Below are 144179 nucleotides of genomic sequence, written 5' to 3'. Positions count from 1 at the left end.
CTTGAAACCGCGCCATTTCAACTTGTTTTGACGCAAGAATTAGATAGCTACGTCCTACTGAAAGTCCAATGTATTGTTAAAATTGTTCTATTATATAGCTTGATAATTTAGTGAGGGAAGACTTTATTGAAAAAAACCCCCGAATTTTGGCCCATAATGGGTCTAGACTCTATTATAATAAATCAATTATAAAAATAATTGAAAACTTCTCCTTTAAATTAAAGAATTTTAAGAATGGAGTCTTGACCTATCCATACCTAAATTATTAGTAAAGTTTTCAAGTTAGCACAGTAAAAGATCAAGATTTGGACGTAAAACGCTTTGTTGCTCGATTTGGAATCCTTTTTCTGTTTTGTTGACAAAATCAACACGCGATAATTATTGCATCATAATTTTTTTTTACACTATAAACAATGCATAGATGCCAAAATAGGATATTATACATATAACTATATCTAAAAAAAAGTTCATCTTTACGGCTCGGAGGGGGGGGGGGGGGGGATATCCAACGCTTACACACTCGTCTCTTTTACTTGGAGAGACTACTTGGTTAATCGGGGGCTTTAGTATTCGAGTAGTCATTTATTTATTTATTTAGAACAGCGTTTCCTTTTCATATTCAAAGAAAATATTGCTACTGTCACATACATCCTACTTTTAAGTCAAAAACAACAAAAACATAATTATATGAAATAGATGAATTTAACCTGAAATATAATGAAAGTATTTAAGTGTTGACGTCCGCTCGTAATTATCTTGCCTTTCCCTTTTCATTGTGGCGCTTGTGCAACTCAAACATGTCTTGTTCAAAGTAGAGTCCTTGTCCCCCACCATTATCAACAAATAGAACCATTTTAACAAGAGCTTGGAATTTGGATGGTTGTGTGTCAAACGGCAATGTGCCGTAGGCCTGTCATTGCTGACCACTCAGCCATGGCTCTTTGAAATCAACAAGATATGTCTGGCTTTTGAGCTATGACTGCGCAATCTGTGCATATTTCGCTTAAAATCAGCGTCATTTTAACTTGTTTTAACGCAAGAAATAGATATCCTACTAAAAGTTCAAGGTCTTGTTAAAATGGTTCTAATTGGTATAAAAAACAAACACACTGAGATTGATATTGTTTTCATTAAGGTTTTATTCAATATTAATAAAAAATTTCAATTTTTTTTTATCGACTGGGAAAATTTTAGTCGTTGATCGTCGTGACTGAGCGGTAGTCGAGTATATTGGAATATTCGTTTACATCTACGACTCACATTTGTTTACAGCCTATAATTATTGGAAAGGAGATCAAAATGTTTAATTGACGCATATTGACGCACAACGGTGGACAAATATAATAGAAAGTATAATAGAAATCCAATAAGATAGATACATATATATAGAAATATAATTAAGTGAAAAGTAAAAAATAAAACAAAATCATGTCAAAAACAACAATTGCATTGACCCTCTTTCTTACATATATAAATTAAATAACAATCAACACTATTTAAACAAGACTCCTATAACAGAGTTCATAAACGAAATCATGGTAGAAACTCGATATAATTTAATTTAATGTTTAGTGCTAGAAGGCGCAGGGCCCCCTCCAGCGTTTAAAGGAACGTTTAAAAGAACACGATTTGAGCTCAAAATTTAAAAAAAAATTATTTTTCCAATTTTAATGGTTAGAACGGTTACTAGCTTTATCAAAATTTGAAAGTCAAATATTGAGTTATAAGCAAGTTTAAGAGTTTGAAAATCTTTGTTTTGTAAACAAAGCTCGAGCTTTTTTAATGGTTTACATATGTGTTTTATTGGTATAAGTCTCAATCAAATGTTTTTTTTTCTGTTTATCATATTATCTATGAACATACTGAATCGCTTTACCTTGTTTTCCACAAGTCATTTGGTCAAAGAAATGGTAATTCCATACTTTACATTATTTGTAAACAAATATAAGACTCGAGCTTTGTTTAAAACAATGACTTTTTACCTCTGTAACTCTCTTACAACTTGACTTTTAACATTCAAATTTTAGTCAATCATTCAAAATGAGCAAGTAAACAATTTTATACATAAAATAAGAAAAAGATCAAAAATCCTTTCCAAGTCCCTTGAAGTAGCTGACGCACACAGTACCACCAAATTCCACTTTTAACATTTTCAGATTAAATTTTTCGTAATAGATTTCATTAAACAAAAACCATCATTCACAACAACACAGGACCTGAGATATGGATTTATAAATGGATTTCATTACGATACAAACATTTGTCTAAATAGTATATATGTAACCCAGGCAATGCGACAAAACCATCATATGAGGATAAGGCTTTTTATAGAAGAATATCAATTATGAATTATATCTTTGATCATTTTTAAATTATGATAATTATGCTTTATTGCTATAGTAAATTTTGTTGCTGTAAAAATCCGTTACATTATATTATAATTAATAATATAATCTCCCCGAGATTAGCACTTGAAATGTATAATATAATTTTACATCCAATCAGGCCCCCAAATAAAAGCTATTTGGGGGCCCTGATTGGATGTAAAATTACATTCCACCAACATACGTGTGTAACTTTAAACAAAAGTTAACAAATCAAAAGCCTTTTGTCCTACAAGAATGAAATTGCAACTTCTCAATAAAAATTTCTAACATGAAAACCGCAACTCTTTAACAACAAACATTTAAAAAATTACGCAATTTGACAATTTTTTTCTCAAATTGTCTTAAATATCGTTGACCAAGTCAACGATATTTAAAAAAATAGTATTTTTTTCAAAGTGCGTTGATATCGTCGAAAAATGTAATTGTTTAGTTCAACTGGATAAATGTATACATTTGTATTAAAAAGAAAACCCAAGGAATTCTAAGCCATTAAAAACTGTTTCTCGTTTTAAATAAGTTTTCTCATAAACTAACGTAGCTCAACAATTTGCATATTAAAAAGTATAAGTCGTGAGATTTGTATTATTAATATGACAAACTACATTGCTTAGCAACTGCCCTGCGTTTCTTCCCCCTTTTTATACCTTGTGAATATGTACGCAACACTCCTTTAAAAATAATCTTTGATTGAGTCATACCAAAAATGATTTATAGCAATATGTTTAGACATCTACAGATTATTTAAGATACCATTGAAGAAAAGTTTGTTTGGCCAGCACTTTTTTAGCATATTTTTTTTTAATTTATCATTGTACTTGATTTTCAGCAAAGTTTATCCCTTCTTTCGATCTTTACATTAACCCAAAGGTGCGTAACATCATATGTTTGAGAAGGAAAAATCAGCTTCTTTATGAAATCAGTTTGAACGATGAATGTCAATTGAACTGTATCTTTGGTTGACCCTCCGGATCCCCGTCCTCAACGACGGTAAATCATGTTCATTAGTATTTACAGTCATCATACCATCGACTAATTGAAAACATTTTTTGAAAAGGGCGTTATGTTTTCGATGATAAAGAAAATGTCGATGCACCTTCATAACGCACTTTCATGAAAAAAAAAATTACCAAAATGCGTTGACTTGGCCCTAAACTTAACCCACTTGAAGAAATTTGTTTTAAGTATTTTGAAGCATTTTACATGCACACACATAAACATTTTTCCCAGTGGGTTGATTTGTTCCCAAATAACGCATCCAGAAAAATATTTTAAGAGGTTAAAAGTGCATTATTCTTTTAAAGTGCGTTACCAGACTGAGACAGCTCATTTTGCTTTGATACATTTCATTTATGCAATCGATAGAAACACCCATTAATATGACTAAACATACCACATATAATGTTGTCTACATTGAAAATATCAATGCTCTCACTTATTTTAAAGAAAATGTCATCATATGTTGTGTGAAAGAGTGCTAAAACAGATCGATACACATAGTCATTTCACAAATATATATATATATATATATATATATATATATATAAGTGTGGGTTTTTTTTTGGGGGGGGGGGGTGGGGGTATGTCCTCTTCCACGTTATTTTTCTGGATCCACCACCTATATCGTCTGAATTGTCTTATTTTTCACTCTCTTCAGCTGTTCTCGTCATCCATCACCCGCTGTGAATTGTCATATTTCACCCTCTTCCCTCTTCACCTCCCCTTCCTCAGGCGGTGTGAATCACCCGTTTTTACCCTCTTCATTTCACCTTCTTCAGTTGTTCATAAGTCATAAAGAACTGACAAAGTTGCTCAGAAAATTTTTTTTTAAAACAGAATATATTCAGTTAATATAAATCCAGTTCTAAAATGAGATAAAGTCTTGCACATTTTTTTGGTTTTTGTTTTTATAATGCCCTTCAAATATGTGGAACAGTTTGCAGAAGTGTTAAATGGATCTATATGTTCACAGATGATAAGCAATCTTAGTTTGAAGTAAGATCTTCCTCGTTTCCCCATAAAAGATATGAACTGTACACAAATTTTGCACTTTTGCCTTTAGCTCAGGTGAACTAAAAACAACCTTCTTTGTACATGTATTATCATTCAGAACACAAGAAATCAAAAATTTAATAGAGCTTTTCGGAGATATATCGGATATTAGGTCAAATGTATAACAGTTCCTTACTTATTTACTGTTTTACATCCCTTTCCGCTATTTGAAGAATAACCAATGTTTTCCTATAAAACATAACTTGGAGGATATTCCACTATGTAAACTGCCAAGTGGTTCTTTCTAATTGATTTTGGTACATGTATCTTAAATTTGTTTTGAATTTGCCCAGACAATGAAGGCAAAAGGGGCCAAAATTAAACTTGGCGAATATATCCCAGTAAACAGTCATTGTACAATTCATAATTCCCATAGCTTCAAAGTCAAAAATTAATACCAAGGATACAATGATATTCCAGGGTCCTAGTCTCACCCAGATAGGAATGAACCCCTTGTATAGAGCCAGAATTCCCTCAGTTTTAATAGTCTGTAAACAAACAAAAGAAAGCATTAAGAGCAATTTCAACTAACAACTTCACTGATAAACACACATTGTTTTACATTAATATGAATTTAATCAAAAGTTTTGCTCATGAATGAGATACATATCTAAATGTACTGTGGAATCATTTAAATTCATTTGGCCCAATTTTGAGGATCATTAGCATTTTTTAAGGTTTATTTGGATATAATTTCGTTGATTTTTATCTTTGAACAATGAATAAACACTAAAGTTACATAAATCGTCTGAGCTGTTAGTTCCCGTAAAGGGTACTGTAGATTCCTTTTTTTATTCAAGTACCATTACTTATTTCTGTAATTCTAACAGTTTGCATCAAATCATAAAAATATAAAATCACAAAAGCCTAATTTTTATCATAGTTTCATTAAGTTTACATCTGTTTGAAGCTTTTATTTTCAGAAAGGCTCCATTTCATTGAGAAATGTTAATTGGCACAATCTGATATTTCGCAAGGTTTTTTAAAAGAATGTCCGAAAAAAAAGCAAGATTTTAAAATTGCGAGATATGCTTCGCGTGATTTTACGTTGATATTTATTCCTCGCGTTTAATTAGGAAACTACGATATCAACGAATCCAATGAAAATTGAGTCTGTACCACAAATTCAATATAAATGATTCCACTATCAGCTCTCACCCGTAATGCACAATCCATGGAGGAAGAGTAGATCTGGGAAGCTGGAGATTTCTCTATCAAATTTCTTTGGTTCATCATTCTTGTCTGTGAAGATAAGTGTATTTCACGGCCATCAATGTATGTCTAACAACCTTAAATCTATCATATATGTTTGAAGCTTTTATTTTCAGAAAGGCTCTATTTCATTGAGAAATGTTAATTAGCACAATCTGATATTTCACAAGGTTTTTTAAAAGAATACATAATGAACAGAACTTATATAAACAGGAACCCTCTAAACACTGTTTTTAAAAGGACTGAGTTTGTATGAATTACGTTTATTTCGATTTTATTTGTTTCACTATGTTTCAACACATCAGGTAAGTGCCATTTTAACCCAGGAAAAATTCTTTAAAAACAACAAGTACAGATGAATGAACATCCTATTTTCACTCACCAGTCAGAAGAAAGTGTGCAAATCAAGTTGTTCAACTATTTACCCTACTTAATTTTACCCTACTTAATTTTGGTCCAATCTAAAGTTCAGAATACTTAACATGTTAAATGGTCAATTACTTAAACTTTCTCAAAAAATCTGGTTTGTATAGTGTAGTTCAGAATACTTCTTCACGTTAAATGGTCGATTGCTTAGACTTTCTAAAAATACCTTGTTTGTGTAAATTGTTGTTAATGATTTATCAATTTTGCTACTTTTAGTCACGTAGGTATAATCACAAACCTTAATAACATCAACTGGAGTTGAAAAAATTGCACCTGCCAGTCCGGCAAAAAAGCTAGATCTAAAAAAAAGAATTCATTCATTAAACAAATTCTTCTCACTTTTCCCAGCCCAATCTTCCTGGTCATTTTGAGCACAGTATAGAAGAAAATGTTTCATTCTAATGTGGGAATCCTGGTACACCATTTTAATGGATAAATGACCAGTTAGTTCAAAATGCCATTGTAGTATCAATTCTGAGATGAAAAATTTGATAGACCCTTGGTTGTCTAAATGTTGGACCAAAATAATTGTATTGGTATAAACTATCGAATGTCCGGTAATTTTAACGTCTTAATTCTCTAATTTTTGCCTTTTCATGATCATTTTTACATGGCAAATGTACACGTTTTCCCCATTTTTCATGTGAAAATAACTGGATATATGGTATAAAATCAAAATCAATTTAATAGTTCAAATTTTAAACCTTGCACTGTTCAAATGCCAAAGTGCTAATCAATGGCCTTAATCTGAGGTCTTTTTCTGTATCAATTCTCTTCAGCAGTTAAATATACAAAATGTACTAAAAGTTTAAACATAAATGTTATATTTGAATAAATTTCATAAGAATGTAATTATGCAAACATAATTCGATCATACTACAAAAAAAATAAAGATTGAAGATCAAGGACATAATATATTTGTCCTGTCTGCCATTTTATCTGTCTGTTTTAAAATACTTACACATGTACTTTACTTAACCATTTAAAATAGCAGCAAATAAAGATTTCAAATTTTATGGCCCCAAATGTTTATTCATTAATTTGCCATTATTATTTCACATATCCTTTCTTACTTTTTCTTGAAAAAGAGCATGTCCCATTTCATTTTTTAAAAATTACCGGTACATCCCCTTAATATAAAGAGATGCTCTATGCCAAGTTTGACTGAAGCTGGCTCAGTGGTTCAAGAGAAGAAGTTTATCTGGGATTTTAAAATTTTTACCTTTTAAAATATTTTTAAAAACTATTTTTTCGTTAAATATTGTAAAATTCGAAAATTCTAAACCAGTGAAAGTATTTTAATTATAATGTACTTTACTCCACATATATATTGACAGATGTCCCATACCACCTTAAACTTAGTGGATATACATGTATATACCATATTACAATTTCAAAGAATCATAATAGCTCCTCCTTGGCATTATTCTTTAGCCATGTACATTTTTACTTTATACATGTACATGCATATGTTTCCTTATATATACCTATAGAATAGTGAAAATGTTCAATTCTGTATGAACTTTTTCATGGCGTCAAAATGATCATAGCATGCGCTTATCGCTTGGATTATTGTAAACATAAAATCTCGGTAATTTTAACAGTGAACAATTTGTCCTCCTCAAATGTAAATATAAGTAATAAACAGGAATGTTAAAAAGTTCACCTGGATATGAAGTTGGTTGGTCACAAGATCGAATCCTGTGAACTTTTTGAATCACTGTTTATTCCTTAAATGAATCTTACATGAAGTGTGTTCCTATATTATCCTCTAGATATCCAGATTTCAGTATCCAGTACTTGGAGAAGTCATACACAGGAAGTTCCACTCCTGCAATAATAGCTGCCCTCTGGGCTGTGGGAACCACTCCCTGTCATTAGAAAAACAAGCAAACAAAAATACAGGTAAATACTGGTAATTACCACATTTAATTTTTAACTCCTTTCGCCATCAAAAGTCTACCTTTGTAAATTTTTGGATTTATGACATTGAATACATTTAAGAGCTAGCGCTGGATCTTCATGGCCATTTTTAGACTACCGTATATCCGTTTTTTTCATGTGTCACAAAATTTGCGACAATGGAGAAAATCTGTAACATTTTTTACTTTGCATCAGTAAATTTTCACAATATAAAAAGGTTTTTTTATAGAAAATGATACAGGATATAATTTCTGCGTATTCAATTATTTGCGATCAAAAGAAAGATCACGAAAAAAAGCGAAAATTAGATCATCGCAAAAATTATCGGATATACGGTATATCAAGTTACCCTTTTTTTCTTCTTTGATGTTTTCATAAAACTTGTACAAAAAAATGTGTTGAAAATTTCTTTAATATCTAATAATTATTAAATAAGCTGAAAAACACAGGGTTTTGAAACAATCTGTGAAAAAAAAATGTATTACATAGTATAAAAGCAGAGGTCCTACCGTACATTTCAATTACCAAACCAACCTGCAAATTAATATCTTATTCTAACTGTTAGAAATGTTGAATTCCAGACATTTCTTATCCTACTCTCTCTTCCTACACATCAGCATTAATGAAACAATGTATTCTTGCAAAATATCCATGGAAATTTACCCTCCACAATCCTTTAATGCCCTCCTCCATGTATATTCTTTTAAAGGCTTGAGTCATGGCTTCTTTGTTTTTTATCTCAGTCATTGCTTGCAACCGCACCTGAATGAAACAGAACGAAAAAAAAATCTTCAACCAATCTTGTTCTGACAAGTCTCTGTCACTCTCATCCTCATGTCTTTTCCAAAAAAAAATTATTTGACAAATTTCAAACACATACACCATAAAACAATCTAATTAAAATTAGAACTTCCATCCGCTACCCAGTTTTTCGACATGCGACATATTGAAAACCAGGAAGCAGATGAAAGTTCTAATTTTAATTAGATTGACCAATGATATAATTCACAGAAAAATATTTATTCACATACCCACAGATATGCTCATTTCTTTTAGTTAGTTGAGCGAGAGAGAAGAGAGAGAGAGAGAGAGAGATTGTCAATTTATAAAAGTAAAAATTGGATTCCGTCCATTCCAGTGGGTATCAAAATTCTTATTATCATGTCACCATTTTTATAAAATAAAAATTTCTGTGTTTCAACGAAGAGATTTTAAGATGACTGCAAAATAAACACTAAAATGAAGTGTAATTATATAAGTAGTTTCTTTCCGGACATTGTCACCTAACAGTGTAGCGCAGTGAGTTAGAGGGTTTACTACAAATCTGTAAGTCATGAGTTAAAATCCTGCTGGAGGTTTTACATTTTTTACCTCTCCAAATATTTTCAAAAGCTATTTTTTTTTGTTAAATATTGAACATTTCAAACTGGTCAAAGTATTTAAATTATAATGCACTTTACTCAACATTAATATCAACAGATGTCCCATACCACCTTAACTGTTTTTCAGTACATTTAAACAAATATACATCATTGTATCTAGGAAATCTTATCTTGCTTTTTAAAGGATGACCAAGTTAAAGTTTTGTTTTTTTTTTGTAAATGTAACATGAAATTTGTATTTTTCTCTTATATCTCATTAATTATTAAATTGAGATATGACCTAATTAATATAAAATTAAGACTTTCAGTCTTTGTCTTAGTCATTAAGCAATAATGAACAACTTGGTCATTTTTTGGTCGGTTGTATTCAAGTCTTATTGTGACAAAAAGCTCACCTTGAGAACATCTGTTGGATTAGCCAGTGAACTCGACACGATTCCTGCGACTACGCCACAGCATACATTGATAAACAGTGTGGACTCTGAAAGACATGTGTCAAGAGAATCTGATCATGCACTTTTCATTGTTGATATATATACATGTACATGAACTATAGCTCTGATCATCAACTCAAATCTTGCAATGTGATTTTAAAACAGCTATCTAATTACATTTTGCATCATTATTTCTTATCCAGATTTAATATTACAGTATGTGGACTACATATAAATGAGTTGACATTACAGTCATAGGTCACTTGAGTCTAAATCATACCAAAACAACTCATTCAGTGCAGCTATACTAAAGACATCAATCTTCAACATTTATGTAACTTCAGTGACATTATCCATTGTAGTTTACTGATGCTTAGTTTGACTACCGGGTATATTCATTTTAATGATCAAATTTTCCAACAAAACATTTGCCTTGCTCTATTTCAGCATATAGTATGCTTACACTACAAATGTATATATAAACCCTTTGTATACTATGCAAAAATAAATGTGCACTGAATATATAGTGACAAACTGAAAGGAATTATTAAAGAGTCATAATAATATAAAATAGCTTCTTAGGTAGCAAAGGACAGTTTTGGATAAAATACAACCCGTCAATATTTTTGTAAAATTGAGAGTTGCTGTACTTGAAGGCTTATGAGTGTTGCTAAAATTCATGAAGTGATTTTTTTTTATTATCATTAGTTAGAGGGATGTCTCTTGTTGAAATTGACATGCAATATGTAGGCCCCATATGTTAGGTACATGTACATGAGAATCAGAAGTAAAATGCGAAACTGTGGCTATGACTGTTGACTTTACACATTGAAATTGCAAGTGACAGACGGGAGGTAAAATAACACGACAAATAGGTGGATGGGACATTGTAAACTATACACCGGTAAGTTTCTGACATGTGATGGTGCAACAGGCACAGAAGGTCAATCCTTTTGCAGGGAATTAGCTGAGGGAGGTCTAAAAAGCTGAAAAATCATGAAAATTAGCAAAATATGAAAGGGTCTAAATCTCATAAAACCCAGTATGTAGAAATTTTACAAGTTTTGACTAGTAATTTTCTTCAGAAATTGGTGATTAGCCTTATAACAAGTGAATAAAAAGTATTTATGCTGAATGGGAACTGAGGAAATTCTAGTTACAGAGTTCCGAAGACACACATCCCCTGGCTACAAGGAATTGTATCAAAAAAATGTCCTGTGCCACCTGAATGTAGTATCCAGAATAACAAGAGGCCGATGGGCCACATCGCTCACCTGAGGAACAATAGGTATGATAAAATCAGCTTCATGGAGTCACAAACTATCTGGACAATGTACAATAATAGATGTAGATCCTGTATAAATAAAATCCATCCCCCCCCCCACCCCCCTCCACCCCCCCGCATATTCTTATGTTTATAATCATTAGTTCTTTTTCTAACAGGATGATTTTATAGTCATATCATATGTTGAGTATTGCAGTTCTCAAAAAAATCCTTAACAATTGTTTATATATTGTAAATTCCTTATATTACGCGAGGACTTAATTCCACGACCCCGCTGGTTTGTATCAAATCGCGAGAATATAAAATCGCGAACGTGGAACTTTGCTCTTTATTTCTTATGGTTCTCAACTCTCAGAAAATAATGGCGAAATCTGCGAAGGGTGCTTCTCGCGATTCTACGCGAAAATAAACTCCTCACGTTTAATTAGGAATTTACAGTATGGGATATAAACTTACATCAAACTCTGAACCTTCTTGTGAGGCCTAAGAATTTTCCTTGGGCCAAAGTCTTAACAATTATAAAGAATCATCTGGCTGATTAATTTCCGAGAAGAAGATTTTTAAAGATTTACTCTACATATTCCTATGTAAAACTTTGACCCCCCCTAATTGTGGCCCAACCCTACCCCCAGGGATCATGATATTCACAACTTTGAATCTAAACTACCTGAGGATGCTTCCACACAGCTTTCCTGGCTGATTAGTTTCTGAGAAGAAGAGTTTTAAAGATTTACTCTATATATATATATATATTCTTAAGTAAAATTTCGACCCTCCATTGTGCCCCACCCTACACCCAGGGGTCATGATTTTCACAACTTTGAATCTACACTACCTGAGGATGCTTCCACATAAATTTCAGCTTTCCTGGCTGATTAGTTTTTGAGAAGAAGATTTTTAAAGATTTACTCTATATATTCCTATGTAAAACTTTGACCCCCCCCCCTACATTGTGGCCCCACCCTATCCCCGGGGATCATGATTTTCACAACTTTGAATCTACACTACCTGAGGAGGCTTCCACACAAGTTTCAGCTTTCCTGTCTGATAAATTTCTGCAAAGATGATTTTTAAAGATTTACTCTATATATTCCTATGTAAAACTTCAACCCCCCATTGTGGCCCCCACCCTACCCCCAGGGGTCTTGATTTTCACAACTTTGAATCTACACTACCTGAGGATGCTTCCACACAAGTTTCAGTTTTCCTGGCTGATTAGTTTTTGAGAAGAAGATTTTTAAAGATTTACTCAATATATTCCTATGTAAAACTTTGACCCCCCCTACATTGTGGCCCCACCCTATCCCCGGGGGTCATGATTTTCACAACTTTGAATCTACACTATGTGAGGATGTTTCCACACAAGTTTCAACTTTCCTGGCTTAATGGTTCTTGGGAAGAAAATTCTTGAAAATTTCTCTTAATTTTTCATTATTTTCTAATTATCTCCACTTGAAAAAGGGTGTGGCCCCTAGTTTTCACAACTTTGAATCCCCTTAGCCTAAGGATGATTTGTGCCAAGTTTGGTTGAAATTGGCCTTGTAGCTCTTGAGAAGATGTTGTAAATGTGAAAAGTTAACTGACACACAGACTGACAGACAGACAGAAGGACGACAGACAAAATGTGATCAGAAAAGCTCACTTAAGCTTTCAGCTGAGGTGAGTTAACAAGAGGCCCATGGGCCACAACACTCACCTGAGGAACAATAGGTATGATAAAATCAGCTTAAAGGAGTCATAATACAAACTATCTGGACAATGTACAATAATACATGTTGATCCTCTATAAATAAAATCTATTTTGCCCTCTGGATATTCTTATGTTTATAATCATTAGTCCCCCAGGATGATTTTATAGTCATATCACATATTGAGTATAGCAGTTCTCAAAAAGATCTTTAACAATTGTTTATATATATATACATCAAACTCTGAACCTTCTTGTGATGCCAAAGAATTGTCCTGGAGCCGAAGTCTTAACAATTATAAAGAATCATCTGGCTGATTAGTTTCTGAGAAGAAGATTTTTAAATTATTCTATATATTCCTATGTAAAACTTTGACCCCCCCATTGTGGCACCATACTATATCCGGAGATCATGATTTTCACAACTTTGAATCTGAGGATGCTTCCACACAAGTTTCAGCTTTCCTGGCTGATTAGTTTCTGAGAAGAAGAGTTTTAAAGATTTACTCTATATATTCCTATGTAAAACTTCGACCCCCATTGTGGCCCCACCCTATCCCCAGGGTTCATGATTTTCACAACTTTGAATCTACATTACCTGAGGATGCTTCCACACAAGTTTCAGCTTTCCTGTCTGTTGAGAAGAAGATTTTTGAAAATTTCTCAAAAATCTTCAATAATTTCTTATTATCTCCCCTTGAAAAAGGTGTGGCCCTTAATTTTCACAACTTTGAATTCCCTTCGCCTAAGGATGTTTTGTGTCAAGTTTGGTTGAAATTGGCCCAGTAGTTCATGAGAAGATGGTGAAAATGTGAAAAGTTTACTGACAAATGGACGACAGACAAAATGTGATCAGAAAAGCTCACTTGAGCTTTCAGCTCAGGTGAGCTAAAAACTTGTCTTTATGGACAGAATTTCAAAAGGTATATTTTTTTATCAAAATCGATTGATTTTAAATATCACTGGCACTCTATCACTTCTTTTTTTTCTGAAAATTGCTGTCTATATCTCTACCTATTGGTGTATAAAAAGTTTTATCGGGGAGCATTTGATTGATGCGACGTTCGTTGTTTTTTAGATTAATTACCGTAATACTGTCTTTCTATGTAGTTGTTTATTTGTATATTAAATTACTATTTAAAGGCGATTTTTAAGAAACACACAAATCCTAAAAATTTGTTTCATTTTGGGACTTGATTTTAATCAACTCTCCTATGCACTTACTTGGGCAAACTGGAAGTGAAACAGTGTTTGGACCTAAGCACAAATCAATACTGATGACAACACTTAGTTCTTGAAAATAATAGATGAAATTCAATGTAGTGTATTCTGAAGCATTGTCTTCAAGAAAACTTATTTATTAATAACATGAAAATAGTAAGATTTTAAATGGTACAAATAGTTTAGATATTTTTTGAAGTCATATGTATTCCTATGCTAGAGTTCAATGTTGTCTCGTTCAACCAGACGCTCGGCTGTCCCTGTTAATATCTGACAAAACAGAAGTCTTTCTTGTTTGTCGGAGATAAACGGAGACAGCCGAGCATTCTGTTGAACAAGACTAGAGTTCAATCTTGCCTGGATCCATACAATTTCTCAGAAATATTTGGATTACTGATACTACTTGCCATGCAAAATCAAAAATCACATATCGTTGATTTTAAAATAAATGATAATCAATAAAATCAACTCCCGTCAGTACTTCAGTACTTTGATTTAATAAATAAGTCACGAAAAAATTTTTGGGAGGGGTGAAACGAGGGAGAAAATAGGGATTTGAGTTGACACAGCATACATGTAGGTTTTCAAAGACCACTTCTTTTTTTTTGATTTCAATTAAGTTACATTGTGAGTGTAGATATATGTATTTAAAAAAATAATTAAGAGTCAAACACCCTCATATAGGAATTCCTTCTGAATTGAGAATTTTTCAGAATAATCATGTAGTTTTTTAAGTGATGGTCCACTTTTGTCATATTTAAAGGTTATATATTAAAGATAAGAATTTTCTTTTTAATACTACTTGATAGATTTATCCATGATACATATTTTAGATTCATTCTTTTTTGGTGGGTTTTTTTTTTTTTTGGGGGGGGGGGGGGTGCACAATGTTTAGAACAATCTTATTCTGTCTATTAGCTGTAGGTCTGTAGCTCCCGGGCTGAAAAAATTCTCTTTAACCTGCTAACTGACATCTGAAAATGAAGTATGTCAAACTCAAATGCAGATCGAGAGCTGCCATTTTTACATGTAAACATACTGCACCACTGTGACATCACTTTACAGAGCTGGTGATGGTGTTTAAATTAAAGAAAATCAGAGACATGTAAAGTGATGATACTAGTAGTAAACTGCCCAAGGATTTTATTGCAGAGACAGAAATAATATTAATCAGTCCAGATCTAAAGTTAATTTTTTTGTGCCGTAAATTGCAACTTTTTAACACATTCTGAACTGAAGCTCTGGGGTCATCCATCCGATTGCTTTTTTCAGACCAGGAGCTACAGACCTGCAGCTATGTGGACCAATCAAATGCAAATAAAGAACTTTAAACAATCATTACAATAAAGGATAAAGACCCAATGTTAAAACAAGTGCCAATGTGGCACCCACACACATTAACAGTTTCATCTTTAACACAACTGAAGAAATTAATTAACACATGCTACAGTTGATACCACGTACTGTCTGCCATGCCCGACTTTCCCCCTCTACTAATTTAGTGACAAATAGTTGTGTGTGAAAAACAAGGGAGTTAAAAGTGCATGATCATTCCAAACCATTTCATGTATTCCATCACAACTCAAAATACATTGAAATTTCATTTGTTAGAAGCTATATATGCCGTTTTTAACGCTGTTTTGGTTATTTTAAAAACGAGACTCACTTTTTATCAGTGTGACGATCTAAATAAGTTTGACAACAATTTAATTTAAGCATATTTAATATATATATTGAATATATATAACTTCGAATTAACTTTTGTACTATCTAACCTGGTCAGTAAATGCCCCAGTTTTATTCAATATTCATCAACACCTGATCACCTGATGTGAAAGCATGATCAGCATGCTGGTAGCAGGCTAACGTATTCATAGACAATAGAAAGAATAACAGGCATTTTAATGTTTGAAGTGAAGGGGCACCCATGTGGCAATATATACACTTTTAAAAAATTACACACTTTGAAATATTTTTCAAATTGTGTTAATTTTGAGACTAAAGCAATGCACTTTAAAAATTATATTTTTAAAGTGTGTTTATTTGGGACCAGGTTAACGCACTTTGAAAAAAATTTTCAAAGTGCGTTATGAAGGTACATCAACATTTTTTTAATATGTTTTACGGTGCGACCGTTAGGGCGAGCACAGCATGTGATCAAACAATGAATTATAATAAATTAATAAAATAAAATTAACAACGTGAAATTTGAATGCCAAAAAATAAAACATACCTATTTTTCAGTAAATTTTCATTATTCATAGTTTATAAGATTTGTTATAATTTATTTATTTATATGTAGAACAATAGTTTAATCTCAGATACAATGTTGTTAAATAATAAAGATTTTAATACATAAATATTCATTGCAATGCATCTCATCTTTTAAAGTGATTGTGATTATGATTGATTGATTGATTTCCCCCTTTTTTTTTTGCAGTAGACATTTTTTCTTAAACTTACATATAAAACTTGACTCATCATAGAGCTCCCCCCATGCTAAATTTTTTTTTCATTTTTGTCAATTTATACATAGAAAATCGACTTACCATGGATTTGCCCCTCCACTTAAAAAAAAATAATTAATGTTTAATTTTATTTTTAATTTACGCTTAAAAATATTTGCTTATCATGTTAAAAGAACATGGTGTTGTCCCCCCCCCCCCCCCCCCCCGCATGTAATAAATGGAAGTGAAAATAAAGAAACCATTGAACTGCTAAAGAGCTGAAGGATTAGAATTTTCATGATTTATTTTTCTTTTTGCTTGCAAAGATTTTTTGGATGAGGCTGCCATCCACCCACCCACCCCCTTTAAAAAAAGCGCTGCTACGTATAACGTTACGTTTCAGGAAATTACCGTACTTATAGTGAATAAAATATTTGTGAGCATTCATCTAAATAGTGCAATTTACAACTGTTTCCTGTATCTGAAGAAATGTCCTTATTCGTCAGCTGTTCTTTATCTTAGCCTTTGCAAGATTTTAAGAGGATTTTGGTCATTTCAGCAGATTTACAATAACTTCAATTAGAGTAATTTCCCCTTATCAGTGCTTATTGTGACGTCAAAGCTGACGTTGGTTAAGTGTCGTCGTACTCTTTAAAACTCCCCTGAGAAATAAAAGTATGCGAAGTATACTGTTTTATTTACTTAAAAAGCATGATGTTCTTAAAATTACACATCTTATAAGCTTTTCAAAGGTTTTACTTTGATTCTCGGGAGAACATGATGTTGGAACGTGAGGTTGGAAACCATTGGTACTATGAATTGTGGGTCAAAATTTACTGACTCCGAAAAAATATATCGGATCAATGTGTAGACGTTTGTGACGTCACACGATTATTGTACTGAGGTGAACTTGAGAGGTAACATTGACTGTATGTCGCTTACATCGTTATTGTTTTTACTGTCTAAATTTGTCTTGCTGATTCTCGTGAGAGTGTGAAGTGATAAAAATTGCCATGATTACAGGGAACTACTGGGACGATTAAAACGATGCATTACTGGTCCGATTTACTGACGCCAAAAAAATCCGTTGAATGAATGTGCAACTAGTCCGAATTTTCTATTCACACACGCCTTGCCGGTAGAGCTCGCTTCGCGCCGGCGCTGCGCGCCGGCGAGCTGCGCTCGCTATTAGTATCGAGACACTTTACACATGTTGAAAAAAAATATATATTCAAGAGGCCCAATGGGCTACATCGCTCACCTGAGCAACACTGGCTTTAAATGGGCGTTTAAAGGATATTGTGCCAAGTGGCCCCTCAGTAGATTAACCAAAAATGAATATCCAAATTTTCACTTATTTTTGCATATACTTAATCTTTGACATATTTACCTTCATGAATAACATTTTTACCGAAAATAAGATCATATGCAATATAAATAACTAAATTTTGAGTTGGTGTTCACGGTTAACTTCCAGTTCCCTTTATTTTAGCCCCCCCCCCCCCCCCCCCAATCACTTTATAAAACGATTAAAATACATGAGAGCATAAAGGTACATGTTCTCCCTCCACTACTTGCTAGTTATTGTATTTTAAAAAATTCTATATGTGAAAGAAGAAAAGTGTACCTCAATGCACCAGAATGAATGCGCTCAATTCCTCAAATTAAAGACATTGAAAAATTCAATTGGCCTTCTCCATTATAGACGATTGTCATTTACCAGGCATAAATTCATTTCGTATGACCTTTCATATCCTTACTCACTTGATTGAAGAAAATAAACTTAACTGAAAATGTTGTCACATATGTTAAAGAGCTATAATTCAAATTAATGTATTGGCAGGCATGTCGCTCTATTGTACCAAGGCCCTTCCATTATTTTCATCTTTATTAAAAAACAACAAATGTGTACAAACAAAGATGATTTTCCATTGCAATAATTTTTTAAGAACACCGATAATGCTTTTATCCTTATAATAATAATGTGTCAGGCCTATGGAAACTGTTTAAAAGGCATTGTTTTCATTTACTTGTGTTCGAAAAACTATCAAAAAGAACTATATATGATAAGAGGTAAATTCGGCCCCCATAATTCGTCATTTTTTAAAGTGTTTCGGGTAAAATAAAATGTTATGTTATATTTTAGAAGAGTTGATGTAAAATATATTTTTCAACTATTCATATGATTTATTTGCACTTACTGGCTGTATATGACGTCAGAAGTGACGCTATTTCTATAATTCAGTCAAAATCAGTCAAAAATTGACATTTTTGTTACCTTTTTATGAATGGGAAATATAGAGCGCATGCTTGAACAAGGAAAATTTTTTTGTCACTTATTAGCCTTGGCTAGATACATCTCTGATTAAAATATTTTGTTTGTTCAAGCATGCGCTCTATGTTTTTAGAAAGATAAACTGCTTGAAAACAAGCTGTTTAATGTTAAAAATGCAAAAATGGCGGGAAAAGGTTGTCTTTACGATGTCATATTTCTAAATTGTGGGCAGTTGAATCAAAATGAACATTATGTAAAAACATCACATATATATCTGTACAAAGAAAACAAAGAATTACAGTAAAATGACGATGTTCATTTTAGGGGGCCATTTTAGGCCCATATCGTATATAGTCCTTTGTGTAGATTTTATGCAATTCATCGTTGAAGAAGGGGCAACAGAAAGTAATCACAGCATATCATCCTTTTAGCAACACATTTCTATTGATCAACCAAAATTTCAGTGTCAATCGTAGAATCATAAGCAAGATTCATAGCTTGGTTTGAGTCATGTTTTTGTTCACATGAGTTTATTACATTCAACTTAAGAATTTTAAACTTGGTATTTCCTATTCAGCATAGCTGCATTTAAAATATAAACAAACTAAAGCATGACCTCAGCTTTGTGTACAAACATATAGTAGCATTGTGCGCAAAGCTCTGTATCTTGCTTATAACTCCAAGCTTTACTCTCAGGTTAGTAAAATTATAGGAATTTGTAAACAATTAAAACAAGAGAAAACTGCACTAAAACAAAGAGAAAACTCAATTTATTTTTCATCATATATATATATATATATATATATATATATATATATATATATATATATATATATATATATACTTTAGTTATATATCTCTAGCAGCTAGAATATTCTCCGTTTAGATTAAAATTGCTGAACATCTTAATAGAACATGTTGTAATAATCAACTATTACGTAGAGATAATACTGAATTACACGCACCACCATAATTTGACCCCCCATGGTGGCCCCACCCTATCCCCTGAAATCATGGTTTGAAAAAAGAATGAATCAACACTACCTGAGGATGCTTCCGCACAAGTTACAGCTTTTCTGGCCAATTAGTTTTTGAAAATTTTTTTTAAAGATTTTTTGCTACGTATTCCTATGTAAAATTCGACCCACCCACTGTGGCCGCACCCTATCCCGGGGATCATGGTTTGAACAAATTTGAATCTACACTACCTGAGGATGCTTCCAAACAAGTTACAGCTTTTCTTGCCTACTGGTTTTTGTTGAGAAGATTTTTCTTTATGTATTCCTATGTAAAAATTTCGACCCCCCCATTGTGGCCCCACCTTACCCCTGGGGATCGTGATTTGAAAAAATTTGAATCTACACTACCTGAAGATGTTTCCACAGTTCCAGCTTTTCTGGCTAACTGGTTTTTGCTAAGAAGATTTTAATGATTTTTCTCTATACATTTGTATCTAAAAATTTGATCCCCCATTGGGGCCCCACTGTACCCCCGGGGGTCATGGTTTGGACAAGCTTGAATCTACACTACTTGAGGATGCTCTCACACAAGTTACAGCTTTTCTGGCCAATTGATTTTTGAGAAGATGTTTCTCTGTATATTTCACCTCAGGTGAGCTAACAGTTATTTATGTTTCTGCTACATGTACACACACTTAGTATTTCCATCAGCAATATTAATCTCCGTTTAGACTGAATAGACGATAAAATACTTACAACTAGCGTAAAACACATTGCAGTATCAGCTTTTATGCAAAGACCATACCGTATTACCATTAGAATTTGTATTTTAGTTGTTAAAGTACCATACCTGTTAATGTATCTTATTTTCCGCAAGTAACAGTCAGCTGTCTTACTTTCCGATTTCTATATTTGATTGATATGTAAAAATTACAAAATACAGGCGATAGTTCCCCTAAGTTATAAACCGTAATTCATGAAAACGAAAATCAAAACAAGCTAAAACCACCGTCACAGGTGAAAATATCAATGCATTGGAATATTTAATCTCTATTTACTTCACAAAATCGGCATTAATGTATCTTGCACGTTTCAAATATTCCTTTCGCACGCAAACTGTTCCACAACAACCAAATTCATCTTTGTCAGATTGACCCATTTCTTATACGTTCAAAATGGCCGCTTCTTTGTTTCAAAGAGGGTTTTGAGATATGGAATACCGAACCTGAAGTTAAACTGATTGACCCTCATTCTCTCTGTCTTAATTATTATCATTTTCGTAAATTACTCAAATTTGAAACAGAATTAGCCCTTAATTTTTGCAATTTATATTTTCCTTCCCATAAGGATAATTTATGCTAAACTACGTTGAATTTGACTCAGTAGTTCTTGAGAAAAAGATTTTTTAAAATGCACCCCCTTTTTCTACAGTTTCGAGGTTTTCTCAGCTTTGAATAAAGATAGGTCTTTCATTTCTGCAATTTATATTTGACTTAACATAAGGATGCTTTGTGCCAAATTTGTTTGAAATTGGATACGCGGTTTTAGAGAAGAAGTTCAATATGTAAAAAAGTTTACAGACGGACAGACGGGCGGACGGACAGACAAAATGCGATCAGAATAGCTCACTTGAGCTTTCAGCATAAACCTTCTTTTGAAATTCTAATCACTGACAAATAAATCACTTCAATTTAAAAAAGTTACATTGACAAACATTAAATTATTAAAAATTTCAAAATAAGCATTAAGGTTGTTTTTTTTTTCTCACACTGATGTTCTAAAAGGTCATATTGTTTTTTGATAAACATAACTAACCTATCACATGCAACTGAAGCCGGTTGAAATATACTATACATTGATCTCCTTTATCAATATATATAAATCATTTTTGTTTCTGGCATAGCCCAATGTACCAGATAAGAAGTAAATTAGCTGCATACACAAGAATAGGAAAAGGCAGTTCCTAAGCAATACAGTTTATGTCATATTTGGATAATTCAAATCTCCCGAGTTGTTTTTTAAGTGTAAATTGTCAAACTACATAAGCTTATGAGAGAGGAAAAAATTCTAATCGAAAAACTGTTTGTCAAGATGGCTGAGAATGCATTGGGTTCTCTTTCAAACATATCCCATTGAGCTAAACAAGGCTAATCCAATTACATGTATTTATTGTATATTAAAGTATCAATTATTTCGACCAAATTGTGAACAATTTTTTTTTTCAAAGTGTGTTAATATTGACGTTATCAACCCACTTTGAAAAAAATAAAAATCATTTTTTTCATAGTGCGTTGACTTGGTCCCAAAATTAACGCACTTTGAAAAAAAATTTCAAAGTGCGTAATTTTTCAAAGTGCATTGCCACACACCCATAAGTGGTAATACATGTACTGACACTCTGTTTTATTTATTCTCTGATCTGCGGGTACAAATTAAAATGGTAGTCTCTAGGTTTGCTGATGGCAGATGGTAATTCTTTCTCAATGAAAGTTTTGAAGGAATATTTTTTTTGTCAACGTCAAAAAAGTATTTTTACTACATGTATTTGTTTTGTAAACAAACTTTCTGTCACTCCTCTTCCCCCTTGCTGTCTGTCTTGATTACTTTTTCCCCAGTAAAGTGCAGATTTACACTTCCGTGAATTGTTCATAAATAAGCATGAAAACATTTTCATTTCTCCTTTCATAAAATGATGAAATATATTTAATTAATGCCAATGAATAACCTTGCACATTTGTCACAGTGTTTTCTTTTCTACAGATCATTACACTGACAAAGTTTGAGTCAAGTTACCAATGTAGCAAAGACAGCATTAAAAAATATGGCATATAAATCTTTAACTTGTTTGCCATTGACAAGATTACATGTAAATGTTCAAATTCAAAATGATGAAGGACTATCTATGATGTAAAATGTATTAATCCCTTACAATGACAAAGTCCTATGGTGACCTTCTTTTTGGACATTGAATGAGAGCTAGTCTGTATAAAAATATAGCAAAATATTCATATTTCAAAACTAAAATATATACCGTAGATTTTTTTTTACTACCGGTAATTAAAAGATAGTTTGTAGCGAAACAAATTATATCTAAAAATTTTGGAAGGATCTGATGGCAATTTCCTTACCACCCAACCTCCTAATGGACACTTAGTGGTCAAAATGCCTTAATATTCTTAATTTTATTTTAATGTAAATGTTTATTGGAATATTTATCCACCGTTTCTTGCATTAAAAAGGTTCTCACCAGTGTATTTGCCATTATATAAATAGTGCCTGTTTGGGAGGATAACAGTTGAAATTGACACCCTGAGAAATCCATTGTCACTCGACGGGAAGCGGAGGTTGACAGTACATGGTTTTCGAGGGGTGTAAATTTTAACTGTAATTTTCCCAAACAGGCACCATTTAATTTATTACACTAAATGTCTTAGTTTTAAAGAAAACTTAACTGCTTTTACATAGGAATGACGTAAATTCTACGGCAAACCTTACATGTATACTGTACCCGCAATTAACAATTTGTTGTGTTAACCTTTGCCAAGTGTTTTGCTAATTATATGCTGACGTTAATAGAACAGATTATACTGCGTCTAAACTAATCAGATTTCAGTATTTTTAAACATGAAAGTATAATAATATGTATATTTGTTTAATAATTTCCAGTGAAGCACGCACCTGTCTGTGTCAGACTTCACAGTTTTCATCAATTAGTATGATGATTTGATCAAAATTTATTTACTTTGTTTCCCCATTTAGGCATTAATTATTCTACTATTGTTTTACATAGACATTGTTAAAAGATGATGGGTGACACTCAGACTGCAGGGTTCAATTACTTTTGCCAAATAGTTCAGTTGGTAGGGCAAGAGATTCAGGTCTCCTGGGTTCAAATCCCTGTCTGATCTGACAATATTTGTCCCATTCGTTTAAATTTGGTGCAATGCTAAACCCTGGAACTGACAGGTTAACCCCTGCCAGGAAAGGAGCCTGGGGTGACCTACTTGGGCGAAGATCAAGTAAGGGGGAGGAATGTAAATCTGAATAATAAAGTGGCATGCTAAAAGAAGGATACTCTACTTCATGTTAATATTATGATATATACCTTGTGGGTTTTCTACTATCATGGATTTCAATGTCTGATAAACTCCTATTTTGATGGTACCATATGTAGCCTGTCTCAGTATAGCTGGAGATATTCTATCAACAAAATATCAATATTAGCAAATCATGCATGCATATTTCCTCTTCGAATTCCCACATCCATGAGTTTATTTTGCTTGATTTGGGTTTGCCAAACAATTAAAGAAACCTTCAAAGATTATGTCTGGATGCAATGATCCATGCTGTGACCTGCATGCTTCACAATAATTCATGAATATACTTACCATACCCAAAACACATACAAATTCATAAAAATTTACCCAGAATACAGAGCTGCGAGTCCCTCCTCCCGAAATATTCTCAACATGGCATGGGTCATCCCCCTGTATCGTAGCTCAGACAGACGAGCATCAATTCTCTGGCCCTGTATCTGAAGCCGAGTCTTTGTTGTGTCAATGGGAAAAGTACCTGTATTTTAAATAAGTTCATTTGGTCATCATGAGAGAAATAACTACACACACTAATGCTTTCTACAAAGATTTCTCTTAAATTTATATAAAGGAAGTTGAATTATCATGAAGTTGCCCCTCCCCCACTTTTTTTCATACCCCCAAATTAGGATTTTTATGATTTAAGATATGTTGTAAAGATTTTTTGGATGAATCTCCCTCCCCCCTTCTCATTTTTAAAAACAATGCAACATGGCTGATCTTAGTTGTAGATTTATGCACTGTACCTATCTCTGCTGTGATGGAAGCCAGCCCTCCATAAACAAATGGCCGCCAGTCACCCATAGCTACGTCTTTTGGATTCTATGACAACAAACCTCAATTCAATGGATTGCTCATTTGTAGGAATGTACGGAGGTACTTGGAAGAAATCGTGCAGATCGAGAGACACCCTGAAATTCAAAAATAACTATATATTCTAAACAACTTAATTAACATAATTCTCATTCTTGTAATTTACTGGTATTAACCAGGGTTGGCAAAAAAGCGGGAAATACTCATATTTCCCAGGACGGTGGGAAATACTGGTAATTCCCGGGAATTATTGGTATTTCCCAAGAAATACTGGGAAATAAAGTACAACTACTAATTATAGTACTTCATACTTGGACATTAGTCTTAATCAAATCTGTAGGGATGTAGACAATAGTACACCTTGTCAGCTATATGACATTTATAATGTTCTTGATTTTAACAAGTTTTAACTGGTCAGTAATGCATCGGTTATCTTCTTATGAATACTTAAAACATGGTTCATTCATACACCATTGTAATTTGTTTTTAAGGCTTTAATCAGGTATAGGTGCATCTACACAGTTATCATAAACATGATATCAAAGGTGCCATTTTCTGGTTATTTGGTGAATATGAAAATGGGGCAAGAAAATTGTGAAAAATAAAGTGTGACTGTGTCACTACCTCAGTATGCAACACACCTAAGAAGAAGCCAATCAGCCCCACTCATAGTATATATCTGCCCAAAACAGGAGCACAAAACTGTCGAGTGTCAATTATTTATTAAAACAATGTGTGATTATTAAATTTTTAGTTGTAACATCTACACTAATTATAACAGTTTATTTTGTGCTTTGAATTATAAATCTGTAAAACTCAAAACTTGAAGTTAAAAAAACTGGACTAAAATTTGTACATTAGCAGCTATTATAGAAGTCTTTTGGAATAGGTGATATCTGGTGAATTTAAGATTCATAAAGTGACAGTGAAATGGGAAAGTATGATAAATTGGTTTTTTATGCTTATTGTTAATATCTTTTATCTTAAACATAAGTTTTACATTGAACAAACTAAAGAAATAAAGATTATAAATTTGTATTTCCCAGTATTTCCCAGTTAAGTGGAAAACAGTAGCATTTATCGAGACGGGAAATACCGGTATTTACCACCGGTAATTCCCAGCACTGGTATTTCCCGGCCAACCCTGGTATTAACTCATTATTTCTCATCAGTTGACTAATATAATTGTTTGTATCGTAAACAAGGATATTGGCCTTGTTTTTGTTTGCATATAAATTGCTTAATAAAAAGAACATCATATTCAAAACAATCTGTGACAAATACTTATGTAACAAATAACACTGGTAATTAACTTGCAAATGGAAAATAATCTGATTTAAACAATATTCTAACAAAAATTCTTTGCAGTCAAAAACATAGCACTTTGTGACCAAAAATTTCACTTCTGTTCAATTTCATCCATTTGTCCAGCTTTATATAGAGTTAACTATAAATTCAGACAATGAGTGGGTTTTTAAGATGGAATCCGAAGTAAATACCTGGTAGTAAAATAGGGTTTGAGTATTTTCAAAAACATCATCTGCCGAGCTTATCGAATTTAACTATCAAAACTATAAGTTAAACGTAAACTCTTTCATTAAATATATTGTGGATTTAAGGTGGTATAGGACACCTCCATATCGTGACTTGCTTACTTTCTATCAAAATAAACAATGAAATCTGGTATAGTTTTATATACATGCAACTATTTACCACCAAAATTGTTAATTAAAGCATAGCGTAATCAGTTTGATCGTTAGCTAGCTATGAAATTGTGAGTCATAAGTTCAAATCATGCTGGGCTTTTAATAATTTTTCCCTTTCCTAAATTTGTTTTAATATATTTTTGGTCATCTATAGTAAAGTTGAAAATTCTAAAGTGGGAAAGTACTGTTGTTGTTTTTTGGCAGTATTACCGGTAATCAACAAAATTTAATCCCAGATGAATTTTCAACCAAAAGTGTTAATAAATACTGTAAACAAAAGTATTCATAAATACTGTAAACGTACTACAATGGGCTGTGTATTCTGTATAGCGCTTTTGGCGTAATGCTGCTTTCGTTAAATCAAGTACATCCCTACATGCCATGCATATATCTCTATGAATAGTCACTTTCAAATCTACGCCAGCTTGTTGAAAAACTAATTTCCGCCAAATATCGTACACGCCAAATATAATACATTTACAGTACACAATTGATATGTGATACATTTTAAAAGTGATTACGATAAGATTAAATTAAATCCAAACAAAACTTTATTTGGTTTAAAATCAAGGAAATTCTAACCCAACGAATATATGTGATTCAACAGTGTATTGATCCTAATGTACTTTTATTCACAGGTGCTTGAGGACAGGATCGCCCCCCCCCCTCCCCCCCCACTCCACCCCCCCCCCTTTATTATATATTATATATGTAGAGGGTCTGATTTTTTTTAAATATTTGTTTTAGGTAATTTTGGGCAATGAATGCATAAATTAGATTAGAAATATGTCATAAAAGGATAATTTAATAAAAAATATAATAATTAATCCTAGGGGTCTATTACCTTGGGGGGGTTGGATTGGGGGGGGGGGGTCGATCCTGTCCTCAAGCACCTGTGCTTTTATTCAAATCAATATCGGCAGGTGTTCCATATCACCTAATTAATGTTTCTAAAACTATGACCTCCAGAGAATACCGGGTAGACAAGGAGAAAAATTTGAATGCAAAATACTGAACAAGAGAAAAATTGTCAATGTGACAGCAAACAGGGTTTTTTTTTTGTGTGTGAACAGTATTCATAATCCATTTGTCAACCCTGAATTGATAAACACAACCCATCAAGAGAAATGGGGTACCCTATGTGCAATATAATCTGTGTGATAATGACCAAGTTCAACAGTTGGTATTTTTTTCCAAAATTATTAAAAATCAAATCCAAGTAATATGCACATCTCTAACATACCGTAAGTACAATTGATTTGCAAAACAACAACTTCCTATCTCGAAAACTGTATGAGGAGTTATCCGTACAATAGGGGTACCCAATATGCAATATTCTGCAAGAAAATGACTAAGTTCAAAGCTGTTATTTTTTTTTAGGTAATCACAAATTACAAAGCTCACCGAGACGAGGCATCATCCTTATGAGACATCACCTTTATGAGACCACCTTTATCATATTATATGAAAATCATACTTTATGATCTTGGATATTCATGGATACTGTTTTGACACAATATTGTATATATATCATCTGTAAAAAATTGTATGATAGTAATATTGCATCCTTTCATACAGTATTATAAGATACAATATTTATCAATCAAATAATATAAAATACCGGTACATTGTTATATTCAGTAGTATATTCTCACTATATAACTCTATATAGACAAGTAGTCAATAACTGTGATATAAGCTCGTCCGAAAAAAATTGACCGGTCAATATTTTTTTGATATTGACTGGCTAGGAATAATATCTAGAGAACATTCCCTCTATTTCAAATAATCACCTCTGATTTGTTGATTCGTAAACGATGACGTAAATAACTCTTCGCGACTCCATAACAAGGTGATGTCATAATAGACAGTCAGTCAAGGCAAGTTAACAACGGACGTGCAATGCAACGGTTTGCAATCTTAACGGATACACTGTATAAGGATTTGCGAATTACTGTGAAGTAAAATCAGGTAGAACATTTGTATGTTAATTCTTACGGGCGGTGGAATATCACCAGTGACAGTTTGATGCTGAGGATATTTTGGAAATAAACTTTGCACAAAATTGAATTCGTGAATTCTTTGTTGAGCTGAGAAAATTACGGCGATCTGTTTTCAATTACTTTCTTAAATTTCGGTTTGTTTCTTCATATAACAAAACAAATGTTGACCGTGCTTTCGGGCAACATTGATTATATTAGCCCCCTTGGGACGAAAATATTGCCCTCCACTTTGCGTCGGGCAATATTTCGTCCCTCGGAAGCTAATATAATCAATGTTACCTTCAACCCCAGTAGATATTTGTATAATATTGCATCCATTCATACTAACAATATATATCATATAATACAATAAAATACTGTAATAAACAATGATGAGATATGATATTGTAATACAGTGGAGCCTCAGTTATCCGGACGCTTTCGTTCCCAAGTCCAATCGTCCGGATAGGTGAAGTGTCCGGATATCTGAAATGTGTCTATTGTTGTCATGAATGATAATGTATTTGTATACAATGGCTTCCAGTGTTGATACTAGGTTTTTTTGCCTTTCATAACATATCGCAACACATGCTAGAGTTGTCTGTTGATATGAATGTTTTTAGATATAAAGAACTCTGCTTTATTTTATTATTTTGTCATGAAATATTAACCGGACAATAATGATAACTGAATGTAGCTTAATTCTTTGTGTCCAAGTGTGATATGTGTGTGATACACTGTTGTTACCAGTAGTAACTAAGATATAATCATCAGAGGCCACCTGCAAAAAAAAACCTCTAAAAACCTTAACCTCCTTTAGCATCCTCAACCTATAGCTCAGATTCAGCATCCAAGCCTGTCTTGTGCATCACTATCATAAGACACACCATCCATGAAAGTTTGGTAAAGTAAGGACCAGCAGTAACTTAGATATTGCTATCAAAGGGCACCTGCAACAAAAATTTAACCTGCTCCAAAAACCTTAACCAGATTCAGCATCCAAGTCTTTCAAGTCCATAAGTAGGTTCAGATGCATCATCCATGCAAGTTTGGTGAAGATAAGACAAGTAATAGCTTAGATACAGGACCTGCAACAAAAACTTAAACCAGGTCCGGACGCCGACGCCGGGGTTATAGCATAAGCTCCCCTTGACTTCATCTCGGTGAGCTAAAAATTATCAAAAATCAAAATCCAAGTAATATGCACAGCTCTGATGTATGTACAAATGATCTGCAAAACAACAACTTCCTATCTTGCAAACTGTAGGAGGAGTTATCGGTACAATAAGGGTACCATTTAGACAGGAGGCTTCAGTGAACTTCATAAGACTTCATTTATATAATTACTGTTAATGTAAATATGATGAGTTTTTTAAAATAGGTTCCATATTTTGTTTATAAAAATTACTTCAATGGTGTTAATGAATTAAGGCCACAATCCAGTGATATAATTTGATTTTCATTTATATTATAAAGAAATTTGATTCAGAAGAGTATGGAAGCAAAGATAATTAAATGAAATCAACATTTCAAGGAGCTTCATATAATCATATTACAGATACATGTAGTATATGTACCAGTATAATAAAAAATTTACTTTCATCAAAGCACAACTTGTAACTTGTTGTAAGAGAATTCAATTAAATGACATTTTAAATCAAACCTAAGGATGTTGAAAGCAGCATATTGAGATTTTATGAAATTGTATATACAATGAATTAAATAAATCAACTTGAAGAGAAATGTAATTGAAAACAGAACATATGGAATAAATATACAATATAAATGCACATTTCTGTTTTCCTGCTTTATGCATGCACTAAAAAGTGTAAATGAATCACAATTAAAAATTTTAAAAAATATGTCGTCAGGTGTTAAATTAATCAGTCTTAATTAAAATGCACTTCACATCGTTGGTTATTATTTTTTAAAGCTTGTCAAATAAGTTCTGGGAACTGGAGTAAAAAATGTGTACCAGCATTAGTTAAGTGATTTATTACTGTAAAAGGATTAGTATGATGTAATTGAAGTTTGAGTCACAATAAAGTTAATAAGAAGCATTGTATTTACACTGGCTGTTCAGCAACAAGCCATATGAGCTAAAAATTCATTTTATCTCTCCTCCCCCTCCACAAAAAACTTAAAAAAAAAAAACATGGTGACAGCCCAATATCAAAGTATCCAAGAATCTGAATACTTGTAGCTAGTGGAAAAATAGTACGCATGATTAATCTGTACCTTCATGACATTTTAAAAGGTTACATAATGCGTCATCTGATCAAGTTGTTTATTTATTGGAAAACATATCCCTGAAAGTTCAACCAATATCCATTATCCATGTTTCATGCTTTGCATCACATAGTTCTTTCATAGCTTAATTAAGCTCTGGTTCAACAGAAGGTCATGTTATTAGCTTACTTTTGGAATTCTACTTTGGAATGTCTATGTCTACTAACTATTTGTAGTTCATGATAAACTACAAGTTCATGATGACGTACAAGTTAATGACGAAGTACAAGTTAATGATGAACTACAAGTCACACTTCATGATGATTTTGTACATAGTTCATGCGTGTATTCTGTGATGCAGAAAACAAGCAATATTTTTTGCATATGGCACAATGGTCAATAATTATCTCTAAATAAAATATTATTTATCTCAACCTGAAAATTGTTGTAAAGTTACAAGCAATATCTTTAGCATATATGGCATAATGGTCAATAATTATCTCTAAATGAACTATTATTTAATTTATCTCAGCCTGAAAATTGTCTCAGTATTATCTATAGCACTAAGTATGTCACAATCCTATTAATTTACAATATTGGTTTGACTTTAATTTTACATACGGTAGTGTTTTATGTATCCGGTATTGACTCTGCTCTAGTTGTCCTACTTAATTGTAAACAATGCCAATATTAAGCAACTAGAACACCGTTGTATACACTGAATGAAAAATAAAAATGATTGAAGTTAACAAACTCAATTATGAAAACAGAAAAATGAAACACAACATTTCCCAGGATTAAAAAGGGCACAGATTAACCAGGATCTCAGGTATGCTTCATTACAAAACCAACTTGAGACCTACATGTATAGTTGTTAGCTAGCAATCTCAGAAGCTCGCTAGAGGCAAAAAAATTTAAATGACAAATCATTTCTAACATTTGAATATTAACTTAGTGTAATGTATCATTTAATTGGTATATTCAGAGTCAATGTATCATTTACTTGGTATATTCAGAGTCAATGTATCATTTACTTGGTATATTCAGAGTCTAAAGACGCTTAACCGTTAGAACATATATTTTGAACAAGTACAAAATATACATTCATTCTAGAAAAAAAAATGTACAGTAAGCAATTGGATTATTGTAAATTGCTAGCATCACAATGATCCCCGATACAAAGGGGCCATAAATTTCACAAATTTGGTAGAGTGTTTTATGGACATCATTGCAATGCATTAGGTTTTTTTCCAACATGTGTGGAAGTATGGAAGAATATTTTTGAAAATTTCACTTTTTTTTTAGTACTGTATATTTGGTCCTGCCCTAAAGCACCCAGGGTGGTAGAGCCATGAATTTCACAACTTTGATTTCTCTTACCATAGAAATGCCTCACATCAAAAATGGTAACAATTGGTCTTGTAGTTAATTTTAAGAAGTTAAAAATGTAAAATTGTTCACACACAACGAATGATGCAAATCGCAAAACACACACCGATGAGCGACTCAGGTGACCAGGTTATAGGGATGACTAAATTATTAAACAATAACCTACATGTAAAAATTTATGGTTTTATCAAAATCTCTCTCTCTCTCTCTCTCTCTCTCTCTCTCTCACCCACACAAAGACTTTCTGTTCTCTACAGGTGTCCATTATTGCACATAATGTTTTGAAACCTAATAAACATTCAAAGTTCTCTGGAGATTAATTCTGTGACAATCTCGACTCTTGACTACATTTCTTATAGCATATCATTCTTAGGTTTTATCATTAATCAATAGTACCGGTACTTCGATAAAATTGGGATGGAGATATAACAAAATTGTCAAAAGAATAATTCACCATCATACTGTACCTGAAGAAAATGTTATATGGTTCTTAGAGGACATTACTGAAAAAACAGTCTTTGGCTAGGATTATGTTATCAGCTAAACCATGGGTTCATTAACTAACACACAATTAGCCCAGTTCTGTTAATGAAGTCTTTAGTCTTTAGCTACAAAAAAAAAAAATTAATATTATCAAATGATTTAATTGTAATTGCAGAAATGAAAGATTACCTGTTCAGCAGTTGGAATATAATGTATATACTGGTAATTAAAATTGTTATTAAATTAATTATCATATTGCATTTTTAATCGTAAGTAGATGTCGATGTAATCATTTGACGTCACACTTGGACAACGGAACTGAACAATGCATGCATACTGATTTCTACGTTATAATACAATATAATATAATGTAGCCATGCAATGATTAACAGAACAGTTATGTATATAATAACAGCCAAAGATTGTAGGAAAAATGTTATTACACACCCATAGGGTTTATTACCCATGGGTAATTAAATTTTCAGTTTATATTGTAAGTGTACTTTAATATACAATACTATACATTATCTGATTATGTACAATGTATATCCCTCACAAAATTCTTTATTAATTAAGCAATATATGAATAAGTGTATCAATCCATTTACTCATCTTACTTTATTATTACATTGCCATTAATTAATTTAGCGATTAAAGCCGGGGGTGGGGTGTTTAAAGGTGTTACACTTACGTTTTTTGTAAACAGGTAAAAGGGGCCTGGGTTTGATTTTGTTTGTTTGGTGGGTTTTTTTTCATTTTAATCTACGAAAAATATCGAAGTGGCATATCAGCAATGCCATTGATATTTATCAAAGTTTGGGTGATAATTATGGCATATGTGTTAAACCTCCACTATCATGACTACAGTACTGTATGTCCACGTTGAACGTATCCTATTGCGATCGAATTTCCTCGATAAAACAACGGGGGAAATGACTTAACTTTCAGTATCAAGATGACTGCAATATTGCAATATATGTGAATGTGGTATCAATTTTTAGAACAAGTACTTACGTACAAACTCTCCGTTAACTTAGCTCTTTAAGTTACTGTATACATTGATCATCGACCCACATGTCCAGCAATCGTTATCGTCGTAAACAACGAACGACAACTCTTATATAAATTTTTTTTCTTCAATCAAAATTTTTAAAGGCTTTTGTTGTATGAATCTGTCTGGGCATATTATTGTATGGTTTTAGAAATGGGTTTTCTTTCTGGGTTTAATTATTTTTTAAAAGGAAAACATTTAAAATTCCAGTAAACAAAAAAAGGTTCCTTTTTTACATAATAACAAAATACCCGGAACTGTATAATGACCTGATATGTATAATGTCCTGATGACCTGATGGGCCATAAAATGAAAAATAAAGATTGTTATTATGAATAATTTTTGTTCTTTGTAATTGATTATGATTGTAAATAGTTTTTATTACTATAAAAAATTAAAAAACAATAAAACATATTTTCAGTAAGTTTTTATTCGTCATTTAAGAAATAGATGTGTATAATGTCCTGATTTCTATGTATAATGACCTGATGACCTGATGATACATAAACAGTCAAATTAATGACTTCAAATATAATTTTGTAATTTGGAGCTATGCATATTGATTATTAATACTATAATCAAGAGAGAAAAAATGAAAATATGCGTTCGATTAGATTTTATAGACCATATAAAAAGTAACTGTGTATAATGTCCTGATTTGTCGATACAATGACCTGATGCCCTGATCGGAGATCTGATCATGCTAATAGCGTATTCATCATGAAGACAAAATATGCTCTGTACGAAAGGCATAGTTTACTGCATATATTGTTCATCCGAATGTTCAAAGGTGTTATTAGTATTAAACTTAATAATGATTGTGTTGGTTTGCATTAAAAAGTTAACCGATATAAGTACATGTGTAAGATTTTCTCATCCATAAAGAGGATTTTATGAATTCATGAATATAAAACTAAACATTATTTAATACATGTATATATTGACAAAAATATCTAAAATATCATATTGATTTAAATTTTAGACCTAATAGCTAGTATATTGATCTCACTGATAATTATGGTAATTCAGCCACTCAACTATGAATTGAAATAATTATAACCAGTTGTTATAAAGCGGCAATTTTTACTTTGATACTATCGGGAAAGCAAAGTTTCAAAAACTTTTTAAAACATAATCAGAAACAATTATCAAATTTGATCTAGATGAAGATAGTCTCCAACGATTGGTCACTGCATCTATAGCAATTTTCTTCTCAAAATTATAATTCACAAAGATGATTGGAGCGAAGATGTACATTGTTTATTTTGATCTGTCGTAAGGCAGAATATATTTTTTTCATTGGTTAAGTAAGTAATTTTTGCATGCGCGATCATACAAAAATACATATTCATATTGCTATTATCGTCTCATAATTAAATTTGTATCTATTTAAGATTAAATTTTTCTCTACAAATGTAAAACGCGCTTCATTTTAAAAATGGGTTTTGCGTGTATTATTCATCGCGTTGTCTCATTTATTAGGCGTTTGTTCAGGTAATAAAAATATATGAATAAAACTATCTTGTACTTATAATATCATCGTTCAGGATGCGCAATTTTGTACACTGTTCTTTGGTAAATATCTATATAAGTATGTAATTATAATGGGGTGTTTTTTTTAATGAATTCATGTATTTTTAACTTAATCATACTTTTGGGAAAAGTTTAATTTTGAACAGTGTACGCGATTGCCCAGGTATAGTATAACATGTATGGATACCTAACGGTGACAACTAAGTACATGTCTTTATTTATTTTCACATGTATATACACCTCCTTTCATATCTGCGTCTGAGTTCCTTCGGGGGCTTCTGGGAGGAGATAATGCTGGACATTTGGGGGAGACTGCAATATAACTGTATATGTTATATGAAGTCTTCACCCATTGCACGTCCTAACTCCCAGCCGGGTATTACAAAGAAAGGAGACTAACGTGATAGGCCCCCCACTAACCAAGGGTATACAATGAAATCAAATGAAACATGCATATTTTCTCTGTAAATATGAATGTGTATATATATATGTTCCTCACACTGACAACCAAGACCCTTCAGATCTCTTTGAAATTATAATTATGACCAATTGAAATTATCTTTATAACGGAATCTAATTATACACGAGAGATTGATATTATGTCCTTACACCCCTTTGTTTTCTTAAGAATTCACACCTTTTCAAAATCAACGACCCGTCAGTTCCTTGTTTATTGAACGTACACAAATTGTTATTTTGATAGAAATGATAACTGAGATTATAACGTTTAGGAAACTCGAAAATACATTTAATTTTTTAAGGTGAACTTGGTATCTGGTTGTTATTGTGAGCAATACATATTTGCATATTCATATATATGTTATACATTGCTCAAATTCCGTGTGAAGAAAATGTTTTTGTTTGTATTGTTGGCATTATATCTACAGTAGGGGTGACCTTGATAGGAAAACTATCAGTGTTCCACAGCGTACAACCAAAGACAGATCGCTAGTAAAGTACATGATAGTTTAGAATAGGAGATCAATGTTTTGTGTACAACCCGAGACAGATCACTCCCTTTCGAATAGGATAAAAAATGAGGGAGAAAGAATGAAAAAAAAAAGACAAAATGAAAAAAATATATATATACAAAGAAAAAAAATCAAAAAAAAAAAAAAAAAGGAAAAAGATAAAATAAAAAGATTGAACCCTCGATAAGTATTTGTTGTATGTATTTGTAAATGTTTGATAGGGAGAGTGTACTATCCTGGAAAGGCCTAGCCTTCCAAATCTAATGCAGGAGATGATTGGGTGTGAAGCGGGGAAGAACTTCTGTGATATATGGAGACATTTGGATTGTGCAGATGTAGAATCAGATTCAGAGTTTTACTGCACACCACACAGACGAACGCAGTAGAATCAGATTCAGAGTTTTACTGCACACCACACAGACGAACCCAATGAGTGTCACATATTGTAAATAGTTTGTAAATAAAAAAAACCAAAATGTAAAAACAAAATGTCAAAAAAAAACAAAAAAAAAAACAAAAAAAACAAAACAAAACAAAACAAAAAACTATACAAACTAATATGGACCCAGAGTAGAACCACGTCCACGTCGTTGGGTCTGGAAACATGCATGGGCATGGCTAAGAGTTCTACGTTCACTCTAAAAATAATTAATAATAGCCATCAGGTCATTACTGTTATACTGAATATCAGGACAGTTCGAAATGCAATCAGTTTTCAAAAGGCGGTATAAAATATTCTTAAGTCGTGACGAAATTATTATTTTTTTAATAAACAATTAACGTCATATAAAGATTAATCAAATATAAGTATAAATAATTAAATATCATCATTTTAATTATGTACAATGTGAAAATAAAGTTCATCAGGTCATTATACAAAATATCAGGGCATTATATCCGTCAGATTTAAGAACATGTAATAAAATATTCCAAATTCATTACAAAATATTTTTTTTTCTTCAAATAATCATTTAAGAATATAAAGATTAATCAAATAATATGCAAAAATAATTAAAAGCCATCTATTAATTATCTAAAACTTGAAAAGAAAGTTCATCAGGTCATCAAGTCTTATACAAAATATCAGGACATTATACCCGTCAGATTTAAACACATGTAATAACATATTCCAAATTCATAACAAAATATTTTTCTTCTTCAAATAATCATTTAATAATATAAAAATTAATCAAATAACATGCAAAATTTATTAAAAGTCATATATTTATTTATCTAAAACTTGAAAAGAAAGTTCATCAGGTCATCAGGTCATTATACAAAATATCAGGACATTATACCCGTCAGATTTTAAAAACGTAATAAAATATTCCAAATTCATAACAAAATATTCTTTTTTCAAATAATCATTTAAGAATATAAAAATTAATCAAATAACATGCAAAATTTATTAATAACCATCTATTTAATTATCTAAAACTTAAAAAGAAAGTTCATCAGGTCATCAGGACATTATACATATCAGGTCATTATACAGGCCCCAAAATACCCTTTTATGTAGCAGTAGTGGGGGGGGGGGGGGGGCAATAGTATTTAGGTAATATAGTAAATCATGTTTGTTCCATAAGAATTCAGAAAAAGGAGTTCAAAAAGGTAGCTTACGTATTTTGGAAACACAGATTAAATCAGAGACATAATATATAACAACCATGTATACTCTTTTCTCATTAAATCTCGGGTTCTTGCTATATATCTTTTTTACTGAGGTGGAAAAATAATTAAGTACCACGTACGATATTATGGAATTTTTTTATTTTTTTTATTTTTTTTTTTACCTTATACATTTATATTTTTACAAAGTAAAGTTAATAAAGTGAAGTAATATAATTGTAATCATAGTAGATCATACACATATCTAACTTAACAGTGCGAATTTATCATTTTTTTCTTATGTAAAGATTTATTGAGAAAAAAAATATATGAAAACAATTCTAAGTCATAATTTAAATACAATTTACGAATATACATGTAATAGGAATTGACAATTGTGAATATAGAAAATATAAAATGTGGTACTATGCGGTAGGACTTGCTTCTAATTATGGATTTAATAATTTATATCCGCTTGTACATGTACACTTTTGGTATCGCTTTGATTTCGTATATACATTTACAGGCTGAAATGTTATTTTGTATTTTAAAAAACACTTTATCATGTTTATATGCATTTTGCCAGGGACGTATACGTCTCTGATTTTGCTTTTCGTCGCAAAATTTCTACAAATTTTCAAATTGCAGACACATACCAGGGACGTATATATGCGTCCCTCCATAAACATATACTCTTTCATTTGCACAGAACCTTATTATATATAAGTCGAGACGTGTAACTTGCTCTCTCATGAGACAGTGGCGCAGTGCATGGGGCTGGTATGTACACATGCAAGTACATGTTGATAGTGAGGCATTTCCCATAATATTATACAATTATTTAATGCTTGAGCAGTCAATAGACCAGAATATTTTTTCCCTTGGTGCAGGGAACAGCTCAGTATGATCTATTGCCCGAGGCCATCGGCCATCGGCCGAGGGCAATAGATCATACTGAGCTGTTCCCTGCACCAAGGGAAAATATTCTGGACTATTGACTGTTCAAGCATTAAATAATTGTTTTATTACCTAATTCCATTTTTAGTTTCGGGGTTTACAATTTGCATATTGCAGATGGTTTTCGTGCCATTATGCAATATATTAAGATTTTTTTTTTATCTTTTACATGCACAAATCCTGTTGCATGCATTACAACATCTCAATTTAATATTTAAATTTAGTTTACACAAAGAAGGGGGAGTCGGCAACCCATTAGATTTTAAATAGTCTTTTACCTTACTTTAAAGCTTTAAAACTGTTGATTATTTGATACTCTTCTTTGATAACATTGAGTTTGGTTTCACCGAGTACTAAAAACAGCGTCTATATTAAGGAATATACATTCCCTGAGAACTATCGAAAGGATTTAACATTAGCATATCCGCGTTCTGAAATACGTTGCTGGTCCAATAGATCGCAGTCTATTGACCGGTGGTCCAATAGATCACAGTCTATTGACCGGCGGTCTAATAGATCGCAGTCTATTGACCGGCAGTTCAAAATAGACGCAAATATTTAATTTGTAATAAAACAACAAAATCCCTTTGATTAGGTAATAAATATTAATAGTAATATAAATATACTTCCAATCTAAAGTTTGGCTATCGATAGAGTGTACGTGTATGTAAGTACATGTATAACCCGTGCATGGAAAGAGTGGCTATATCATAGATCTTCCATCTCACCAAGCATTACGGAGTTCTCTCCTATAAGTATTTGGTTTAATTGGATTTTATCTATAGAATTTCATAAATAAATAATATATGAAAATATGTTTATTCATTAATTAAGGGCCATTAGGGGGCATTTACATTTAAAAAAAAAAATTTTTTTACCATGACTATAGCAAATTCGTAAAAAATCCAAATCAGTCCTAATCCGGCTGTTGGATTGGGGGGGGGGGGGGCTCTTTGTGTTAATAGCATAGAAAGAGGTCGAGGTTAATTCCTCACGTGAATAAGTATAGAAAGAGGTCAAGGTTCTTTATGTAAAAAGTATTAGAGAGATGTCGACTGAAAAAAGGGGTATATGCCACTGTATGGGAAGCTACGTAATCAACACAGTCAGATTAAAACCACCCTTCTCATCACACCCGTCAGGAAACCCTGAAGAGTGTAATAGGGAGTGGGAGCCAGGCTATATATTATAAAGTGACCTCTACCCGAAGCCGCCCCAAACCGAAAGGGTGGTTGTATAACAACTGGGGCTTTCGAAGGGGAGGAGGGGGGGGGGGGGGTCATTCAACCTCGACACATGTACAGGTATTATGCCAGATATACGAACACTTTACATACTTCACAGAACACTTACTCTTATTGTAAAGGTAAATATCATTTACACACTTGCAAAGTAGTTCACCCAGTTTGAAACTTTTTACCTATGTATAGTGTATAGTGCGTTAGGGTTTATTGAACTGTGCACATTATAATTGATATGTTGCTAATTTCCCCTCTCACATAGGAGTCAATAAAAAAAATTAACTAATTCGAGTTTTGTTTTTCCTCGGAAATCATTTGCCTACCCTTTAATGCATGCGCACTGTTTGATTTTTCGTGTTAGGCAATTAAAAAAACTTCTACACTGTGTAAACCTCCCATCAAACACAACCCATGTAGGTAGATTGGCGTGAGTACATTATTATCTACAGAGATATTCGTGGTTGCATGCTATTTTCACGCACGGGCCAGGAAAAATCCAGTCACCTATGGATACTACATGTACTACCCCGTAAACCCCATTCCTGACTTGTCCACCACATCCATATGACGAGTAATGTAATCATTTTTTTTTTGTTACTTCTGTCACGTTTTAGAGATTGGTCACAGCCCAAAGAAAATAATTATTACTGCAAATGAAAAAATAAGAAAGTGTGTGTGTGGGGGGGGGGGGGGGGGGGGGTAGTGGTACTCCTAGTATATGTCGGTTTATATATATGCATATATTCTGTAGTATATGACACAAAATCAACACATCAACACACACTAAGTAATAACAGTATACCCTCTTCCTTAAATTGTTCCTTATGTACTTAAATTCTTCATGGAATTATTTTTAGATGTGACACTATGTAGGCTGAGTGCAATCTCTCTCTCTCTCTCTCTCTCTCTCTCTCTCTCTCTCTCTCTCTCTCTCTCTCTCTCTCTCTCTCTCTCTTACAATGACCTTTCAATTTTTAAATCAGGTAGTGTTTTAAAACAGGAAAGTGCAAAAAAAAAAAAAAGAATATAGATTTACACACATTCTACAAAACTACTATAAAGCACAGTATATAGATTTCTACAAGATTTGTGCGTCAATTTCGGAGTGGGTTACACTTTTTATTCAATTGACGCTTCTTGCATAGATCGCTTTGCACAAAACTTTTGGGTAAGTCATAAGAAGCAGATCAAAGATCTCAGTATTTGTAATTCGTTTCAAAATAGAGATCTATTCCATTTGAAAATAGAGATCTGGAACAGAACCAACTATACTTGTTCTAAAAAAAGCATTTAACACAAAGGATTTGTTCAGATTTTCAGATTTCTTTGATCCCCTTTTAAAGTGCAATGTAGTGCAGAGAAAGAAAGAAAGAAATATGAGAAGTTATGCATGTAGCTTTCGATCTTATGATTATTTTCAATCGCGTGTATACTTCTGTCTGATTCAGATGATTCAAATGTATTTTTATAATATATGTCCGTTTAAAATTAAAGATAAAATTCAATTGAAATCACTGTGTATTAATTGTATTTTATAAATCAGACTGAAATACAGATTTCACGCTTTCCCAAAAGTCCTTTTCTTATTTTGTTTTCTATGACTAGACGTAATAAGGATTTAAGGAATGAATTCAATATTTTTTAGTTTTATACGATATAAAATGGTTTGGGGCAGTTTACGCGTTATAAAAAGCGTAAACTGTTCCAAACCATTTTATATCGTATAAAACTAAAAAATATTGAATTCGTTCCTTAAAATTTAATTTATTTGCTATCAATTGTTGATAAAAACGGTCATTTGATCTATAAAATGACATCAAATTGTACAAAATTCAAACGTAACGTCAGGCGTATTGATACGTTTTTGACGTTTGTCTTACTATGACGTAGGCAACATTCTTTATACGATATAAAATAAATTTTTCAACCAATCAGAAAGCGTGTTACAACCAGAATTAAATTATTCATTCTTGAAGTGGTCAAATCTGATCCGTGGTACTCAAATCCAATAAAGCCCGATTATTACTTATATTTGTGTAATTTTCAGCAACTGTGCAATTAATATTAAAATAATCGTTGATGAAATGTATTGGACCATATATACATTGCAAAATCGATTGGTAGTTTTCTGACAGACAAAGATACTGAAAAATATAAATATATTCATATATTTACACTCGATGTATATTCATTTTTAAAAAAGTAAAAACCCCCCAAAAACAAACAGAAAAACAACAAAACAGGTGAGTTTGTAAACTATTAACAATATCTGTGCAGCACTGAATGGCCATAATTAAATAGTGTCATCACCAGCTCACTTAGCTGCACAGACTTACTACGCTCCCCCTGACCACCTGTCTATACTGTCGCATAGGCGTCGGAACCGGGGGGGGGGGGGGGGGGGCAGGAAAGATTATTGTTCCTAAATTTAAGCATACTAGCCCCCCCCCCCCCCCACGGATTAGGAATGTCATGATTTTGGGGGGAAAAATTTGGGTAAGTAAGTTTTTTTGTTTTTTTTTAGAAGTATAGGAATTCTGCCCCCCCCCCCCCCCGATTAGGATTTCCACGATTTTTGGAATTACTTTTTTCTCAATATTTCTGAGGATTAGTCTAGCTCCCCCCACTTTCAATTTGCTTCCGACGCCAGTGTGTCGCCAGTGCGTATACCTTCATGTCCCTGTTAAATTTTTCACTCCAGTGTGAGTGGGGGGTGCGCAGTTTTATGGAAATTTCAGGAACATATTTGATGTGAAAAAGGGGGCACTGTTACGTGTTGATGACCATTACCAATTATTTACTGGTTACTTTTGTCTACTTTTTTTTAAATTTATTAAATTTTAGAAGATGTAAATATAAACAATGAAATGGCTATGACTATGAAAGTAGCGATACGTGGGTTATGTGTTTTCATACCATGAATCACCAAAGGGAATGGAACTTAACAGAAATTTTATTATCTGAAAGATTAAGTAAATGCGCACAGTTATTACACTTATTTACGCAATGTGAGCAAAACAGGCACGTATGGAATTTTACCGGGAGAACGAGCACTCCGTAATGCGCATGCTCTCTAATAGAGGGCACCGTAGTCGCGCCGACATCAACAGTGAATAAGTGTACACGTCTGAGTAAGGAAGTTTGAATTCGCCCGTTAGAAAACCGTTTTGGTGAGTAATTCTACGACATTTGTATATCTTATATGCCATTAGGCTGATTTCTGGATAAATAAATCGCAGACTCAATGTTCTTGAAAAGAAAAATCACGAAACATGCGTGATCACGCTGATCAACCATGCTAGCCACATGCCAAGGTCAAAACTAAAGAATATGTAAACACAGACTTTTAGCTTATTTACAGTGTATATACGGGGTGTGTAACGAATATAAACAATACTTATAATCATGCCTTGTGTGTAAGCAATTTCATGTTTGTAATTTCTTTACAATATGATTTCGTGTACGTAATTCGATAGTTGGCGACATGCCAAATGTATGCACATAAACTGCCGGTTTTCCAGACGCGGCGAGACATTTTTTGTTGGTTATGAAAAGTTTACAATTTTTATCTGCATTCCCCTCATTTAATTATAGATGAAAGATTTCTTTGCTTAACAGTTTTGTTGTATTTAACCTTATGAGGGATTTTGATAAACTAACATTAACAAATCATGTATTTTTTTTTAAACATTGTGTAATGTTTTCTTGCTGTATATTTATTGTTGCATACCTTGTAATGGTATAGGTGTATGTTTACGTTCCTTAAAAGGAATTTGTTATTGATTTGCTAGTTAGGAGTTGGCACGAATCAATCTTTCTTTGAAAGACATTCCTTGGAAAGAAATCTTATGAATAGTTTAAAGGCATTCAAAAAGTTTGAATTTTGAATGAATTCCAAACGTTGGGTTGTTAAAGAGGTTCTTTTGTTTTGGATTTTTTTATTTCAAACATAAAGAAATTAACACAGTGACACAGATCTCTATTTAAACTTGGGGGGTTTTGACCTTTAGTCAATTTTGTATGAGGAACAAAAGAGTTATTCCTTTGATAGTTGAAATGACATTTTTGGCAACCTATTACAAAAAAACCCCTCAGACAATGTTTTTGTGTGCAACAATACATTATACAATTTTGCATCCTTGACCTATTCTTAATGTTTTGGTGGAAATATATGTACTGCAAGAATAATTTGGCAAAAAATCAGATTTATTAGGTGATCAACACAAAGTCTATATTTGTATAAGAATGCGCTCCAGGATGAACTTGTGATTAAGCTGTTTTCTCCAACAGATAATTATTTTACTTTTCCTTCAGGAATAAGGTATAATTTAAGATCAAGCAATTAAAAAGTAATGGCAGGGTGTAAAGGTGTATCATTTAATTAATTTTCTTTCAAATTGGGATATGATGCATGATTGAAATTTTTATGTGCTTGGGGATATAAAAAAATCTAACCAACCAGGAAAAAAGATCATTTTTATATGTTGCGAAGAATTAGAATTGATGCATATATTGATCTAAAAAAGTAAGTCTGCCAAAATGAATTTACTTTTTTTTTCTACAGATATATTATGTAAATTGCAGTGTTTTATGTCCTTCAGGTATCATGCTATCACTTGTGTAAAATGTCTGATAGTTTAAGGTGAATATCTAGGCTTGTAAGGTTAGGTTAGCACAGACTGTGCATGAAGGTTCCTCATGCGTTCAGTCCTGATCTAATCCTGGCAAATTCCAGGGGAGTGTTACGTTGTGTACTGTTCTGTGTACTTTTCCCTTCACTCCCACTAGGTAAATAACCTCTGACCCCACACCAGGTAACCTGGTCAGTTGGTCAACAGCTATTTAAAGGTAAACAGTACGCTAGACCAAGTTATTTTCTGCTGCTAAATAGGCCAGATGGATCAGACAGCACTTACAAATTTTCTATCATTTTATGATTTACATTTTACAGATCAATTGAAAATTTCCCCCTTTTTTCGCTCCAAGATTGAAGAAGAGAATATCTTCCCCGTTAGTTTCAAAGCCCATAAAGGAATGAACGATTGGCGTCCCTTTATTTATGGAGGAATTGCATCTGTTGCTGCTGAAAGTGGTAAAATCATATTTCAAGTCTCCTTTTTCTTATATTTTGTTTTATTTCATCTTTAAAAATATACCATTCACCATCAGGGTTTTATTTATTTATTTATTTTTTGTGGATAATTTGTTGATTTTGATGAAATTAAAAAAGATTCAACTTTACATAGTGAAAACTTAACAAATCCATTTTTTATGTGGATATTCATTTGGCTGATTGACAAATGTTTTGTTTCTTCACAGGAACATTTCCCATTGATACAACAAAAACTCGTCTCCAAGTGCAAGGACAAACCATCGATGCCCGTCTTAAGGAGATTAAGTATCGGGGCATGATCCATGCTCTGAAACGAATATATGCAGAGGAAGGAATTCGGGCATTATATTCAGGGTAAGGGACAAAATGTTACAATAGTCTATTTACATGTAATTAACCTTAAACAGTAAAATGTAATGAATACAAGGAAATCTTTAGCATGCTAAAAAAAATTGGGTCATTCTGGTACGTAGCTATTTTTTGACTGTTGCCATGTCAGAGATTTAATGGGCACATTTATCATTCTTTGCCCTTTTAAAACCTAACTTGGAACGGGATTCTTCAATGGTTGTATGTGAATTAATATGTAGTTTTGGCTCTAGTCCATAGAAAATGCATTTGAGTTAACACAATATCCATTCATGTTTTGGCAACTTGCCAACGATCGATGAAAATCAGTTTTAGCTAACCAGTGGCAGTGTTGTTAAACAGTGTTAGTAGTGAAAAAGTGTTTGTTTGAAAAGAAAATTCATATTTAAAGCTGAACACCGCTCGTAAATGGGCACCGTCACACAGGTACCTGGTATATAAACCCTTCGATTTCGTTACACCCGATTGCACATCTGAATATCGTGGTCGACGTGTAGTGTTCCTTTTGGTGTCTTTGGGTTTTTAACCGAGTTTTCCAACGGAAAAATCCGGTTATTAAAATGGTGAAAATGGCGGGCGGGCGGGCGGGCAGCTGCCAAAAGGGTACCCTCATTGTACGGATAACTCTTCCTACAGTTTTCAAGATAGGAAGTTGTTCTTTTGCAGATCAATTGTACATATATCAGAGGTGTGCATATTGTTAGGATTTTGATTTCTGATAATTTATCGAAAAAATACCAGCTTTTGAACTTAGTCATTTTTTGGCAAAATATTGCATATAGGGTACCTTCATTGTACGGATAACTCCTCCTACAGTTTTCAAGATAAGAAGTTGTTCTTTTGCAGATCAATTGTACATATATCAGAGGTGTGCATATTGCTAGGATTTTGATTTCTGATAATTAATCGAAAAAATACCAGCTTTTGAACTTAGTCATTTTTTGGCAAAATATTGCATATAGGGTACCTTCATTGTACGGATAACTCCTCCTACAGTTCTCAAGATAGGAAGTTGTTCTTTTGCAGATGAATTGTACATATATCAGAGGTGTGCATATTGCTAGGATTTTGATTTCTGATAATTAATCGAAAAAATACCAGCTTTTGAACTTCATCATTATTTGGCAAAATATGGCATAAAGGGTACCTTCATTGTACCGATAACTCCTCCTACAGTTCTCGAGATAGGAAGTTGTTCTTTTGCAGATGAATTGTACATATATCAGAGGTGTGCATATTGCTAGGATTTTGATTTCTGATGATTTATCGAAAAAATACCAGCTTTTGAACTTAGTCATTTTTTGGCAAAATGTTGCATATAGGGTTCTCCATTTCACTGAATACGGGTTGACATAAATTATGGATACAGTTCACATAAAAGAAAACCCGGTTTGCTGTCACATTGACAGCTTTTCACTTGTTATGCATTTAATTGTTATTTATGTGCACATTATGTCTGTAAATAATGCAATGACCAGTTCATTTGATGTTAGTACTCTCCTGGTTTGAAAAAATTGGGTAAAACTTGACAATTTCATCGCGACCGAGTAACATGGCGAGGCAAGATGTACGTCCACACAGGTGAGACCTCTACAGCGATATACTTTGAACTGTTAAGAGGTCTATGGCTTATATAGGGGTGTAGGAAGAGCGGTGCTGAAAGAGAAATATGGCGGACAGTGCCTATTTACGAGCGGTGTTCAGCTTTAAGGTTAAATTTTTTATTTTGAATAAAAATTGAATGAGCCAAAGATCTTATAGAGGGAAATCTAAATAAAAATTAAATTCAAGTTCTAGTTGTTTATTTTTAAAGACTTATTACAGTTGGCATATTTTTAATGAAAATTATTGATATATTTTACAGCTTAGTACCTGCTCTCCTTAGACAGTCAGCTTATGGAACTATAAAGATTGGTGTTTACTATTCATTGAAAGGCATTATCGTTCCAAATCCAGATGGTAAACTTAAACAATTGTTATAAAATTACTGGACCTATTTAAAATATTTTCATCATGGGTACATAGCTTTTTCTTAACAGTGTATAACATTCTCTGAGGGATGCTAAATTCAAATTAGAGTTAATTGGATTTGTTTCATAATTTTTTTATAAAAAATATGTTCTTAATATTAGAGAAGCAGAAAAAAAAATGGAAAAGATTAATGAGGGGAATTGTTTGAAAGAGGGTAAATGTCATTGCAATTGTAAAATTTCCCACTGCTTTATTATAGATGAGACTTTACCAATCAATGTGTTTTGCGGGGTGGTTGCCGGAGTCGTGGGAAGTGTTATATCCAACCCAACAGATGTGCTCAAGGTAAGCCAACCCGATGCCCCAGCCCCACTTCCAACCCCTCTTCATTAGGTGCAAGTTCCTTTAAGAGATAATTATCCACCAAGTATGATGAAAAATTCAAATAGAGTTACGTGTCAAATATGATAACTAAGTTAAACTGTCCTGTAGGGTATTATGAAAAAACTTAATACAAACATAGTTATTTAATATTATTCAGACAAACAGGATGTATAGAATATACTGTAGATTTATATCCTGTTTTCCTGTATGTACAGGTGCGCATGCAGGCTCAGAAAGAGAATGGAGGAAGAGAAACCTTCACTCAGGCTTTTGTTAAGATTTACAAACAGGAAGGAGTGCCAGGCCTGTGGAGGGTAAATAAAGTCTCTGTTTTTCTCTAATTTAAGTGATGACTTCATTCAAAACCATCAAGTTTTAGTGGATTAAGCTGATTTTTTGTCCGTTTGCTAAGTGATAGAGCATTCATAAGTGTTTAAAAATTTATCCTGTTTATACTGGAAATTTCAAAAAATATAAGTACCGAGTCTTTATCAGCTTTTGTGAATAAGAGCTTTATGTTTTAATAGATGATTTCTTGTTTTTAAAAAGTAAGAAAAATTATTGACAATATTGACAACCAGTTTAGTTTAAATAGTGCAAAGATAATTATGTGGAATAAAATGACATGGGCATGCTTGTGTGTTTTTGACAAATATTGACAAGCAGTTAGGTTTCACTACGTTGCGTGGAATGAAATGACATGGGAGTTTTCTGTGTTTTTGACAGGGTGTCAGTCCCACTGCACAGAGGGCGGCCACCGTAGCAGGGGTGATCCTGCCAGCCTACGACATCTGCAAGTTCCAGCTCCGACATAACCTGCATCTCGAGGACAGCATGTCCACTCATTTCATGTAAGTAGGACGCACCGTAACAGGGTAATTAGACTGGGGCATTCTGTGGTTGATCTTTTAAAGGGGAAATCATTAGTCTTAGGTTTTAACCATAAGCTTTTCATTTAGTGTTGAAATTACATTTTCTCAAACAGGGAAATCTTAAATAAGTATATTTTTTCTGGAGTGAGTTAGATTTGACAGATTCAACTATAAACACATTTTCTTTGTTGACGTGCATTTTAACCAGTATCTCGAAACCTCGGCAGTCTCAAAAAAAAATTATCAGCTCAATTAAGTTATTGCTATACATAGATAAACAAAGCTTTGGCACTTTATAGCTAGGGGGATTTCAAAAGGCACTGATTTTCAAGATGAAATTTTCTTTTTTGTAGGGCAAGTTTCGCTGCAGGTCTTGTAGGAGCTGTGTTTTCCACACCCATCGACGTTGTTAAGGTAATACTTTTGGAAGTAACAGCTGCTTTTTTTAACCATCATCCACTTTCTTTTTCCCGCCAAGGTCCACATAATGTCTAGATGATACACTAATATCAAGAATACATTGACTCAAACAGGAGATTTATTTGGAGAAAAAAATTAAACACTGCAAAGGTCTTTGTCAACTGTATGAGTAATTAAATTTTTTTTACAAAATTGAAAAACAATATTTAACGAGATTTAATGGAAAAATGTTTGTCAACAATTTGGAAAACAATGCAGAAAAAAAAAACAACCTTGTATTTAAGATTCGAAAAATATCACAACTTGCATTTTTTTAAAAAGAAGAAAATCCTGAGATTGATTGTGTATCAACAAGACATTTATTGCCCCTGCAGTGCTAATGAACAGGTCTAATATTATCACAAATTATGAGTTAGGTAATTTTGATTTGTATATGGTGAAAAACTTGTCCACACGGCAGCAATCAGTGGGGTTGTCTTCTCCTACCAAATGCTGGAATCAACAGAATACCAACAGCTTTCTTATTTTATTGAGATTTTCAGCAATGCAATTTTCTATTATTCGTCTCGGTATTGTCAATGTGGAAACTAAAGGGCTTAAATGGCTTGAGGAAAAGATTTGATTTTTCAAGAATATATCTGTATATCTTGCCTGTCATTTTGAGTTTTGGTTTAAAGTCTTGATGTCAGTATTTCTCAAGTCTGTTAGTACTTCTAGATTAAAAGGACTTCACAAGAATTCCAAGATGAGGATTTTAATTGTGATTATTTTGCGAAGTAGGAGATACTTGTCTTTGCCGAGGGTCCGATGGACATAGGTGAATCTACTAGCTTTGGGATTGGCATAGCCTCTTCTACTACCTGTCCCTAAAGGTTGGATTTGCCTAATCTGTAGGATGCTAGGTGCTTTCCAAGATGTTTTTTTGTCAACACAGTTCAGTTTGTTGTTGGCGTGCTGGACACATTTTTCACCATCTTTAAATTCGTTCTTTTTCGCTGATTTAAAATTTTCTCCCTGAATTTATTTGATGAAAGATAATTGCCACATGTATGATTTTCTGAAGATTTTAATTGTTTTGTTATAAGTAGGACATTGTTTAGATAAATTTTTTGAAAAAAAAAGTTTTATCAGTATGTCTATGTGAAATTAAACATCATACACTTGAGATGAGAAAATCTTAAAACTTAATGTCAAGAGTGTATTTTTTTTTTAATAATTATAACAGTTTGAACTAATGTAGCTTAAGAGATAATATCAAGCGTTGCTGAACTCATCTTTACTTCGTGTTTTGCTTTGTTTCACATAAACATGTTGATTCAAATGTCACAAAAATATTGATATTACACTTGACATAATTATGCAAGAACTTGATAGGAGTTCTAATGCACTGCAGTGGAGCCCCTCCCAACTTGATGTCTCCTGTGTTGCAAAAATTGACACGAAAAAACTCATTGGATAAAATTTTATCCGTTTTTAATGTTTTTAAAGTCCTCTTAAAAAATGAAATGAATAAAGTATAACTTAAATTCTGAGAGAAAGATACATTAGGAGGCATCAAATGCATACAAATATGGTATCAAAAAAAAAATTACCAGAAAAAAAAATTCACACTGGAAAAATTGTTATGTGTTTGTACATGTGGTCTAGTGAGCTAGGCCACATATATCTACTCATCTAGTTGGATGGTTCATTGTTTTCAAGGTGCTCTAAGCTTCAACATAAGACCGATGCAGAGTGTCGACTAAATGGACGACATCAAGGCAGATTGTCCCACTGTACGCGGAAGAAGCAGGGTGAAGGAGGGGCACAATGAGCGTTGCCGCCCTTTCCCACCCTCACTTTCATTACATAGTGGGTTTACATAAGTCATGCGTATGTCATCCTAACCATATTTTCCGAGAACTATTGAACTTGTGTTCCAAAATTTTACATAGTTTTATGAATTAGAATTTTTTTTTCAAATTGATTTAATTTTTTCCCCCCACAAATTATAGAATTTTTAAATAGTAGCTTTTGTGGAATTGTACTGAGTGAGCATTTGTTTGATGAGTAGGAAAAGGAAATTTGAAATCTTATGGTTCTCATTTGTGATATTTTGGAGAAAACTGTAAAGTTCCCCTGAAAAATAAAGTTTTGGTTTTTTTTTTTAAAATCAGTGGGTTTTAATCGGAAGTGACTTTTAACCTTGGGAATGTTAAACGCTAATTTTGAAATTTTAAAAATACAGTATTGAAGAAAATGAAAAATAAAACAAGAGGCAATTTAAAGGCCTCAACTTCAACTTCTTGATTCACTGAAATGATCTCTAAACTGAAAGTTAAAATATATTAATAAACGTAGTAAAGTAACATTGGTTAAAAAAAAATTTTTTTTAAATCAAACTTTGATTAAATGGTTCAAAATTAATGTTAATTATCAAACTAATATTAATTGTCAATCTTATTGGGATGTTAAATTTTTTACTGGGGATTATATATCATAAATTTAGCAATAACACAAGGAAGGGTATTTTCATTTTTTTTCCTGCTTAAAAAAGTTATATTATTTGTAGATATATATTATACAGAAATCACAAGTGCTCATTTGGTACTTAGAAAACAAGGAAGTAGTGTATATTTAATGTGTGAGTAGTATATAAAATATAATTCAGATATGTGTACTATAAAAAAAATCCTTCCTGAAACTGTATACTATAAATCATGTTGTTAAATATGTTATTTGTGTACACATGTGCCTCACACTTCTTTATTTTATGTAAAAATATATACAATGTACATGTATAGTATAGCCATTGTATGTTGTGATTAACATGGGAGATTTGACCATATTTGTTCAACCTGCCTTTTCTTTTTCAGACAAGAATGATGAACCAGAAAAAATACAAGCCATCTCTTCTGAAATCCGGTGGTGTGGAGGCTGCACCCATCTACAAATCTTCCGTAGACTGTCTAATCCAGGTATTGTCTTGTTCAATTGTTTAATCCATCAAACATTATGACTTTGTAATGTTCTTTTAGTGATATTTATGTCCTGGATTCTTACCTACTTCTTTTAATAATTGCACCTCAGTTAAATAAAATGATTAAGTTGATTTCAAAGATATAGATATATAAAAATAGTTGTAAATTAGAATGTGCATTGATTTTTCAATTCATTACATTTGAGTTGACTTTGAACTCTTTATTTCAGACTGTTAAATCAGAGGGACCACGTGCATTATACAAAGGGTTTTGCCCAACCTGGGTTCGACTGGGCCCATGGAATATCATTGTATCCTTTCTTGTTGTCCAAAAATTTCTATCCTGTTTTCAAGAATATTTTTAAAGAAATTGTTGAACATGTTTATTGATTTGCATTTTTTATGGACCTTGACCAGCATTTAGTTTTTCATGATGTATGAGCAGCTCAAGAAGGTGTACTGATTGCTCAGTCAAGCAACTGTGATACTCATCCTCATGCCAAGCTGTCCTCGGCCCCAGGCTTCAATCAAAACTTGATTGTTTGTTGCTTTAGCTAGCTGTCCCATTGGCTCCCATTTATAGCTCACCAGGAAGCGAGGGAGGAAATTCCAAATCCAGACGATAGCAGTAACTCTAGAGCAAGGCCTGACCCAGTCAAAGCAAAAGATCCCAACGAAGCTGGACTTCAACATCTAAGGAAAATACATGTACTTTGATCAAGTTCCTTGTTTTCTGACATTTTCTAGTGATGCAAGCTCAAAACACCCCAATTTTGCATAATATCAAGAAATATTATTCAATTTGTCTGCATGCCAAAAATTTATTTCGGATCCATAATTGATTTTTTATTTGGTCATATGAATGTTAATTATACTTGCCCAAGAGACTTGGTATCATGTAAAAATTTGTACATATAAAGTTATACTAGATTATTGCTTTTGTTTGCAAAAAATTTACATTACCAATTACCAAGACCCCTTGATGTGCTTTTTTTGCATGCTGTACAGGATATTGTTTTTACCAAAGTCTCATGATATTGTCTTATAATTTATATATTTATTTTTTTACCTTTGTAATAAATGCTATGCAGGGTAGTTGTTAATCCTACACGTTCTAATGTGGATTATTTTTTTTTTTTTTTATTGAGCATTCAAACAAGTGCTCAACAAAAGTATCTGAAAATTGTCAACAAGGTACAAGACTTATTTTAATAAAGGCGTTTGTCAGAAAACATTTTGTTACTTGTTTTAACATTTTAGGCTTTTTATAAAATTGAGTATCTAGAGGAAGTAATTTATTGATCATTCCCAAGTACAATAAATGTGGTAGTATCTAACAAAATTTCTAATGAGTCAATCAACCGACTCAAATAATGGGATAGAAAGATGCTACTGTTCAGTGTTGTCACAAGATATCAATATAATCAGGATGTTGGAGATTATTATTGGAGTGGCTTTGTGGTCAATAAATTAACCATCAGAACCACCTAAAATTCTAAGATATGATGTTTTTTGCTATCAACTTATTTAGAAAAGAAAATATCCATATATTTTAAATGTGTTTTTTTTCTACATTTTAATAAGAGCTCTATTTCTAAAGGAGATCAATACAGTCACAACATGCCCACAACCATTGAGCCCCCTTAATTGCAACAATATATAGGAGCAACAAAAAGTAAAGCAAATTTTTTCTTGCATTAAACTGCTGAATACTGTAAACATAATATTTAGCGTGTACAATGTTTGGAGGAAAATAGTTTTTGAACAAGTTGGCGTGGATTTGAATTGGTGCATTCCTGAATGTGACTATTCTCATACATCTATGTATGGCATTTAGCGATGTACTTGATTTACCGGAAGCCACATTCAGCCAAAAACACTAAATAGAATACACAGCCAAATGTAATACGTTTACAGTACTCTGGCACAAGTTCACCAGACTGAATATTGGATTACTGTAATTTAATATACATAGACATTAAATGTCAAGTGCAATAAATGCTACACATAGGGGAATTAATTGTCTTAATATGCATCAGCATCACGATATAGAAAGGTTTTGCGTGTTGGTTTTCCAAACAGAAAAAATCTATAATGTTGCATAATTTTACTTAAATTGGTTCATGCAGAGTTCATCAATTTCTAAAGTGAATCTGGGCAATTTTGTCAGAATTCAAAATATACAAGTTGTTTTTTCATGCACATTCACCTGATTATGGGTTGATAAAGAAGTGTGTGTGTGTAGCTCTTTGGAAAATTAATTTTGAAGCAAAAGTTAATTTGAATTGGGTTCTCCATTCTTTAAAATCATTTTATAATTAAATACTCTGCACTTGTAGCCAACCCAAAGGTGAAACAAGATCACCAAATTTCCTACAGTCCTATGAATCTCATTTTGAAGCTGAACAGTATGTTTCATCTAAATTCTCCAAAGCAAAGCACAAAAGGAAAATTGCTGAAAATCAATTGAAACTAGCTGAAAGACTGAGTTTCATCAGTATAGCTTGTATGATATCACATCTTCTACAAAGCATCTTCATTTTTTTTTAGCCTTTTTGCATTAGGTACATGTATTTATTATTAATTAAAAGTTTGAAACAAGTCAAATTTGGTAACTACAGGCTTTTATCACCAGCATGTTTCAAATCATTTAATAGAAATGCATACAGTTAAATGTGATGGCCTAACAAACAGACACTATTCACATTAACTTTACTTATTTGGAGCATACACAGCTTTCCCTTCAGACATAGTCCCTTTCAAACTTTCAAAACTGCAGTACTGGTTTTGCAGAGAAAATTGATCAAGTTTGGTGAAGTTTTAGTCAGTAGATACTATAAATTGAATGAAATATATGTAGAGAGGAAAATTGTAATTACATCATATTTCCCTGATTTTGCCCTGCAAAAGACCAGTTCAGCACTTACTGTGATGGGGTCTACTGCAAAATCATTATTTCTATGTATGTGATGTTCCTGAATCAACTTTGATATGAACATTTATGTTTTTGTACTGTGCATCTTCATTTAAAGCAGAAGAAAAACTCACCCTCGCTATGGTAAGGAGATTTTTATTATCTTTAAAATATATTTACAAATCACATTCAAAAAAAGGGGACAAATACAAAATACTAAGATCATACACTAACAAATTTGATGTATATAAAAATGGCGAATAAATAACAACCAAAAAAAAAAAAATCGTGTGTGTACTCTATGAATGAAAATACACAGTGAATATCAGCACCCGGACAAGAGATAAATACAGTAATGCCTAAATAAACAGGTAACTGAACTCAGAATGCAATCACAACTTCTTGAATCCTAATAAAAAAAATTTAATGCTCTTGGAGGCTTTATTAAAAAAAAATTACAAAATGTAAAAAAACAAAATTATCTAAAAAAAAAATTTAAAGTGCAATAAACTTCTTTTTGTCCATTCAAATCCAAGTCAATCAGATAAATCAATCCCTGAGTAAAATATATCTAACTTGATATTCCAAATGCCTTTCCACCAATGTCTTTAATTTTGTTTTACTAAAATCTAAAAAGTTGTCACCATATGAACAATTTGGGTATTACAGCAGATCAATGTTAATCTTTTAAAATTACTTGCATTTCTTCTCCCCTCCCACCCAAGGATCAAGTCATATAGAATCCGATTTTGTCAATTTACAGTTCACAACATCTTAATGTTACACGTTGCCTTAAGGATTCAGCAGTCGAAATGTGAACACCTCCATTCCTCAAAAATGAAGGTTGGACAAATAATATTTGATGAAAAATGACCCTCTCACAATCTGAATGACAACATTACATGCAATATAAAACAACCTCGTATAAAAAGAAAATGCACTGAATTCTGGCTGTGATGTTAAACAACATAGACAACTGATTTGATTTCTATGCCACATTCATTAAAGCTATCAAAATTATATTCATTGATGTAAAAAAAAAATTAGAATACTGGAATTGCACTGATACAGCAAGACGCATTTTAAAAAATACACAATTTCACAATAACTTAACCATAAATAGAAACAGCTACACACTGGTTTCTTTCTTGCGTTTTAGCTTGCGCTGGTTTTGTAGCACCCACACATTGTGATCAAAGCAAGCTTCGTCCCCTGACGATGAGGTTGAATCCTCCTCCATGCTTGGGGATCCCCAGTAATTTTTGGCCTCCATTGAACTCTGGGAATTCAGCTTCTGTCTCACCCTTTCTGCATAGTTATGATTCACATAGGCATAAGGAATAGCCTTGGCTTTGGAATTATTTTTTTCCCAGTCTAACCTTGATCTTGGATTTCCCCTGGCGTGACGAGAGTTGCGATGGTGGTCGTGCCCTTTTGGCCTTCGTCGATGATGTGAGGTGCTTGGCTCTGAATTGTGATCTGAGTCATTTGCACGATTTCTCTTGTTATTAATCCCACTATCACTATCCGGTGGAGAGAGTTTACTATTTACAGACTGATTCCCAACATCCATATTGGGGCTCAGATAATTGCTGCTTTGTGCCTGGTTCATAAATCGGATGGGAGACCGACACTGGTTGGTCATATGAGTTTCTGGATTCGGAATCCTCTGTTGCACCTCCTGAATAAAATTGTTGTCCCTTTTTCTTCGGCCTTTTGCACTGGCGTCAGAACTGTATCCCCCTGAATGCGATCGGGCTCTCTGTGCTCGCTGGGGCTCACTAGTTATGTGGTCATCCACTGACCCATATTGTTTATATGTACAGCCCTCTTGGGCACTGAGGGGCCCGGGAGGGGGAAACATTAAATGAGGCTCATTGTGTAAACTGTGCTCTCTTGGACTTTGACAACGAGCATCGCTCATTTGACTCTGGCCGTCAAAGTCCCGAATTCTTGTCAGGGAGCCATTCATTATCACACAGTCGTAAGCTGGAGGTGATGACTGGGGGCAGTTCCCATTAGAAGTCTTATGAGGTTTAGGTAGAGTGTTATTTTTTTGTGGCACTGGAGTGAAGGCACTGGGATGTGACCTTGACCCGAGAGAACACGAGCTTGGTGACCTTGTGTGCTGCGACACGGCCTGTGAGTCACAGCAGGACACAGTACTGCAGTAGGTACTTGTGGCCAGAACGGATCCTGACCCACCCACTGGGGGGATGTGGTTCCTGTCAAGCGGCACCATAGAAAACACAGGGGTGTGGTGGCCAGGCACTCCATTGTGGGGAACCACAACAGGGCTGTTAAACTGGGGAGGGAGTGGTGATCTGGTGTTTAGCGAGTGGTTCGGCAGCCCCTTGGGCTGGATCTGAATTTCTATGCTGAGATGGGATCGTCCATCGCTGTGGTTCCCTGTATTCTGGATCCGATTATTTGCCTCTGATCCTGAAAACGATGTGATACTTCCATTGAATTCTTTGGTAGCATCTCTGCTGATGTATCGGGAATTGTGTCTTTGTTTTTCCCAAAACTTTTTGGCCACTCCATTTTGCTTTGGGTTGTAGAATACTTTCACATTTCCATCGTGAGCACCATCATTTATTGAATCTTCTATTAAAGAACTAGAATTGGCAGGGACTAGATTGATATTGGATTGCTTTGCGCTTTCGTTCGGCATCTCTTGCGTAATATTGTACGATTTCACAGCTGGATCTAAGTTACCGTTTGCCTGGATCACATGACCATTGCTCAGGGCACTGTGATTGGTTACCTCATAAGACATGTCATACAATGGATGTTTTTCACACAAAAAGAAGCGTTTCCAACTGGAACATGAATCCTTTCTAGACAAACAGAAATAACACAACATGAATATTCCAAATATGGCACAGGTCACTCCATAGAGATAACTGAATATTAATTCCTGCAAAGGAATAATGGATTTAAAAGGTTCCGCGACAGCCACCGCACCGCAGACCCAGAAAACAATAAATAAAAACAGAATGGATATCACTGCGTATAGCTGTGACTGAGGTCTCTTCTCCTGGTCGGCCACACTCGACACTAATGATCTCGTCTCCGAGTCATCACCGAGTGACGGCTCGATGTTACTCTGGTTGTTAGTCTGAGTGAGTGCCTGAATCTCGGTGTTGTTGTCCTCCCCGTTGTGAGCTAACTCGAGCTCGTTTATGTCCTCCGTGTGGCTGGATTCGTTGAGATTGTTTGTGCTCCCTTGGATGATACAAGATATCCGCAGAAAGAACACTAAGTTGAAGATGACCAGTAATCCAACAGGACCATAGAATGCACCAAGACTCGGATCCCAGGCCAGGAAGCAACTACAACGACAAGACAACTATTTAACACTGGTATTTTATTTTCCTCTTCCCAACACTATTTTTTTCAGTCAAAACCGTTTTATAAATTCTGGTTAGTTAATACTTCATACCAAACACAATGAATTTTCTGGTACATGAACTTCCAAATCGAAAATTCTTAAAATATATAATTTCCAGCAGTTTTATAGAACACTTATCAAAATATACAAAAGATACTCAAGATAGTATTCTTGAAATCATTATTGTCCTAAGATAAAATACTAATCACATAATTACATGTAAATAAGATTTGTCCTACTTACTAGTCAGGTTCTGAGTAATGATCCAGACTGACAGCGGCAGTGATCCCACAGATAATAGTGGGCACCCCCCAGCCCAGCAGGTAGAAACGGATCATTGGTTTGGGGGGAAGGGGCATGCCTGGCATATCAGGGGGAGGGGCGGGGGGCTTGTTTGCCTTGGAAAATTTCTTCAGCATATTGCTAAAAAAAATGAAAAGTTAAAAAATGAGACATTCCAGTTTTTAATAAACAAGGTATAATTTCACATGATAAGAGAGATAACTCTTGAGATATATTTTTTTTACAGCTGTCAATCAAATATACCAGTATACAGTATTCAAGTTACATAATTCTTTAGATTTATTCAATCTCAAAAGCATACCATATTCTCTTTCATTTTGTTTTAAATTTAGAAGACGTTCCTATGTATTTTACACAAAGTGTGTCCTTTGTACATAAACCTACTATGAGGTGATGGTTATCCAGAAAATGGCACAGAGAGTAAGGTAATGCAGGGAGATGCCGACGATCTGACAGGCCAACAGGTGATCTGTGCGTTTGACTCCCATGGTGAAGCCAATGATGAGCAATAGGACACACACACTGATATTGATCACCGAGTGCTTCATCTTCTTGGGTACGTTGATGAACCTGTAGGAAAAATATTTAACAGATTGTTACTTTGATATCTGTAAAAGTTAAATTCAACATATTCAGTGTTATTTTAAAGTTTATCAGTCAGCAGATACCAGTCTCTATGAAGACATACTTTGAAAGTTATTGAATAAATGTATCTTGAAATCCTTTAAAATGATTACTGAAGTAGGATTCTGACACATCTTTAAGAACTTGAATCATTAAATAAAAACTTATGTTAAATGTCTACAACTTTGATCTTTCCATTACCGGTAAATGCAGTCTATGCATACAAAGTTTTCAGTACATGTTTTTCCCTTCGAATAATCAAAAGATATTTATGATATCACTAGTGATACCCTAGCTCTGATGTGAAAATTTAAAATAAGCAAAGTCAACATTTAACAGGAGGTTGCCATCAAGATTGTTTTAAAATTAATCTCACCACATGGCATGCCTAACAAAGAGTGTGTTCATGTTTCAAGCATCTGCAATGAATAGTTGCTAAAAATCTTGGATGATAATTTGCTTGAAAATTTAGGCTAAAAATAAGTAGTCGACATTTAACAGGAAGTTGACGTCCAATTGGTACAAACGTATATACCACGATATGGTATACATTAACAAATGGTGTTTTGAAATTTCAAGCATATGCAATACATAATTGTAGAGAAATATTTCAGGAAAATTTGTTACGAATAGACAGACAGAGGGACAAACAAGGGTCGAAAAGTATATCCCCTCACCTTCAGAGTGGAGGGTGCAATAAACTCTTTTAGTGCTCGATTTATCTTATTGCAGAACAAGTGGTCTTGTTTAAACTCCAAATGAGTTTAAAATTTCAAGCCTATTTTAAGTGATTTCACTAGGGGAAAGAAACCTTAAAGTCATACGACCCATGATCGCTGCTTACCTGAAACACGAAACATAAGTGATGATGACAGCCATCAGACACAGGAGACAGATGCAGCTTCCAACGTAAACTGCGATGTGCATCAGCTGGAACATCTTCAGAGGAAGAGCCTCGGCACCCATAGAAGTCTACACACAGAAATTTCAATAGAATTTTTTTTTAAATCTTAATCAATACAATTGATGACAAACTGAATTTTAAAGTCCAAGTACAGGTATGATTTGTATTCCCATTCTCTCTATTTGTCTTAATTTCTATACCTATTATTTTTGAGTATCCTTTTTATTTAAAATTTTACAGTCACTGTGACAGAAGAAAACTTCAAAAATTATCATTACTACCAGTACTCAGACATTAAATTTCAAAAAGATATGAGAAAATAGAAGTTTTTCGTGTATAAAAATTTCAAAATTAATAAGATCTAAATCATATATTAAAAAAAAAAATAGGTTTCCTCATTCTTCTTTTGAGAGATCAATGCTGAAACTATTATCTGCAGTATTACCTCAATGATGGCAAATATGGAGAGATGGGAGCAGTGAACAGTGGTGAAGTTTCTGAAGACCCCAGTGATGTGGCAGCCATCAGTCCTCCAGTCTCCTAGACCCCCTACAGTCAAAACAAAGTCAGGCACCGCTAAAAATCATGCATTTCTTGTTCAATAGAAAAAAGTCCAACAAGCATCAACCCCACCCACCCTAACCATGCATCCCAAGATTGTCATTTCCCGCTTCTCCCCAATAGCACAAGTAAATTGCTAGGTTTGAATTTTGAAATGTTATTTTTGTTTTCAGCCCTTTAAACATGGCGGTCATTTAAAAATATTTAGCTAACTTTTTCATGAAATATTAATTTAATTGATAATACATGTACTTGCATATGCATTTTTTAAAAACCTGGCTACTTATTTTTAAGGTCTCATCTTGCACTTTTCTGCTGAATCCAATTTACATACCAATTTAACGGGGAAAACCACCAACACAAAGAATTGGCAACACACATTGTATCTCCTCTTTTTCTACATAGTCAAATCTCCTTAATGAAAGCTGTTCTTCAATATTCTTCCACCCCCAAAAATAATCCTTCCAATTTTAACACAAAACAATTAACACTGTAGCTTTCTCTCTCTGTCTCTCACACTCGCATAAATAAAGAACCCCTTGAAATATCCAAGTTCTAAGACTCTGAGCACAAGGATTACAGAGTTCTTCATGAATCGTGTCTATGAGCTCTTGCTGCCAAAACTGTTTCCAGTGAATGATCTAAGTTATTGCCTTAGGAAGTCAACAAACATTTTCAGAAACCCAGTATTTATTTATATATCCTCAAGATACACATTTCAAATATTTTTAGAATACTTTAGAATACTTTCCCCTACTTTTAAATGCTGGAGTATTTACTGAGGGTATCAGCAAGTTTTCCCCTCTTTCTTTTAACCTTACTCCTATTGAGGGAAAAGATTATGATAATTTTAAACCAAATGGCTTGGCATTCACAACATACATTATTCTTAAGTTTATAAAAATTTCCTTGTAATTGTTCCAGTGACCCAGCTAATAATGGGGTCTACATGACACACAGGGCTAATTTATAAAATGTTAATCACTTGTATATTTCATCCATCTTTGCATTCCTGCCAACATCTTGCAACTGGTATCTACTCTTATCAACTGATGCTCTGATTTGTAAACGATATCAATGATATCCCCCTTCAAAGCTCAAACTGTACCAAGATTATTTCTTAACGCATTGAAATTTGATTCTCAGATCTTTATTTTATTACAACACTTCTTTTTTTTTTAATTTCAGCCTCAGACACAAGCATTTTAAGAGAGAGAGAGAGAGAGAGAGAGAGAGAGAGAGAGAGAGAGAGAGACAGAAATTTTAAGTCAACTGATTGAAATAATGAAAGAACATTCTTACCATTAGCAAGGGGATCCCAGTATGCTGCCAACAAATTCTCAGAAACGGCCTTGACCTTGAAGGTCAAGGTTATCGGGCTTGTTAGGTTGACAACTACAGGAGCTGTTAAGAGAGACAAAAAGCGCATGAGACCTCATCAAGTACAATTAAGGCATGACCTCATTTTTAACTCAGATTAATGAAGACGTTTGCAGAAAAAAAAGAAAAAGAAATAATGCTACTGTCAACCCTCTTCCTGCTTACACAGGGGGTGGTGAATCCCAATGTTGAAAGGGACAATGAGTCAAGTTAACTGAAATTTATCAACTTGTTACATGCCTAGACAATTAAAATATCAAGGCCGGGTCGCATGCCAGTCATCAGAATGTCACCTGTTCTAATAATTCCCTGAAAAGATGTACCATAAAGGCTTGAATAGTTTCCCCAAATAGAAAAATTAATTTACTGGAAATTCAATAAATCAAAAGGACTCCGATTGCAAATTCTTCTTGAAAAATAGACAGGGAAATTTTGTGACAATGATGTCAATTCATGTACATAATAAAATTCAATTTACCATAACTTTGTAACAATTTAATTGCCACTGTCAAAAAATTGACATTCACTTTAACTAAATCCTAGATTTCAATTTCAAATTTCATTTCAAATTTCAATTACCTGTCCACCTCCAATTTTTTAAGTGAATGGTTTCAAACTGAAGGAGGGTTTTACTATTATATTTCCATTGGGTATGGTTTGTGTATTACAAGTGCAATTAAATGGTATTCTCTTACTAATAGTTATTATTGATCAACAGTTACTGAATAAACGGGCCCCTAGGACACAATTAAGGAATAGTTTCTACTTCAGCACCTTATAATACCCCTGTAGGGCACACTTGCAATATGGACACAGGTTCCTTTCACCCTAAATGGCCATCACTTAAATTACTCTCCATTATCCTGATATTATTATTTAATTGCTTAACTTTTCTCTCTACAATTCACCCTTTCAAAACCGAACAAGGGGATGATGACCCACTATTGCTTACCAAGTAACAGCTAATAAGAATAGAGACAATTCTGTTGATATACCGGTAACCCCAAATTTTTTTTTTACATTAAATTTAATCTTCCAATATACTTGAAATTTCTTGAAAATGTCATAAATTTTCCTAATCTTTCAATTAAATGTTACATAAATAGGCTGCTATTTATATAACATATTAATGGTAGTTCATCCGTGAAATATTTCTACACAGCATACATCAAATGATTTGTAATTAGCATAGTAAATACATTAAATACCTCAACTTATTACACTAAGTAGCATTAATTATCAAGAGAATTTTACAGTGTACGTAAAAATGTCCTACACATATATTTGGAAAACTTTTCTCAAAAAACATGTAACCTCAAGTGACCTATTATATATCTCTTATCTTTTCTTAAGGTACTTTATCTTTATATTGAACTTTTCTTAAGGTACTATATCTTTATATTGAACTTTTCTTAAGGTACTTTATCTTTATATTGAACTTCCTTAAGGTACTACATCTTACAATGGCAATAACCATCCAGCCCTCTTGAGCCTTTGTCCTCAACACACAAGAATTAACACTAAATAACACTAAATATAACAACATCCTTCAACCATTAACGTGACATCTCCATTCCTTTTTCCACTTCATCCTACCATAACCCTTAACCTTCAGTCTCAACATACAAGAAACAACACTACAATTTACCATCAATCTCCTCATTGAACACATTAATACTTACAGACACCCACAGACAAGATGGCCGACACCACAGAAACTGTTTTGGTTCCGATCTGGGGGTCATCATGGATGGTGGTCAGTGAAGGAAACAGCTTAGCATCCCTGTACAGGATCAACTGTAGATTGGCTCTGCTGTCACTAGAGGAATTCTGGGAGAGTTCTTCTGAGGTGTTGTACAGGGATGCAGGCAGACGGACTGTCCCTACTAGATTCTGAAAAGACGTATCAAAAAAATGGCTATCATAGCAAAATCCATAACACAAAGGCTTAGATACACCAAAAGCAACAAGAAGGGGGCTAGCTGAATATTGAAAATTAAAACACATTTTATTTAAACTCTGGTTATGAATTATGCATAAAACGAGGTCCACCTCATTTATTTCTTTTTAATGCATTTATAATGGGCTGGACTCGGCATACAACTTCGGAGATTTTTATTTCTTTCTTTAATGTACGTTTATAATATTCCGGCCTTCACATTTCACACTTCTTTATGTTGTTCAACTCCAAAGGAGTTAATGAATTCAGAACTCCAGTTACAAAGTGGAATTTATTAATTTGACATTAATAATTCCTGCTCTGCCTTTTTGTGTGCAAAGGTATTAATAAGAAAGAAAGAGACAATAAAAAAAGAAGACCACAAGTTTCTTCAATTTCTTTGTTACGTAACACAGGTATTAAAACACTTACCTGTAAGAAAACTGAGAAGAGTATTTAAACAGACATCTTATTTAAATCTTTGATCATTTCAACAATTAACAACAAAAAAAAGCCACCAAAATTTGAATACTTTATGTAATGCAGAAATATAGTACTGTAATACAGACACTAAATCAGAGGACCACCCTCCAAAAGTGGTAAAGTTGTGCATAAGAGACAGGTACAATTCAACTGGCTTTGAAATAATATATCGGTTAAATATAATAAAAAGCCCGTTTCGGTGTATATAAAGTCCCATCATCGTGATAAAAGATAAAAAGCCATCAAGTAGCTCGTGTTTAAATTCGAAATAAATCCCTCTAGGATTACATAACATTTCTCGCCACCACTGATTAAAGCTAATGACAAACAAGCTATCCGATATCGTGTAAACTTCCTTTAAACCTCCAGTCTGTCTTGGCAATGATCAGGTCTCGCTGCAATTTCTCAAATATTTTTTGCAAGCTAACTGCACTTGGAAAAGCTGACTTTTTGAACCGTTATTGCATGGTTAATGTCAGAAAAGCAATTTTTCATTTATGAGTATGTACATAAATTAATCCACAATTCTACAAAGGAAATACTTAACTTCAAATAATGCAATTTGCCTGACATACCGGTATTCAGGGGGCTAAATCTTAAAAGTACAGAATATTACAATATTTTATTCTCCTTGTCACCATCTAACCTATGGTGTTTCCATTTACTTCATTTTTGTCACCTTAGGGCTATTGCAGTACTGTGATGCTGCAGTCTCATAGGTAATTATCATCTTTCCCGCATTTTGAACTCGCCAGCAAAATTTATCTTTCTTCATAGTAAACGGTAAGAAGTGAAAACATGGGGGGAAAATAAATATGAGGTTAAAATCAACATTCACCCCCATTAATTCAGAAAAGTCCAGATTAATTAACAAGTTACAAGCCACTGTACAGATGCCATCTTTTGACAATGCTCTGAAGCTCTTTGCTAGAAGCCTTGTCTTACAAACCTTCACTGGACAAATTATGATGTCATTTCAAATGAATATTTTCATCTAAAAGCATCATCTCTCACCTTCATATACTTACGACATCTAGCTCTTGGCTAGTTGCTCGAATTTGACCGGGAATCTTGGCATGATCTCCAATACATATGTACTATTAGCTGGTACATATCTGTATGGCACTGGGCCTAGAGAAGACCTCTAGGCACTTAGAGAAGAAATGACATTATCCGTTAAATTCATCAGATTGTTCATACCTAATTTCTTGGCTAATATATTTTAACACATGTCAAAGCCACCTCTAGTAAGAATTAAACCTGTATTCTCACTTATCTCAACCTTGCTCAAACCTGACAATCATAAGATTGAGATTGTCTACAACCTGAGACGGCATTTCTTACGATCCATTGATCTTTCAAACTTTTGATATTTGGCATACATTTTTAACCCGTTGGTTGTGATACATGTATATCACTTATATGTCATTTTCTGCCAAGTTGCTGACTATGAATTCCAAAGAATGCATTTTTTAAAAAAATTCGGTGAATTTTTTCTTGCAGCTATGTATTACACAAAAAACCCTTACCCCATATGTTACTCAGAACTACATTACAAGTATGTTGTTTGCCGAAAGAAAACGCCAATAATCGTGATCACAACATCATGCATGACTTAGGTAAGAGCCCTAGGTTTAAGATCTTGTACAATTTGAACTTGAAGAATTCTGTAACATACCTACAAAACAATTCTTCACCAATTTTTTCTATTCCTGAAAATGATGGTTTACAAAGTACAGACTTGGCTCATTATAACCCACCATAGGGAAGAAAATCATATCATTTAACAACTGTGAAAGTAATTCATAAAATTTTGAGATCTTTTAAATTCTCTTCTTTTGTCAAAAAAGATTTTTTTAAAGTCACATCAACTGTAAACTTACAAGATATTAAAGAAACAAATGATAATGGATATTATTGTATACCCATTCCTTTCTTGATACTGTCAATTTAACAGAGTATGATATCTCATTTTCTGGATTCCCAATGTGGGTGACAGCGCAAAATAAGCAAATCTCTCTATAACTCTCTCATAATCGACACACACCACATTTAAAATCAAAAGACCCAAACTTCTGAATCAACTTTTAAAAGAAACAAAAATGAAGGCAAAACAGGCAACTTAAACAGGGCATGCAACCTGCTGAAGGTGTAACATGCAACATCTCAAGTGAACCGGAAACAATCTTAGCCTGTCAGAATAAAAAATCTTAATTACTGCTATCGAGTTGCAGGCCTGCCATGTCTTTTGACCTCTTGACCCCGGGGTCATTTAACCTTTCTTTCTACTTGTACTTGGGGAAACATTTTTCATTGTTGATGGCAGTCCTTAACAATGATGAAGAATGGACCCCTCTGCTTACCTTCTAGGTACGTAAACAAAAATATGAAGAAGTTACGTTACATCCCGTCAAATCTTTGTTAACAGCCAAATTCGGAGATTTTTTTTCAACATATCATTTCAGAGGAACGTAATCTCACATAAGATACCAAAACAAACAAAATTCAAAAGAAGAAGATAGATGTTAGATAATGCACCTATCTGAAAGGGTTTTAAATATTTGATATCTTGTTTTCTTCATATCCACAGTCACCATTGTTGCAGGCATTAACTTGAGACCACAGCAGTCCTGCTACATTACACAGTATACCCATAAACCCAACACCTCCTGCCTTACAGAGATGCATTAATGGGCAATTATGACTTGTACTCAATTTCAGTGACCTCAGGAAATAAAATAAAAAAGAAGTGAGGTTAATTTAGAAATTGTGGCAGATTCAGTACCTCCTTGATGCATATTGGTATTTTATGGAGCATTCATATTTCAAAAAATTAATGTTCCCTTAAAAAAGATGGTAATGGTCCATGAAAATGAAGAGCATATGATATTGCAGTATCTGTCAGATCGTGGTTCTTTTAAGAGGATAGTGGAATATAATAACATCAAAGCTGGAAATCTATCTAGAAATTTACATATTACCGGTAATTTGAAAATTGAAATAGACAGAAAGTTGCTCATTGCTGACTTGGTCAAAGTTTATACTGTAGCCATGCCAGAACATAAGATTTAGTACCATATACTGGGGTATGGCTAAAGAACAGGCTCCAGGATCATTAAAGAATCTTGGACTTAGTTAAGTCAAAAATTGTACACTGTCACAATGTCTCTTGAATAAAAATGCAGACATAATTCATAGGCTATCAAAAGTGTCTTAATATAAACCGAAGCTGTTATTACAAATTTCAACTGTCATATTATGATGAACAATCATTTTATGACCGACTGAATTTTTGACTTAAGTCTGAAATTCTTTCATGATCCTGAGGCCAGGGGTGTACAAATCCAGTCCAATTCCATGCATTATGAATGCAAGAACAAAAATTGTCTCGTAAAGAAATCTTTGCATATCAGTACATAACATATTTCTTGCTGAATGCAAGTAGCAACAAAAATCAAGAACTTTTATATACATGTATTTTCTTTGAACTGTATGCTTTCAACACTTCACATTAACTTCTCACTAGGACTTTAACTTGTATGCCTGATTTTTGGTCATTATCTATAGGATCCAATTAACTTTCAAACATAATCCTATCATATAAAGAAGTATTAATAAAAAATGAAGGTTTAACTACAAGAAAACTAAAATGCAGAAATCAAAAGGACAAAAATGAGATGATCAAGATTTAAGCATTGAATACTGTGGTGCTAAATCTGAATTCATATATTTGACATGTTAACACAGCATGTGAACATTCATTGATTTGCAGCAAGGAATTTAGATTTTAAACAATCTTTATGAGTCAAAATGGGACAAAGTGCATTATACACCCTTACCCTTTATTTACTCAAAAAATAAGATTCCTAATGAATAAAGTACCTTTACAGCATTTGGTACCATTCCTTATAAATACAGTATTCCTACCATACATAACTTGTTTTAGATTTATTTACAATAACGTTTAGTGAAAAATTGACATAATAAAAGCAGATGGCTTATTCATGTTCCAAAGGATGTACAATATAATCTTCTTATCATAATATATCAATGCAATGATTATGAGGTTCTATCAAAAATCATTATAAAAGCTATTTTTAAAAAATGCAGGCATTCATATATCTTTTTTTTTTTCTCCAACACTTCAAACTTTGCCTGCGCTGAATCATCGAGCTTTCAAACAGAACACCCACTTGCTATTATCATTCTTTGCGAAAAAAAGAAAATGTTTATGATGAAACCCAGTTTAATCAAGAGCTATATATACACACTGCAGGGCCACATTAGTAAACAACAAGTTCAGATACCACATAACTGATAAAATGATGCGGGGCAAAAAAGTAAAAGTGAAAGAAAAAAGGGTTACGCAAGTTAATGAGGTATACAACGGAAACTGGCAAAAAGTCACACATTTATCAAGCAGGTGCTTCCACAAGTACCATGAACTCTGTATGCATTATGTTGGTTTCTTCGATGCAACAATGCGCCTGGTATGGGCTTCAATGCTACAGTATCTTATCATCTGAATTTAATATTGTTAACCTGTCTGTCTGTCCTCTATGTCTGTCTGTCTGTCCTCTCTGTCTGTCTGTCTGTCTGTCTGTCTCTCTCTCTCTCTATCTCTCTCTCTCTCTCTCTCTCCCCCCCCCCCCCCCCAAATCACTGTCCACCATTTGACATAGTCATTTATATTTGCTTCCTGTTGGGCTTGATTTGTTTTCAGCTTTTGGAATAAAAAGAACTTGATATCTCCCGTAGACAACTTGACATTCCCACCTAGCATCTGACCACCTCAACAGAAGTATGCGAAATAAAAAGTAACACACTAAAGTGTTATCTATACTTTCCTACTGTGATATCACTCATAAATGGAGACATTCAATCAATACCAACTGGGACAGATATACACAGCAGTGGCACAAAATTAAAATATTTCAGTGGTCTAGTGTTTAAAATAAATTAAAATTAACATTCATTCAAACTGAATCACAAATTGTACAAATTTTATCTCCATCTTATGATCTACAGACTGAAGCTAGAAATAAGACTATGCCATGAAAGGACCAGTGAATTTACCAACACAATGGACCTGCATGTTTAAGAATTTACCTGTTGTCAATCAAATCGAAAATTTTCTATCACATGTATGTTTGTTTTCTTCACAGACGATGTAGAAAGTTGTACAAAGAAATGACTAGCTTCTCTGGGTGACCGACAGTCCTCAAGGCTAAACACCGCCTAAATCCAATCAAATCCCCCGCCAGCAATAATTGCATGGAATATGACACCTGGTGTACCGTCTTATGAAAACCGCTTCTCCCCTCCGCTAGCTAACAGGTCCCCCTGAAATCTCTCCCTCCTGCTTTCCCTGATCACGGACTGGCGTAGGTTTTACACAGCAACAACACTTCCCTCCCATCTCATCGCTGTCAAGCTTTTTAATAAATCCATTCACCGGCAACAAAAACCTACCAGTACAACTGACTACTTTTCCCGTCCATTATCTTTTGATAAATCTGAACTGCAGTACCCCCGACAGGTAAAACGTCAAACTGAATGGGATGTTCATGCATGGCTGCTCACATTCTTCATTGAGGAGGCAAACAAAAATAATGTTCCCTAATCCCCTCCTGACTCCCTGCCCCGTCATTAAATAACAATTACCAAAATAATCACTGGACTGGCCTTTTCTCCTTCTTTTTTTCTTCTTTCATTCAATTTTTCCCCCCTCCAAATTGTGATCAATTTTTCATTTACCTCCACAGTAGCTTTCCATGATTCTTGACACTTCGGAGAGGGGTTGGGGGGGGGGGGGGGGGTTCTTCAATACATGCAGTCTACCCAGTCAAAATGTCTGTTTGATTGGATATTTTGGATGAAATTTTGCAATTCTAATTGCCTGGGGTGTACAAACTACAAACCATTTGTACACTCTATCATTCAAATTATTGTTTTCTTAAATGTTTGTCTTCTGAGTGATGCATAAACACAATTAAATAACCGGTATGTTTCTTATTCAGACTTCATCTTGTGGTTCATTGCAGGGATAGGAACAAAGATTCACAGCTAGGTGATCTGAGTTTAACTAAACATATCTCACAGATCACCTTTCATTTAATTGCCTTTCAAAAGCCTATTTGTACTGTGTTGAAAAGAAATAAATACTTCAATGCGTTTTTCCCCCCAAAAAGAACAAATACGGATCAGCCTTATAAAGATGACCTGTGTCTTTTTTTCTAATCATGAACAATTTCTATCTACAATTACAGCTCATTTGGTAATTTGAGACAATTTTGTTGACAAAATATGACAATTACACCACAGAATAGACTCATTCAATGAATGGAACACTCCTTTAACAAGATGGACTGAGAATATTAACCGACATAGTCACCAACAAATATAAATGTACCATTGTATTCAAATTGGACTACCACAACTTCATCCAAAGTCCAATTTAATCCACAACCTTATCTAACAAAAACACAGGATTTACACAAGAGACATATATTCTTTAAACAGCAGAGTTTAATTTACTTCATTGTGCAGCATAAAAATGAATCACATTGTAATTATCATAAACACTGCATAAAATTGGAAAATGACATCAAAAGTTGTACCAGTATGCCTTTTAATTTTCCTGGGTAAATGCCGTAGTATCAATTGTGTCTATGATATACCGTATGTAGTAAAAGTACTCAAGAATAGAGGGAGGTGTAAACATATGGTCAATTCATTAAATGTCTATAAATATGAAAATGTTATTTTGTGATAGAATCCATGCAGACCATGTTTATAATGTAAATCATGAGCAATAAAGAAAACTGTGAGTCATTTCAAATTTAATATCAGATATATTTGAAATAAATCTTGTTCAAAACATAAGTGATCACTTGAGAAAAGAAATCCCTGCATTTTGGTCTGATCCATTCATGATTGCAAAAAACTAACAGATATAATCTAAGCTTAGACATAAAACTACAAATTTCAGTAAAATCTTGAGAGAAGGATTAAAGTACAAAACATAACGATGCAGACACACTTCATCAGAATTTGGATGAAATCATTAGCCAACAGACAGCAGAAATGATGAAATTTTACAAGTATGATTTAAATAAGTTTTAACCAGCTAGCTATTAGTATGCAGATATACCTTCTGCGAGGACTCTGTTGGTCTCCTAGTCACACTAAACAGGCAAATTGGTGCTCCAGCGTTGGCGAGAATTTTTCACTTCGACAACCAGCCACATGGACTACCCCCGATTCACAATAAATCGCACTTTGCAAAAATTAAAACATGTGGCAACTTTAAATACCTAAACTACCCAACTTTCAATAAATGATTGTTTTTAGTTGAGATATGGACTCAACTTTGAGAGGTACAGACCTCCGTCAAAGATTCCTATTTCTGTGCATTGAGCTAGATCCCTCGCACAAACATCACATAGAAATACACCATTGATATTGACATAACTAAGCCTGGCTTCCAGAAACGCTATCAGACTATTGCTGTCTATGAGGATTAAAGAGGAAAACATGGATTTAAAAGCGGAAAATAGTCCAGTTCTTTGGAGTATAGCTTGACCATAACAGTTTGATTTGTTTTTATTTGGACAAGTAATGTTGTATCAGACTTGAGCGATTAAAACCTTCTGGAAATTACAATCAGTAATAGACTCACAAAAATTTTTTCTCTGAAAGATGGAAACATCATAGAGGGGGTATGAATGAATACGAGTTCAATTTCGGATCATTGAAGCTCAATTTTTCTTCCTCCTGGTATTTAATTGTCAGACAAGATTTGTTTAAGATTAAAATTCTAGGGCCATTTACCTGCAGATAAGACCGCTGTACTTGTGCAAATATACAAAAAAATTATGAACGAATATTGTATTGAAAATTACAGTGAAAAGTGAACACACAGTGACACGAAAAAAGCAGAAAAAGATTTCTTTGCCAATATTGAAAAAGCGAGTGGCGATGTGATGCCACTAATCATGTAGAGTCAAACAAGTACCTTGCACCATATGCCCCCTTTATTTTTTATTATAAACCTAGGCCTGCTTTTCCACGTTGGTGCAAATTAAGGAAATTGCTGGTTAACAAAAATAATTTCATTCATACAGTTTTTTTATTCTCTGAAAAAAAGTTGATCAGGATGTGTTTGGAGCGGAAAAACATGAAATCATTTGCTGAAAACTCACAACACCAAAAACACAGAGGCAGCCAGCATCTGAGTGCAAGGCACCCTGGAAAGTGTTGTAATCAAAAGTTTATTACAGAATCTCCTGATAAAACCACATAAAATTCAGGAAGACGAGGGCTCTGGTGTTTTCCTTCGATATCTTTGGCTGTTTTGAGGTTTATTGTGATACAAGCTGGCGTAATAGTAGCATTTCCTTCTGAGAAGTGTCTAAATCTCAAACCCCGACTGATACATAATCTTTTTTTTTTTTTTTTGCTGTTTCGTATGTTTAAATTAAGCAAATATAACCGAACTTATCTCCACTTCTGGGTACAGAGGTACAGACTTGGAACAATCCATCTGTGAGAGCAGCATGATTAACAAAAAAAGAAAAGTTCTCCACTGTAATTCTTTCAAACTTTGTTTTAAATTTGTCAACATGTGAGTGGAAGTTCTCCAAAATGGATTTGGCAGCCTCTATAGAGAACCCTGCTGGATGAAGATTCAAATTCGTAATATCAAATTTATTGGCTTGGTTAATTCAAAAATAGTACTTATCTTTCCCCATAAAATCTTCAAGTAACCCAGTTTTTAAATTCAGAAGATTTCCACTATTGAAATTTTCCTTCAACATTTGATCCAACACAAATGGAGAATGTGGGTGGTGAGGAGTTATGATGAAATCATATAGTAGATCCCCTTGGTAAGAAAGTTCTTAATGGGTGGACAAGAGGGTTAAATAGGGTGATGTCTAGGAGGGGGAAGCTGGAAGGGGGTTGTAGGGGTGTTGAAGGGAAGATGTGACGTGTGAGGATGATTCCATGGTGTTAAAGAATAAATTGGTAGAATAAGTTGAGGTAGATTGGCAAGTAGAAGACAATGAAGTCAATAAAGCAGTGTTGGTTAAGGAGTGGAAGTGGCTGACATACTAGTATTTAAGGTAATGGGGTGGGGATTAATATGTATAAGTTATAAAAGAAGACACAGGAGATGGTGAGAGGGATAATGTGTGGAGGGACTGTGTGGATGAGGTGATCACAAAGAGGAGGTGGCTGGATTGAGTGGAAAAGTGGAGGGTCAATCAAGCTGTGGGGAAATATCAAGGGGGCAGAGGTTCACTGGTGTAAAAATCCTTTGAATCATAGCTGCTTGAATCATAGTTGCACATGAATAAATATTCTCTGCATACTATAGAAGTACTTATAATTAGCAAAACTAGGACAAATCTAAAAGAATCCTGTAACACACACCTGTTGACTTCAAAGAGCATTTCATGCCTTAAACAATTTGTTGTCCAGGGTTGACAATTCATTTGACATATTTACTTCATTAAGAGGACGCTGTAATGAACACAATATTATCAAAGAAAACAACTTTTCATGACTGGGCTTGAAATCTTATTTTACTAAAAACACAGCATCCCTATCATACAAGAAAATCCAATGATCCTCATATATAATGGCAATTTCTTTTTCATGGCCACTGCATACCTTGAAGAAAACCTGCCACTTTTGAAAACCAACCATTGTCTTGTTTATGTCTCTGTTTAAGTTTATAATCATGTGAATCTCTGAACAAAAGCATTCCCTGCTTTCACCACTCATTTCCTTCAGCCTTTGTGAGTCTGAGGGGTAAAATAACATGACACATGCTTAATAACAAACCTCTTTAGCAATGGACTGGTTGATGTATCGGTCCTGACAACTGAAAATCTGGGAATATGCCATACAAGTCACACCAGGGAAATCTTCGAGGGGTTGTTGCATCGTTTCTATGACAACGTTTTCAGTGAACTCTGACATGGGTGCATCCATGTGTTTTGGAAGTTCTTCCACTACATTAAGTAACCTGTAAATAAAATCAGTAAAGAATTGCAGTTGAAGAACAACAGAGTTCTTTCCCTTTAACAGTTTAGCAAAAAAAAATATTTTTTTTTTAAAATTAGAGTTACCCCTCTTTGATCATAGATATAATTTCCTCACCTAGAACAGGTCTTGTCTTGGAGCTGTGCCTCCTCTAACTTTGCATTGTTCTCATTCATCAGACTACTGACTAAATGTAGCACTGTAGAAACCTGGATTGATATAAACAAATATTCAAACATGTTGCACAATGCTAAACAAAACATGAAGTACATGTACATGCACAGCCAGGTGTGTGTTCTATTTGCTACGTATTCTGTTTTTCATGCTCGTATCATATCTAGATGGCAAACATTAAAATGTAGAAAGCATTATATACTGATGGATACCCTTGTAATAAAAAAAAATGTAATTTTTAATTGGATTGTTTTTGATTAGCATGACAATCATGGCTGGTAATTAAAAATTGTCTTTCTAGGTTCCATTTGAGCCACAAACAAGATAATTACATTATACAGTGTATGTTCAGAATATCCATATGTTATGCAATTATCATGAAATCTGTGAGTAAATACACAGAATATTGTGATAAATGACAATTTCCTGTGTTCTGTAAGATCAATGTGAGAACCCACCTCTCTCTTGTCCTGGATGTTTTTTGCTAGATTCTCCACAATCTGTGCCGACAGGGTGAAGTGGGTCAAATCCTCCATGTTTTCCGGCTGAGACATGACGGTCATCAGTTCTGTGGACACCTCCCTGAACTCGGACTGGTTCATCCGCTTCTGAAGAGAGCAAAGGAAAACGATAAATATTATCATGAAATTACAGCATTGTTTAACTCTGACTGGTTCATATCCTTCTAGAGAGAGAAAAAGAAAACAACCAGGTAATTAAAACCAATGAATTACAGCATTCTAAATCAAGCACTGCTAACAAAAAACCATTGAGAAATGGTCTACCAATATCTTCCATGGTTAACATGTTACTGTTAGAAGGGAGGTAAACCTATCCACTATCCACTCCTGACCTCAGATGATTTCTCTCGTACCTTGAAGCTAGCTAGTACATCTCTTTTGACTTACAGTAACCAAATAAGGATGAAAGCTTAGTTTCTTAAATCATTTCTTTCCTTAAATATCTGGATCTATAACAAAATCATAGTTCTGAGGAAACACAGGTAATGCCTATACACATGTATACTTTACATGATGCTGAATGTGTTGACAACTGATGTAAATAGTTTAATTTCTTCATCTTAAAACCAGGTCATCAACATCTTTCATCAAGATGGCATCTCAATGTATAAACACACAGATCATTTAACTCATTGACTCATGTAGTAAAACATTTTTTTAAGAAAAATGAAATATAAAAATGAGTTTTGCGGAATTTTTATCACTAACATGTCAGCGTCATGTGTCTGTAGTGTTCGTCATAGAATTTCTCAAAATAAAGTCTCTGGAGTCTCATACGAGGGGGTGCCATGCTTCTATCAAAATGTCAGGATATGCTAGATAAATCTGTCTGAATTCACTTTTTGTTTTCCCAACAACAACCTGGCTTTTATTCATACTGCTATCAATAGAATTTGACAGCGCCATTGCCTTTATTATCAAGAGTGTCTGCAGAGAGAGAAGGAGTGAAGAGGAATACACCTCCAAAACATTCACTTGACACATAACATTAACATTTGAATCAAATTAAACACACTCCAGACAAAATTCAAAATTACAATAATAATCAATCATTTTCATTGGCTTTTTTGAAAAGATTCTGCTTCATGTTTCATGTTTTAATATGCTCCTTTCCGCACACCACTCTTAAATGGGAGACTTGTACCTCCCCCCCCCCCCCCCCCCTTTATTTTTTACCAAAAAAAGACTTAGTTTCACTATTGCTGTAAAATTGTTCATTGAGCTACACCAACCTACAAATTTAAAATGCCTATCCATCAGTAAAGTTTGTAAAGTAATTTATAATAGATGTCTGCTTGTTTCGTACTCTGTAACTCACATTTTTCAGGAGTGCGAAGGCTTCAAGTTTCCTGGTAAGATCCTCCAGGTATTCACACCTGTCCACATTCAGCCCTTCCCACATGCTGCTCTCACTGCACCGGTGGGTGGCTGAGCCCCGCCCCCTCTTACAGGGCTGTTCGCTGACCACCCCTGCCACTGTCCGCGGCCATTTGTACACCCCTTTCTTGGTCTTGGAGGTTTTGGAGGGGCATGTGGCAGCAGTGTTCGAGATGACCACGATGGTTATATCTGTGGAGACGTTACCTTGGGGGGTGGTCACCATACACTGCCACACCCCTGAGTCTTCCTCGGTCAGATGCTTCAGCATCAGGGTGTGAATCATGGTTGACTTGTCTGGGGTCTCCTCCGTGATGACGAAGATCCCCACACTGCGATTGGTCGATACGACCTCGCCACGACGTAACCACACCATGCGGGTCTCCCTATTGATGATTGAGGCGCGGCAGATCAAGGGGATTTTGTCCCCCTCAAACACCACCTGACTCTTGTTCGGGAGAATCTCAAACTCTGGTAATTCTAGGGGGCGATCTAAAAAAAACAAAAAATCATCAATGAAGTACCAACGTAATGCAGTTGAAAAGTTACATGTAATTTTAAAAAATGGTGGCCCGATTTAAATGAAATGTAAATTTAAGCTATTTTCAAATGATTGACTATATCATAACTAAACTGAACATGATCACTCTTATCAGTTTTCTTTTTATATATCTTAAAATGTTTTAAAAATAAACTGACATTATCTGCAAATAAGCAAATGGTTTTTCACCCCCATATAACCTATAAAAATGTGTGAAGGCAAACAAAATCTACATCAAACTCCAATTTCAGACAACTCTACACTTTGCATGCATATTATTTTTTTTCTACAAATTCCTGCAAGACTAGTTTTAAAAAAACACCCTTTTAGTATTAGTTTACTAATGCACATAAATGTCTCCCACACGTCAAAAAGGACGGATAAGCAGACAAAGGAGGATAGATAGAAACTGGATCAGGACAGCTAATTAGCACCATCCCCAGGTGTTGCTCTCCAGGGTTGTGAAGCCTGGCCCTATCTGGGAATACTGTCACAAAGAAAAAAATGGGGAACAATCTCCTCCGAGTCACTCCCATCAAAATTACCCGACTAACAGGTCCATAGTAAAACCGTTTAATAATGACTTCTCCCTGCTTCCATTTTCTCACCTATGTGGAACAATTCCACAAATGCTGAGTCATGACAAAGACTCACCAGGTGACCTACATAGGTACCTGGTAGTACTTTTAAGAGGATGGTTGTTTCTGGGTATTTTTCTTTTTAGGCAAAACTGTTGGCAGTATCTTGTAATGGGCAGTATGTATATATAAGCAAAGCAAGACCACTGTGTTCATTGAGTTTTTTTCTGTAGACATTGAATTATTACATAAATAAAAGTTTACCCCTATAATTACCATGTACCCCCACATTTTATGACAAAGTACCAAATATGTATTGTTGAAAATCTGGAATTCTTTCTCTGGTAATTCTTGCAGATAGATTCTTGTAGTTGGGAAATTTACCTACTGACTAAAAAACCCCTCAATCCCTCCCTTCCTATGGACCCAGATAAAGCATAATTCACCAAGCGAAAATATAAGCATTAACTACTTCATTGAGGTTTTCTTCATTTTTTTTCTCTAAATTAACATCATCATAAGGGCATTTATTAACACTGTTTCAAAATATAAAAAAAAAACGAATTCATTGATAAGATACCAGTATTCATTGTGGCTATCTTCAGGTACATAATGCAGGGAGATAAGGAACATGCTTGGCTTAGGATTTTTTGCTTACTGGTTTGGAAGAGGGTTTTTAAGTAACACTATAACAAAGGGTAATAACTTATGTAGAGCTGCCAAGATTCAAAACCCAACCCTTGGTCACAGAGGGAGATAACTCCTTCATCACAGGAAGCTGCCAAATCCCCCAACCTCCTCTCTCCTCTACCCCCCAAGGAAACAGACCCCATTTTTCACTAGCTGACATGAACACTGATTGAGATCAACAAATAAACATTGCTAATTTATTCACTGACAATCTAAAAACAACAGTGTGGGAGGTTTTTTTCACTGCAGCAAAAAATCTTTGTAGAATCATTTGAAATTAGCTCCTATTTACTTAACTCTCCATGTGCACCGAGATTGGTGTTATGGCCAAAATTTGAGTCAGTTTAATATTCATGAATTGTTTGCCAATAAAACACCCAAGCATCCATCAAAATTTGAAAAAAAAAAGCCCTCCATTTTCAAGCCTACATATCAAGATAAATGGGTTTACTTCTTTTTCCTTTGATCACTGAACAGAAATTACATTTCAGCGATATAAAGTGCACCATTCATCTTCATCCTATTTCTGCTTAACATGAACTATGAGTACAAAGCTTTCAAAGCAAAAAAATACAATGTCATTTAGTAGAAAATTGGGAAAAAATGAAGAAAAAATACAACTAGCACACATCCTGATCACATGTATACAAACAATTTCCTTCTCTAGCTTAACTTTTCAATTTAGAAGAATTTTTTTTTATTTTCTGCCCTAATGATCTGATGTTGTTGTCAAAATGTCTGCTACAATATTGATTGAAGACTGCAAATGAAGTGAGTTTGTGTGTTTCATCTTTATTTATATAGTTTCCTGGCTCATTAATTTCACAATAAACTACCATTTAGAAAGAAAAAAAAAACCCACTGCTAACATTTAATTTTATTTTCAGTAGCTAATTTCATTTGACCACCAGGAATATTATCTCCAATGTATTTCGTATCAAGTTCTCTCTGCCAAGTTTCTCTCTAGAGTTCCATGGCTTTCTTTTATTTCTTTTTCTCCCATGAATTCTAATATCCAAAAATATTGCAAAGGCATCTACATATAACAGTTTCAATGAAATCTCTTCACTACACTGAAGGGAATATAAAAAGCATAAAACTTATATCCAGAATACTGAACAGATTCTTTGCCTGCACACTGGGCAATGCTAAATAAATAATCATTCATTGATAAAAACACTGTTAACTAGAGTACACTTTTCATTATAACTGACCACAGTGGAGGTCCTTCTTTTTGAGGCCCTTGAGGGGCACGCCTTTCAGGTCCTTGGGGACCCCGCAGGTTGTGGACTGTTGGATTTTGACGTTTTTGTCGCGCGACCATTTGACGATCCACTGAAGATGGCAGTCACATCTCAAGTACTCCGACTGAAAGTCTCTGAAACCAAAAATAACAAAAATACAAAATGCATTTTCCTTTCGAAAGGTTTTCTTTTTGCCCATATGTTTACACGTATAGCTGTAGATCTTATAGCTTTACTGGAAAAACTCGGTTGACATGTAAGGCATGTCAACCTGAATTCTCCCACAGAACTACAAATCTGCAGCTTAAATATTATCAATAATGTCCTTGTGTATCCAAATTTACTTTATTTTTCTCTTTCTGCAAAAAAATGCAGATTGTGGGGGGGGGGGGGGGGGGGGGGGGTGACAGCAGAAATTATGTTCCATGTTTTAAGTGAATAAGCAAGACTCACTCACAGTGATGCTTTCAATTTTAATGCAGTGTTAATTCATTTCATTTAAACACAGTAACCATTATGAAAGAGGTTGAGTTGGTTTTGGGGGTTAAGGAATTATCTAGGTTTGTGACTAGTCTGGTTGCATATAGTCTGAAGACTGAATGCCTACATATATTCACCACTAATAGAAGAAGTCTGATGATTTTTTTATTTTTTTAAGGACCTTCACTATCATGGCTACTTCAAGTAAAGTAGAAATGCAGACAAATTAAGAGCCCTTAAGAAATATGAGAATACATCAGGCCTAATTCCATATTGAGACTATAAAATACCAAAGAAAAAAGGGGAGAGCCCATTCAAGACAGTTGTAATTTAAAAGAGAGAATAAAAAATTCAATTCGATCCATACATTTATAAATTTTTCATTCAATGATTTGAATTTTCTCATTATTAAGAGCATTTCTTATTTGTCAACTTCCATGAAATAAATTAATTGTATATCAATTACATCTACAGTAACTTTAAATTCCACGCTAATACTCTTTAAATTATTATCAGTATTTAGCAGTTAAAGATTGTACAATAGGTTCTTTGGTAAGATGATCGCCCCTGGAGAACATTTGAAATCCCCATCTACCAGTAACTCTTTAAAAAAGCCATATTACGATGATGAATGACATTTTAATATCCACGATATCATGATCTTTTGAAGGTTTAATTACACTGCTCCTTTTCACAGCCAAAAAGAGAAAGCTGAAGTTTCATATATTTTCTTCACAATACTTGGAAGAAAAAATGAAATTTGTTTACAAAGCACAGCATACACAAAGGAGTTTTTTGACAGGGTTTCAAATCCTGAACAAATATTTACCTTTCAGTTGTCTATGCAATGAAAAACGGCAACGAATTTCAAAAAAAAAAAAGAAATAAAAAGAGAGTTAAAAAGCGTTTGACAAGGTAGATTTTTTTCTCAATATGTGTATTTCTTGAATGGAAGCTCGTCTATTTCTTGAATGGAAGCTCGTCTATTTTGACTTGAAAAATCTGTATGATTAAAACTCTTGACGGCCTGGCTGTCACACGAGGACCCCAGTAGACCCCAGGCAGGTTGTGTAATTAAGCACAATGACTGAGTCATTTTTCATGTCTTCCTGTCTAGTTCATCAAAGCCGGGGTTTTATTCTTCGGTAATTGATTGATTGATTGTCTGGTTGATGTTATGATAGGTTTATAAGCCGAACAAGAAGTTGGTTAATTGCTCAGTAAATATGGCTGCACTCATGGTTCTAGAATCTGTTGGTGTTTTTTTCCATATTCCAATAACTTTTTGGAAGTAATTACAAGTTTTGTATCCCAGACTCTATCATAAAGAAATTTTCTGAACAGTTTTGTAAACTATCACTTTTCAAAATCGTCAATTAAAAAAAAAAATCAGAAAAATAAAACAAAACAAAAAATAGACTTTTCAAAAATTGAATTATCTCAAATGTTTACCTTACACAATATTTTTAAAAGACTTTTTTATAATTGAATTTCCAAACTGTTCAGAATGGTTTATATTTTTTTTATACATATAGGAAATGTGAGAGTGAACTTGAGTGCTGACAAAAATGCATCATAATGTTCTATGATGAATACAATTTTTGTCGGCATATGTGCCTAATAACCCAAAACAGAAGGTGAGAGCACACGAATATCCTCAAGACTTGTTCCATTCTACACACTATCTTGATCAGCTCGTTTTTTTATGATTTCGCTCTGAGCAACACAAGTGAAACATGGAACATAGAGCGCATCCTTGTCTTCCTATATGGTACACACATCACCCCCCCCCCCCCCCCACCAACTTTAAAATAAAAACTTTTCCTGAAGTGGCTCTCTGACGATGGGTGGTGAATTGAGACTACTGGAGGGTCTTAATCCCCTCTCTCCCCCCTCTAACCTGTACAGATTACAGTGCCTTTGATCTCTGTGTTCACTTACATTTTCTTGAGAGCATGCAGATTGTTGAACGTCCCATCTGGAATGGTGTTGATCCTATTGTTGGAGAAATTCCTACAAAAAAAAGAAGAAAATTCCATTCTTAAGAAATGCATAGCTAAAATATTCTTGCAATCCTTAGCATACCCATCCCTTCAAAATCCTTCCTGTTACACAATTCTTTTTCTCTTCTGAGAAGTGGACAGGCATAGCTGTAGATGTTTGTGGATGTGGATGAAGACTGTGCTTGTCCTCTAATATGTTTCATACATGTATGACAAGAATTTCAAAAATCAAAATGGATGTTTTAGAGAGAGAGAGTGAGAGAGAGCGGGAATGAGAGAGCTGGAGAACTGTGTCATGAGAAATAGAATTGAGTTCATAATCCTTCCCCCATCGCCCCTCCCCACCCCCCCCCCCCCCCTGCTCTATGTAATTTTCTAAATTTATCAGGTCAGTGAATGCCTTCCTTTGTGAAACACAGACCAGACACCCCACAACTCGGGGCAAACTTCTTCTACAAGCAGGCATCTGGCAAACAGTTTGCTGCAGGGGGAAAAAAATAAGCCTTCTTTCAACACAGCCAAGTGCTGTCTTCCTCAATGCCTCTATACAACAATGAAGCTGTGAATGGGATTATGTGATTGCAAAGGGTGGAGGGGGGTAAAAACACATCTGTTATCTGTTTTCACCTGTGTCAGATCTCTCTTCATCTCATTAAGAAACCCTCTTTGGTTATTTTTTCATCTTTACTCCACTTATGATTCTACCATTTACTTTTAATGGGAGGATCAAAGGTTCTCTTAGGTGTGTACAGGATGAGCGCAGTTGATGGCTTTTAAACAGCCATTGTTACATTCCCATCAAACAGATGCGTTAATGATCTTTTGATGATGTAACTGATGAGATAATCCATTGTGTCAGAGCACAGGGGGATTCAAAAACACATAATTTCTTCCTCCTTTTTTTCTTTGATACATTTCCCTTTCCTTTTCTCTCCCTCTTTGATGAGGATCTTATCAAGCAGCCAACATTGATATTGGGAAAATTTTTTATCCTGCACTTTTTCGAACAGAAAAAACAAATCTAGCTTGATCAGTCTCTATGATTCAGACTTTATATGTTTGCTGCATGTGTGTGTGTTTTCCTCACTTTTAAATCAACACAAGCTAAAACAAAGATAAACTGCTTATAATCAACACAGATCAAACAGGCTGAACTCATTTTTCCACTTTTCAATCCTTGGCTCAGCTTTATTTTGGTGTGTTCCGTGATAACTACAAACAGTTTAATACCTCCAGCCTCCATCCCACCCCTAACTGGTGCAAGCTTTCTTATCCTTACGGTGGTTAATGGATTATTGTAAATGTATTACATTTTGCTGTAAATACTTCAGAGAGTTTTTTGGTGGAAATCAGCCCCTTTAATTCAAGTTCAACACCAAATGCTATGCATATATGAGTATGAATATATATTATAGATTCAGAAATTCTCTTTATTAAATCTACGCAAACTTGATAAAAATAAAGTCAATTTCCGCCAAAAATCAAACAAACTAAATATTAAGAATACATTTAAAGCATTTCTGTCCTTTACTTGGAATTGGGGGTAAAAAGAGGGGATGAGTTCAGTGTCCTCACAAAAATTCAGCTTGTAATCTAGATATCAATAAATGCTGGTCCCTATATCCTCAGTGAAAAATGTCTTATTAGGTTGTCTACATCAGTAGTGCCAGTGAGAGTTGGCACAGTGGCCTCCTTAACCACAAAATGCAGTGTCCTCATCCATCACTCGCACATAAACTTCTCATTAGTTGACCACAAAACCTTGTTGCATATCTGAGCCAAACCAGTAGATAACTTCACTGTAGGTAAATTCAACATTTTTTTTTTTTCAAAAAGTTTGATCCAGGTGAGTAAAAAAAAAAATTATCAAACAAAAAAGTGTGTATCAAATAATCTCTGTTTCTTCTGAAGGCTGAAAAAAAAATCTAAGATTTATTAAGCTTATAGGTACCGGAAATAAAAAAAAATATATTATCTACCTTTTTTTTTAAAGCTAAGATTAACTTCTTAAAAACGAATAAAACAGCGGGAAAATTTACATGATGTACTTATAGATGACATGAATCTGAGTTTGAATTGATTTACATCTAGTTCTTTATGTTTATTTTTGTACGTACAGTACACTAACACTGCTCTGGAATGTGGATAAAGCATGTGTCTCCTGTTCAAATGCAAATCCGATTTCTATCCACACGTATTTACATAGCTACAAAAACCTGCAGTTTCTCTGTAAACAGGTAGCAAACCTATTTAACAAGTAAATTTTAAGATTTGTTGATATTTTTAGGTTATATGGAAATAAAAACATTTACTTTTTGACAGAAATTATTTTGTAGCTCAGAGAGATAACACAATCTAAATGTCGAACAGTTAGAACACAGTGTCACTTTCAATTCTCTATAAGCTTAGTGAGAACACAAAGTTTCTCTATAGCTTGGTGATTCTTTATAGCTTGGTGAGAACAGTTTCTCTATAGCTTGGCAAGACCACCTAAAATTTCTCTATAGCTTGGAGAAAACACAGTTTCTCTATAGCTTGGTAAGACCACCTAAAATTTCTCTATAGCTTGGAGAAAACACAGTTTCTCTATAGTTTGGTGATAAAACAGAGTTTCAGCAAACAGTTTCTCTATAACTCGGAAATTCTCCATAGTTCGGTGAGAACAAACACAATTTTTCTATAGCTTGGAGAATACATACAGTTTCTCTATAGTTTAGCAAGAACATACAAAGTTTTTCTTTTAAAGCTTGATGAAAACAAACACAGTTTCTCTATAGCTTGGAGAAAACAAAGAGTTTCTCTATATAAGAGAACACACTTTTTCTATTGCTTGCATTGGTTTATATGAAGGGTCAATGTTAGAAAATCATGAGACAGTTCAATATGCTATCACTAAACTGTATCTAGTAAGAAAATTGACATTGTCAACAAAATCTTACAACATAAAAGATCTTTTTTTTTGTTCTGAATCTGTGCTAAACAAAAGCTATAATTGTCAGAAAGGGGTAAGATGGATGGCAGATGAAAAATATCACTATATGCCCCAGACATATATATGATGGGGCTTCAATAACACTGTAAGTGACCCTACAGTTTTGTAAGAACAGTAAGAACATACACCCAGTTTCTCTACTTTGTTAAGAACACACACTTACAGTTTCTCTAACTTGGTGAGACCTTCAAACATGGAACTGGTGATGCTTCCAATCTTGTTGTTAGACAGGTCTCTGAAACAAAATATGTAAATAGCATACTTAATTAATCAAACCAATTTAAATAAAAAATCTCAAATAAGAATCTACTAAGTCAGCTTTTTGACTGACAGATGGACAAAAAGATGTACTCATAAAAAAGTTAATTAACTATTACACATGTCTAATCCATATTCTCATTGATTCTATTTCAATACACAATGAAAGAACTCTCTCTCTCTCTCTCTCTCTCTCTCTCTCTCTCTCTCTCTCTCTCTCTCACATGACAATCAAAAACAGACAAAATCACCTCTTGGTGAGAAAAACATTTCAGGGTAGGTGCCGCTCTGCATGATCAGAAACCTAGAGATCTTCTTCAAAATAAATATTTGCTTCCTTGACAGTTCAATTTAATGAAATTAAAACCAGAATAAATTATATTGTAAATTGAAAATAACAAGCCCACAAAATCAAACTGATTAACCTATGGGGTTTTTGAAGTATTCAAGGTTAGAACATTCTTGAGTCTTCAGCTTTAGGTTGAAATGCACAACATGTAAAAATTTCAATGCAAGTAAACATAAATGAAGATTCATGAAAATCCAGTTTCTTGGTATACCATGCAGTACATCTTTTATTGGTAGTGTACCTAATTAATTCTCACATCAAATGAACATGATGTGTGAATAATCATTTTCAAACTGAAGCAGTAGCACCTGTAATCCCACATCCAGAACATATAAGATATGGATTTTTTTAAAATCTAACTTAAAGGCATTTACTTGAAAATATAAGATAGGGATTTCTTTATTTTCCTTTGAGGTATGCCTCCAAGAAATTTCAACATTTATAAATAAGCCACATTAAACTGTATGAATGAGTGCAATTTATACATTTATCAGTGCTTCCCTTGTGCTTATATCATAGGAATTCATCCTCCAAAACCATTATATCCTTAATTTTACAATAATTCTATTTTCAATTAAACTGAACAAGTAACCACCAAGAGAGACCAATTAAACTGACGTTCGTTTTGGGCACATTCTTTGCTTTAAGGAGGCCCCACTAAAAGTCCAGCCTGTCTGCTCAATGGTTCATTTACAAAGCTGATGATTCAGCCATAACAAAGCCTATAAAATTGTCCAGACCACCTTTATCTGTCCCATGCCATCACACACACACAAACATAGCCCTGTACCACACAAAAGCAAATCAACTGAAAAAGCCCCTTACTTCCCCTTCATTGCCCCCTTATTTCCCCTAAGTGGGCCTCCCTCCACACATAAATGTCACTCATGTAATGAAAGACCGAGGGGAGAAGAAAGCCACCAGCTCATCTTTTCATTATTATTATCATTTTTTTCTCTCTAATTAGCACCACACCAGTCTTTATTTATGCTTCAGTACAGTATATCAAAAGGTTTTAACCAGGCAGTGAAAAACCCCTTCACTGATATACAATACAGTGCATGAATACATGCAAATTGAAGCCCTGAAAAAATATTGTACTAGCTTCTCTCTTTTTTTAGATCTGACATCTCGCCTTATTCTGAGGCTGTTGTTGTGATAGATATATGCCTAATGACATTTATTAGATAAAAAATACCTTCTCATCACAAACCAAACGAGACATGAACCTTTATGTACCATAAAAAAAATACATCTTTGGTTTGGTTTTAACGTAAACATTTGTGAAAGAATTCGGGACAAGAAACAGATTTTTGAAATTTATTAAGGTTGGCGGAGATTGACTCCTCAGTAACTTCTCCAATTTGGCCGCCACTGGAAGTAGATCAATATTTGTTTACCTGAGGTAGAATGTCTTGACCCTGCTATAGGTATAATACTTATCTGTGAACAAATTCAACACTTATTTATTAAATGTAAACCTTGTTTAACTCTTGTTGGGGCAAGACTCACAGTCTTGTTTTCACTGATTTGAATTCTTTTCATCTTTGTTATAATAATTTTCAACAAACTGTGCTGCAAAAGTGCTGGTAAAAAAACCTTGATTCTATAAATATTCTAGATTCATAGAGACAAATAATCTAGATGTCCTGTTTCTTTCAATTCACTTATTCTAAAGTAAAATAGCTTGGATTTGGTTGCAAGTGACTGACCATCAATCGGCAACATCGATAAGCGATGTAAGTTTCCAAGGTTGATAAGGGCATCAAAAGACTAAGGTACATCATTTCTTGGTTTCAAAATTTCAAAGTTGAAGAAATATTTAGACAACGATTCCACTTGCATCAAAATTGCATTCATTAAACTTTAGATTTTAGCACCTACAGTCTCTCTCTCTCTCTCTCTCTCTCTCCAAGAAGAAACATTTATTAAACACCTGTATATAATCATACTTACAGTTTGACCAGTTCTTTTAGCCCAAAGAATGCACCTTTCTTGATGATGGTGATTTTGTTGTGGCTTAGGTCCCTGAAATGAAATTATAAATTATGATTAACAGCCTATTGACATCACTGTGTTTTTTTAACTAAAATAATGCAATAGTAATTTAACTACCATATTATACTACTAATGCATTATTTCCTGTACTTCACAATAATATGCAACACTTCATACAATATAGCAAAAGAATATATATGTGAAATGCAAGTGAATTTTCACTCCCTCATACTGTAACAATTCTCTCATGACCTTGACCTTAAAACTTGACCTTATATTCAGAATTACAAACAGAAAAGCCATCAGTAAGAGACCAGATTAAATACACTAAGATTTCCTTGACAAACGGACCTTATACAGTAGCTTCAACACTGACCTTGAGACTAAATGGCCTTGAGTCATGATGAGAGTATATTACAATTTAAATGACCTTGTCTTAAGAGAATAATATATTTTCTTCAACTTGTTATTACTGTAATGTTATTAAAGGTATATACATTCTTATCCAATGCTTTGTAATAAGCATTGGATAAACATGCACATAATTGAGGGGGATCTCCTGGGGGCAGACAGACAGACAATGTTTTTTTAACCTCTTAGATAAATACTAATACCCATTCCATTGTTAACATATGCAAAATTTATTGAGGGATAAAAAAGGGCTACTTATATATGAGGTTGACGACTCATTTTCTACATTATTGCATGGTTCTTTATTTAAAATCCATTAGTTCTGAACATGATTTTGGGGCCCTCAAAAAATCAATGCAGGAGAATTATAATGAAAAGGCCCAATGTTACTGACAATAGTCAAATGCATTGTACGCCATCTTTGCTCCAAGGATATTTGCATTTATCTGAAAATCAGGCATAATGTCCATAAATTATGATGCCTAATAGGGTGGAAATCGATACATTCTGCGATATGTTCTGTGTTAAGATCAGACAGCTCACCGACATGGCTATAAAAAAGAAATAGTTAAAAAAGAAAATTCAGCTATGGGTTTATTTCTACACTCTATCTCTTCATTTTTCTTTAAAAGAGGAGAGATAGGAGTATTACAGGGCTATGGGTTTTTTATTCATTTTTTTTGGTATATATATTTTTTTGTATATATATTTATAGGCACTTCCAAATTTCAGACATTGGTCAATCACTTTGTGTAGCATCTGCAGAACTGTCGTGATCCCAAAATGCTTTTTTTAACATGTGATTTATGAAATCGCATGGAAAAAGACAGACGAAAAAAAAAATCTTAGAAAAAAAAAAAAACCAACACATTATTGAGATCTTACAAAAAATTGGGGAAAAAATTGTTATTTCAGAGAATTCAAAACAAACATGAAATTCCATTCCACAGATCAAATGATATGATGCATATCAAATTGGATAAACATTTTTTTTGGTCATAAGACTTGATAAATTCTCATCAAGAGAGAAAAAAAAATGGCTGTCTGCTGCGTTATAAGGCATTCTGTGGGTGGCCCATGTCAATCAGCCGATCATTACACTAGCACAAACACCGGTTGAAGTCAATCTTATTTTACCTATACAATCAGTGCTATTGGTGCAAAGCCTATTCAATGAGAAATATTTCTACTTCGTCATGTGATGTTATCGCTGATTCTTTTTAGAGGGGGGATAAGTTTTTGGTGACCTGGCCGATTACAGTACAACAATGAAATCTCTCCCATGTGATTATCGCTTGTTTAATTTTATGAATTAACAAGCCTAGCTCATGCAACCCCACTTTGAGTGACACAATCTCCAAAGTCTCGTTAAAAATTATGTTCATAAACATATTCTTGACATTTTTAATTTGGAATTCTTTACCCTCAAATCAAAATAGAAGATAAAATCTACTTGTCATTTGTGGTTTTATTATAGCACTTGTATTTATTCTTTCCCTTTAACAATTTTTTTTGTCTGCATACACTGAAAGAAATGAAAAAAAAATATAAAAAAAATGTTTTCTTTTTGCAAATTTACAATAATATATGCCTTTTGACATTTGAAATGAAACAAAAAATAATGTATCAACCTGAATTTTCCTATATTAAATGAAACATCGTACATGTATCAATGTGTGTCTTTGAATGAATGAAATCCCCCTCCCCATCTTTCTGAAGCAGTGAAACAACCACCTGCATTCCCATCCCCCCTAGCCAACAGAGCGGTGACCACCTTACTTCTGAATCAGTCATCTCCCACCATGTGTGTCACATAAAAATTTCTCATGGAGAAACATCTCGAGAGAGTAAAAAGTACGAGACACAGAAAACTTTGCCGTTTTTGACAGTTATGTATTTTTTGGCGAGCTCTACAGGAAAAGTCTGCCCTTTATTTTTGCGTGTCTTTTTTTTTCCTTTTTGGTGAGGTGGTGCACACTCGCACCAGATCACCTTGGAGCGAGTACAGGTTCCCTAATTACCTATAAATGTCTTCATATTACGGAGTACTAATGTATTTCTCTGGGAGCAACCTTATATCAACAGTGAGGTATTTTATGTCATTTGTCAAAGGGCTACCATCACAAGGAAACAAAGTTTTTTACCTATCTTAAATAATAAAAGGGGCCCTCTCAAAACAGGAAAAAAAATATCTACAGACCACTTGAATGCATTTTTCTTGGTTCAAGAAAATGTTGGGCAATATACATGTATGCCATGTCCTACAAATGCATGACTTGTATAATGCATAAAAATTGAGGCCCTCATTAATCTTAAATTTTGAAATACAAGGTTTTTCTGTTTAATTGTTTAATTAATCTTCAAAACACACCTGTTTCATAACAGAGAGATCACGCAATATTGGCTAGTACTGGCATGCATTTTTAATAAAAGATTTTTTTATTACTGCACGTTGTGTTTGAACATTTTAAATTGCCCTGTTTAGGTGGGCGGTTGTCCAATGTGCCAGGTGACCCCATCAGCAAGCGGAAATTGTGCAGCATAATGCACACATGCTGCGTATGCCAATTTATTCTTTTCAAGTGCATGTCGATTACATCTAATTATAATTAAAAAGAAAAACATGCTCAATTTAAGATCTCAAAGCAAGATCCGACTTTTTTTTTCAATTAGTAATGCATATTATTAAGCTTCAAGGCAAAACGTTCCATGTTTCAATTTTATTTTTAATTAATCCTGCGATTCTGCAATTTGGTCATGCAGACTTCGAGTAAGAACCACACACAAAACGCGGGAAAATCAGTCTGAAAAGCTGAATGGCAACTTCAGACTTGGATGAAATTCAAATGAGTGTATTGGTACCTGGTTGATACAAGCACAAGACTGGCATTTGGTAGAGAGAAAAAAAAACATACAGATTTTCAATGGCTCTCAGTTATTCGTTTCCTACACAGCTCGATCTTTGAAGGAGCCATTCAGATTTACAGAGCAAGATAACTTTGCCTGACCGGGTTTCAGAGAATTCAATGTTGTGTGTTTTAAAACTAGTACAATGGCGGTATAATTCCGTTTGAGCAATTAATGCCACAATCGAGTAAAAAACAAGCCAAAGATTGTGAAAATAATCAGGTTTCTTGATCGAGAGGGAAAATTAGGCAACAGAATGGAGAAAATAGATTTTCAAGCTGAAACACTCCGGTGGGTCATGATAATGCAAAATACTGCAAATGAAATGAAAAAAAAAATTCATTTCATTTTACCACATCAAATTACTGTTCGTAATTCAATATGTCACTCATAAATGTGCAGTCTTTGATGCAGCTAATTTAATAACTAACTCTCAAATAGAGTACTGTAAGCATGCAGAGTTAAACTCACAGGAATCGCTATTCATAAAATGTATTTCTCAAACAATGGCAGCACTGCATTAATTTTTTTTTTTTAAATACACAAAATATACATGTACCATTTGAAAAGCATCACTGTTACATGCAAGCACATCTGTAGATCAAAGTTTCATAAGTGCTCATAAAAGCCAAACACAATTTTTACTCCCTATGAAATCTTGACGAGATCACTCACTTGACAAGTGTAATTTACACACTTGGGAACCGAATTATCTCATACCCTTCCTTTTTTCAGGCCCCAATTTTAGACACTCGAGTGTCTATGGGACAGAAATTATGGTCCCTAGAATAATTCAAAGTATTACAGAGAATCCTGCAAAGTGAACAAATACGGAGACGGCTTCCCTGTTTGCTTAGAACTTGAAACTTGCTTAGTAAATTATCTTGATGGGTAGCGAAATGGTCCGAGAGGCATGAAGTCCGAGGCTTGATCGACAGAAATAAAATCACTCACAATGTCCCAGTGAAGGGATCCGTAGAATTTCGAGAGCTTTGCACCGGTTAATGAAGTCTCAAATGAAAATTTATGTAAATCTCTTCAAAACTAATGACATGCAATTTACTCAAGTTATTGGAATTTGGAAAAATTGCAGTACTTGTTGTCAACTTACTACAGGCGGGATTATCAAGATTTGCTTTGAAGTGAATTAATAATGTTGTACTCTCATTGTTCGGATTATCTAAGGTACCATAAAACAATCAACTCTATTACTACAAAGAAAATCCCAAATATTGGGACAGAGGTGGTCCCATTAGTGCAGTAGAAATTCAATCCCAGAAAAATAATATCAACACATGCACTTAATGTTACATCTTTTTTGGTAATTAAATAGCTATGCTTATGTATCAATACAGTCATCTCATTTGAACTCCCTGATTCACTTGTTTGAAGAGCTGAATGCAGACAAAAGTTTGTAGTGTTTGAAGAAATACGGCTAGGCATGTACTGTGTTTGACCATGCACCTACAAATGTTTAAGGAGGGTTCTCAAGATAGCAGCACTTGTTCATGATTATATCTCAGATGTATTATTTACTGGTACACAAGAAAAAAGCACAATCCTTAAAATAATTTTTTTTTTAATTATAAAACAACAAATAAACCATCGAAAAAAAAAAAAAATTCTTTGTTTTCAGCCCCATTCAACAATTCTGTAAGACTACCCCCCCCCCCACAACCAACTGACATTTTATACAAGGTGCTTGTTGCAATCAACCACACAGGGATTTTTTTTAAATTCTTCTTCTAAAACAGACTTCAAGAAAAAAAAGAGGAAGGCAAATCACTTCAAATACAAGTTGAGCTGAGTAGTAAGGAAGCATTACCATGGCAACCAAAATAGAACTGCTTTTCAGAGGAAAAAAATGATGAAAGGCAACAAGGCAACAATACCAGGTGGTAAAGCGGTCGTCGTAATATGCCAGACAAGTATCTCTATTTGAAGCAAAAAAAAAACCAAAAACCAGCATCGTTTCCATTTTTTCCCCTACAGCTTTATGTCAAATTATGCATCAATTTAGAAAAAAAAATTGACAAATGTTTTATTTACGTTTACATTTCTTTTGTTTACACGGACAAATAAAAATCCTTACGCGATTCTTTCAAAAATTCAATAATAAGATTTGACAAGGATAAAATGAGTATTCAAGGCATTTTAATTTTTACCCTCTAATCCCTGGGGGTAGGGGAGAAAAGGCTATTAAGAGAGATAAAAGGCTGCAAAATAGAGATAATTTATCTCCAGACTAAATCTGCTACCCAGCTCTGAAAAGACAAATTGAAATCCCAGATTTGCTGGCTTCTCGGGGAAGAAACCCAATACGGACTTTGAAGTCTGCTACTAAAACCCCCCTACAGATATGTACATAAAAGTCATTATGTTCCATTCGTCCTTGACTGGTGTGAAACAGTTATCTTTCACAAGCTGTATCATAGCCCCAGATTTTTTTTATGATATCCCCAGTATCTAAAATCCCTTAAAGGAGGGAGGTGGTTGACCAATGGTAATAGTCTGAGTTCTGATAAACAATCATGCAGTCACTTTCCACCAGACAGGTTTAAAAAGCTTTTCATGTTGTCTAGAATTCTTTGTTTATCCTTTAGAATATATTTTTCTTCTAAATAAGAAAAAAAAAATATTGCTGCCCATTAGATTTTTACACTGAATTTTAAAAAGAACAACAAGCTTCAATTTCTCACATAATTCAGACAGTGTCTCCAAAAAGATATAGAAAACATTTTAAAACTTGCACTTCAAAGAATTCTGCAATCTGTGAAGAAAATCTCTTCCTTGCAATTTCATAAAAGATGCACTTCAAGTTCTGCTTGTTTATGACTTGAAAAAGAAATAAGAACAAAAGCAATTTATGGACAAGAAAGAGAAAGCAACTGCAGTTTGCTGAACCCACATCAAAGATCTTTGAATCCTTAATGGACTTGTATGCATCTGAGGGAGTTTATAAACACTAGTGATTCTATTAGTAACTAGATAATTCTTTTCCAATTTCAAAAGCTTAATTCAATAGAGAGATAATACTTCCGACATTAATCTGTCGAAAATCTTGATAAATTGCATTCAATTTTTAGCATAACGTGTCCCAAACGTAGTTCAATATGATCAGTTCAAATCTACAACTCCCTTGATGTCCATAACCAGTAATAAAACATGAGTACTTTAAGAGACGTTCAATATCACAACAATTGAATCTCATGTTACTTCAGTAAATGCATTTATGCATATGAATTTTAACTGTTCAACGTTTAGAAATTATGTACCCATTGCCCAATTATTACCTCCCCCCCCCCCTCACCCCACCCCCCTAACACCCACATAAACTCAGGGACTGAGGGACTGGCATTATTTGAGAGTGCGATATTAGAATAACCTATATATAACTGTATTGTCTGATAGAGTTCAGTTAACTTTTGATAACGTCAGCAAAATTCTCACAGAATTATAAGAATCTTTAGCATTGATATCTAAAATTATATAGATGCATATTGAAAAAGCTATGAAGTCCCAACTATCGTTTTCTTTGTACCGATAATTCTTAAATCCTTGGATATCTTGAATTTGTCTTCCACATCATCATCAGTTTGAGATAACAAGATTTGACTTTAAGTTTAGTACTGTCAATTTCCTTCTTTGATGACACTCCCCACCCCCTTTCCATTCCTTCAGCACATATTCAAATAACATTATTGCATATGCCGGTAATTATGGTGATGTGTATATATATCATACTCATATTGTAAATGATAACCCCTTGCAGGGTTTCTGCAAACTTATTGAACAATATGGATTTACCACATTTATAAAACATTGTAATCAGAAACCCCATTGCAATTTTGAACTCATGTTGGGAAATATTGGCACACTGCAGCCATGGTGACATGGCAACATAACGTCTGAATTTTTTTTTTCTCTTGAAAGGCAATGAACAGAATTCTGTAGCATATGTATGCTAATAATATTTTAATGTTTCCTCTAACTGAAGTGTTGTGTCTAAATACTTTGAGCCAGTCTTATAAAAAAATTAATGTGGATATCTCATAAATACAATTTATTCTGAAGCAGAAATCAATTAGTACACATTTTACAAAATTGAAAGACTGAAAGAATTCAAATTTACATTTTTATACAGACTTCTTTTCTGAAAACTACACCTGAAAAAACAAATGTTAACAAGAACATTAACATATCTCCGTATTTAAAACATCACTAATTTGTAACAAGGAAATTTCTTCATGAGAAAATAAGGAATTTAAATAGATTGTTCTATTTATGCAATTAAGCTAAATAAGCTAGCTTAAAAGTCTCATTAGATTAGCTTTAATTGAACAAAATTTAAGACTTTTGGAAAAATTTCTCATGAATGACTTCCTTTTCTTATGATAATTATACAGACATACTGGTACTTAGAAGATCATATAGTACTTAATTATTTCAAGAAGTCACACATGCTCCTAAAGTACCTAACAATTTCCCATCTAGATCGAGCTTCATCATTTATTTTGCAACAAGACAAAGTATGTTGCAAACAAAAGGACAGTTTTCCAATATCTGGTAAACTGCAAAAACAAATGTGTGTTCCATCCATGGCATTATTTGACACAAATTCAATTTTTTACTGTTATGCTATGCACTGCTTTGCAAATTACAGTAAACTGTCAAGTGAAGAAAAAAAAATCAGAATTTTATGTGTCTGTGGAATCCATCTTTATCTATTTGATACACATAAATTCATCTGTTTAACTCTGAAATCATTTTTTTTTTTTTGTCAGGAAAAACAGCTGAGTATAGTGATTTATTAATAGCATGGAATCCATTGGCTTCCGCTTCACCCAAAAAATTTTAATCTTTCATACAATCATCTTTTTTATGCCAACCAAACCCCAAAAAATTCTTGATACAAGAGGTAAGAAGTTCACATGCAGACATCAAAAGTTGTAAACCTGAATTGCAAAAATCTCCAAACAGGAGAAATCATGACTTATATAAATATATATTTACCCATGAACAAAGCACGGATGGATTTACAGTATTTTAATTTAAACATCAAAGCACATGTTTTGGCGTTAACCCTAACCTCCAACTTTTGCAGCAACAACTTTACAAGCAAGAACAGATGTGGCAACTGTCAGATCTTAATAAAAATCTAAGCACATACAAACACACACACACAGCATATAAATAAGCTATTACATTAAAAGAACAAATTAGGCAGTGCCTGGAAGAGTTTTCAACTTTGATTAGAAAAATGGAAAGAGGTTTCTGAGTCTGTAATTTTTTTTCTTTTATCACCGTTACTTTGTTGACCAAGTTGAACTAGAATCACTGTGTGTATATAATATGTGTATGGCATCATTGATAAAAGGGGAGGGGCAGAAATGGAATTAGAATATAGTCAAATATATCTATGCTAACAGACAACAAAGTTTGTGTGGCACATAAACCTATTTACATATAAACTTGGTACATAAACAAAATCACCTATAACGATGCTTTATTAAGAAGTCAATGGAAACAAAGCATGTCAAAAGCCATAATGTGTAGGGTTTTTAGCCATGATATATTATCATTAACATCTTAATAGAGCAATAGCCTACAGAGACAGCTGGAAAGTGCTTTGTGGCACTGTTTTTATGTATTCTATGCAGGACTCGCTCATCAGAGAAGGATTTCCATGAAAAATGCAGCGGTCCATAGTGAAATCCCACAACGTACAAACAATAAATATTTGCTAGGGGATAGCATGATGAACAAACTCCCTTATGATTTACAGAAAGAATTCAGGCAATCTGAAATCAGAATCCAAATACCCTGACTTTTACTGAAAAAAAAACCTTTTTCTGTACTGTAAGATATGTTTGCATGAAAGGGGGGATATTTTCCCTTTCTCCGAAGACCTGTGAAATATATAGATTTTTTATCTCTTAGTTTTTATAATACTTTCCATTTTACATACTTCACATCAGATTACCAGATATATATCCCTTTCTACATAATTCTGTAATAGAACCTCATGCTACATGCACAGTGTGCACTGATCTGCAATGAGCAGCATGTAATATGCACACTAAATTAATCATGCAACATGTAAACTAAACTTACAGCTTCTGTAGGGATGAAATGCGAAAAAAGTCTCCTCCTTCCAGGACAGTTATCACATTGCGGCTCAGGTCCCTACAATGATATCAAAATCACTTTTTAAATGTTGGGTTGACGAACATAGAAAAAAAATGCATGTTCACAGGCATTTCTTGAGAATATGAGGTGCTGGGCTAGATGTATTATCCTCATTGCCTCAAGAGTCTATGATCGAGTCTTTTCGTGGCCATAGCCCATAGGGCCATAGCAATGAATGGAGTCAGAGACCCTTATGTTGTGAGGATGCCCAATGGGCTATCATTGTCTTTGGCATTTAACATTAATTCACATGCACATTGTATTAGTAGGACAGTTAAATATTCAAACTGATGAGGTTTACAATTTGTATTTATAAATATAAACATTTTTTAAATCACATGCATGAATATATATTATTATATACATATTTAATTTTGTGTTATTACAGAAAGCAAATTTTTTTTTTCTCAGTTGTTATTAACACAACACTAAGGTCAGCTGTTTTTTGAAAGCTCCAAAGATTTTTTTCCTTCAATAACATTTGATTTGTTAATTGACAAAACTTGGAATATATTGACAGACTATCTCAGCCATTGGCAAGTGGTCATTATAATACAGAGTCTGAAAAGTCAAGTGGACTTCATATAGTTAAAGTCAAACATGTCAACTTTTTGTAAGAATTTAAAAAAAAAATTTAAACAATATGCCAAAACAAATAATCAATAAATAATAATATAACTCTTGACAACTAGTATTTATTTATTTTTCAGTAAATCCACCATCCATCTCAAGTCCATCTCAAATGTTGTCCAAATCAATAGATTCTGAATACACACTATATAAAATTAGATTCTCCTAACAACTGGGGGGTGATGAGAGCGTTTAGCAAACAAAACCCCATTCAGCGAATCCCTTCGTCCAAGTCTTCAGGGAATTTTCATTAGCTGGTCCATTGTGGACCCTACAGCATTAAAATATCATTGTTCCACCTGTTTTACAGGTAAAAATCAATGCATTGTGTGCCATAAATGAAATCTCTAGTTATATGGACCAGTTTAATACCTGACAATCAATATAAATGGCAACATCAAATTCTTGAAAGTTAAATTTAATAACCAAAAAACACCTAAAAATCTAATTTGAAAAAACAAACCTAATTTAAATAAGTTGTTCATAGTTCAAAAACTTCATGTTGCATGTTTTTTTAAATCTATTATAATCCTCCATTGCAATACATGTATTGCATTTAATATATATTAGATGAAAAATACCAAAATTGCTAAATTAGATTTCCAAAGGTGGTTTATAAAGAGATTTGTATAACTACATACAAGTATTAAAAAAAATACACAAATTATAAGCTTATATCTAAAAGTATATGGAGTTTTAATTTATTAAAAAAATGAGACAAGTTACTCATGACCATGAAGGGAGACCTGAGTCGCCTCAGTCTAGAAAGTTAACACACATAAAATTGTAGAAATAGCATTTTTTTCATTTAATATCCAACACCCAACTCTTGTCAATTTTTCATATTATTAAAACTTTACAGTAGCTCTTCTGTGTGGCCAGGGAAATTAGTGAGTCTATATGTCTATACTGACATATTGATGTAAAATATGACCATGTTATGTTAACACACTCAATACACCTCATGTCCATTATCGATAACATTTTCATATTGGTGGTTTTTTTCTGCCTATATATTTCTAATGATAGTTTACAGTCGGTATAACTTAACCTTTACTTTTGAGTTTATTTGGTGCAGAGGGATAAGCCATTTATTCTGATACATGAATACTTATATGTACATGTGTACCATTGAGATTGATGTTGCAATGCACAATGCAAATGCAGCTGCATGGCTTTTTGTTTTGTTTTTTTTTTGGGGGGGGGGGGGGGTTGACAAGCATGATGATGTATTCAAGAATTTGAAGACAACCAAAAACTTTGATTATATATTGATAATAAACATACATGTTATGCAGGTGTTTTAGTGTCTGCATGATGAAAAAGGCTAATGGAATTGCCAATACTTATACATGTATGATTATTGATATAGGTTTAAAATGCGAGTTTCAGAAGATTTGGAAAACAGATACTAACTAAAGAGGGGGCATCATCAAGCAGATAAAAAATCCTGTATGTATGAGGCCAAAGGTGGCAGGGCGTATTCCTCATCAAATTTTCGAATAGTATTACATGACGTACACATGTGAAAGCTGGGGAATTAAAGAATCTCAGAAAAGTAGGATGCTATAAAAGTCTTATCCCATAGACCAAAGATTATTTTAAAGTTCTTTTCAATAGAAAGGCTTATAATTAAAAATCATGATCAAAGCCATGTCAAAATCAAAATTCATATCCTTCAGTTCAGAGAGCCATGATATTATTAAGAACTGTATAAAAATCAAATGTGTATGATTTAGTTCTACATACATGTTTATATGTTACACTTACATGTATGTACATAATTATATAGATATGCATTCTAAATTAATTAGATCCATGAATTCACATGAGCTGTCAGCAAATCATAGAAACGATAAAATTTAAAATAATATTGTTTGTTGAAACTTTTATGAGGATATTTCTTGACAATCCGTATATTAGGAACACAAAAGTGAATTTCAACATCTAGAACCTACAATGTATATATAATATCTATCCATTTTACAAATTGGGAGTAGTCAAGCCATTTTTCCATCCTTTGCTTGGACACCCTCTAAGTGCGATTGTCATGTCTGATTAAGTGATATTGATAAGACGCCTTTCTTTGTTGGCCTTTATTTAAAACCAAGAAACAATAAATGTCCCCCTGCCTGTGTCTTGCTTTTTATCTTCTTGGGTGGTGCATAATGCTTCTCATTATGGGGAACATCTCAAAAACCAATCTTTTGTTTATAAATGTAAAGGTAGTATTGCGTCTATACATCTACTAATATGTATGTAAGGCTAGGCCAAATGTGATCTTTTTCCTGGCCCTATACATGTACTGAATGTAAAATAGTGAACATATTTAGATATTCATATCCTCTTGGGCCAAATATTGACAAGTGCAAACATAAAACATCTGACATTTAAAAACTGCTTTAAAAGGTATATATATATATATATACATACGATTCTCAGGGGGGCTTGACTGTTTGTTTGCTCTCTTAAATACATACATAGCAAAACACACAGGAAAAAGAAATCATTCACAAAATTTAAATTATTTAAAGCACCAGCAATTTCTCTTTACATGGTATTTGGTACCTGTTTCAGCTACCAATATAAGCAAGGACTTACAGAATGGTGGTGTCTAAAGGGAGATAGACGGAGATCATGGCTACTGATGCAATGACTGACAGACTCCCAGCACAAACCACCTTCCTCCCATTGGATGCCACCTGGGGGCTACTAGTCTTGGACATACTCCTTGCCTCGGTGGTGCCACCAATCTTGCCACTCCCCTTGGAGCCGTCCTTTTTTCTGGTGATGCACGTGCATCCCGGGGGACAGGCATCGATGAGGAGAGCAGAAGTCAGCAGGCAGAGGAGAAGAATCCGGGCAAGACGATTAATCCACATTGATCGCTTAGCACCATGCCACATTCTTCACTCCACATGTAGAATCCCACCTTTTAAATCATTGCCTGAATATCCAACATGTAAAACAGAACCATATAACTATTTTCCGATAGAATCCCTTGCACGTGTGTCGCACAAAATAATAAACAAATTTTCTTCAAGTTTAATTACCTATCATGATTTGGAATTTGTTTTCCCATCACGAATCTAATATCTTTAGAAAAAAGCTAAACATTACGTAGGTAAATCAAAAGATGCGAAGCTTATCTCGTAGGCGAAGCTCCCCGAACATTTCAAGACACTGCCTTCGGGCTGCAGAGATTGTTGTTTTTCTTTCTTTCACATCTTCTGCACCGAAACGCCAAATATTAACACGTCGTTTGATCAATAGACTTCCAAATCATTTAAATAGGATAAATTCCTATGTTTGTTTTCCTTCAGATATGTCATAGACTTTCGATCAAAGGTAAATAACATCCCAAAATTCAACAAATCTTAATCCCTTCACAAACACCCCACAGCTCCGTAGGCCATCTTGGTTTTTTTTTTTCTACCGATGATTGTGACGTCACATATTCTATTTATAGTTGCAAGGTGCTTTCTCCTTTTCTAAAGGGATTCCTTATGGAGTGAACAGTTTGAGGGGAATCAATTTAAAACTTAGCAAGAGTAAAAAGTTGGACACTTCTCTTGTTACTGTATTTTTTGCACTAGCCGGTGCATATATTCTATATGAATGGATCCACGATGTTCTGTACCCCCCCCCCCCCCCAACTTGAAAATACATGGCAATGCTAAAAAAAATTCCAAGAGAAAAATCCTATTCAATGGGAGGGAGAGAAGTAAAGAGTGCAAAACAGCCTGATTTCCTCTTCTCTTACCGAATATTGAACAAGAGGGTTGATCTGCGTTTCCCAGTAGTCTAGGACTTCAAAGCTTAGCCAGATTCTGATTACTATATTGCTATTCAAGTTATTGCAAACCCCATATAATTCTCTCCTCAGGATCCGCGCGTGATGTGCATTGAATAATGATCTATTTTAATGTTTAGTACTGTTATCTTTTCTTTTCCTTTGTTTTTGTATGAATAGTTCTATTAACAAATATGATAAATTAAAAAAAAAAATGTCGTCCATAAAAGTGTTTGAAAGTTTATCACGTGTATTTCAAAGAAAATAAGTCTTTACAAAATTTAACTTATAAAGGAATTAACAGCAGCTATGGTTATTAAAGAGATGGAAGAGAGGGGGGAGTGGGGGGGAGGGGTGACGGGGAAGGGGGAAGAGAGGTAACTCTCAAACATTATCAAAATCAGTATAGAACGAGCTAGACTTGAGGGCGAGGAAAGAGAGAGTGGTGAATGAGATTATATAAAGGAAAGGAGTATGAAGTGAGTATATAATTATATGCTCAATCATTATTATTCTCATTTAATGGCAGAGCATTTACAGACAAAAGAAGCAATTAAAAAAATTCTCCCTTTTTCGGGGAGGAAAATTTTATATTAAAAAAAAAACCCGGACACAAACATTATGTACATTAAATTTCGCCTTTCGTTAATATTTGAGTCTAGAAACGATCTTGAAAATTTGATTGAAAAAAAAATGTAAATCATTTACATTCGTTAATTAATCTAAGTATGTAACTTTTATAATGAACAGTTAACCACATCTTTTTTTATTCTGAGGTTGTGACAATTCATCGAGGACAAGATACATTTTATCTTTTATTAATCTTTCAGTTTCATTACGACGTGGTTTGCCTAGACCCACAATCTTTGACGCTCTAAAATATTGGACAAGCGCTAGCAGCTCTGGAAAATTGGGAAAAGGGGGGGGGGGGCTTAAGATGACGATAAAACAGAGTATGTAAACTGACCAACAGATTCTGAGTAATCACATGTTGGACGTGTTGGATATGGAACATGTATTAGTAATATGTTTGCACAAAAGATTATCAGTTTTAATGACATTAACACTCACCCTTTTGTATTTCTCGTCATAGTGTCCAAACATGCCACTTGCTAATTAAACAATTGATTTTATTTAATTTGCTCAGTTTGAGACCAATTGACAGTTTGAATTTGCTTTTGTTCGTTTGTTGCTTATTTGTTTGTTTGTTTTGGGGGTTTTGTTGGGGGGGGGGGGGGGGTAATTCACATCTTCATATATTTGAGCATAATAAATGTAATACGTCTATAGTAGTTGCAACAATCCCCACCCACCCTTTTAGAGAGAGAGAGAGAGAGAGAGAGAGAGAGAGAGAGAGAGAGAGAGAGAGAGAGAGAGAGAGAGAGAGAGAGAGAGATATGGACATTTGTTTGCATTGTAAGTTTTTAAAGCCAGTTCGCTTAAAAAATTCATTTCATATAGAACTTTAAGTGTAAATAAAGTTGGCTGACAACTCTGTACATGTTTTATATATTCGTTAAAAACTTGAATTATATTATATAGCATGTAAATGAAAAAAAAATCACATGCACCTGACGTTGTAGGTTTTTCTCATGATAAAAAAAAATACTCTATATCTAATAAGGTATTTATTTTTACTATGAGAAAAATATACAACCTCAGGTGCCTGTGAAAACAACGTACAGTTTTTAAGATATTTATTTTTTTGAACGTTCACATATCAGGAAACATTACACAGAAGTATTTAATTACAGTTCATATACATATATTAACATACAATATTGATTTGATTTATACATTATATAATTTTTTTATAGATATAATATACATATTAATCCCTATATATATAAAGCATATGTTGTAGTTTTCCAAATTAAATTGGTGGACTGGTATAAAGTGTCTTTATGATGGAGGGAAATTAATCACACGACAGAAATAGGCAGGAAGGGACAGACATTAATGATTAGTGTTCCAAACATTAAGATACAGTTTTCCATGAAAATCATATGGATAATAATTGCAATTTCTCAGAAATACACTTTTATCTATAGCTATAAACAATATTTTGGTTATTGCTTTCTTAATGACATTTGCTCTCTCTCTCCTCTCTCTCTCTCTCTCTCTCTCTCTCTCTCCGAAGCAATGTTTCTACTAGTACTCGATCAATTGATTTATTTGTCCCTACAAAATCCCAATTCGTCCGAACAAATAGCTTATCCGTCCGAACAAATAGCTTATTCGACCGAACAAATCTTGTTGGAATTCTCATGATCTTGGCACGCGCATAGTTTGTTAACTTTTTGCATTGTTTATTTTTATATTTACGACAGCAAATGACTATAAGCAACATTATGAACTGTGTATTTATAAACAAACAGTTTATCTGTAAAACCATAAATTATTGCGATGATTATGTTACAGTGATTTCGTAAGTTATATGATTTCTTTACTCCCCAAAAATTATCTTCAACGAAATCAAGGGTTTAACTGTCTAAAACACAAGGTGTAATCATATTACATTGTAGAAAATTACAGCGGCGTATAAGTGCAAGATAAAAAAAAATATATAGCTATTTTTTTCGGACTAATTACGGATTTCAACACGTGACCAACCATATCTATATCCAAATCTGCATCGTCATCGCAGCCTCTCATCATCGTCATCGCAGTATCGCATCATCGCACTATGGACGCAAACTTCGATGGTGCGATAGTGAACTACATGACCATATCTGGTTTCCATAAAGGTGCCTAAATTTTTTACTGTATTTGGAAAAAAAAACTGTCCAATTAATGCGCAGTCGATATCCACAAAATTCATGCGAGTTAAATAACAAATAAAGATGTTAAAATTATGAATAACACGTCCTAACAAAAATATATACCGGTATACTTTTGAAGTCTACTCGCAACATCCTTTCTGGAGAAAATTATTAAACTGCTTTAAAGTTATCATGGGCATGGGGGGGGGGGGGGGGGGTGTTTAAGTCCACCACAAGATATGGTTAAAGTGAGTTGGGTCCCACACACTTCAGAACTTAATTAAACTTGCACCATGACAATCTTATGCTAATTATCAAGCTGGGGGTCTGGGTTAGATAAACGCATGTTTTACAGTGACATTTTTCTGAAATACATGTACACGTATAAGTAAAGAAGAAAACAAAGCCTCAAATAGAACCACACTTTATTTTGTGGAAACAAATCATCAAGTGGAATAAATCTTTCAATAAAAAAATATCTTTTTATATTAAAATATAATAAACTGTAGACATAAATGCACAAAAAATAATAAATATCACAGTATGACAACTTTGTTTGTTGTTGACAGAAACATTGACTAAAATATAGATTAACCACTGTTATCTGATGTTCTTCACATAAACAATAAATAGCTTCTACGTATACAATGTATCTTTACTATGGTTATTCATCCCAAAAATCTCCAACTATAAATAGAAGAAAATGCAGAAATAGTGCGAGTTTGACAAAGGTCAAAGGTGAACATTACAGTACAACCTCCAAAATTTAAGTGATCTTAATATTACACAAAAGTGTAGTGTTAGGTATGTAATCTTTATATTTGATTTGGCATCAGTAATAATAAAAGGCACATGTTGTATAAAACGGAAAAGAAGGCAAGAAAATGTGGAAATGATTTTGTATAACTACAGTAGTGTACAGATAATATATATAATCTATCTTTGATTCAATTAAGCAATTTATTTGTTTGTGATAAAAAGGGTGGAAAAAAGTTATGAAAATCAGTTTATATCAGATAGTATGCAAACCAACGTTTACATCTTTGCAAGTAATTTTTCATCAGAACGTTGCCAATAAATATACCACCATGATATGCAATTACAGTTAAACCTTGTTATCTCGACCTCATTAAGAACAAATATTCTGAATATGAAAGGATCCAAGACAAAGAGGTAAAATTACATAAAGAAATAACAGTTGGGACTTCAATCTCACTTGCACAAAATCCATAATATTTAAGATAACGATGTTTGACATGCCAAATTTCTACTTAAGTCACATCAAAATGACTTGTGTAAAGCCTGGTTAAAATTGTTATCGCCAACAACAAGCATCAATTTTTCTATCACATTGATAGCATCCACTAAGAAACAAAAACTAAAACCAAACTACCACAACAAAACAATTTCAGCAGCATTATCATCATCATTATCATCATCAAAGACAATATAGAAAAATATATTTGACACACAGAGGCACAAAGTACTAAACTGCACACTTTACCATTTGTTCCAATATGATTTCATGTAGACACAATATTGACATTAAATGATTGTAAATTACCAGTATAATGAGAAAAATTTTTGCCTCAGTAATTTTACAGCAGTATTAGGTAATATAAGCATTTGCAGAGCATCAAGTCTTGCATAAATGTACAGGGGGAAGGGCTCATGAAAACTTTGACCAAAAATGGTCCTATACATGGAGTTTTTGCCCCAAGTGTTGTTCTTTGATCCCATATGGTACAAACAGTAAATCTGAATACATAATTTTCTCTAAGACTCTGCATAGGAATAAATCAGCAGGATTAAGTTTGAAATGAAAACCTGAATAACATATACACGTACTTCCTTTGTTTAAAATAAAACACCTAAAACTGTATAAACGAAATGAAAGAAGCCTCAAAACATGATTACCATAAATACAAACTAATTTACATACTAAAAAAAAATACCAATTTGAAGAAATGATATGAAATTTCACTCAAGATATGAATTATTGAAAGATACTGAGGTATTAATTACAAGTATATGATAATGAAACATTTATTAACAATTTTTATCCTTATTATCAAAATCCTCTGATCAAATTATTTCAACTCGACAGAACATAAAAATCTGAAGTTACACGTACAGATAGACCTATTTGCATGCAAGTTAATTACGAATTATATCATAAACTTTTTTTTAGATTTTGTTTGAGCAATTTTTCTTGACTGTAAAATGGCACACAGGTGCTAACGACTACTGGAACATTTACTTTTTTTCTGACTTTAACAAGACTAATACATTAACAGTTTAAACAAAGACTGAGCTCAAAACATGTTCTACATAAATGACAGATTTGACGATTGAGCAAATAAAAATTGACTAAAGTCTTGCCTCTTGTACAATGTACAAAGTAAACCTATTTATAAAAATAAACATCTTTTTTTGTTAGTGAAAATATAATCATTGACATAGATAATTATGTTTTTTAAAAGGTTTTATGAGTAGACAAGCATTGCCATCGCATCTTCACTTTCCAACAACTGAAAAAAAAGATGAATTTCATTCATTTCTCTTAAAAATAATACAATTCTTATTCATCTTAAGTCCTCAAAACCTCTCTGAAACAAGAAAAAATCCCGAACAAATCAGAAAATGGAATGATACATTTGAAATGAAAATTAAAAACAAAAACTTAAAAATTTACATGACAGAATAAAAAATCAACTTTACAATCACATACAATAACAATAGAAGTTCAAATCCTGATTCAAATTATAACAAATTTGATGAAAATTAAATGAGCATTTTCAACATGATTTGAAAAAATAGAAAAATAATTTGGATATGAATATAGATATAAAATAACATCAGACAAAACTATAATTGTCAACTTTGACCCCAGGGGGCGGGCTCCAGTGCCGTCGCATTTTTTCTGACTGCACTCTCCGCTGTTCCTCTGTATGTGCACCACGTGGTCCTTTAGCACTTTTACTGTTCCCTTTGAAGGGCACCTGAAATTCAATACACAATCTTTATTATATCTATTTGTCAAATAACAAAAGAAACATAAATCTTTATATAATTTATGGTTTTTAAATTCTCTGTTTTAGTGCATTAAAAAAGCCTGGGAGTCATGCATGTACTTTTAGTTTAGTTCTGATTTTTTTTTTCACAAAAATATGCCAAATCCTATTTCTTTTAAGCAAAGGTAAAAGTGGAGGTAATTTATAAATAAAAGTAAAATAATCCCTGGAAAAAATATACAAATGTATTTGTAAAAATTGTTCTACAAACTGCAAGAAAAACAGCTAACATCACTCTATATAAGCATAACTCAGTTTGATAACTTATAAGATGGACATTATATATATGTGATTCAAGATGTATATATGCAAACATACATGTACAAACACACACAAAATAAAAAGATTCTAACAATGAAGTAAAACAACGAAGTTAATACATGTCTACACAGCATCAAACTGCATGAAAATGATAGGAAGCAAATCAGTAAAGATGGCAATTTCAAGGAATTAAGAATGAGCTCCCAGAAATTGCTAAATAATCAAAATAATATATGTATGATCCAAGTTGTTCTAAACAAATATAACCTTAACTGAATGAATTCCAATCAAAAATTTCTTCCTATCTTTAAAAAACATGGAAAGAGTACCCTCAGCTTTCTCAACACACAAATCATGCAAAAGCATTATACCCCCCCCCCCCCCCCCCCCCCCCCACATTCCCAATCCCCATCTCTAAAGGCCATGCATGCACGTTTCAAAATCGCAAAAACTGCTGAGGACATTTACAGTACATTTTATACCGTATCTCCCTCGGCTGACTCTACTACTAATACTCTCACCTGAAACCATGAGCACAGTGTTGATACAACGTAATTACTGTACTCAATTACTGTACAGTATATGCACTGGGTACTATAGAATATCATTAAGATTAAATTCATTAACAATGACAAGTTAAGCAAAAGTTTTGGGTTTGGGATTGGGTAGATCTTTTGGAAGTCTCTGTTTCTTGGAGTTATTTCAGCAGTACAATGTATTGTGGGGGTATGGGTTCAACCAAGACTCATTCCATGCATATATGTCTTGTAAAAAGGTCCAGAAAATGTGAAGGAAACCATAACCCCTTTATCACCAAGACTTTGAAAATTTGTTATTAAAGAATTTCATTGAGTTTTATAATTAGAATTTATAATAACCCTACATATACAAGAATTAATTCAAAAAGTAGATTAAACCCAAATACCAACATGCATCTATAAAATATGACATCATTTAATTTGTTTAAAATTAAGTTCACTGGAAAGGGGAAAGAGATGAATGAAGTCAATCTAATCAGAATTCAAAATTCAATTTTCACAAGTTCCAATAGCAGAGTTCGCACTTTCAGATATTCCCTATCTTCATGAAGGAAATTTTTGCTAACATTCACTCTGCTAACACAGATCTCTGAAATACAGGTGCAATCAAATTTTGAAGATAAAGTATCTGAGTCAATTAGATTTAGATCATGATTCAATGAGTGACATTCGAACAAGATTCAAAACAGGTGAATGGAAAATCTGCATGATTACAATCAACAAGAATAGCATGCAAAAATAACTCTGGGTCAGAGGGATGTAAAGGTGGATTGTGAGGGGAAATAACTCTTGTTTCAAGGGTGATGTATGCATGAAGAACAACACTTCACCTTGCTTGACCGACCTTATTGTACCTGAAAGCACATCAGCACACTATAACTAACTAGTTCTTGATAGATATCTTAATTACTAGTACATGTACTGTAAATTAACTTTTATCATCATGCAAGAAATTTTCATGAGGTTCGCAAGAGCCTAGCTCATCTTTGCGAATATTTCTCAACAAAGACCAGTTATCAAATGTCTCTAGTATTCTTTGTCCAGGAAATCTACACCATAAATGCGAAAACAAATCACCGAAAACCAGTTTATCTTTAGTATTTCACGAAATAAAGTAATCGCAAATTAAAGTTGGTTTACAGTATCTAATTTCACATTAATGCAATGAACTTAAAAAACATTGATTTTGTTACTTGAAATTTCAAAATCCTTGAGAGACTCCCATGTCAATGAGTAGAAGACTAGTATGTTAGGATATTCAAGGGTGACAATAATATATACGGGTAACATTACGAAATATTACATGCGCGAAAATCATGCGCGTACGGTTCGCCTTAGAATTCACGTTATTCCTATCTAAAAGCGGTGATGTTTTCTTTAAAATTAAGACATTCAGTATAACAAAATAAATAGTACCTGTTTGGGAGGATAACAGTTGAAATTGACACCCCTTGAAAACCATTGTCAACCTCCGCTTCGCGTCGGTTGACAATGGTTTTCAAGGGGTGTCAATTTCAACTTTTACCCTCCCAAACAGGCACTATTTATATAATATACACAGTTCATAACTGTGTATGCAATATGGAATTGTTCCATTGCTGATATTTACATAAAATGATAACAAATGTTTAGTTGAGGTATATGCATAAACCAGCATTAATCAAAAAGCTAATTGTATCCCTTCACCAGCAATCTCTCCATCTTGTAAAGTTAAAGAAATCAACCCAGGCTAAAAATGGTTTAAAATTTAAAAAATTGTTTTGATTGGATGGCAACATTATCCTTAATTATAGTAGTAGTTGACCATCTACCTTTTCAAATCGAACATCTTTGGTAGTCTAAAAATGAATTTATCAATTATATGAAAATTATATACACAATATTTAGCATTTTCTAAAGTGCCTTCACTGATACATGAACAGACATTATCAAAATCTTTAAGGCACAAAATTTGATAAAATTTGGTAAATTTGAACATATCTCATTGTTCATGAACTAATCAGATGCTAGTATCAACAACAGGATTGGGTTCAATTAAGTTCCAAGAACTTTAATTAAAACATCTTCTTAACTACATAAATATTAACTAATTATTCTATTTGCAATAACCCCCCCCCCCCCCCCCCCCCTTAAAACAGACAAGAACTTACATTAATGGTCTGTTTGCCCTTGGTGAGTTCTGGCACCGTGGTTTTCTTGCCCTTGATCTCAGTCGCTGGGGTGGGGCTCATGTCCTTCCGGGCTCGGCGTCCCGAAGGGCTTGGACTACGGGACCTCCCTAATTCATTAGAAATAACAAATGATGAATATTCATGACATCAATTTTCTTCCAAGATAATTTTTTTTTTTTTAATAATTATGATGGAAAAAATGGTAAGGAAAAAACTGCAACAAAATATAATTTGTCATGGCTAGGCTTTTATTTATAATTTTTCAAATTGTGCAAATATATTTCAACCTTATCTGATTGGTATGATGCACTGCTCTACCACCAAGTGCTAATTTAGTTAAACACATAACAAGCAAAAAACATATTTTTTCAGGGCATTTTACCTACACGTAGTCTACATAAATTACTTTAAATACCTGCAGTACTTTCATATTTTTAAAAGTCAGTCATTATGCTTTGCAAGGAGTTTTCTTGACTTCCATTTGTAATTTCAAAATAAATTTAAAAAAAGATTATTTAACTGGAAAAAAGATCTTTCTCGACCAAAACACTTCATGTGTAAGAATTAATTTTCATATCAATATTTTACTAATGTTTACACAATTACACTTAATATTGTAAAAGACCTATTTTCAATATATACAGATAATTTCACTGTGAACTTAATATACCTGGTACGTTTATTGCTGAAGAGGTGTTGTGAAAATTTTTATTAGGTAAAATCTATATAAATCCACACAATGAATAACACACTTGTTAATAAAATTCCCTGATTAAAGGCTAGCTGTTATTAATGTAAAAACAACCATTTTCCAATTGTTTAATGCATCCCAATACATAGGCTATTGCAATGATTGCATTAGTAACAAACACAAGTGCATATATAAAAGTGTAGATTGCACTCAAGAAAATACACAGAAGACCTGTAAAAGATAATTATAATAATTCTAACTTAAAATACATAATGGATGAACTTTGACCTCAAGGTTAATCACACATAACTCTTACAATAGTTGACTAAAAATATACAATTTCAAGGTATCGTAGAGAAATCAGAATGAGTTGCAATTATGCTAAGTTTACTATGTAAGATTGCATAGTCTATGTTGACAAATTATGCCCGTCAGTAACATGTAACGTACATCCTACATTAGAGTATATTCTTTAGAATAAAGTCCCCTCCCTTTTTGTTTGAAGACTTAGCTATCAAATGCTTAAATTCATAAGATCAACTTTTCCAAGTTTTACTTATTTTTTTCTCAATGAAGCAGAATATGTTGCAAAAGACTGAAACAGTTGTGGAAAGTGGTAACAACAAGGTGCTTTGCAGAAACTACTCCTTGTTCAAAGCACCATTAATTGAAACTCGTATCTCAAGATATTAGGTGGTGCTACTTTTTTCAAATGTGCATCTCAATTTTGCATCAGTAACAATGACAAAAGCATATACTACAGTCATTTTTGTCTATTTTTGGAGACAGCCACACTTTTTAAAAGTTATTTTAACATCAATCATCATAATACATACAGGTAAAAAAAAAAAAAGAATCTCGTACTGGTCTAGATTCAGATCAGCTGCTTGTTACCAACATATTTGAAATTGGAATTTTCCTAATGAACAGAAAACAGCCAGAAAATCGGAAACTTTTGTCATCTTTAGTAAGCTCAGATTGGAAAACGTTCAAGTGATTCAGATTGACTTACGCTTGGCCGTCATCATGTTCACGGCTGGGGTTATGATGCCAACTTTCTTCAAGTTGGAGCGGAGTTCTAAATTGACAGGATTAGTAGGAGAACCTATAAGTTTATACTTGACAATATTTATGAAGTCTGATGAAATTAAAGTATGACTCCTAGGGTATTGCATGGACATATTTGGAATGGTTATGTCGTTTGCTGACCTTTGAAATTTTCAGAAGAACTTTTAAAGGAGTCATCCACTTGCCACTTTTAATATGTGTACGAAAATTGTAGGGAGCCAACTACCCATTGCAAAGCAATATGTCTTCTCATTCTCAAGGGAAATAAACTTATTGATGAAAGAATGCTCTTTTGTATGCTATTCAACTGAAAGGACCACTGAATGATGATTTTTATGAGGCTATAGCTATATATAAAATACATTCCTGAATATGATGCTGAAATAAAATCCCATGAAACTGGCATAACATTGTACATGTACCATAAAATATTCCTGAGCTAGGTACAAATTGTATACATAATTGTATGGTGTGCTTATTGCTTTGGAAATGGGCATCCCTAACTTACCAGTGGTTTGCTCTACCGTAGTACTGTAAATTCCTAATTAAAGGTGAGGAGTTTATTTTTGCGTAAAATCGCGAGAAGCACCCTTCGCGGATTTTAAAATCTCGCCATTGTTTTCTGAGAGTTGAGAACTATAAGAAATAAATAGCAAAGTTCAACGTTCGCGATTTCATATTCTCGCGATTTGATACAAACCAGCGGGGTCGCGGAATTAAGTACTCGCGTAATATAAGGAATTTACAGTATACACATGCAAACACCAGTCACCTATATATATCAATTTTGACTAAACATTTTACCACCTATTAATATATTTTACTAAATAGCGTCATGCCAATACATTTCTGACATGCAAATGTGAGCACATACTTTTCTTATGCCCCCAAATCTTTTTTCCTGGAAACAAAAAACAACCAACTTTAAAAAATCTACTGAGAAGAAAAAAAAAATCCTTCTAAAAAATTGTGTGTCGACTACATCAAGGCCAAACCATAGTACTGTGCCAAGAGAAAGAAAGATAATAGCTATCATAATACGTAGAGAAATTGGCATTATGCCAGGTGGTGCAGTAATTTGATACGTCGTGAACGGTCCCCGTTACCACCACTTCACACTTACAGTATATAGCAGAGAGCGGCGTGTGTGTGTGAGACTATATGAATAAATATAAAACAGAAGCGAAAGCTAATAATCTAGGAAGTTAGAGGCGGCCGCCTTGCCTTTGCCGTTAGATGTCACCCAGCAGTTAATTTGAACCTGCGGCTTTGTTCTACCTTCGTCCCATGACAAACATGTACTGTACGCGACACCTGGTAAAGGATTCACAAAGGACATGTACACATGGACATCAAATTTAATATACATACACATTTGTACATACTGTACGCATCTGTGAATGACGCAATATATATCTAAGACATACTGAACATACCTGTGAATGACGCAATATATATGTAAAACTTGCAACACGTTTTTTTTTAATTGAGGTCACAGATTTATTAATATGATATATGATGCAGCATTTATACCAATAGTGGTACCATTACTTATCTGTTACATACTTAGTACATGCATAAACATTTTCTCATCAATACAAGGTTGTTGTTTTGGTGAATATAATATGGATGTTGTCATTTTACAATATAATGTATTTTTTCTTAAAATTTATACTTATTTTGATGAATCAATGATTAATATATAACAAGTGAAAATATCAAAATGTCAATAAAACTATCATATATCTTGATCCTTGCTTATTAACTGAGTGAAAGGGATTTTGATAAAGAATTTTATTTAGAGTCTATGTACCTTGTAACACCAAAAAATAACAGTAGCCAGCAGAACATTGATGCCTAGATATCAGAATATTGTTTTCTAAATGCACTACATATTTATAAGCTCTCATTTTCCTTCATGAAATTCTAAAACTGAGAGAGTTTTACCTATTGCCAAGTAAGCAATTTTCTAAAATATCTAAATAATGCACTTGAACTAAACCATTATAATAATATTAACCAAAAAAAAATGAAAGATTTAAATAAAGGAAATGAATAAATAATACATCAAATTAATTGGTATTTAAGCAAAGTATTATAGATTTTTAAGGGTCATGACCTTGACCTGTTATACTGACCTCCGACCCTGATGCACTCTTCGCTATGTCTGGCCTTCCAGGCTGCCAGTTTACAGGACTTTCCACAGTAGTACACCTCCTTACACCTGGTACAAGCAGACAGACGGACGCCTACTGACCGACCGCATTCATAGCAGTACTTAAACAGAGGCTTCCTGCAAATCAAAAAGTTCATCAGAATTAATTATTGGTTTTTGTTGATTTCATTTTTTTTAATTTCCAAAATTGTTGGACATAGAAATTAATTTCAAACAATGTCAAACATATAATTGCATTTATTAGCATATGAAGACAACCAGCAAATTGATACTCTATTTTTTCATGCTTTTAATCTGCAACAATAATGAATAAAATGTAAGCAATTTTTATCCTCTGTAATACAATTCAATTTTTCTGAAATAAATGTTAGAAAAAAGATTAATGCATGATCAAATTAAATAAAAAATCCACTCATGTAACTATAAAATCTGATTCATTTAGTAAACTAGCAGACAGTTAGTTTGATTGTTATATTCACAAGTTCAAACATTTGATACATTAACATTACTTTCTATATATCTTTACTTTTCAGGAAAATCAATCATTTATCATAATTTTAAAAATCAAAGTACTGAATGTACTAGAATCTAAATCACAAACTTTGATTTTTCGCTGAATCTTGAAGGAGTGAATCTCAAATATTCATTTAACCTTATTAAGATTCCCAGATAAAATTCATTTTACACTGAAAAAATGTTCACTTAATTGCATGTATGTCCATATTGACGTAGAAAATCATTGCTTTTTGCACCAACACCTATATAAGTATTTAATCTTTGATGTTGCAGAATTAAATAAGAAATGGCAAGGTTAATGTTTGAGCACAGTTTGAGCACGCAAAGACAGAGACACTGAAGGACTGGTTAGTCACAGAAAAAGTTACGTGCAGAGGGTTCCAGTGAAAAGAGCTCTGAAGCGAAGTCAGTGATCCATGACGAACAAATTCGAGGCTGCAACAAAATTGGCTGGCTTCTTACAATATAGAGATCAAATATCAACAGTCAGAGGTTATCTAAATGTCAATCATTTCTTCAATGTAATTTCTGCTGTGGAAAAGAAGAGGGTTTGTATATGGATAATGCAATGCACAAAAGTACTAAAGCTTACATATGTATGAATGGATAGACATTTTCTACATGGCAAAGCAATTGTGAAGTTTCATAATTTGCTGGGCAAGTGGAAATAAAAATAAAACCACTTGCAACATTGAATGATGTTAGGGCGGGGCTGGGAGGGGGTATTAAATTGTAACGAATTGAATTTAAAGTTTGATGATGGATACAGAATGAAAGTTAGGATAGAATCATGATATCCCAAACACCTTTGTCTACTTCAAACTAATAGCTAAACTACGCAGGACCTTGTAACAACTAGTAACTATTCTATAGAAAGTTCCCCCTTTCCAAAAACTAAAAATTTCAACAAAGACGAGAAAACCATTACCACTGCAGACCTACCATTCTAAAAATCTGGCAACCACAAAAACATTGTGGTTATGAAAATGTAGGGGTGCCTGTCTACCAGTAACTATTATACAGAACCTGTCTTAGCCAGACATCTTCAATCAAACAGTATATTCACTTTTATACAAATTTTATAACCAAATAACTGCCTTAATTGGAAATCATTACACAGTATCTATTTGTCAATAAGAAATTAAAAATTTTTACTTTAGACAGTTTTTACTTTTAGTACCAAAATACTTGAAAAAAGAAGGTAAAATCCATTTTTCATTGTTTCATGCAATTTAATAATTTCTCTTTTCTATCTCTGTCTATGTCTCTCTCTGTCTCTCTCTCTCTGGGGGTGCTGAAATGCCTACAATTAACCTATGACATAAATGAATAATATGTCTGGCTAAGGCAGGCCATAGGCCACTGATTTGAGAGTTTTAATGCCATCAAACCTGACAAGGAAGTTATTTTTAGGCTTGAGTCGAGATTGTGTGGCTGCTTTCCTCTGTGCAGAAGCAGTCAAGCGTACCACATCGATTTCCTCAACATGGAAATGGCTAGCATGTGAATGCAAAGCTCTGTGTTAAAATAATGTGCAAAATTGTGGATACATACATATACAATGTATAAACACAAAAGGGAAAATGTGAATACCTGGAAGCTATCATTCAAAAGTGCTCTTGGGTAACACATTATATTAAAACATAGCAAACGTGGAGGAAAAAATACAAACAGTCATGCATGACTTATTTAATTTAAGGAACAGAAACTGATATGATAAGTGACAACTCAATAAACCAAATAGGCAGAACTGTTTTTGTTATCAAATACGTTTTGTATCTTTAAACAGACTATCATGAAAGCCATAATCATGACAATTTATCCTGATATAAGAACTTATCTTTTTTTCAGAATTTTTTTTTATATATCTGTGGTATTGTGAACTAGAAATATATTGGGATACAATATATATATACAAAGGGATTTCTATAGACATATATGACTCATTCTGCAAAATAGGATTCTTTTACCTGGCCGGAAGATTAGCTGGTTCGCGTTCCGGAAACCCTCGTCCTACACTGGGATCATTGGACTCAAAAGTGACTTTTGCCATTTCCCCTGCTCCCATATCCATTCCCTTGAGGGACTTGGGAATCTTGGCATCAGGGGGTAGAGGGGCCCCTGCTCCAATGTAGACAAATCCAGGACTGGGGCTTCTACCTATCAAAATCATCCAATGACAATGTTTTGAACAGAGATAAAGGATTCAGTTCAATTGTCTAAAAATTGTCTTAAAAAGTTTAATTTTCTGCCAATAAAGGGAGTACTTTTCATTGGTGCGTTATTCAAGAGTTAAAAAAAAAATTAATTTCTGTTGGTTATCATGAATTAGAAAGATAATTTAAAGTCCCTGAGTCAAGTAGTTATAATATATGTACTGCATATATATATATTTTTTTGACGTATCAATGAAACTGTTATATTCTCTCATCACATTTTTTACAGGAACTCTTGAGTCTCCTGCATAAACTTTTACAGTTATGTGACTGAACTTGATTTTATGGTCAGTTATGTCATTTAAAATCTTAGTTAAACCTTAACTTAAGGTGCAATTTAAAAAATTTGCAAGCAAATTTTCAAAGTAGAAATAAGAATGCATCCATTTAATGCAAGATGTTAATAAAACTGTTTAACATGAAAAATTAAAAATATGCTGTATGCTACTAATTTGTCAAAATTTATTTTCAACTTTTAAAAAAAATGTCTGTTGCATGTAAAATGTCTCTGCTTCAAAATACAACCAATTATCAAGATGTTTAGAACATTTCATCAAATCAATATTTAATCTCATTCAACCAATACTTACTTCGCCTTCCAGAACTGATTTCGTCATCCATGCGCGTTTTCTCTCTTTCAACTGCTTTGGTTCTTAAAATGTTACCAATATGTTCCAGCAGTTTCTTCCTAGCCTGGTAAGTAGCCCGCTCACTGTGCGACAGAGCGTGAAAGGGCATGTGCGATATACGACGATCCTAGGTGAAGTGCACAAATCAAATCAAAATATATATGCATTCGAAATAATACACATTAACAAAAATATTTGCACTAAATTTAAATCCCTAATGTGATTAAATAACAAACAAACAATTTGCAAAAAAACCACATATTGATGTACAAGATAATCATCATAAATCATGCCTCCATTACACATGCTCATTCAAATCATGCAACGAAATTTTAAAGCATAATCAAAATTTCAAACAAACAGAAAAACTTTACCAATGGAGTTATACACTGTGTTCATAAGGATAAAGAAAATAAAATTTTGATAAATGAATAATTTTAAAAAATAGTGCTACAGATATGTATAAATCATCAAAAAATATAAATCTGTGAAAAATCATGTGACTATTCCCACAATACCTTCCTCTGTTGACCTTTGACTTGTATGCTTACCTGATTGAACATGTAGTAGGCATAGTCTACAGCGGTTCCAATGATTCTCTTGGGTCCAATTGGAATAGGTGACAAAATGTTGGCTCCAGCTTTGATTAACTTATCAATCTAGAAAAAAAGCATGCATGCAAAATAGATCTTTTTATTTGCTTTTCCCATTTCTTAAAAAAAATAAAGTAACTGCAATATTTAGGTTTCTTTAACCCCGTAACTATTTTTTGATGAAAGTAGGTCACAACTTGGAGACCAAATGTCTTGTTTAATTATCTATAATGAAAGATTTATTTGTTAAAGCTCATAGCCCAACGGCTATTCCTAATTGCTATTTTTCCTGTCGTTAATTTTCATATTTGCATGTACTTTTGTAAGAATGTTACAACTTTAAAGATTAAACCAGTCTATGTTGATTTGAGAAACCTTTCCTTAATGTGTTGAGAATTAATCCTTCATGTCTACAGAATTCTGAATGTTTTTTTAAAAATGAAAATGCTTACAAGATGCAGTCTTTGATTGATATTTTTTCGTCTGTACTCGTATTCTGTTGATGTTGCAGCACACAAGGCACTGCCTACTCCATGGGTCAAAGGTAAACTGGGGTCACAGTTATAGGTCAAAAGTTCATCAATAGCCTGAAAAATATCGGTACTCAAGGAATGACAATATATAAGCTTGATTTTGCATGTAAGTGAAGATATATAAAATTAATTTAAATTATCTGTAACATTTTTTGAAAATTGCAATTGGTTTTAAGATTTCCACATTGGTTCGTTACCAGGTCGTTGCCGCTGGCAATGGACAGAGCCAGGGCAGAGAATCCATTACACAGGAGGTTAGGGTTGGCTTGGTGCTCCAACAGCAGATGTACCACTCGACAGGCATTCTGTGTCAAAACAGGATAAAAATCATTTCTTTAATTCTAATACATTGTATTTGAATCAAAGCTAACTTTTCAAAATGAAATACATGTACACTTTTTAAAAATTAATAGTATTATGATATATAGAAACCAGAGATTAACATCCATGGTGTCTATTGAATATCAATTCAGAAACCTTCATTGCAAACCAAGGGTTTTGTGTCGAATATATGTCCACAAACTTGGGCATAGACTGGATAGAAAACCAATGGCTTGTGACAATGATTAGGGACTTGAGTTGTATATTAGACACTAAGGAGAAACATTTACTGGCATGACTAAAATGTAAGTTTTATTTGTACATTGTGACGTAAGAACCATCTTTCTTTTATCAGACAATACGAAAAATTCAAATTTGTTTGCACCTCAAAATTAAAATAAAAATCTTCTCCTATTACTTATAAATATAAAGAAGCAGTGCCCCTGTGGTATAAATTCAAGAGGTATAATCTTCATGTGTTCGGTACCTTATAATTGTCATCTCTAGCACATGCAATCTGCAATGGTGTACGCCCACCTAACAACTCTTGACTCTCTGGCAGAATGACATCTTTGGACCACTCCTCCTCCTGTGTAAACCAATCAAAGCTCATGATACATTAAAATTATCAAATATGAAACTTACAGTAATACAAGTGCAGCCATAAACAGAATTTGATTTTTAATACATGCGTGTGCTGTGTACGTCTAATAAGAATTGTAAATGATAAAGGATTTATAACACTATGAACACTATCAAGGGTATCTATGTTAACATAAATTCAATTTTTTTTTCAAATTTTACATTTAAAAAAAAAATCATCAAAAGATGAGTTTCAACATTTTGTGTAATGTTTAAGTACCAAAGTCCTGTTGAGGAATGAGTCGTCTTCTGCCGCCATGACGTCAGGGTTGGCCCCCACCTCCAGGAGAAGTTCTGTTATCTGTACCCCTTCCTCCCCGGGTATAGCTGCAGCAATGTGTAGAGGGGCCAGACCTCCCTTCTACAAGTAACACATCAAAATTTTATATTTAATCTCACAAAAAGTTTGCAAAAATCAAAGTACTGAAACTTCTGACAGAAGCTGATTTAAGTGCTATCTCTCACTTCCACCTTTAATTATATTTTTCTTTCTTGATTCTCTAATGAATATTATTAAGCATAAGAGTAGTCAGTTTGGCCATCCTAATGAGGTGCATACCAATTAATTGCATAGAAAATCTACTGCCTAAAAGTCTAAATTATTAAAGGGGCAATCAATATTCAAATTTTACTATACACTAAATATCACATACAGGTTCATCATGACCTTACCTCTCTTGGAAGGGTGATGGCTGTGGATGCTCCCTTCTCCAGTAGAGTCTTCACCACTTCCACATCAGCTGATTTTATTGCAAAGAAGAGAACTGGCATAGGCACCCCTGAGGCATTGGGATCCGCTCCTCTCTTTAACAATAAATCTAAGGTGCTCTTCATTCTCTCTCGCCTAAAAGTTGAAATAAAAGAAATAAATAATTCACATTTATCAGAAATTTAAAAATCAGAATGGATATCAATCTTTGAAATGGTTTATTGAAATGACACATTGACTTTATTTTTAAATGACCTTGATTGAAATGAATGTCTGTCTTTGACCCATTACTTGACTAATATCATTCAAGTCTATTGTACATGTACATGTATCTTTAGTGTTACAAAAAAGATCAATTATGTTAATATGCATTGAGGTTTTGACTGTAGAGCAAAGTAGTGCCTCATATTATAAAATGGGTGACTGAAGCTTTTGGCATTTGATCTATGGAGCAAAAGACTCTTACTCATTTTTCATGATTGCAAGATGCCTGACTCTTCCAAGATCAGCGCTGTTGTTTGACCGTCTGCCTCCGACAATCTTCTCATTGGTGCTGAGCTGAGTGGCACACCTTTCTATCATTCTCTCCGAAACCTCAATGTGGTAATCATGTAACGTGGCCGTAGAATCAAAATCCGCGCTATCTGGGTCATCCTTGCTCCTCGGTTGAGTGTCCCCATTGGCCACATCTGTCTCCTCATTCTGCTCACCTGCCTCCTGAGCCCCGGGCTCCATGATACGAACCTGGGGCTTGTTGTCATTTTGAGGGTATCCACCATCAGGGCTGATACCTCGTTTGTCCTCTAAGGTACTGCGACTAGAAAGAGGCTCACTGAGGGAGGATTTTGTTTTCTGTTTTGTTGGGCTTGCATTTGACTTGCTTCTAGAGGGAGTTGCTTTACTACGATTTACTGATTTTTTGTCAGGCGATGAAGGTACATCTAAATATCTTTCTGCTATATTATATCTGGAATTCAAACAAAAGATTATTTTTATTCATCCACGTTTCAAAAATGAGTAGCAATTAGAATACAAAAATGGGAATTGGAGATATCGATGTACATTGTACTTTTACCTAAATCCCTCCACAGGGTAGAAGAAAATAGTGCCAGCAGACAAAGCAGAGCATCCCTCATCATTGAGTTGGTTTACATTGGCACCATTATTCAGTAACACATTGATGACATCAGTCTGCCAATTTACCTGTTAAGAAGTAGATATAACAAAGATAAGCAATATACTTATAAAGCTACTAGCCTGAAACAGTGTCTTAATTTTAAATGCTAAACTAAGTATCACAGTTTCTGAACTTTTAAAACCCAAATAGTAAAGACAATAAATTCTAAACATGTCTAGTCTTAAACATCTTTTACATAACATCTTCAATATCAATGAATTCAATTTTCGGCTTCTATGACTTACGCTGGCCCCTATGAGTGCAGTATGACCGTTTTTGTCTGCGACATCAGGATGGACTTTTCCAGATGTCAGAAGATCCTCCACCTTTTTGACATCCCCCTGAGCGGCGGCCATGATGAGTTCTTCTGAAGCTGTCTCCAATGGCCCCCTCTGTTTAAAATTCCCTCCCCTGCTTCCCTTCATCACCTCTTGGACATCAAATGACATGCTTTTTTCTCGGTTCCTATGGCGATGAACATGCTTTTGTATTTCGATCATTCCTGGGGTGCGATTAATAGCTACCACTTTCTCGTCTCCATCCGATTTCTCTCCATCCTGTTCTTTGAAGAATTCTCGATTGAACTCTGAACGATTGATGGCCAGACTTCCGGGGTCCAAAGTCTCGTTATACATGTCCGTCACTTTGTCAGTCAGCTGGTTTTCCGGTAAGTAATCAAATATGTCTGTACTCTTCATCTTCTCCCTGGAGCCAGGTTTTCTATCCTCCTCATTCATGTTAATGTAAAGGGTATGCTCCTCGGGGCTGAACACAAACTCTTTGTGGTCGTGTATGGTAAACGCTCCACTGATCGGGGTGCAGATCTTGACCAGCTTCTCTTTGTGCCACAGACCTATGTCCTGTGTGTTGTCCCCATAGGTCATGACCCCTGGTCCCAGTCTCTCATCATCCTTATACAACCCCTGTTGATAAGAATATTGCATTTTACATCCCCATTGGAAAATAAATTTTGTTAATTACCGGTATGATATTCTAATTTTGGCTAGTATGTAAATTTAGTTATCTTTCACATCAAGGAGCAGCTTCAATATTCCATGTAAGAAAATTGTGTGCTACATTAATTACTTAATTTTATGCTTTATATTTGAATTAAATTCAACACTTTTAAAATTTGAAAAATTAGAATATCAAATAGATATCTAAACTGACCTCAAATTTACTACCATTGGCAAAAACAAACTCTCCATATCCTTCCTTTCTGTCCATGAAAAATGTCCCCGAGAATTTTGATCCATCTGGCCAAATGTATTCTCCTTTTCCATGGCGACGATCTTTGTAGAATGTTCCTTTGTATGTCTGTAACAAAAAAAAATCATATCATTTACTCATTTTTTGATGCAGTGTAAAACAATTAATTTTTCTATATTTCAAAACTTGGTGGTAGTGCATGTGTCAAGGATAAACCTTCCCTGACCTTGAAATGATTGGCTAACCTTGACCTTTTAAATAAAAAAGATTTTGTGTATTCTCCTTTAGTGGTCTTTGAAGAACATTTAATTTAACTGGTCAGTGATGTTATAAAATTGTTGTTTTTCATCTTTGATCATGCTTCGTCACTGTGTTACATCATGCTCTGTCATCTCGTAATTTAAGGGTATCTATTTTTTCTCTCACTACAAATGATACTGTATTTACAATTTAGGATCAAACTAAACTAATAGTATACATAAACAACAAATTTTTGGAGAAGCATGCAGTTTTGATAATGATTAAACTACTTTTTTTTCTTAGTGACCCAGAAAAAAAAATCCTATATATAAGAAAGCCTTAAAACGGCAATGATCTCATCTGTAGGTGATTGTGTTTTAAGTCTTTAAGCCAGTACTTATATAAATAACTCTTTAATTGACAAGGTCTCTAATGTTTATGCTTTTGAATAAACAATAACTCAGACATTAAAATAAAGCAGGCTGTATAACCAGTCCAACTAGATGAGGGGGATCATTAGCATGGCCCAAAACAACAAAACAGGGCACTAAAATACCAGACATTATAGTTGCCTGGGGAGTTTTACTAATAGACTCCTTGTGTCCAGAAACGCGTACCTGCTGAATGACAGAAGTTGCACAGAGCAAGATTTTTACTACTAAACCGTACCCAACTCCTCTCTCAAGGTTACAAAACATGATGTACGTATTTTTAGACTACTTCGGTAAGGCTTGATCAATCATACTGGTTCCTAAAGCGAACCCAAGTTACAAAATAATATATTTTTAGACTATACTTCGATAAATCTCAATCACACTGGTTTCTAAAACGTACCCAACTCCTCTCTCAAGGTTACAAAATAGTATATTTTTAGACTTCTTCGGTAACCGACTCAGACTGGTTTCTATTGGTATATTAGTTTCGTATCATTTCTCTCTGGTATATTACATACACAGTTGCCATTTGTACAGTTTTGTAAATTTAGTGCTTGAAACATTTAAAACTATGCAAGAACAGTGTAATAAGATTAAACACTGTCATATATTTTATCTTTCATTTTTTCTTTTTCATTTAAAAGAAAAAATTATTTATTTTTCAAGTGTTCCAGCCCCAGGACAGCTATTAATTGTATTTATATTAGCATGCATGTACATGTTCACGTTGATTCAATAAATAACTAGTAAGAATTAAATTTTTTTTTACATTTTCTAGTGTAAATTAAAGGGGGCACAAATCAATCATATTTTGTTCAAAGAATAATACTTTTTTTTATTGTTTTAAACCAACAGTGTAACTTGTCTGATCAGGTTTTCTATAGTCAATAAAAGTCTTGAGCAAAAAGCAATTAACATGTACTACTAAGCTGGTATCTTATCACTGGCACACATATGTACTTGACAATATCTACATTTTCCCATATATGTGATGACATGTAACATTAAGTCCAATACATTTCATCAAGGACACAATGTAAGGTGCAAATGGGGTTCATATAATTAATAATTATAATTAATAATAATCCTATAAGCTTTAAAGAGTAAGTGCAAATAGCACTTATATATTTTACATCAAACCATTTTTAAGCATAAAATTTAGTGCCCCATTTTTATGACTTTAATATAATTTGTTACTGATTCGATCATTTGCCGATCATCAGTTGGTAAAAGACAACAGATTCTGCCGATTAGTCAATTATGATTTTCAACCAATTTGACAACACTTCATCTTGAGTAAATTTTCAATAATTGCATAAGCATTTCTAGATTTAAAAGTTTGTGAATCTATATCTTATACATACTAGGTATAACCACAATAATGAATAAATTTGACAAAAGTTATGCATCATCTTTCTCTAATCTTGCTGATTTCATTGTCCCTAAAATGAAAAAATTAATTTCCTTACTCTGTAGATAAATATTTTTCTTTCATGTCTTAAGTAAACAAAGTATTTTAAGAAATCTTACCTCTCCATTGCTCCACTTAAGTTCTCCCTCCCCATGCCTCATGTCATGTAAAAATTCACCCTCGTACTGGCCCCCATCTTGCCATATTTGTAAACCTAATAGAGGAAAAATGAAATATATTTCTAATCATTACAGGTACACAATTTAACTAACTGTATATCATTGCATTTAAACAATTCAACTAACCATATTTCATCATACTGATATTTAGGTAAACCCAGATTGAAAATAAACTGTGTATGGTAAATGTTTGGTATTTTAATTTATGCTTTTTTTTTAAAAATGTAATTGATAAAACACATCCCCCCCCCAAAAAAAGGCTAAATTAATATCACAAGACCCCTAATCAGTTTGCATCTCTGTCTTAGTTCCATCTTATAGCTTTTGCCTTTTCCCACAATTATTTTTCATTGAAGTGAATATTCACCAGACCAAAGGGCATATGTGACAATTTAAGGAATGAACTGTCACTTTTGATAGGGTTAATCAAGGCGTAATCTTGTCTGACATTTGATTCAGCTTGATATTTGATATTTTCAATGAATTTTCGGACAGTCCTTTATAATAATTCATGTCTAGAAATTTGGTCCCAGTGACACTACTGGGTTTGTTCCAGTTAAAATTGATATATATCTGTGTGACTCACTAGCTTCGATTCTGCAACTCAGACATCCTTCTAATTATTCATTAATTGAACTAAATCTGCAGTTTTTCTCCTTACTCAACCAACACTTCCAATTGATTTTTTGTGTCCATTCTATGGGGACTCTTTTGATTAAAAGGTTAAAAAATTGGAAGCCTAAATCAAAACAGTGCATGCTCAATTGTAGTGAATAATAAGATAGATGTTCAAGCTACAAAAATGAAACGGAAGAGTACATCACAAAATATCCCGATTAGAAGTTGGATTTTAACGGCAACAATTAAGCCGCTGATATTGGGTCTGAATTTACAGACATGCATGAATTATGAAGATTTGTTTTGAGATTCAATGAAGCAGTTGGTCCACATACTGAGGAAGGCCAATATCAATCGAGACTATCAAATGTTTAAGAAAATTCATCAAACCAGATCTGACCTGACCACAGTGTCAAGTGTTACTTAAGACCAAAGACTGATGTCCTTCACAAATGCTCTACTTACCGATACTTATGACCACACACACATGTACACTATATGTGTTAAAACTCAAAGCGAGTACTATAAGCTCTGTGGCATTTCTACCAGCTCTTGCTAGTGGGTGAACTCTTTAGCTTGATCAGTAGAGTGCTGGAACACTGACTAAAGCAAGAGGAACTGGCCAGGTTTAAACCCCATCAGAGGCAATGTTTGTCTCTGTTACATTTGGTGCCTTCATTCATAGGACCCGGCCAGAGATTCTCTGGCGGATGAAGTAGATTGTCTCCATGCAGAACTTTGCCCCTCTGGTGATGGCACTCTGGAAGAGTCAAATAAGACTCTTTCCTAGGAGGGGGACAATGTGGTAGAGTCAGGTTTGTATGGAACTCCTACTAGCTCGATCGGTAGGTGCTGGATTTGTAAGCCAGGAGACCCCAGTTAAAACCCCAGAAGAGACATAATATTTGTTTCTGTTACAGTTATATATAACGTTAGGACAACTCAGCCCTCTCACAGACCCAAATATTTGACAATAATGACTATTTAAGAGATTACAAACTTTTTACCTAGTGGGCATGAATATTTATAATAACTACAGTTTAATTTGGCTGTCCATACTCGCCATTTTGAATCTCACATTGCACTGAAATCTTGTCAAAAGAGATTTGCTGAAATCTGATTAAAACTTCAGCATTTCATATTTAAAAAATCCTGAATATATTGTTTAAAAGATTTTAAAAAATGTTCTGCAACTAGCTGCTTAATCTATTTTTTTGGCTTCGGAGCATTAATTGTTGGTTTGACAGAAATGTTGTGGAGTGATGTCTGTTCTGCTAATATGACATTACAATGTACACTGAGCACTTTAATATATTAATAAATAAACAAATTGGCGGATCAAACTGTGACCAGTTCCAATTAATCTGATTGTGAAAATGTAATGTGTTATTGGCTTTGTCCACGAATCCCGTCACACTGTAATACATATATCATATATATTATAAAATAAGTTGAATCATTAATCATACCTTTTCCATTCCTGGCATTCTCCGAATATTGGCCTTCATACCGAGCACCGTTGGGCCATTTGAAGACTCCCTGTCCACACCGCAAGTGGTTGCTGACCATTCCTGTGTAGCTGGCGCCACTCTTATAGTGCACCTCCACAGGTTCGGGGTACTTTTCAAACTCTGCATGGCTCAGCTTTGGCAAGTGCTCCGATAAAGTTGACATGATGTCACCAGAGTCCTTCCAAATTTGTCACCTGCTATAATTTATCAGAATCAGATTTGAACATGTACAAAACATATATGTACGAGTCAAAGAGCAAACCATTGAAAAAATGCTGTAAAATCTGTAAAAGTTACAAAATACACATTTAAAATGATCGAAAATAAATTAACCAAATGAGTGATAAAAGTATACAACGTTTAGAGGGCTTTTATAAAATTTACCTCTGTTTACAAATTATAGCTACTCGATTGTCAAATTTATAATATTGTTGTCAGCATGTAAACATTGGCAGCCATGTTGGATCTCGCACTGACTTTCCGCGAAGCGTGTCAACACGTTGCCTAGTGACAAAAAATTAGACAACTCGAACATAAGAGACTTGTTTCTGCTTGAGCTGAAACGAAATAAGCATTATACTATGGGGTTTTCAAAATTTAATATAAATGTAGATACCAGTAACCTCGATTAGAACTTTAGTAACTTAAAACAATAACAGATACATGTACATGCAGGTCCCCTTATTTTCCTACATTAATTTATTGAATTACAATATAAATCTTGTTCGAAAATATGGAAAATTATTGTAAAAGAGCACAAGAGTTTTTTTATGCATCGCGCCTTTTATGTCAGATACTTACCTTTCAGTATCAATAAATCCTAATGGAAAATAATTACTTTCCATAAGTTAATTAAGGTAATCCAAACTCAGAAAAGGGTTTAACAAGAATCATACAGTTACATGAAAAGGGGTTTTGAAATTCGAAAGGTAAGTACTATACATTCATACAGAGAAAAACTAATTGTCCAAAAATATGCATAACTCCTAGAAATTCTGATACTGTGTTATGGAAATAAAAAACAAAGTTATTTAACATATTGTATGAGATTTTTTATGTTTCATTACATTATCATTAAAAACGTTGAATGCGTTCATACTGATAACTAATCTCAGCGAGATTCGTCGAAACTGAAAAAATTTTGACGGACACTTCCGTCAAAAAAAATTCAGTCTCGACGAATCTCGCTGACGCGGAGATTAACTGATAACATACATGTACATGTATTGACAATTAATAGAGCTTTAATTGATGTCAATATTTATGATCGATATCGACCTCGATATTTATAAGATATCGTCATCAAAGCTTATAGTCGGTAAATTCTATGGTTTGATTCATGTACTAGAAAATAATCAATTAAGATCGATGTCGTCATTGTCGATATTTGGAAGATTGTTTTGGTCAGGCACATAGCATCAGGGGGGGGGGGCTAGGTCCCCCCACTTTTTCTCGCAGCAACATTTTTTTTTTTAATTTACATATAAAAAATTGAATTATCATGGAGTTGCCCCCCCCCCCTTTTTTGGGAGTATGTAAAGAATTGATATGAAAATAAGGAAATAAGGAGTAAAATTGAAGTTATATACTATGCCAGCCCCCCCCCCCCCCCCGGATTAGGATTTTGAAGATTTTGGAAAAGTTTAAATTCCCTGTTTTTTGTGTTTTGGTTTTTTTGGTTTTTTTTGCTTGTCAAGATTTTTTGGATGAGTCTGGCCCCCCCCCCCCCCCCCACTTTCAAAAACGATGCTACGTGCCTGTTGGTACAGTGTAAAGTGCATTTCGATTTTCGTTGTGCAGTTTGATTTTAATTCATAAGATCGATATCGTCTGTGTTATTGTATCGTCGATATCGACATCATCGTTTGAACATGCAATGCAATTTATTATGTTTTCCAATTAAATCTATTTATATCTACACAGGCTCGTAGGGTCTTTTTCGAAAGTGGGGGGGGGGGCAGACTCATCCCAAAAATCCTTGACATGCAAAAAAAAAGGGGGGGGGGGTTACAACTTTTTTCATAAAGCTGTGAAAATCTTAATCCGTACCTGTATATATCCCTTTTTCACTTTTTTATATAGTCAATGTCAGAAAAATATTTGCTCCGAGAAAACGCGGAGGGGCCACCCCCCCCCCCCCCATCCCCGATGCTATGCGCCTAATACATAAATCTCCGACACTTAAAACATGAGGTCCATGGGCTACATCGCTCACCTGATCAACAACGGCCATTAAAAAATTAGCTTTATGGAGTCATATACAAAATATCTTGACTGTGTAATGGAATAGATCCCGTATAAACAGATTCTAATATTTTTCTCCAGATATTCTTAAGTAACATTGAGCCATTTCATAATCATATCACATATTGAGCATTGCAGTTTTCAAGGAGATCTTAAATAACTGTTTATAAACCAACATCAAACTCTGAAATTTCTTGTGGAGTCGGAGAATTGTCCCAGGAACCTACGTCTAAACAACTAAGAATGAAATATGTCAAAGTGTTTGCATGCACGTACATGCAATACCATATCTTTAACATTTGATTTTTTCAAACAATAATTTAGAAAAGTTTTCCTTGGTAATAATTCTACTCTCCAATGGGGCTCTAACCTACTCCCGAAGATCATAACTGTGACAAACACTATCTGAAACTGCTTTCACACAAGTCAACTGTTTTTGAGAGTTAAATTTTCTCTATATATTCCTATGTAAAAATTCGACCCTTCATTGTGGCCCCACCCTACCCAGGAGATCATGATTTAAACAAACTTGATGCTTCAACACAAGCTTCAGTTTTTCTGGCCAATTGGTTTTTTAGAATATTTTTGAAAGATACCAACTTTCCAACAATTTTTAATTATCTCCTTTTGAAAGAGAGCACGATCCTTCTTTTTCACAATCTTGAATTCCCTTCATCATAGAAAGCTTTGTGCCAAGTGAAGTTAAAATCGGCTCAGTGGTTCAGGAGAAGAAGTCGAAAATGTAAAAAAAATTAAAGACACACAGACATACGCCGGACAAAAAGCGATCAGAATAGCTAACTTGAGCTTTTTATCTCAAGTGAATTAGAAACAAAAACAATATGGGGTTAACACTGTCCAAGCAATGGTCTATCATATAACATATGTGGATTTTAAAGAGACTAAACATTAGACGGATGCAAACAGTTACATGGACACGTACAGTAAAATACGTTTCGTGTTACTCAAACGCTGTAAAATATAATATATTATCAGTGTTATTTAAGCCGTTATATTTGAACATGTTCGAATCTAAATTCAACTGAATCATTGAAAAATCATAATAAGTAATGTGTCAAGATAGGGAAATTAAAAGCATAGTTTAGATTTTGGAGATTTTTATTACTGTTCCATACCATACTATACGTACAATGTCCTTGAAATTCTCTACTTCATTTCACTGTACACTTCAATACACTTCGCTATGCAACGCTACACTATGCTACACTAAACTACGCTACACTACGCTTCACTACACTACACTATGCTACGCAACACTACACTATGCTACATTATGCTACGCTACCATATGCTATGCTATATTACGCTACACTATGCTACACTACACTAAACTACACTACACTACACTACACTACACTACACTACACTACACTACCCTAAATCACAATACACAATGTCCTTGAAATACTCTACTTCATTTCACTCTACACTACACTACGCTACACTACACTACGCTACGCTACACTACACTACCCTACACTACACTACACTACACTACACTACACTACACTACACTACACTACACTACACTACACTACACTACACTACACTACACTACACTACACTACACTAAGTCACAATTCATCATGATCATTTGTACGAGGGTCAATAAAAAATACGGAGACTCTTGCCAAAGCTTTTTTTACCTACTGTCATATCATCACCAAACTTGATAAATATAATTAAGATATGAGCTTAATGAATTTTGATTCTAAAATATTGAAATTATTCCTATAGAGTTGAAAATAAAAAAAAAATAAAGCTGCAAAAATGATGTCTCGGAGCATGTCAAATTTTGTGTTATGCTTACAAATGTTGATAGTAAAAGTGTAAAGGTGTGCTCAACACTGCATACACTCCAATATTATCATAATTGATTAATTAAACTTTAGAATACTCTGAAATATAGTATACATATAACCACGCAGTAGCATGTAATTTTACTTGAATCATCACTGCTTTAAGTTACAAATATTTGCATAATTATGATAGATTTATACTACTGAAATACTATATTCATTTTACTATAATAATTTTATGTTGCTCTAGGCCTACATGTACAAGAATATAAATATTATTCAAACAGCTTTCTTTTGTGTTTTGGTGACGAACATCACAACAGCAATTAATTCATTTGAGTATTGTCGCAAAGATTAAGTCCTATATGTTTTAAAACATTTTGATTCACTGCAAGTAAAATTGTAGAATCATTTTACAAAAATAGTTTTTGATAACTGATTTAGCATTTAAACAAAATATCCTAAGAGACAGAATCTGAACGATCCATTTCACTTAAGAAATCTTGTTAAAGATTGTATGTAATTAAAAACTATTGTCTTCTTATGAATCTACGTGTGGGGATTCCTATAGTTGAAAATCGATCAGAATGCCTTACATATATATACTGATACAGTATATAGAATGCCAGCCAGACCGGATTCCTAGGTTTAACCTAAATATACACAGGTGAGTTTACTCATAAAAAGCTTATTCAGCGTAATCAAATGCAAGTACGTGTATACTTATTATAGTTTCATGCATTCATTTAATCAAAATATTTTTATCGTAATTTTGTACATTTATTTTACTCAGTAAATGTTTAAATTTATTTTTATATTTTCTTTTATTCGCTTTCCCTTTCTTAAACTGTGTAGATATTTATTCTTAATATAAATAATGTACGGTACATCTCTTCTTTCTTTCTTTCTTTCTTTTTTTTTTTGTCTTTCTTTTTTTTTCTTTTTCAGTCAAATGCTTATAGAGGATATATTGCTAGTGATTCATATTTTGGATGATTCATGTTGATAATTATATGTAACATAAGAATACAATTCGTGGTGCAGATGTATGTGGATATTTTCAATTTACGAAACGACAGTTTTTGGTGTAAAGAATCATATCTTAAATTTTAATGAAGACATAGTGGATAATTTGTTAACCATCCAGCCTCCTTAATTAACGTTTTGTTTTCGCAATGGATGTTTTGACAGAAATGCTTTGTCGCTTTGTTTGAATTATCAGCGCACATGATAACGAATAACTATCAAATATCCGTTGTAATATATTCTAAAACTAAGGTATTTCTTAAAGGAAATGCCAGGTATTGTACATGTAATGTATTTGGTTGGTACTAGAAGTCGCCACACGTCATCCATATACTGAATAACTATCAAATATCCGTTGTAATATATTTTAGAATTAAGGTATTTCGTAAAGGAAATGCCAGGCATTGTACATGTAACGTATTTGATTGGTACTAGAAGTCACCACACGTCATCCAAATACTTTTGTAAATATGATACTGTTTACGTCATCCATATACTTTCGTAAATATCAGACTGTTTACTGTAATTTTTAAAAATTTATTTTTGTTAATGTTAACGAGATTGGATGGTCAACAAAACAATCATCAGATCTGCCAAAATTTTTAAGATATGATTGGTTTTGGTAAAAACTTATATTTAGTATTGAAAAAATACATTTATTTTATCTTTTAAATTTGGGTATTTTCCCTATATTTTTTGTATAGCGCTCTTCATCTAAGGGAGATCAATGCCGTCTAAATATGGCCACGACCATCGAGCCCGTCTTAAAATATTTCTCATCAATTTTCTTCCTATCTTTTACTCAGATCTGCATTAAAAGATGAACAAACATATCTGGTGCGAAATTTCGGTACTGGCTTTGATAGCTTTCCTTGCAACGACCTCAAATGGACTATGTCGGAAACTAGAAAAATTGACAGAGCTTCACATTAGCGGATACAAAGCCCATATCATTCACACAAATGCGTGCATTGAGGTTCGGAAGTCTATCATTGAACCGAATATGTTGGATCTTGAGGTCCCAGGGGGAGAGAGGTTCCGAAGGACCTTCACGACCGATTGCTGCTGTGAGGTGACCTCAAAGACTCTAGAACTGGTAGGTAGACCACTCAAAAAACAAACTTTGGTTACGCATACGTGTATAAGATTATTTGTTCATATTTGTTCATATGTGTATATAAACACAGAAGAACAAATGTAGCTTATTGTGTCCAATGTAGCTTGTTGTGTCCATCCTATCAATATAATAGCAGGTAGTACTGATTTAGTACGCCTGCATGATAATGCGGATTAGTACAATTACATGTACTTGTTATAAGTGAGGGAGAGGGTGTAAAAAAGAAGTTCTCTATTGAAAAAAACATATAACTACCGAAATTCAGACAATGATTGTCATGAATCCCATCTCTCGTAAGGTTGATTAACACATCATCACAAAATTTTCGCTTATTTAGCATATGTACAGTTTATGTATCTTTATACCTTTCATTATCAAATAATTTACTGTCAATTTGAGTGGCCATTTTCAGGTGTGTTATTTCATCTATATTAATTGAATTCTAATTGCTTCCTGGATAGGAAAGGTTTGTAAAAATAGAAGAACTGCCTACATAAATTGCATATGAAAACAAGTCTAGCACCTAGATTGATACAAATTATTATTTCTGTTCGTGTGGTATACGTGTATAGATTGCTTTGTTTACTCATATGCGTAGGTCCTAAACAAAAGGTCATTTTGAATGATACGGTTACAGCGGAATGGAATAACTACATACTGTGACTCACTTTCTATTGAAATAAACAATAAAATCAAGTATAACTTTACAATTATTTTCTTTCCCAAAATTGTTCCCTAACAGCGTGACGCAATGGTTTTGAGCGATAAGGAGGCTGCATGGTCAACAAATAAACCATCAGATCTGCCTAAATGATTTGTTAAGGTACTGTGGTTTCATTAATATTCAAAGGTATCAAATTTCGTGGGTAAAATAATCATCACAGTTTCAAGGATTCGTAAATTCGTGGCCAATGACCCTATCAATACAAAATGTTAATAGAAATTGCACTTCAGTGAACATTTAATTTCGTGGATCAACTTAACAACGAAATCCACGAAAATTGGTATTCAACGAATATTGATGAAACCACAGTATAAATTATTATTTAGTATAAAAAATACATCTGTTTTATCTTTTTAAAATTGGGTATTTTCCTATATTTTAATAAAGAGTTCTTCTTCTAAAGGAGATCAATACAGTCTAAAAAAAATTACCACGACCATCGAGCTGCTTAACTTCGAATCTGTTAGTCATGAGTTCGAATCCCGCTGAGGCCTTTATTATTTTTTAACTTTCCAAAATTTTTTGATACATATACATGGACCAGTTACGGCTAAAATTTACAATGTTTTGCGTACTTTTGCTCTGAATATCTTTACAATAAATCTAAACTAACATAGTTAAATGGCTACCCTTTATCTTTTTATGGAAAGCCTAGGGTACCCTTATCTTAATACTGTGATTTTCCTAAATAATTGACCAATATAATAATTTAGGGGTACCTTGGGGAGGTTAGAAATCCTTGAATCGCGATTTTGGGACAAATTTTGAACTATCAGGCTGATGATATCCTAAAATGAATGTATTCAGATTTTCAATTAACTTTTATACTTTATTACTTTCGACTTAGGTGGTCGGGTGAGAAACCTTATTGCATGTAGATTATTGCACGCTGGTACTGTATGCATGTAATCTGCTATTGTTATTGAAATGGTCAAATCACATTATATACACTTGTACTTTGGTTCTGTATATATATCGTATCCTTCTCATAAAATGGTGACTAACTGTGCGTATCAACTTTTTAAAAAAAGGTCGTATAATTTTTAGACTTCTCCTTTGTGTGTTCCTCTTAGATTGATGTCAAAGCAAAAATAATTATCTTTGTTTCTTTTATCCTAAAAATATTAATAAGCGAATACACATGTTCAAGGAAAGTCTACGTGAATCCTTGGTGAATTTCCCACTTTGATGACAATTTGGATTTTTAAAAAAAGAAAATCAATTTATCACTTAACCCACGAAATCTGGTGCCCAGAGATGCAAGATACCACAGAAATTGAAAGAAATTAATTAACTATATATGTCACGGGGTCGGTACTCCTCGTACAAAATAAATAAATAAAAGGATGGTCCAGTTTTTCCAACGTTACTTTATTATGATGAATAACAATAATGATGAGAAGGTGACCTGAAATGAAAACATTCATACAATTGACACATACATTTTTATAATATTTAGATATTTTAACTTTAAGATGAAAACAATTAAAGAAAGTATTTCTCACCAAATTCGCCTTCAGTAGAACTTAAACGTAATAGTTTGAAACTAATGACAGTCTCAAACTATTTAATCAGACAAGTCGTAAAACTGTCGCTGTCTGCTGGCAAACGAGTTATGTTCTAAAATCATGGTGCAAAACATTATAAATTAAGTGTTATCACTCACACTTGCGCACTGACCATACACACCCATGAAAACCTGTTTTACCACTACCAAATAGAGACATATTATAGCTATTACCGTATTTGGTGAATCACAACCCAAAATAACACAAGCACGTGACAGAACACGAATACCAGTCAAACACGAGTAAACCATGAATGAGTTAATAATGAAATGTATGGATGAATGAATGAGTAAATAAATGAATGACTAAATACTGAATTATATTCAATTGTATCCCTGTGACATATATAATAAAAGAGACAACTCTTTAAGGCAATTTATTAACTCAAAAGACACGCTGATATCATTTATATTTCAAACGTTTCAATTATCATCAGAGCAACTAGTTTGGTCTGTATGTTAGGACTTAATTAAAAGAGCTGAATGAAACCTGTAAATAACTACACACTTCTGTCATTACTATACAGTATTAGTAGCCTTCTTTCAAAAAGGATTCAAGAAAGTATAGGAAAAAAAGGATTTTTTAAAGAATGACCAAAACACCCCTGATATTAAGATACCGGTATTTAACTAATAATGCAGTGTCGTCTTAGTTTTTGCCTGTCTTATTTATTATTTTTTTTTTTTATATAAATCTATAGTTTGATTTAGATTCTTTCTCAAAGCCAAATTGGTAGGTCATGATAATCTTATAGACTAGTATTAACGATTTTATACATTGGTAGAGATATTTGCTTATATATAACCCCTCCCTACTAGTATCCACCCGGTATCCCCTATTTTTGCAACGAAGTTGAATGTCAGGGTCAGCTGTCATATCATGTATTGAGAAACAAATTTAAATCTATAGACTTAATATTTACATTCAGTGTATATTTTCCCTTTAGTTAGCATTAGAAATCTGCAACGTTCAATTTCTTATGAATACACTTAGCCAATTCAAACGCCATGAGCACAAATATAATTTAACGTCATCATGCGTTTTGAGTAGATTTATTTTTGTAAGATAAAACGTTTGATCTATCATAGCGAATTTGATATGAACTTACGAAAAATTATCAAATCATATCTAGTCTACTCGTTAATTGAAAAAAAAAATTCTCTACAAAGTTGTGGGCACTATAATTGATCTCGCGGAAGCGAAATAAATAAGATATTAATATGTCTGTTCCACGTATGTTTCAAATCCCTGACTAAGAGCGTACGTACATGTATATATAATGACTATACAGCGATGATACACATATATTTCATACAAACAGACAAATATAAGCATTCAATTTGTATGTACCGCTTGGTGTGTTATAGGACCGAATATATACACCCAAAAATAAGCACTCAATGCTTAAAGCTATACACGCTATAATTTGCGTCAATTTTGAATAAAGGGGAAAATGTATGTGTTTGATTACTAATAAAAGTTACCTTTATTCTGTTAATTATTATGCTCAATTCGATCACGTAACAAATATATCAAATATTAAACAATAAAAAATATTTATTTTCCTGCCAGGAAAGTAATGCCTCCTCGTGAATATCAATCTATCACGTGATATCGACAGCTAAATTTAGCCTATCATACCAAAACTGGTGAAGGGTCAACATCTTCATAATTGTGATAGTTTCACAAAGGAAAGGATATTTTCAGTAAAGCATTAATTTGTCCGATATACGAGTACAAACAAAAGAAAAAAATACAAGCCTGTGAGTAGATATGGATACTTCCTTTAAAAAAATGACGTAGACCTAAGTTTTTCCCCTATGTGCTATTTATAGATCCTATAAGTGTTAATGCAGAAGTAAGGGTATCGTGAATGACAAGCGTATTTTACTCATTATACATGTATGTATTTCAATTTAACAACTGTTAAGCATATTAAAAATCAAGTTGGATATTTAATTAGGCAAACAATAACGACCACCTAGTTCTCCGCGGACATGCGCAATCAGGTCGGTTTGCTCTTCCTTCATCAATATTCATGAAAAGGTATATTTTCCTGGCAGGAAAATAAACAATTAAAAATCTATATCTCTGTAACGAGATGGAATTCACCCTTGTAATTTACAGATTAAGGATAACTTTTATAAGTAGACAAACACATGCGTTTTCACTGTCATTCAAAATTGACGCAAATTATAGCGTGTATAGCTTTAAATAAAAAAATCTTTATATGAAATATTCCACGTTTCATTATTTTGGTGACTACACAGTTCTTTTTTTCCCCCTTTATTTCAGGTAACACTAGAGCGTTTTGACAACGGCCCCACCAAAGACGTTTTCTACTTCCGGATAGACGAATGCGGATGTATATTGTGTTCTGAGGTTAGCGTTTCCGGTTCGCCTAATTGACATGAAAGTCAGCTGACTGTAATCATGTGGAGATTTAACGTGCCGTGTGATAAGTCATGTGATAAAACAGTTTCGAACAAGATGTTCGAATTCTTTCTATTTATATCACTGTTAATGTTTTTCTTAATACGGAGATAATAATAAAAAATAGTGTCAGTACTATTTGTACCTACAGAAGACTGCATGTATTAATGCTATTTTCACAAGAAAAATTGCAAATGAGACACATGTAAAATTATTTTTTTGTTCATTATGAGCACGTGTAAAGGTGATTGGAGTAATTTCAAGAATGAAAAATCTTCTGACTATTGTGTTTTGTGTGCTAGTATTTAGAAGTACATGGTGTATACTTGTTGATTTTTTTTTTCGATCTCAAAATGTTATTTATCAATAAAAAAAAGGACTTAAAACTACGCTTTTTTCATTTTATTTCTTTCATTCATACTTCTCTTTCAATTAACCGTCAGATCTTCTTTGAATTTAAGATATGATCTATTAATATCCACGTAGACTTAAAATTTCCACGACCATCAAGCCCCCCCCCCCCTCCCCCAATAATCGACTAAATTCTACTGAAATCCTTCAACTTATTACATAAAATTTGAGGAGCTTAGAATATGGGTTTTTATTAATGAGCAAAAGTTGTATAGGTGGTTAACTTCAATTGTTAAATCTGATACTGTCTGTGAAATCGTGACCTGTCTAGCAATTTGTCAAAGTTGTAATTGATGAAAAAATTGCCGCAAGGGGTTCAGTGGGTAAATTAATAAAGTGGTGAAGCATTTTGATCTGGTGGCATCTAAATTCTAAGAAAACCGCGAAAAGAGAGAACTAGATATGTAAAGTAATCTAAAATCCTTTGAACCGCCATCGTTTCAAGAAAAAAAAAGTCATAAAAAGATTTTTTTGTGTGTGTAATGGGAAATCTTCTGATATCGGTCGACAACATAAAAAAGAGGAAACAAAAAAAAGCAAAACACAGCTATTCTATATGTAGGTGTGCATCTAATTAAAGACTTAAAAGCAGTCTGACAGACGGTCATTCGCTTCGTTTAGGAAGTATTTGTGTTTCGTTTGATTTCAATTTCTTGAAGGAATTAAAATATCCGGCGTGTTTCCTTTCTTTCTCAACTGTCAGGCTGGAAATATTTATTCTTTAAAAAAGAAAAATTAAGAATTCCTACTGATGAAAAATAATTTTGAGTATTTTTTTTATAGAATCTTTACAATCCCTTCCGAAATTCAGTAGTCGAAATCCAATGGAAATATCATGATATGCATGTAATTGCAATATGAAACATATTTTATAAATGTATACCCCCACACGTGTAGGAATTTAAATTATTACAGGAAATGGGTAAATCTAGGTGCAAAATCCTTTTGAGCTCTCATTTGCACTAGCCTAAAAATAAGTCATGAAACGTGTAACTTTCGCAAATCAACGCAATTTATTGTTCTTATTACCATCGTTTACGGATTTAGTTGTTGAGTTACGTTGATGCACAATATTAATTTGTTGTTGAAGTTCAATTTCTTTTAACATTCTGATTAAATAGAAACATTGTCTACGAAATTAAATACCCTTGAAACTTTGATTTACACGAAATCCACGAAAATATATACACAAGAATATTAATAAAACCACTATAGTGGGTAAAAAAAAATTTTCATTGCACGTTTTTGATTGTATTTCACCAAATGTCTAAAGTAAGCTTATGTAAGGTCTGTATATGAAAAACACAAAACAGGAAGTTTGACATTTACATGATTTCCTGTGATTTGGTGTTTAACAAGCGATAACCAGATTTACTGAAAATGCATACCCAAGTGTCTGGCAAACGAGCTATTGGTGGCGACAAATACTTAACCAAATCCGATTTCAGGGCAAAATGTATATATATTTGTGGGCAGAAGAGCCAACCACAGTAAATAAGGCACGTGAAGTGTTTAGTGCTGTAAGTACTAATCAGAACGAAAAAGTCCCTTTTTACGTCAAAAGTGACCTTTCTTTACGGAGTCTTATGGATCCCTGAAGCTGGTGATGGTTGTTTTCATCGGAAGTTGACACTTGTTGAGAAAACGAAGTGTTTGGGCCAGACATAAAAAATATTCTAATTACTTCGAAATTAATCGTTTAGATATGGACGCTTACTGAAGCAACAATGTTAAACATATGAATTGGGAATACTGCCTTTAATACGTTAAATACGGTGACATGATTTTAGTAGTCATTATCTAAAATCTATAATAATTTCAAACGTCAAAGTTATAAAAAAAAAATGATATTTCCTCATTAGATGTTTCTTCTGTTTGTTTATTTTCAGCTATTTTCTTGTTGTTATTGTGTTTTGTATCAGTGTTGGTTCAATCTAAGGGACTGTAATGTATATTCATGTGTGCATTTTCAAACTGGGTAGTTTGCTTTTACAAAATAAAATGCATGCAATGTCGTACTTTTAAAAATGTTAAAATAACAAACATTTAACCGTCCACAGCCATATTTTAACAATGAACCTTCAAATTCAGAGACAAATAGCAATTTACCACAACATCGAAAGACACATTTTTTCTATTAAAACCCCCCCCCCCCACCAAACCAAACAAACCAATCAAAAAGGGCAGAAATATACATACGAATGATAGTTAAAAATATTTAAAAATACGTCACTTTAATGATACGTGCAATGCCCCCGCCGCTTTAACATAGATTCACAATTCAATAGTGAAAAGTTGTGGTTGTAATCGAATAGTTGAGCATCCTACATAAACATAAGATTTATATCAAATATTGAATGCCAGTTCTTTTTTAAAGAAAATTCGGTTATGTTGGGCTTGCAATGAACGAAGTGATGCAACAGCTGTCACAATATATTGGCTGTTGTTTATGTTTGCTTCCCGCTCCTTGGACAATTCTGGTCTCTTCCTGTCTAGTGGAAACCCCTGAAAGTCGCCCCATCACGCATAGATGGCAGCATTAATATCCGGATATTTAACGGTCTCTTCCTTCACACCACGTGAGCAGTCCAGTTCACGAAGATGGTTTCATTACCTCCCCTGCTGAGGAGCAGACGTTTTATTACGTTGCATGAATCACAAATTCATAATAATAACTACTTTAGATATAAAACTGTTTTATTATTAAATTTTTACATAGTATATTCCGACGCAGTTTGTTGTCTCAAGACAATTAAAATAACCAGTACAAAAAGTTTTCGCGTTATACACCGCTTCTTCAATTTAATCACATTTTCACTGGAAATTTCAGCTGCATAATATCATAAAATTCACCATAGATCAAAGTATTTATATTCGAAATTATTTTCGTGGTCATAAAATGCGACACTACGTGGGTCTAGACGCTTACAAACAGAAGTAAACATAAAGATAATAATAATATTGGCTGGTGGGAAGACCAAACAGAAATAACTGTTCGACATTAATTAATCAGTCGTTTTCAACTTCTTCTTTCAATTTTATACTGTTTCAAAAGACCTGGGATATGTTAACTGTCATTCTTTGACATGTCACGGTATTAAACGGCACGTAAGTCGATATGACTTTCTTGTAGTGCATATGACCATTTGGTCCTCGATTTAATAAAGCCAAAAAAGAAAGCAAACTCACGTTCCATACCCCCCCCCCCCCTTCCCCCAAGAAGTCGCATGGATAATTATTGCAATTTTGTGTGAATTTTGTTCATACTGGTACATTACATAAGTTAGCCAACTACTCTTTCTGTGTTTGATTTGAATAGAAATTTTCATTCAACATATAAAATGAAATGAAATTTTTGTTCGTTGAGTGGATAAAAAAGGCGGGGGGGGGGGGGGGGGGGGCACTGGCACTTTGAGATATAAGGAAGGATGAAGTACATTTCATACAAAATACTAGTATGCAATTTTAGATCGAAAACTGACACCTTATTATAACCGGATATTTATCACGCCGTGTAAAAAACACGCCAAGTAAAAAAAAACCAACAGTCGGATACGAAAGACCATTGTGACTACCTTAAAGGAAAATGAATAGTAGTACTAGTATGCTTAAAAATAAAAGATGTTTCCTTTTGTGCTTCATGCGGTTTTGAAGGTTAGAAGGTTATGATATAAGTGTGTGCGAATCTTTAAATTTTTAACAATTTTGGCGCAGGGCGGTTGGATCGAGTTGAGAGACAATCTACATATCTTGTTTAAAAGTATAGTAGGTATCATGAACTTCAATATGCACGTGAATAATAGAAATAATCTAAAATTCCACTCAAAGTGTCGTCAATAATGAGACAAGGTATCATGGGAATTTTCTATTCTTATTTGCAATCATATACAGTCTATTTAAAACTAAAACGCCATAGTTTTATTCCAATTTTTATGTTTCAAAAAGATCTAGATTGCTGGCTCTTTGATTTCTTTTTTCAATTTTCCTTCCATTTTCTTTCTCTTATGATTTACCATGTTACTTTTAAGTATTTCTATCAATATAATGGATCATCTAACAAAGCCGTCAAATTGATTCCAAGATTATCTTTATCTTAAAATAAAATAACTGCAATAAATTAATTAAAAAAGAATTTTGATATCTTTATATAAAAAGAATTCAGGGCACTAGAAAGGTGAAATTTGAAATCAGCATGTACATACAACCGTGAATAGTGACGTCAAGCCAAATGATATCTTTTAAAAAAGCCCATTTAGCCCAACAATAATGGTTATTTTAAACTTTCAAGATCATCTTTTGATAAATTTCATCTTAAAAATGGTGCAAAATTTTATGCATCAAAATTGTGCAAGAGAAAGATATTGAAACCAGTCTTTTTCTTTAAAAACCTAATGAAAAGTTAGAAGAAAAACTACTTGCACGTAAATCTTTATATTCTTACAAAATAACGTTCATTACAACTGTTCCCGAAGTATTTTTTTTTATTTCCATAACCTTTACAAGTATTCAAATATATATAGGACAGCGCCAGTAAAAATCAAACACGAAATAATGGAAGGAAACTGATAAAACATGATAACTCAATGAAATCAATTACCGGTACATGTATTTAGGAAAGATATTCCGTAGTATAATAATGTAGGAGTCGGACCAACGTATAACCAGTGAGCTGCTAGTGTTTTTCAGCCTGGTGGTTCGTTTATAATTACGCATATGTTTTATAAATTATAATTATCACTTACATCCACAAAGTAAATTTTCCTCTGTTTTTTTAAGCAAACCGAATACATGTATGAATCATTTCTCTATTATCTTGCATGTTGACATAATTTATCTTGCATGTAGGGGGCAGAAATATGCCATTATACTGTACAGAAACTGACAGGACAGAAATCTACACGATTCAGTTCTCTTACAAGTTTATTGATCGGCTGAAATCTTCAGCAACCTAAAAAAAATTATTCCCAGACTGCACAAAAAACCATGGTGACGTCAGACTCAAATTCCCACGAAGAATTGAAAATTTGCTCCTTTTAAATACCTCCAAAGAAAATCATGGATGATTCATATAGCTCTTGTTTTGTCAGGTTTTTTTTTTCACTAGCTGCATCGGTGAACTAAAAATGCTCTCTGTTTTCTAATTGAATTTCATCAATTGTCGTTATTCGTTGGCGGCATTTCCACGTATTTTACACTATAAGTTTACACTCTCATTTGAGGCGTTTTACGATTCTGCCATACACGTTTTTAACCCCTAGTAGTGAGAAAGAGGTGGATTTTGAACCCTGAAAAGAGAGCATTTGTGCGCGGCCTTTTCCGTGTATATTTCAAAGCACATATTTTTTTATAATTATACTTTATATGTAGAAAGGGTTATGGATATTAACTAAAATATTAAAGACTTAAAATTTAGCAATTTCAATTCATGCAAAAAAAGGTTTGCATACATTTACAATCAAATTGGTTAAGCTATTTTTTTAAGGAAAAAAATCTTCGCATGAAGAGACTTTAACAATTGCCATTGTTTAGTAAAAATATGTTAAATTGCAGAAATTTAACAATTAGGAGAAGTATAATATAGGACTAGAAGTAAATCGTATATTTTTTCAAGGTCAGAAACAACGTTCACCATTTTTA

At 33.5% G+C, this 144179-nt stretch overlaps 4 protein-coding genes and 1 long non-coding RNA gene across 22 annotated transcripts; 2 read left to right on the top strand and 3 right to left on the bottom strand.

The window, feature by feature from the left end:
* Positions 1-3953: 3953 nt before the first annotated feature.
* On the bottom strand, positions 3954-24665 carry LOC105333793 (kidney mitochondrial carrier protein 1). Its single transcript, XM_034472433.2, has 10 exons — positions 24528-24665; positions 24112-24259; positions 23793-23887; positions 9775-9860; positions 8661-8759; positions 7821-7945; positions 6313-6373; positions 5595-5678; positions 4844-4924; positions 3954-4183 (listed from the first exon to the last, which is right to left on the bottom strand). The coding sequence occupies exons 1-10, from the start codon at positions 24583-24585 to the stop codon at positions 4145-4147; spliced, it is 876 nt and encodes a 291-aa protein (XP_034328324.2). The 5' UTR covers positions 24586-24665; the 3' UTR covers positions 3954-4144.
* An 18091-nt stretch (positions 24666-42756) lies between these two features.
* On the top strand, positions 42757-53064 carry LOC105333794 (kidney mitochondrial carrier protein 1). 2 transcript variants are annotated; one of them, XM_034472430.2, is made up of 11 exons: positions 42757-42914; positions 44696-44836; positions 45064-45211; positions 47091-47185; positions 47457-47542; positions 47797-47895; positions 48308-48432; positions 48807-48867; positions 51729-51830; positions 52063-52143; positions 52257-53064. In XM_034472430.2, the coding sequence occupies exons 2-11, from the start codon at positions 44779-44781 to the stop codon at positions 52293-52295; spliced, it is 894 nt and encodes a 297-aa protein (XP_034328321.1). In that variant the 5' UTR covers positions 42757-42914; positions 44696-44778; the 3' UTR covers positions 52296-53064. The 2 variants fall into 2 exon arrangements, with proteins under 2 accessions (XP_034328321.1, XP_065924160.1); XM_066068088.1 differs by lacking the exons at positions 51729-51830; positions 52063-52143; positions 52257-53064 and adding an exon at positions 50575-51007.
* A 1818-nt stretch (positions 53065-54882) lies between these two features.
* Positions 54883-101170, bottom strand: LOC105333795 (adhesion G protein-coupled receptor A3). 2 transcript variants are annotated; one of them, XM_011436966.4, is made up of 18 exons: positions 100780-101170; positions 100328-100673; positions 97022-97093; positions 87548-87619; positions 85148-85219; positions 81931-82002; positions 79480-79643; positions 76398-76948; positions 75017-75166; positions 74502-74593; positions 74184-74367; positions 63595-63805; positions 61835-61936; positions 60417-60520; positions 59912-60039; positions 58828-59013; positions 58384-58563; positions 54883-58081 (listed from the first exon to the last, which is right to left on the bottom strand). In XM_011436966.4, exons 2-18 carry the CDS (start codon positions 100630-100632, stop codon positions 55876-55878), a joined length of 4851 nt encoding a protein of 1616 aa, XP_011435268.3. In that variant the 5' UTR covers positions 100633-100673; positions 100780-101170; the 3' UTR covers positions 54883-55875. The 2 variants fall into 2 exon arrangements, with proteins under 2 accessions (XP_011435268.3, XP_011435267.3); XM_011436965.4 differs by having other exon boundaries at positions 100328-101170.
* A 3518-nt stretch (positions 101171-104688) lies between these two features.
* LOC105333796 (ankyrin repeat and MYND domain-containing protein 1) lies at positions 104689-127701 on the bottom strand. Of its 16 annotated transcripts, none has more exons than XM_066069522.1 (21): positions 127584-127701; positions 127158-127396; positions 125011-125105; positions 122768-122914; positions 121843-122520; positions 121496-121623; positions 120887-121387; positions 120384-120555; positions 119932-120072; positions 119557-119658; positions 118946-119053; positions 118668-118802; positions 118174-118281; positions 117584-117749; positions 116748-116937; positions 116169-116294; positions 114224-114378; positions 113310-113399; positions 110306-110433; positions 109967-109993; positions 104689-107283 (listed from the first exon to the last, which is right to left on the bottom strand). In XM_066069522.1, exons 2-21 carry the CDS (start codon positions 127360-127362, stop codon positions 107140-107142), a joined length of 3546 nt encoding a protein of 1181 aa, XP_065925594.1. In that variant the 5' UTR covers positions 127363-127396; positions 127584-127701; the 3' UTR covers positions 104689-107139. The 16 variants fall into 16 exon arrangements, with proteins under 16 accessions (XP_065925594.1, XP_011435270.3, XP_065925600.1 ...); XM_011436968.4 differs by lacking the exon at positions 109967-109993 and adding an exon at positions 108099-108137; XM_066069528.1 differs by having other exon boundaries at positions 113364-113399.
* A 4134-nt stretch (positions 127702-131835) lies between these two features.
* On the top strand, positions 131836-138472 carry LOC109619457 (uncharacterized). The gene is made up of 3 exons (XR_010708614.1): positions 131836-131930; positions 133096-133385; positions 137994-138472. It is a non-coding gene; the product is annotated as an uncharacterized lncRNA (long non-coding RNA).
* The last annotated feature ends 5707 nt before the right edge of the window (positions 138473-144179 follow it).

This window comes from Magallana gigas, chromosome 8 (assembly GCF_963853765.1).
Source record: "Magallana gigas chromosome 8, xbMagGiga1.1, whole genome shotgun sequence".
In the NCBI taxonomy this organism is placed as follows: Eukaryota; Metazoa; Mollusca; class Bivalvia; order Ostreida; family Ostreidae; genus Magallana; species Magallana gigas.
The sequence above is the reverse complement of the archived record's forward strand: the minus strand, read 5'-3'. Positions and strand labels throughout refer to the sequence as shown.

What these genes read in the sequence shown, in the direction of transcription:
- LOC105333796 (XM_011436968.4), bottom strand. Translation starts at nt 127,362, where the DNA reads ATGTCAACTTTATCGGAGCACTTGCCAAAGCTGAGCCATGCAGAGTTT. An exon ending in TACCCTGTGGAGGGATTTAG is followed by an intron (nt 121,388 to 121,495) that starts GTAAAAGTACAA and finishes TTTGAATTCCAG; the next exon opens with ATATAATATAGCAGAAAGAT. An exon ending in TTGCCAGCGGCAACGACCTG is followed by an intron (nt 118,803 to 118,945) that starts GTAACGAACCAA and finishes GATATTTTTCAG; the next exon opens with GCTATTGATGAACTTTTGAC.
- LOC105333793 (XM_034472433.2), bottom strand. Translation starts at nt 24,585, where the DNA reads ATGGGTGACTGGCGGCCATTTGTTTATGGAGGGCTGGCTTCCATCACA. An exon ending in TTCCATCACAGCAGAGATAG is followed by an intron (nt 24,260 to 24,527) that starts GTACAGTGCATA and finishes TTTAAAATACAG; the next exon opens with GTACTTTTCCCATTGACACA. An exon ending in CTCCAGTTGATGTTATTAAG is followed by an intron (nt 5,679 to 6,312) that starts GTTTGTGATTAT and finishes TTATCTTCACAG; the next exon opens with ACAAGAATGATGAACCAAAG.
- LOC105333794 (XM_034472430.2), top strand. Translation starts at nt 44,779, where the DNA reads ATGAACGATTGGCGTCCCTTTATTTATGGAGGAATTGCATCTGTTGCT. An exon ending in ATTCGGGCATTATATTCAGG is followed by an intron (nt 45,212 to 47,090) that starts GTAAGGGACAAA and finishes TATATTTTACAG; the next exon opens with CTTAGTACCTGCTCTCCTTA. An exon ending in CACCCATCGACGTTGTTAAG is followed by an intron (nt 48,868 to 51,728) that starts GTAATACTTTTG and finishes TTTCTTTTTCAG; the next exon opens with ACAAGAATGATGAACCAGAA.
- LOC105333795 (XM_011436965.4), bottom strand. Translation starts at nt 100,632, where the DNA reads ATGTGGCATGGTGCTAAGCGATCAATGTGGATTAATCGTCTTGCCCGG. An exon ending in CTAAAAGAACTGGTCAAACT is followed by an intron (nt 85,220 to 87,547) that starts GTAAGTATGATT and finishes ATTTTGTTTCAG; the next exon opens with AGACCTGTCTAACAACAAGA. An exon ending in CTGGGATCCCCTTGCTAATG is followed by an intron (nt 60,521 to 61,834) that starts GTAAGAATGTTC and finishes TTTTGACTGTAG; the next exon opens with GGGGTCTAGGAGACTGGAGG.